At 43.3% G+C, this 143079-nt stretch overlaps 2 protein-coding genes across 3 annotated transcripts; both read left to right on the forward strand.

Moving 5' to 3' along the window:
* Positions 1 to 3881: 3881 nt before the first annotated feature.
* On the forward strand, positions 3882 to 59452 carry USP10 (ubiquitin specific peptidase 10). The gene is made up of 14 exons (XM_054198424.1): positions 3882 to 4015; positions 24557 to 24625; positions 27727 to 27772; positions 32766 to 33791; positions 39625 to 39716; positions 41267 to 41376; positions 41863 to 41918; positions 43323 to 43426; positions 44200 to 44299; positions 45608 to 45788; positions 49387 to 49552; positions 54524 to 54668; positions 55955 to 56020; positions 58356 to 59452. The coding sequence occupies exons 1-14, from the start codon at positions 3995 to 3997 to the stop codon at positions 58541 to 58543; spliced, it is 2370 nt and encodes a 789-aa protein (XP_054054399.1). The 5' UTR covers positions 3882 to 3994; the 3' UTR covers positions 58544 to 59452.
* A 3362-nt stretch (positions 59453 to 62814) lies between these two features.
* CRISPLD2 (cysteine rich secretory protein LCCL domain containing 2) lies at positions 62815 to 99124 on the forward strand. 2 transcript variants are annotated; one of them, XM_054200463.1, is made up of 17 exons: positions 62815 to 63893; positions 66272 to 66352; positions 67331 to 67377; positions 71469 to 71797; positions 77218 to 77336; positions 79998 to 80130; positions 80256 to 80371; positions 82333 to 82433; positions 83994 to 84152; positions 85012 to 85072; positions 85688 to 85754; positions 86732 to 86862; positions 87029 to 87072; positions 87965 to 88037; positions 88746 to 88821; positions 93504 to 93637; positions 95712 to 99124. In XM_054200463.1, the coding sequence occupies exons 4-17, from the start codon at positions 71555 to 71557 to the stop codon at positions 95764 to 95766; spliced, it is 1512 nt and encodes a 503-aa protein (XP_054056438.1). In that variant the 5' UTR covers positions 62815 to 63893; positions 66272 to 66352; positions 67331 to 67377; positions 71469 to 71554; the 3' UTR covers positions 95767 to 99124. The 2 variants fall into 2 exon arrangements, with proteins under 2 accessions (XP_054056438.1, XP_054056437.1); XM_054200462.1 differs by lacking the exons at positions 62815 to 63893; positions 66272 to 66352 and having other exon boundaries at positions 66952 to 67377.
* Positions 99125 to 143079: the final 43955 nt, after the last annotated feature.

Below are 143079 nucleotides of genomic sequence, written 5' to 3' on the forward strand. Positions count from 1 at the left end.
TCCAGGTCCATTTATTGTCCCTTCAAAACCAGAGGCTGTAGGTGAGTATGGGACATCTCTCTTGTTATTAGAGGTCACCAGGGTACCGTACCTGTTATTGCCGTAAGCATTTTTCCATTATTAAAGGAAGAAATGATTACCGTTTGCACTTACAAGGCCCCGTAGTAAATGTCGCTAAAAGTGCAGTCTGGCAGAGTGCCCTTGATTTTGGATGTTGTGTACCCAGACATGGCTTATCGTCGCTCGGGAAGTGCTGGTAGATAGCGGACGATGCTTGAGAATCACTGAAACTCCCGAGTGCTGAACTGCTGTGTGACACTGGTGCGCTGGAGTCCTGCAAAAATGGAAGGGAGAATACATAGGAGATTTCTACTTCGATTTTTGTAGTCGGAGCAGTCCCCTCGGAGAGTAATTAAGATCGTTAGAGAAAAGACCTACCCCCCTGGTCTGTGCTCTTGGGGACTGAGCCTGGCCTCTGCACCTGCGCGTGCCGCTGCCTTCACCTGTACGCTTTGTAAAACATTTTACTGCTTGCCGGGAAGCACAGCTCTTTCTTCCTGCCCTGGGGAAAAATAACTACTGCTCTACCTCATTTTTAAAAAGGCTTCTGTTGCCAAATTCTGAGGAAAGCTTGTTTTACCTGACACAAAGCAGCTACCAGAAAACCTCAGGTTTTCTCTTCCCACACTTCCATGCCGGTATCTTGGCATCGGCATGTCAGGGAGCTGCTGCCTCTAACACTGATGGTAGGTAACGTAAATCCCTCGAGATGCCTTGGGGAAAAATTACACCGTGGTGTGAGATGCAGTTGTTTTGAAGGCTTGAGAAAGAAGCTGGAAATATTTTTGTTCTCAAGTTGAAATCTTAAATTGAGAAAAACGTGCCTGCGTGTCTGTCTTTCTCCGTAAGAGATCAGAGCGCTTTCTTCCAAGCACGGCTCTTTAGGATTCAGTATCAAGTGATAGTGTCTCATGTCTAGAGAATTTAAATAAATTATTCAACCTTTAGTGCTCTTTTTGGGAAACAATTTAGCTTGCAGGCAAAAAAAGGTCTCGATTCTGACTGCGATTCTTACCTTGCTGGTAGGTCTTAATGAAGCTCTGACCAGTCAAAAGTTTCTATGGGAAAAAAGAAGGTAATTATGCCTTCACGATCATACGGCTTTGAGTTGTCTTATGGACCAGGTCAGGGCAGACGCATCCCTGTCCGGATGGAGATGTTGTGTCACTGCGCTGTGCGAGTCAGAGCACGGACGAGCTCCAGTTTCCATCTCCCTTCTGACAGCTCCCTGCTAGGCGAGAGCCACGCAGCCCAGCAGCCGGCTGGCTGATACCACACGCGTTTTTTTGCATCACATAAGCTCTTCCAGGAACTCAGAAAAGCTTCGGGGAAAAAAACGTACCTTTTTTTTTTTATCATGATGGGTTCGGTGACAGAACATGAAAGGAAGGTGAGACTTTTGAGCACAGCATAGCGCTGACTGGTTTTTTTTTCTTCCCAGTTGAATCTTGTTACCAGAATGACCGGAGAGGAAGCAAAGCCCTTATTGTACCTAGAAATTATCAGGATAAAAGTTCTGCATCTCTGAAAGAAAAAGTCTTCAGAGCTCCTAAAGCTCTTAGCACCAGGAGGAAGTTTTACACGGACAGCACTAAACCTGCCGCAGGGATCAACCAGTTCCAGCAGCACTACGAGAAGATATTCCCTTCTGCCCCTGGACGAGGGGGCATGTGGGTCCCACCGCTCGCTTCGGAAAAGTCACATGGATAAATCCTTCACCTCCCGGGCACTGCCAGGAGCACAGGTCTTACGGTCTGGTGAAACCACAAGGAGTACGGCACGGAGGGGTGAGCCGTTCCCAAGCACTTTGCATTTGCAGCAGGAGAAGAACAATTACACCAGGTACTGGTAGGCAGCTGACTTGGAGTGGTTTATTCAGCTCACCAGCTCATGTCAGACAATCCTTTGTTTCAGTTGTTGTTGATAAAGTCACGAAATAATGAAATCAGTACCACTTTATTCTGTAAATCTTAAGAACATGGATACACAAGAAAGAATAATACAGCACCACTTTTTTGAAGTCGGAAAAGCAACATGTTTTTTGGGAGCTATAATTCGTGGCCACTGGCGTAAAGGACAGAAAAAAACCAAAACGGATTTGTGCAATGCAGTGAGCAGTAATGCAGTAATTGACCACTAAAAATGTCAAAAAATGCATGATAAAACAGAACCGAGGTGGAAACTTTCCAGCAGGTAAGTTTCTTCAAAGCATGCTATTACAGGAAAACTTACACAGATTACACTATTACAAAATATTGTGGTAAAATGTTAACAGACTTTACAATGAAAGTGTATTAAGAGGGGATAAAATTGAAGGTGTTTCAAATGTTGCCGAGCTACAAGACAGCGACATCCTTTCTGCCCACATCAGTTTTCACCATCAGCTACGGCTTTTAACAGGACGGGTATTTGAATTAACCGGTTTGCAGGCGAGAGGCACTGTCCTCATTCGTGTTTTCAGCCATTTGAAGGGGCAGCCTTTCCAGCAAAAACAGTCAGTTTACTTAGGCAGTATTGTAGGCAGAAGGGAATTTTGCCTTCAACCAGATGAGCCACGTAAGGGTTTTCACTCCATTATTTACCTTGTAAATTAGACTCCCGAGGGGAGAGGGGATTTCAGATGTTTGAAATGTTGTATGCAAAAAGCCTATACATTTGTCTCCCTTTTTTGTTTCTCTCTTTTAATATTAAACAGCCACTTTCACTGCTAGGTCTCTGCCTTAGGACAGAAGAGCAACACTTGCTAGAAACAAAAGAAAGGGAGCGGCAGCAGGGTGTGTCACCTAAAAGGACAGAGGCTGATACAGAAAATCATTTGCCGTCCTTCCTTCCCATTACTGTTGTGAGCACAGGTTAAGCGTTGCACTTCATAAAACGAGAGGGAAATGTCCTTATCATAGTGAGGTGGATGAAGTCGTCTTTCCACTGTCAGTGAACCTCCCTTCTGAGCAGCCAAAGACACAAAGTTCTTCAGTTCCTTTTCTTCTGTTCAACTTTCACAGTCATGCTAGGCCTTCTCTAGCGCTTACATCCCAACTGAAGTAGACTTTTGCAGGATTCATTAGTTTGTTTAAGGGAAAAAATACAGAGTAAATTAGTGATTTACTGGATTCTTGCCTGGGGGGTTTCAGTGTTCGGTCATGACTCAGTCCTCTCAAAATCATGAGATTGGCTTATTCAGTTTCTTTTTTTTTTTTTTTTTTTTCCAGATGCAAACGCTGAACCCATTCCCAGTCTGGTTGTTTGGGACCGACGCGGGACAGCTTCGCCCTGCCAGCACACGGGCACGCCGCCTCCCGCTCACCTGCTGGAGCAACCCTTGGCACTCGGCCGCCTACAGACTTTCGAGGCGAACCCATGATTAAATCCTTGGGGACAGCCCGCCTGCTTGCACCCTTGCATTTTTAACAGCTGCCTTTCTCCTGCGCGGCACTACCTCACCCGGGTAGCACACCCCGCCCAGGTCACCGTGCTGGGCAAAGCCTGCAGGGCCGCGGCTCCACGGCTGAGGCACCGGGCTCCCGCCACTCGCTCTGGAGACGGCGGGCCCGCCTCAGCCTGGGCCCGCCTCACGGCCGCTCCCCCGCCCCACACCATGCCCGGGGGCTGAAAGCGAAGCTTTTTCGCGGCCTCGCCCACTTTTCCACCCCGGGCTGCCCCCCTCAGGGAGGCGGCGTCCTCCCCGCCGCCGGGCCCCCTTCCTCAGGCCCGCCCCTGCGCCTGCGCCGCCACCGCCCGCCGCCGCCGCCCGCCCCGCGCGCAGGCGCAGAGGCGTCCCCGCCCCGCCCCGCCCCTCCCCGGCGGCGCCGTGCGCAGGCGCAGTGCGTCCCGCCTGCCCGCCCGGCTGGTGCGTGCGAGAGAGAAGATGGCGGCGGCGGGGGCAGCAGCGTGAGGCGCCCGGGAGACGCCGAGCTCCCCACGGACGCGGGGCGCCATGGCGGTGAACAGCGCCCAGGTACTGGCCGCTCCCGCCCCGCCGGCCCGGGGCGCTGAGGGGGCCGGTGAGGGGCTCTGAGGGGCGGCTGGGCCCCGTGGCGCGGCTGGCCGAGGGGGGGAGCGTGGTGGCCGGGACTAGGCCCAGGGTGATTCTGCAGCTTCATTGAATCTCCTCAGGGCGGTGGAGGGGCCTCGCCGCCGACCGGGACGGCGGCCCTGCCCTGCCGGGGGGCCCAGGGCGCCGGGGCTGGTCCCCTCGCCGCCCCGGTGTCACCGCGCCTCGGCGAGGGGAGGGAGCGGAGGGAGGAGGCGGCCTGCGGGGGGAAGCCGGTGCTGTGCCCCCGTCTGAGCCGCTGCGGAGAGGATGGTTGGAAGAGACTCGGTAGCTTTTTTTTTTTTTTTTTTTTTTTTTTTGGAGAGGGGGAGAGACAGAAGTGATTCTATAATGAGAAGGGAATAAGGAGATTTGTAAACTAATCCCCCCTCCCCACCCACCCCCCCCCGCCCAAACAGTCGGTGCATTGGGGTGCAAAGGGCTGAGTGTTGCAAGATTCCTGTGCGCGGGGATGCGTGTGCGGTTTCCCTGCCTCCCGCTAATGAAACCGGCCAGGAGATTTGTGCACGGAGTGGGAAAAAAAAAAACAAAACAAAAAAACCCAAACTGCAGTCGTGGTAGTTTTTCACTGGAAGTTAAAAGCTCGCCTCCTGGTCTCATCTCGTGTGTGCTTAGAGAAATGATTGAATGGGTTAACTTCACTATTCCTTTCCTGTAAGGTTTTCCTCCTAAAAAGCTTTAAAGCAGAAATGCCAGGCGACACGTGCGGTGCGCGGAGGTGTTTATTTGCAAGGCTTCCCACAACTTTCTTTTTAGCAAATAATAAAGTTTAGAAAACTTTGATCGTGTTAAAAATAATTTTGTTAAGAAACCGGGTCTTTTGTGGTGGAAAAGTATTTTTCATAAAATTTAAGTGTTTCAAACAAGGTGACGTTTTATTCTGAATTGTGTGGGTTTCTTCAATGTGCTAGTGGCACTGACAATAATTTTTCCATAAACAAAAGTTTGTAATCGGTGAAAACTATCATGATACTTCTTGTCCAGCTTGATTTATTTATGTTTGAGAGAAAGATTTTGTTAACGTGGCTGTTCTGAGGGCAGTTGTAGTTTCTGGAGTTTGTTTAAAACTTTGTATCCTTCAACTTTCCTCCATAGTGGAGGAAACTCACTTAGTTTTGGGCGCTTTTTTACCATCCTAATGAATGATAGTTAGAATGCACATACATCAGAAAGATTCAGTGTCCAACTCCGAAGCTGTTTTCCCCGCCCCTCAGTGCTAGACAGCAGTGCATGCGGTCAGTTTCATAAGACTGGGTTTTACATTGCAGGTTTTTTCTTGATTTATAAGAATTAAGGACACTTTTCTGGCTGTGCTTAATTAAGTTGGTGTACCTTGAAACAAAAAAGAGTTCAGCTGATGATTTAGTTTTTGGTGAAGTGCTGCATAGCTGTAATTAAAACTGGGCTGTAAATTCATCTTTAGTAGTAACTTGTACATACACTATTTTAAATCACCCCCCTCTGTAAGTAAAGGTCTTTAAGTCTAAAAAGTATTTAAGTCTCGTGAGGATTGCTGCTTAAATTTATATATAATTTGGAAGCACATCTGTAAGATATTTTTCAGTTAATGCTTTCTTTGTGTCATTAAACGCAGCCTATTTTTGTGTTCTGTGTTTTTTTTTTTTTTAATACTGTAAACAGTTTATTTAAATGCCGTCTGGGTTTTATGTTTTTATTGCACATATTCTAGACCAATATAGTGCTATAACGCTGAAGTAAGGTGACAATGTTTTAGACTTTTCTGGATGAAGAGCCTGAAGATAAGTTCAGTGATGTAGTTTTACATGTAGGTGTTTCCTTTTTGTGTTAGGATGGTAGTGTTGCATATCAGTAGCCAATTAGAGAGTTTTGATAAAAGTCATCTGTTCTGAGCGCAAGACTAAATAACAGTATTTAATCATTGTGTTTGTGTCATAATGCAGAGTCCTAGACAAAAGTGCTTAGTTTTTCCATGTGACTGTAATTTGAGTGTACTGTAATTGAGACATTTTTTTTTTGTCACACTGGGGAAAAAAGGTCTTCAAGAAAATCATGCTCTTCTAATAGCTAAAATGCATAGTCAGATTTCTGCCAATTAATGGATTCATGTAATAGCGGGCAGGAATCTTTCATCAGTCAGTTTGCACATTCTAACAAATGAATCATGAACCATCACCATAAATATTTTCAAAGGGGCATTAATTTTGGATAGCCAGCTCGTCAGCAAGCACATGAGTATATGGTAACATTGTTTAGATATTGCTGGTCGTTTGTACCTCCGTATTCCATGTCATTATTTCGTAATCATTTAATGAGATATTTAAGTGTTGCTGTCAGTCTTCTGGGCGTGTTCTGAGTATATTCAAAATCGGTAAATATTTTTTATTTTTTATTAAGGTGGGCTAGAAGTAAACCTGTAGTACCACTACAGGTTTTATGTGACGCTACAGATGTTGAGCTGATTTAGCACTAGGTATTGTTGAAACCACTAGTCATCAAGGTCATCTAAAAATCTTCTTTTAAAAGAAAAAAAAAGACATTTTAAAAACTATGTTCCTGTTTGGAAAGAGTAATGCTCTGTAGGAACTATATAAACAGTTGGTTTAGCCACTTTTCCTATTGTTTTTCATAGAAAGAATTAATACAGACACATCATTTATAAATATTGTGAAAACAAGTTAAGCAGAGGAAAGGATACCATAGCAGAATGAATCATTTATGCTTGTTTTGTTCTTTGACCATTACTGTGGTGTCAAATTAACTCAGTGACATTTTAAATGTACCGTATTGCCCCCAAACCCAGCTGAAGTAAAAACCAGTAGAGTTTGTGTGCAGAAAAAGCTGAACAAGCTCATAAGCTGCTCATCCTCACCCAAGCCTGTGACTGGCCTGGCAACCAGAATAACTGGAACTCGGGACACGGCATGCAATCCGACTCCCTGAAATACTGCACTGCAAACTACCTCTTTTATGGCTGGCTTGGAGTGTTGCTCCCTGGCAGGGTGTAGTTTGATGTTCCCTTAAAGCCCGTGCTGTTTCTGAAAGAAAAGGGAGGGGGGGGGAAGCAGTCTTTAGGCAGTTGTTGTGCGCTGTTCTTGCAGCGTATTGCCTGGCGTTTGTGGGTGACCTTGATTAGGAAATCAGTCTGTCTCAAAAATAATCTTAAAAAAAAAAAAAAAAGAAAAAAGGTTGTTATGCAGTTGGATGAGTTTCTTGTGCTAGCTTGCTTGCATCTGTGCAGATGTGTCTAATGTTACAGTACCCTTACAGGCAGAAAGAAGTTCTTGGAGAGAGGGCGATGTGGATTCTGTCTGTCAGGTTCCTGAAATAAGCAGAAAACGATGGGGGACACCCTGAACACAAAACGAAAGGTTGTTCTGGGCAAGGGCTGCCAGTGGGTGGGTTTGGAGAGAGGTGTTTGAGTGCATCATCTTGCTGTGGCTGCTGCTTCTCCCTGTCCTGCGCACTTGCTGTTCTGTGTTTTAAAGGGGTGAAGAAGCTGGATTTGTCGTGTGTGTCCTGTTTTGTTTGGTTTTTTGTTTGTTTGTTTGTTTTGAGTCCCATTTTCATTGCTGAGAAGGGCCTGGGTTCCTCCTTTTGCTAGAGCTTTTGCCTCTGGTGTGAGCAGTTGTTCTAGGCTTCCGTGGTCTCTGGAATTCAGGCTGCAGCTGAAGCTGTGAGTTTAGGTAGCCAGAAGGTATCATTTGTCATTCTAAAATGTGAGTGGTGAATCCACGCAGAGTACAGTGGGTGAATGTGGGTTGGTTGACTTAAAAAAAAGAAGTCTGGGAAAACTGGCATAGAACTTAAATTTGGAACTATATGGCAGCTTGCAAATAATAGAATAAAACACACAGTGTTTGTGAATCACTGCTATTTATTCAGTGCATTCTAGACCATAGCACTGATTTGGGGCTTTTTAGAAAGGATCCAGCCATTTACCTAATAATAAATTCAGTTTTTGTAGGCAGTTGCTTGGACACACTGCTTTTTCCATTCATGTAGCTGATAAAATACTTGTAGAGTTAAGTGGGGTTTTGTTTATAGGTAAACTAAGCAGTCTCATTTCTGTTTAGTGATATACATGCAACATGCTGTGTCGTACAAAACAGCCAAATCTGTTGTAATAGAAGTTGCTGGCCTTGGGCCATTGGATTATAGTCATTTGTCACTCTAATGCCATTTCAGCAATGTAGAGGTTCATTTCCAAAGAATTAAACATGCTAGAACTGCGGTTTTTCTTTTTGATGGAAGTGTTTTATGTGTGACCATTAAACATACAACTGGGGATTATGAAACAAAGGGTTATGCTTCATAGTGAAAAAAATGTGTGTGTGTGTACATGTGCGTGTGTATATTTATATATATATAAATGAATACTCCATAATGGAATAGTCTGATATTTTAAAATTGGGATTCTAAACCCTATTTTTATCTTACGAAATTGTAATGTATGCGTTTAAGGCTGTGTTTTAAGTATTCCTAATAATGGTGCCGTGTTGATTATTTTTAAAACACTTTAAAGGATTTTGCTAGATTAGCGCTCATGTTAATATATTCATTAACACTCTTAACAGAGCAAAACTTTGAAGTACATTACTCTTTTTCATTTTGTATTTGACTCTCTAATACCTAATTTAATTGCAGATGTCCTTGATATTTTAAATGCATGTAGGAACTTTTCCTCCTTGTTTGACAGCGTAAGATTTATTGATCTTTGGTGTGTGCTACAAGGTCTGTTTTTCTTCACCTGTAGTTAGGCAGGAGGTAGCTTAAATCACAGTAGCCCTAACAAAGTGTTTGTGAAAGGCTTATTTAAATCAAACGCCTTATGGAAAGGCATGTGTTTAACAAAAATTAAGAAGGGCCTTCTTGAGATCCTATGACAGTCAGAAATGTTAGTGCTATACAAACTGAAATAAATGTGCAAGAGTGCTTTTGGGAATTTTGTTACTTATAGTATTGTGTGTGAATTCATATCATGTATGGAAGTTTTAAAAGGAGCATCGTATGTTATTTGCATTGGAATTATAGTAGGAAAGAAAGGGATATGGATCAGCTTCCATTGAATGTTATGTTACCACAAACTGGAAAATCATTTAAGGGTTCTGTAACTTTTTTTTACTTTGTTGAAAAAGTAAACCCCCCAGTTGGGGTTTGTCTTTGAGGTGGGAGAGAAAAATGCCCTATCTGTAAGAAACTGTAAAGAAAAACGTATCTCTCAAGGTTGTGTGAAAAGACGCATTTAAAAAAGCGTATAAGAAAGTAGGTTTTCTTCAAAGAATCTGGTGTATGAAAGACTTCTCTCTGTTTTGTTTGAACTAAACTGAACATACTAGCAGAAATAGCAGTGCTGTATTCCCTCAGTGCAGCGGGCATGTTTTTTCATACAACATTTAGAGCCTGCTGTCGTGATTCACAGGTTTCCTACCTCATTTTTCCACATCAATATTGCAGGCTGGCAATGGATTTACCAGTGTAACTTAAATATACAGAAATTGTATATCATTCATGCAAAGAAGTGAAGGTTTTTGTCCTGAAAATGTTTTGTCTCGCTGGAGTGGGATTCTTTTGTAGGTGGTGTAGCAACATGTTACCAATAGTGATTCTTACAGTGTCAAGGTAATGTTCTTATTTTCATGAGTACTTAACTGCTTTGCCACATGCACATGCCTATCTCAGCAGGAACGCGTATATAATTTGGTCTTTAGCCTGTATTGCGAACATATGCATACATGGTTTAAGTTCGTTGAAGATCACCTGTTATTAGCACTGAAAACTCCTAGAATGCACGTGGGATTACCGGCTATCAGACGACAAGCGTGACTTCAGATGTGCTGGCTTTCGTTGTGTGACTGTGTCAATGCCTCAGATGCTGTGCGTGGTATCAAACCACAGACATTCTCGCTCCTGGGTGTCTGGTGAAGCAGAGTTCCTGTTGCACGTAGCTCTTGTTTGAACAGGCTGAGTGTAAGTTTTAAAGAGGGAAATGAATTCAGACCTCCTTTACAAGGTGGGAGTTAAAGAAATGACTCTGACCGGAAAAAAAGGGGGAAGCAGAGGCAGGATATTGATAATACCTTTGATTCTTGCTGCAAGCATTAGGGTGGATGGAGAGGCAAATGAAAAAAGTTCAGTTGCTTAGTTTAATGGTAGCAACAGGCAATTAGATTAATTGTATTCAAATAATATTTTTGGACCATGCTAGTTATGAGGGTATTTGGTTAAAAATGATGCTATACCAGTACATAGTATGGGATGGTCTTGTCATTTTAAATACAAGTAGGTATGATAAAAGGAGAGGGAAATAAAGTAGTGAGAGAAAGAGTCATTGTCAGCACAAGTTACAGCTGAATTGCAAGAAGAATCAAGTTCTCGTGTTCCAGTCTACCTCGGTCTATCCATTAAATCATACGGTCTCTAATAATAGCTAGCTGTCACCAAAGAAAGCAAGAAATAGTGCTGTAATGCCCATAAAGCATGGAAAAATTCACTTGCTGTTCCTCTGCTGCCTTTGAGATACAAAACCAAAGGTGCCACTGTTTGAAAATTTCTATGGAGTACTGTAGTTAATTGATACAAAGTTGGAAAAAAGTCAAAGACAACTTATTTAGGCAATTCCCATTTTCTTCTCAGCTGAAGGCTGCGACCGCAGGCTATTGCCCCTTAACAAGAAGTTTAAGCTTCCACAAATCAGAGGTAGTAGAAGTTCCCTAACAAAACTTCCTAACAAGCAAGAATGAGATACATAAAATTATCATCCTGGCATTGCAAGCAGCAGAAAATGTTAAGTGCCGCAGAATCATGGAAGTGTGAAAGAGTAGTCACCTTTCAGAGCAGAAGAAATAAAGCTGTTGAGTTTGCTCATGTCAACAGGTTTGTCTTCTCAGTCTTTTGAACTTTTCCCTTGTTCAAACACAATGCTGAATTGTGGTGGTCACTCCTGTTGCTGTGAGTCAAAACGACTGTAAATACCAGATGCTGGCATGCGGTGTTTCAGATGTTGCCAAAGACTCAGAGTTTTCTTAATTGGGGAGGATAAAGGCAATGGCTATGTATTGCACTTTGTGCTAATGATTGTAACATAAAGGCCATTATGGTTTTCTGCTTCAGTGTAATTACATCCTTAAAATAGAGATTTCCCCGGGTTCTCATCAGCGTTCACCCCTGGAATGATGTGTTAGGGCGGTTGTGCACACTTTTTTCCTTTGCATTGTGCTGCTGCTAGTAATGTTGGGTACCACGATCAAAAGTTGCGGTGGGCTAGAGGTGTCCCTCATTCCCTGAAGCTGTGCTTGATTGCGTCCTGAGCTGCATATCATGTGCATGTATAATATTTTCCTGGTAGTATGATTTTTATAGATAGTCTGAGTTCTTCACTTTTTTTTTTCCTAGCTGAAAATCTTAGAGCTTAGCTAAGAGCTAAGGTATTTTACAGCCATTTGGTTAGCATACCAGATTTAGTGTAAGTGTTTGTGTGTCAAATTTATTTATTTTATGACAGCTTTTAAAAAAGAATGTTTGTAATTAGTAAACAACTGCTTATTATGTTATCTTTGAAGGTCAGCTCCAAGTATGAGTGTCCAACACATCCAGTGTATTTACTGAGTAGCCAGAGGTTATAATGTTTGAAAATGGCAGACATCACTGATTTGAAACTTAGTTCAGTTTGTATTTTCTGTCTTATTTGCAAAACAGCCATTTTGAACGATAGTAGGAGTGACTGATTGTGTTTACCAAATGTTTTTATGATTTACAAGATTTTTTTAATTAGGTTTGGGACCAAAGGAGGCATTGTACAGCCACATGAGAAGCATGTCCTTTCAAAAGCTGCCTATAATGGTGTTGGTTGAAAGTGGAAAGTATTATAAATTCACAGTACGCAGGGTGAAATACGAGGGTGTGGTTTCGTCGTTGTTGCTCAACCTTGTCAGCAGTGCGGATTAGATGGCAAATTACCACTATTTACATGGGGTCCCCTAAAACGCTCTCGCTCCTTTGTACCGTAGGTGGATGAGGGAGAGGATGGAAGGTGCTGGAGTGGCGGACGTGCTGTTGGAGGTGAGGGCTGTGAGCAGGGATACTGCAGGCAGCAGCCGCTGCTGCCTCTGCCCTTGCAGTGAGCGAGCTGAAGAGCCTGCACTGCGCTGTGTTTGTCTCCCCTGCCGAGTGTCAGTACTCCCGTTTGTAGATGGCTGGATGTGCAGGCCAAGGAAGGGGTGACTCCAGCTCCTCCCTGGATGGCGGGGTACTTGGGTTGTCGGTTGTGTACTCTGATCTTAGTATTGTGGGCTTTAGTACTGTGTCAGGGTATACCCTGGTTTAGTCCCTTCTTACCTCTCAGAAAGCAAGAGAATTTCAGTATCTTCAATACTCTGCATGTGTTGGGAAATAGTTTGAGTGCTCTGTTTCCCATTATGTGGGAGTGTGCAGAAGAACACATATGTGTCCGTATGCGCAGAAGAAATCAGAATGCTAACAGAATATCTTGTATAAGGAAAGATGTGAAGTAGCTCTACTATCAGTGTTATTCTTTTGAAATGAGATACCTTAAAAAAAAAAAAAACAGTCTCAAAATTAACAGTGGTGTTGTCATACCATAAACCTATTGCCACATTCACATCCAGTTTTTAATGCTGCCATCTAAAAATATGGGTGTTAGTAAGCCTGCTATCCGTGTTTTAGTTGTAACAGTGTATTAATCTCTGCATTCATTTTAACAGTTATCTTGCATCTACATAAAATTGTGTTGCAGATACTTAAGCTCTAAAACTATCTCAGGAGGAGGTGGCATATGTGTGGTGTCCCAATTTTCATTTTAACTTGCATACGACTTCAAAATACAAAGTTGCTGTCATGGGCAGTGCCAGATCCTCTCAGGTTTCCACCTGCCACTTAGCCACGCATCAGACTGGCAGAAGAGATGGACGGCTGCAAACAAACTGAGGATCAAAACAGTAGAAGGTTTCCCCAGTTTCTGTCTGCGGGGGGACACACAGCATACACGTGCCGTGTGGTAAAGTAGTAGAAGGGCATTGAGTTTCTGCAGAGAGAAAATAGAGTAAGAACCTCTGTTGAATTATTCTCAAACATCAGTGGTTACAGAGCCTAAAATGCAGGAGACACTATTACATGGTGGTAGTTGTGTTTTGTTTCTGTGATCCCCTTGAGTCATTTACCAATCACTGTGTTTTTCACAAGTTCTCTGGTTTATTTCTGTCTGTTTCTTTATGAGATTATAACCCATTTTTGGCAGGTCACAAGTTGCAAAGGGGAAAGTCTCATTCTTTCTTGCTTCTGGCCACTTCTTTTGCTTTACACTGGTTCCTCACCTTCTCTTAACCCTCCTTCCCCCAGTGCAAAAAAAAATAATAATTATCAGGATCATTTTCTCTCAGTTTGAGCATAGTCATCTTGCTGATCAGTTTGGTATGTGCCAGAACTGGCACAGGAGGAGAGGTGGGAATGTGAATCCAGCAAAACAAAAAGGCGAGTAAAAACTGTGTGCCCCTGGTGAATGGAACGGGAGGTATTTGTTTTTAATGATTGGCTAGTGTTTTCTCTTTCTGTCACTGTTAAATTTGTGGTGCCTTGCCAGGGTGGTTACCCGTGTACAAGCTCCGAATGTCATTAGCTTTTGCATTTTCTTTTTTTTGTTCTTGGTGGCTGATGCGGTTTTGATAGGACTTTGCACCACATTTAGATTGATATTAAACTTTCTGTAGTTCTGAGCATCCAGCACTTCTGAAATTTAGGGTTGAGATGCAAAGTTAGGCCTTCAGAAAAGGCGTATCAGTCCTGGGTAGGTGGGCTCTGCCTTCTGATGGAGTCCAGATAGCTAATTTTTACCTCACCTAACTTTAGCTATCTTAAATCCTGCCCTGAGTAATTGCTTGTGAAAAGCGTTGTGTGGGTGACTTGTCTAGCTGTGGTGCTCTTAGGGATAGATTTTAGTTTTCCACGGTATTTAGCTACATTTATTCAGAGGCTGTCCATTCTTTTCCCATTTTTGTTTATCTTCCAGTGTATTTTCAGCTTACTTGACAAACTGAAATGACACTCTCCTTATAACCAGGGTGGTGGCATCCCCTGGGATGGGTCTGTATTGATCCTGTGAGGTATTAGTCCTCTGCAAAGATGTTAATAGTGGAAATACATAAAGAATATATTGAATGTATGCAAACTAGTGGTAATCAAACAAAGGTACGAGCAGTCTTAATTTTTGTGCAGCTTTTTTTTTGAGTACTTAATTTTAGAAGCATAATTTTTAGTGTAATTTCCTTATTTTAAATAGTAGGGTGCCATCCTGAATCTCACATGCTGTATCTGCAAAGTTATCACCTTTACCTGGATGGAAAAGGCATCCGCTGCATTCAAGCACATGGAGCAATTCTGAAGAGAAGGGGTATTATTAAAGGAGCTGAGATACATACTGCTGTAACTGAAATAAAGAGAATTCTGACAACAGTAGGGTTACACAATTCCAGAATTTTGGGTGATAATTGAGTTTGAGGAGTGGTCTGGCAGGCACAGACCAGTTCTTTCCATTTCTTTTTTGCCTGTGCTGCCTCGGCCAGTAACTTCAGATCCTGTGTCATCTCTTCATCTAACTCTTGTTCCTCATCTTTGGCCTCAAGCCAGAGATGATTGTAATCTGCTTCTTAAATCACTTAAAAATGTGCTTATAGTCAAACTTGTTTAATTCCTTAGAACTCAGGGACTTGTTGTGCTTTTTCATCCCAGAGCTCTACCTCCGTTTTTTCTTTTGAATATCCTCGTCCAAGTCTAGATGTATTAGTTTTACTTTTTAAAATCACGGATTCGAAGGATAAAAGTAGCCTAGGAGGTAAATTCAGGTATAGTTAAGCACAGAAGAAGAAAGGCTTTCCTCTGCCAGGGCACTGCCAAGCACCTCTGCAGCTTTCTAGCTGGAAGCCATTACAGGGAAAGCCTGTCTTTGTTCTGGTAGCCCAGAGCATCCTGCCTTGCCGGGGTAGGAATGTACTGGCTCCTGGATACTATGAACTATGCGGATGGTAGAAAAGATAGTGCATGTGCTGTTCTTCCACTTGGAAGAATTGAGAGAAGCTCATTGAAAACATTTGTTCAAAATCTTAGTTGCTAAAATACCTGCTAAATAAAGATTTTGTAAACCTCAGAAAATTGCTGATTTAGACAGCATGTCTGGAATTTGGGTGGACTGCTGTGGGGCGTTCAAAGACAATTTGCCATTTAATGTGGCTAAAACAGCGTTCTCCAGATGCACAACTGATTTTCCTACTGTTTTCTTAGAAGTTTGTTCTGCTGTAGGTATCTGGCACAAAAGGTTGCAGCCCTAATGATTTTCGTCTGGCAGAGAAAAGAATGGCTAACACCAAGGTTTTTTTGCTGGGAAGTATTAGATAAAATTAGTGAGAGATTGTTTTGCCTGCCCCACCTATAATAAAATAGTAGTTAAACTGGCTGTGTTCTTGAGTAACTTCATGTTCCAGCTTCTCTCTCCTGAGTGCTTATCATGCTGTAGTAAACCAGAATAATTCAGGTCTTAACTATTGTTGTTCTTCGTTATAGGAAGAGTTTACAATTTGCACATTAGCCTTAGTAACTAGTTTGGTGCAAGCAGAGCATGCAGAGCTTGAAGTAAATGTGTTTGCTCAATTATGAGCAACAGGCTTGAAGCTGGTGTTTTCAGACTCCTTGGGGTGTGAAGAATAGAGGCTTAGCAATAGGTGTTTTACTGACCACTCTCCTGGAATTCAGAACTGAGGAAGGACCGATCTACCCATTTTGTAAGTGTTTATTTTTCTTTTGATATTTGCAAGGACTGCCTGCTTGGAGAATTTAATAGGAAAGTATTTTAGTTTGGCTTTTATTTTGATTTAACTTCACAAGGAAAATAAGTTGGAAAATGTTACTTCTCTGGATCACTGGCAGATGTTCTGTGGGCTTGTAGTAGTGGAGCTGTTGGTGTAAAGGTGTCAGAAATTCCATCTTTTGCTCTCCAAAGAGCTAAGATTTGATGTAATCGGCTCTGACAATTCAGTGGAATGCACTTTCCAGGTATTCCTGCTGTAGTCCCAAAATGACTGTTCCTCACTCCAAGTCTTGTTGGTATCACACATGAATGTATGTTCTTAACTTGGGTTCCTGTGGAAGATCGGAGGAAGATACTTTCTTCTGTTTGAAAAAGAGTAAAGCAAGAATACCCGATGCTCTCTCATAGGATGCAGATTAACAGGTATATAAAATGTAGGTATAATCCTCCTGTCACTGGGCCGCTGCTTTATGATCACATCTAAGCGATACAGCTGCATTGCCCTCTTTATGCTATTACTATTTACAAAATAAAATTGTGGTTGGTTTTGGGCGTGCTTTTTTTGGTTTGTTTTGTGGAACAGAAGAAAAATATCAATTGGGGAAACCTTTAAATGTGAAACATCAGAGCCTTTTTGCTGGGGCAGTCCTGCTTTGGACACCAGAAGATAATAGAATCTTTCCGTCGTTGGGGAAGGTACGCTGCACTCATAAATGCAACGGTGTCAGTGTAAGATGATGGTTTTTATTCTTCCACTCCCTTCCCTCCCACTACTAACTACAATCAGTACTTTATAGACAGCTTCCTTGGGCTAGTTGCACTTTGTGGTAGCTGCTCTTTGTTTGAAATGGAAGAATGCCAACAAGCACCTCATTTTTAGTACCAGAGTGAAGATAGTACATAAACAGAATTTGTTTTGGTGTAAGAAATTGACTGGTGTTTTGGCAGTTCTTTGCGTGGTTATTGTTCGGTTTGTTGCTCTTATTTGAAACGTGTTGTGTAATTGATAAAAACTAATAGTAATGAAAGAGCATGACCTGCTCTGCTTTTGTGAATATTTGAATTACAATCTTCAGGAAAAACTTTTCTGATCCATATTGTGCCCCCATGACAGTTTCAGGCTATAGAGGCCGTTTGTTCATTAAACATGCCCTTCCAGTAATTCTATGGCCACAACTGAAATTTCAGCGATTTGTACTTCTTACTAGCTGGTTGTCTGGCTTTTGCTCTGATCAGAAAATAAGCTTTTGAGAATGATCGTTCTTTTCCGTGCCCCCCCCCTTCATAGTGGAATAAATTCCCCTTAGATTAATTCATGTAAAATGTGTGGAAAATGCCTAACTTCTTTCAGCTGTAAGGATTCTGCAATAACATCCGAGAAACCCTGAATTGGAAAAAAAAAAAGGGGGGGGAAGGTACAGTCATGCACTATATTTTTTGAGCCTTTGACTGCTTAAATGGTAGGCAGGCAGAGTTGCACTGACTCATGGGTTTAGTTGACCTACATTTACCTAGCTCTGATCTTTCTCCAGGCACTATGTAGATTTGTTAATGTTCTAGTTTTAAGCTGCAGGCTAGTGATAAAGGACTGTAAGCTGTACTAAGAGTTTGCTCCTGATTCGTTGCGTTTTCAACTGTTAAAAGCCTTAATATGCAACCACGCTGCCTTAAACTACAACTTAATTCCGTAGATTCTTACTTAGAAAAGGATTTTATTTTTCTATAAAGAGGATGTGTCAGCATAGGATTTTTTCAGAAATGGATTTGCCTAAAATACTACTATTTAGGCTGTGATACAGCTATAACTATATGGCAGGTGGTCTTCATAGCACCTGGTTACAAGTTGTTGCTTGCAAATTCAGAATCTAAAAAACCCCAAGCAACCAACGCCCCCCCTCTCTTTTTCGGTCTCACAATTTTGTCTATATTTTTATAAGCATTTTAGCAATAAGTTTCTTGGAATTTGGAAGTTCAGAAAACCTTTTTGTATCAAATTAAGTAATTGTCTGTGTTCTAAGACTTGATGGATTTGAGCTCAAAGGGAACGAGAACCTGAGGGAAAGCTGTCTTTCCTTACAGTTTCCAGAAAAAAAATTGACAAACCTTGGCGAAATGGGAGAGAAGTAAAGGGTGAGGGAGAAATACCTTATTTGCTGCTGGGATGACTCATGTAACAATGTTTTCTCTGCTAATAAAACCCAAATGCAGTCATACGCGTGTGCCCTTTTTTCCTTGCCAGAAAACAGACTTCTATCTGAATGGTTCATTTTTTTCCTCTGTTCCAGCCTATCCTGATAGCTTTAAGTAGTACACTTTGTAGAAGTAGCTTGGTGAGCAAGATTGTATAGCTTATGGTATACATAAACTATTTCATCATTTCAGTTTATATGTGGACTAGTTTTGACTTGTCAGGCCTTCTGCTTAGATACAATTGAATTATTCCTTGCCACCCTTAAGTAAAAGCTGTATTTTTAACTCATTTGTGGAAAAGCAGTTGGAAGTGGGAGTATTTGCAGCTTAAACTAATACGACTGGAAGATCTGAAGCTGTTAGTTATTAGATGAAAGCCACGTTAATGCTTCTTGAAAGTAGAAGTTGACACTTCATTTTCCTAGCTTTCTTGTAGCGCAGGTGATGCCAAGATGATGATGCATCAGCAGTGCTATTTCTACCAATTTTTCTAGGACAAGCAGCTGTGTAACACGTACTCCTCCTCCTCTTATTCCTCCAGGAGAGCGTTCGTGTTGCTAGACTGGAATACCAGTGGAGATTTTGTTACAGGCGGTGGGGTAACATTAGCATTCATTTTTCAAGTGGTTAAGGAGGGCACAGTGAAAAACAGTCATCATGAGGAGAGTTTGCAGGTCAGGCATTTTAATCCTTTGGGGTCTTTGGAGAACCTTTTTTCCCCCCCTTCTTGGAATTAGTACTGTTGCTGCTGCTTTTGTCTGCATAGTTAAGATGCCACTTGGTCAGTTATGGTAATCAGAGTTATTGTAAAATACAAAAGTACTCTTACTTTCATTCCTGTGTGGTAGAAAATAAATTTTGTTGAGTAGATTTACTTGGTTAATTGGTTTTATGTAATTTGTATTATAATCTAGATGCAGTTAGTATCTGAAAGATGTAAAGGTGATGTCATTGATGAAGTGTTTTGTTCAGAGTGGTGTTAAATATGCAGGAGTGCAGATGTATGTTACGCTATCGTAATCATGTTATAGAGATTAAGTTAGAAACTGATCCCAGTTTTGTTGCAACTGGAAACACCAGTGACTGACAATTGGAAGGATTTGGGATGTTTCTCTGAGAGGTATTTAACATGAGGGTTTTTTTTTTGGGTTGTTTTTTTTTTAAAAGAGAACTGATGTTGGGAGGCAGGTACTTGACACAGGGAAATGCTGACACTTCCAGCATCTCAGACTGAACACTTAAATTGGTGACACCAGCTCACTAGTGAGTTTCAGAAACTCAGGCTGAAAGTCCTTTCCCCGCTGCACCAGCTTCAGTAGTCTCATTCATTCAATGTTGTTAACTTATATTATAGAAAACATATATCACAAATGTGATACGCTTAAAAAAAAAAAAATCTCATCTGCAGAGTATTTGTATAATACTCTAGTCTCATAATTTTAAGTTCTTCAAGAAGGCAACAAAGATACAGGTCTTTCGATGTCTTTTCTTCAGTCACACAGGAAGGAGTTCAGGACTACAGCTCAATCTGGTTCTTTCAAACATTTACAGGACTTCAGTTGTACTTTTTCTTTTTTTTTGATACTCTCCAAAGCTGTATGAGAATGTTTTGAATTGAGTCCCCAAATTTCAATTGCAAAATCTTGATAGGTGGAAATAAGGCAAATAAATTAAATCTGAAGTACTGGTAATGTAAGAAAGTTTAATTAAAAACTGGAGCATCCATGCCACCAGCAGCTTCATGTGAAAAGAGATAGCGTTTTAGAATCACACAAAGTGTATTTAATTTTCTGTTGATTTTTTAAATTTAGGTGCTGATTGTTGTTGGTGTGAAAAAATATTAATTTGTGATGATACAGTGTAAGAAAGGCATTTTGTTGTGTTGGTATACATTTACTCATTAGTTGAAATCATGTTAACTTTAATATGTTTAACAGCATATTGTACATGCCGGAGAAATGGTCAAATTGGGTTACAGTCGCAAATTGCAGTAGAGTCTGCCCCCCCCCAGAATTCTATAAAACCTCATCCTGTGCACACCCCCACTTCCCTTTCCCCCAAAGGAGACTTATTTTCCATCTGTTTTTTTTATACAGCTGAAAGATCGTTGAAATTCATATGATACTGTATTGACATTGCTCTTAATCTATAGCAGAAATCAAGCTCAGCAGACTGAGGTACCCTTGAATACACTTCATGCAAGGTTAACGATTGCAGAGTTAAATAATCTGGGGAGTGGCTGGAGAAATGCAGCGTGAAATACGTGCTCCCAAAAAAGTGAGAGAGGATTCTTTCCCAAGAGCCAGAACAGAAGGCTGCTATGTAGGTTGCAGAGATGGTTTGAGAAGGAGAGAGGGATCAGATTTGACTCTGAATTAAGCCTCTTAGGGATTATGTATCTTTAAAAGTAAGTCTAGGGGTAACATTACAGTTGGAAATTTTCAAAACTTCCCCCCAATATTCTCTTAGAGTTTTTCTTTCAAATCCAGTATCAGTGTAAGACTGGACTCTCTGTTTTAAGCATCATTCCTGCTCTACCTTGTGAGTTGCCACTTACACCATTAACTACTACTTAGCACACTTTTCAAGCAGATGCTTTTTTCTCCGAGGATTTAAATCAAAATTAATGTTTTAAATATGTAATTGAATGCTGAACAGTATTTTTGCTTGGAGAAAGCTTGATATTTTTTTTTTTTGCCTTAAAATGAAATTTGTGTAGAGCTCTGGGTAATTAAGCTTTAACTCTTCACTAGTGATAGCTTTTAATATTTTGGATTTGCACGTTGCCGTAGTTTATGTATTATGTTGTTTAGTTTCTGCATGGATTTTGCTAACTGGGACAACTCGGCTGTCTGCTCACGTGCATTGTCATGGCGATTGTGCTCATCCTTTGCTCAGGTAACCGTACAGCTGCGGTTACTGTAAAGTAAAAGGCGGCTGATGCAGTGACACGTCAGTAATGGTTGGGATGACAAGCAGCTTACCTCCCAGCAAATCACTCTCCTGCCCGCTTTAGGGCTGACTGTAAGCAGTCTGTATCTGAAACCCACTTTTTCCTCAGAGCTTGTATGGTGAAATCCCAGTTTATTATCCGTGATTGGGATCTCGAAGTACTGTGATGTACACACAGGTTTAGAGACTGACACAGTGTAGGGGAAGTTCAGGTTTGGCATTTAAAGGAATCAATTTGATGTAGTCCTCATGGGAATTTGTGTTCCTTACGCATATGCGCGCTGAAAACATTCAAATTGGAATTGAAATAGTCTGAAACGGCTCTGGCAAAGTTTTAGCACATGCTAGTCTCTCTCTACTGCATGTGTTAAATGTTACTTACAGAGTGTGGGGTAAATTAGTGCTAATCGTGAGTAGCTTGTGTAGGAATTGTGTAAATAGTTTAATTAAACTTTTGCTTGATTGTTCGAAGTATTAGGCTTTATTTGTCAGTTTGGAAAAAAGCTAAGTTTGAGGCTTTTGAAATTATGTGGAATAATTTAGACTGTACAAGCTAGGACCCCAAATCATATCAGTAGCTCATGTTGATAATGAGATTATTTCTTGCAAGGGTGTATTGCTTTTATAAAATCTTACCATGCGTGCTTGCTTAAAAATGCTTACTGCTTAGGCATTTCAGTTGCAGAAAAACCGTATAAATTAGAGTTAATGGTTCAGGGTAAGTACTACAGTGGTGTCTTTCTGAAGCTGCTTCACAGCTAAAGCAAGTAAGTTCTTACACAGAGGTGGTTTGTGTAGCACCAGGCACACGGATTCATTAGGATGTAGGATGGACAGACAGCAGGCAGGGAGCCCGTGCTCTATTTCAAGTTGTGTAAAATGCAATGGCTTTCCTTTCCTTTGCAGCCTTTTTTGTAGAGATTGTTGTACTTGCCAAGTGATGTGATATCTCAGTTCTTTTTCCCTTCAGCACATAGTTGTGCCTTAAAAAGGGTAGAAAATTCTGTTGTGGCAGAGGGTGCTGTGTGTGCAGTTTGCAGAAATCTATTTCTTGAGAGGCCGAGGAAAGGAAGGTTGGTTAAGTTGGGTAGGTTTAATGCCATCAGTCATATGGCCTAATAAGTTTATTTTGAAACAGTATTTTTCTCAGTTTATTATGCAGGAATCTTTTACCTGGTTTACTTCGTGTTTGCAGGTATAAAGCATTGTTAAATAAAGCCACATAAAATCAAGTAAAATTCTGGTTTCTTCAGGCCCAAAAAGGGGTAGGTTTTTTTGTGCTGTAGGCTGACTAGATGTTAGACGTTGGTAAATTTTGAATGTCCTCTTTTAAATTATGAAGAAACAATTGCATGGACACATTTCCCTATGAATACATCCTTACATAATAAAAAAGTTTTGTTAAGATAGTATTAATGATTGCTTTGTTTAACTTCCATCCTGTGCTCCCTAATTAAAAAAGAAGCATTTTATTTTGCTCAGAAAGAATTACCAGATCTGTGATAACCTCGGTTAAAAATGCTGGTAAATGAAAAGACTGTATTATTATATGGAGGAATTAGGGTTGAATTTATGTAACTTTTAATAGTCTATAGTTGAGATTATTGTTTTGGGGATTTTTTTTGCATGACTGCATCAAAAATATCTCCTAAAAACATAATTTAGTTATGATTCAGCAAGTGTTTTTCTTAGGCATGTTTTTGGAATATGATAAATTCTAGCTGGTATGTTACTGAATAAAAACGACTTGTTTATATTGAGAGCATAAGCCAAGTTTAAGTTCTGTGCCAAGAACTATGAAGCCATTCACTCAAGTACAATTTAGGGATCCTGTTCTGTTTAGCTGTGGTACTGTCTCGGTTGGTAGTTAGCAGTTGGTTATGTGGAGGGGTTTTAAAGCATTAACTGTTTCTCTGGGCTTCAAACGTTTGTATCACAGATGTTCCAGTTTATTTTGACTGCCGGAATTGTTTCCCGACTAAACTAGATTATATTAATATTTGTTTAAAAACACCGAAGGGCATCAAAATGGTTAATCTCTGTCCACACATAAGCGATGTTTGTAAAAGTCACTTCTTGTGTAAGGAAACGACGTTTTGTAATTGCTGTGGAATTTAGCTTAAACTTTAGCTTTGAAATTTATGAATGTAGATGGCTGTGAGTCATGCAAACAGCAAGTACATGAGTTTTATTGGAATAAATGACCTAAAGGCTAAAAAAATTACTGTGATTGAATTACTGAATCTACATTTTGTAGCAACAGCCTGCACTTCACTATAGATGATTTTTCAGATTTTAAGAACTTTTTTCTGTGGTTCAATTCCCAATCTAGTTAGTTGTCTTTTGATACAGCCAAGCTAAGGATTTGCCATGAGCAAGACTTGACACTGATGAAAAAGCTTTTCTGATGGAAGGGTGGAAGATAGCAAAGAATTGTTTTAGATGACCATCAGCGTACACTGAAGATGAACCGTAGTGGTAAGCTGTTATGTACTGCACCAAACTGACCTGCTTTTATCCATAGCCATAATATTTGTGACTGGTGACTCTTAATGGGAGTATCCTTCCACATGCCAAGAACGTGTTATCAGTGGTGTTTTCCAGTGTTCTTGTCTATTTTGTCAGTTTATTGAACTCCTGGTTCAGCTTCTTCCTGTCACGGTATCTCTCTGCTTTCCTGAATGTTCAGATGCTTTTCAGCTAGTTACAACTAGTGGTGGAAGTTTGTAGAAGTTTCCAGGTGCTTTGAAAGGCCGACATGTCAGACCTTTTATTGGGAATGTTTCATTTTCTATAGACTAAATATAAACTCTCATTTCAGTATGGGAGGTTTTTTTATGGGTTTGTTAGGTACTTTTTTTTCCATAGAAATATGGATGCAAAATATCTAAAAGGGTGCAGGAAGATAATGTTAGGAAAAGACATTTCATCTTACGTTTGTTATGCAGGGTTCCAAGAATAGGGTAACAAAATTCCTATGAGCAGCTGTATCAAAATCGATGATATTTAGGTCTTGTTTTTCTACATCTAGGCAGTTTCAGTTCTGTGCTTGTGCACTCAGGTAGTGGTACCATTAGTCTGGTGTAACTCATTAGTTTAGCAGAACTCTGGAAAAGTAATTATTGGTTTTTTTCTGTTGTGAAGGGTAGGTCTCTGTGTTGTTTTAGAAGGTAAACCAGCTTGTGTCTAGGGCTTAGATGAACTGATGCAACTTCTCACCCTCCACGTTGGTTTAAAACTGGTCACGGGATGAGCTGCAGTTTGTGCTGTGATTACCTCCAGTGGGAATTTGAAGGAAAACACGTTGTAGACGGTTCTAGAGCCTAACGTACTTTGCTAAAGACTTGGGAAGGAATTAAGATGGGAGTTGGGATGCAAACAGATGAGTTTCTGGCTCCCAACACACATGACTTTTTGAATGCTAGTATCTTAATAATTTTACAGTGAATTTATTAATTGTATTCAATATAAATCCTTCTTTAACAAAGATCTTTCTCTTCTGTTTTTAGTATATTTTTGGGGAGTTCAGCCCTGATGAATTTAATCAGTTCTTTGTGACCCCACGATGCTCTGTTGAGGTAAGATCTACTTTAAACTTATTTTAGAAGTAACATTTTAAAGCTACAGCTTTTTGTGTATATTTGAAATAGAACAATACTGTTACATTTTTTACCATTCTCTTAGCTTTCTAATTTACAAACTGAAGATATTGTACAGGAGCCTTCTTTCCCTGTATGTGGATGTTAAGTCAGTTTAGAAATAAGAAACTAATTATTCCACCTTCTGCTTGTCATCTTTCAGAGCTGACCCTAGTGATAAGACATTGAAAGTGAGTTATCCAGCTCTATTACCTCAGCTTTGATTGCTTTATTTTTTTTTTTCAGAGGTGGATATAGAGAAAACTTTCAGCACTGTTCTTACTTGTAAGGAAGGTGTGCTTCTAAATCTTGTGAGCCTTTTGAGGCACAGGGATTCTTAATATTTTTTGACAGGTGGAGCACTGCTAGCCATCAAAGCTATGCTTACGAGGATGGCTGTGCGTGAGCTATGAGAAATGGATCAATAATGAACTAATTACAGTGGCAGTGAGAACCACAGAGTGGAAACTGTTGAATCTCTGTGATTGAGTTCATAACACATTACAGGTAGTATTGTAGACTCTTATTCTCTGTAGTTCTTGGTAGACAGTGAAGAAACAATTTTCCTTTGTAGGGAAGAGTATTATGCTGTTGTCGTAACCTCCATACTTGAAAAATCATTTTCTTCTGTGTCAATATCCATGTTTTTCCTCCAAACATTTCCATTCAAACATTCCAATCATGCTTCCGTCCTCCCCTCTCAACATAAAGGAAACGAACACTTCAACTGTAGAAGGGGAAATCCTTTTGTCACATTTTACAAACCAGACGGCCATTGTTAATGCATCTTAGTTTCCTGTAACTTAATTTTCCAAGTATAATGAGTATGGTACACTGCTAAACAATAAAAGTGCATGAAGGGAATGGGGTGGGTTTTGGGGGGCAGGGGAAGCTTAGGAAAAAGAAAAAAGATAGCTTCTACTTGCCTTTAGGGTTGGCTTTGTATCTTCTCTGGTAGGTGGGAAGCAATGCAGAATAGATCGTTAGGTAATACATGTTTCTTCTGATTATATTGCTGTTTTCCCACCATTAAATGCAGTAGCAGCAGCGTGACGTTTGCATTCTATCTAGTGTCACCTTAAGTGTCCTACATCAGTTATTCTAATGCTTACATTGTGAAAGATGAAAATGTCATATCTGGACTTTCATAAAGCTATTGTCATAAAATGTGTTGAGGAAACACGAACCTACAGTGTTCGAACCGGTGTTACTTCATTTTATAACTGTCTCAAGTGTACCACTTACTGGTTAGCTATCAAAATAAAAAACTGTGTTGAACGATGTTCTTAAGTTTGCCCTTGATCTGGTTCAGTTCGATGTTTTAATTATCTGGATGATGAAATAAAAATATGCGTATTAGTTTTACACTGTGCAGATATTTCAGAGAAAAGTGGTCTGAAAAAATAGGGTGAAATTCAAAAAGGACAAGACTGAGATTATAATACTGCAGTGGTGTTTGACACACATTCTGTTGGGGACAGTGCCAGTTCTGGGAGTCCCAGGATCTGTTGATGCTAGCGTCCTTCTGAAGTCCCTTACCTATAGACTGAAGGGTGGGCCGAGGCAAGGGACTAGTTAAAGCTAAAAGTTGTCCAGAATGTCATGCATTTTTAATACGTGTTCTGTCAGATACCTATTGACTGATAGGATTCAGGTGACCCAGTTGTATGACACAGGTCAACTCAGAAATCTCTGCTTCCCAAAGGTGCTGTTGGTTAACCAGATGTGTAGGGGGCCAGTAGATGGAGTACTTTATTTTTTTTATTTTCTTTTTTACTTTGTATTTTCTTAAGCCCTTTGAATTGGAGAAAAACAAGAATTGCAAGCTTATCATTGACTGTAGACTTTTAGAGTAGTTTTTTTAGCTCTAACTATAAAATTATATTGAATCTGTGTTGAATATTAATATGGATAATAGGTTCTTAGCAGCTTGGAGCCTCTTTCTGACTCATTGATTCTGATTTTTGACCTGGAAAGTTGATGTATTAAGATGTATTGTGGTTTGTAAATTGATTTTACAGGATGTGTTGGTTTTATGCACTTTTTTATAATGGAATTTTAGGAATATTTTTATTGCACTTCCGTTGCACCGTTGTCTGCAGTGCCTTTGAGAAGGCAACATGTAAGTATTTATAGCTTTAGAGAACTGAAGACTTCAATGGAGAAGTCCTTGATATTTGATATATCATTATAATTAATATTTAGAATAGCATTATAAAACTGCACTATACTCTCAAAGTTTTATCTCCCACTTCAGAAGCAGTTCAGCTGTTCTCCAGGCAGCTGCTGGGCTGCAGCGTAGCAATGGCCACCACGCAGGCACAGGAGAAGGCTTTCAGCTGCTAGCGGAGTTTGGGGAAAGGCAAGGGGGGGTTTAGAAATTGCCCAGCTGTGATTACACAGTAGCAGGGGTTCTATCAACCATTGAGTTCATAAAATGATGCTGCTGTTTTATACCAGACAAACTTAACAATCCAGATAGAGACTGTATGCTGTGGTTACATTATGCTTCGGCTGATGATAACAAAACCAAAATTCTTGGTTTTGTTAAATATGATTACGGATACACCTTAGCTGAAACATTTCAAGGCTACAGCCGAACCAGGCTGAGAGTCAAAAGGTTTATTAGGTGTGACTGTTGTTTGTGCCAAACTTTGTTTCATCCTTTGACAGGTAATTTGGTCTTTCTTCAGTTTTTTTCTAAAAAGAGGATGTGTTCCTCATTTTAAAATCATGGTGAGTTACTGTTGATGAAGGAAGATCCTGATGCTGTGAGTTGAATTGCTTGAGAAGTTGATGAGCCTCTGGTGTGTAACCAAGATAATCTTTATCTTTCAGTAACTGGTAATCTGCAAGGACACTTGAAGCTACAGTGTGGGATTTGATAAATATAGAAGCATGAGTTCAAGACATACTCTCAGAAAATCAAACCTTAAGAATGATGTTATTTTTAAAGGATTCGGATGTTTCAAACGAAACTGATATCAAATGTTAATAGAGTTGCTTTGTCTTTAAATAAGTTTCTTTTCTTTTTTGTACAGCTTCCCCCATACAATGAAACAGTTTCATGTGGTATTAAGTCCACAGGTAAGTTTCACGATGGTAAGAAACCAACATCCATTTTGTTTAAACAAGTGTTGTGACACTTTCCTTAGATTTACTACAACCTCTCTTTAAATTTAATCTTTAGACCTTGTTCAGCAGGTATATATGCATATATTTGGCAGGTTGGTTTTTTTTTAAACATCTTTATTGAATGCGATCCGTGAGAGTATTTGAAAATACTGCTTTGAACTTCAGCTAATTAGGTAGATGCTGTGCTTATTCCTCCTCGATTGTGCTGCCACACAATCCTAATGTCTTGCTGAAATGTTGCAGGAGGTAGCTGTAAAAATGCGGGGGGCTGAAGTTTGCTAGAAAATTTATATTGAAGAAATAAGTAACTAGTGTGTGGTGTTCAGCTGGCCCTCCTGTCAGAGCCATAGCGTACTTTCTGGCAGTTGCAGCGTGAAGACAGCTCTGCAAGCAGTGCTCTTCTCAGTGTTCTTTTGACTCTTGTTTCCGTCTGGCTCAGGCATTTTTCGGAAAATCCTTTTTTTTCCCCTCTTTTTTTTTTTTTTTTCTTTTGGTGAAAGTATAACTCGTGATGTAAAAATGCATTACAGAGTTCCCATGAGACGTGTACTCTGTCTCAACCCATGCACGTTACAACCTGGCCTTACTTCATAGTTATATAAAGTTGACAGTTAAGTAGGAGGTACCATGTGATCATCACTATGTAGCTTAAACTGAACTTTCCAAGTCTTTTAAGTGGCAGGTAAATCAGTGTTGGGTTTTTTTTTTTTTCCCCTGACCCAGGGGAGAGCAAGGAAGCTGAGACTTACCCACATGCGTATGAGAATGATACAAACAACATCCTCATCTCCTTCAAACTAATGCAGGTGTCTGACTGGACATTTCTCAAACGTACTTGAGAGGACCAAATGCACATATTAATTAATGTTTAAGAACACTTGGTCATTATGCTTAGCAACTTTGGCCTTGCATTTAAAGGAAAATTAGATAGATAGTCATAAAGAAGGACAGCAGGCTCCATTTGAAAGCAGATATGCGATGTTTCTGAAAATTCAGGAGTTTTATTTAGTACAAGACCAGTTTTAGGACCCTGAGTAGTTTGAAGTAGGAGTTTGAAATGTTCATTACAAAGGGCCATATGGTACAAATTGTCTGTTGTTGGTGACAGGGGTGTCCAGTCATATATTGCTTTGTCTAACTATGGATGTGAGTTCTGTTCTTTAAGACTGAGATTTTAATGTTCACAAGCCATACAGAAAGTTGGTTTGTACAAATGTTTTTCAGATCATTCCTAGACCCTGAGAGAACCCCTCACAGCCCCGAGATTAGGTAACGACAGCAAATTAGGTTTTGCCTGAAAAATGTCTTTAACAAGCTTGCACTGTACTGTGCATGCATATTGTCACTGTGATGGCTGCATAAGAAGCTGTGGAAACTAAAATGGAATGCTTTGCTTATGCAGAACATTTATAATTTTGAGATGACACACACTGACCATGTTGTCACCCACCCGTAGTCTAATTTTTTTTCCTATACTTATCTTCAGTATTTAACTTTACTATGGAATTAGAAGATCTGTTAATACGTACTAGGAATAATCAAATCAAGGCTGAAGCTCTAATATGCAGAATTCTGTTGAGACTAATTAGTACTATGAATGCACAGCTTTTGCTGGTGTACATAGGCTTTGTCCTTGGAGCATCTGTTGATACTTGTTTCAATATGCGTGTCATGTTGTTAATGACAGATATATCTGGCACTGTGAACTAGATTGAAACAAAGATGCCCAGAAGCAAAGTAGAAAGTCAAAACAAACAGGAAAAATTACCTCCCATTTTTTTCAAAGGAACTTGACACAATCTTATGGCAAACGAGCTTCTGCTGGTCATCCCACAGACTAATTATACAGTAGCTGCTGGTATTTATTATCTAATCCTGCTGGTAAGGTGTACAGTTTAATTCCTCAGATGTAACTTCCTAATTTGTATTTTAGATGCTAGAATATCAGTTATGCTCTTGGCAGGATTTTAGTGTATGATGTTCATGTTGCACCTTCGGCTAAATTACCATTGTGCTGTAATTGTAAGGGATGCGTTTTGCTTTCTGCTCCCCGCTTGCTCCAGGTTGGCTCTTGTGATTGTCTAGTGCACAGTAAGCTGATAAATTCACCAAAACAGAAGAAAACGTACACACTTGGATTATTTTTTTTTTTTTGCTAGGTTAGCTTTTGGTAACACAAGTGCTGGAAGCTTGCCGGAGAGCAGAGGAGCAGGAGAGGAGTGCAGAAGTGAAAACTCTCACTTTTGTCTGTGGTAGAGTTAACTCACCCACAAAGGGAAAACAGCGTTCTTTGGAAGCAGTTATTTTTTTAACTGGGATTTGGGAAAAGAAACAAGTCCCAGACTATTTTGAATTGGTAGGCTTTTGAAATGTGCCCAGTAATTCATTCTTATTGTGGTTGGAGGAGTATTAGGTGTTACCAGTTGTTGCTTGTGCTTTTTACTGTTACAAACAGTAACGAGCTAGCTCTTGGTTCATGCTTGAACTAACAAGTTGCTCTGTAAGTCGATGGACTAATGAGGAATAGTTTTGTTGTGGATTTGTGTCCCACATGCCTTAAAACCCATGCCCTGCATTTCCAAGCAAATGAAGCTGTGGCTGGTTTTTGAGCTGTGTGTGTCCTGGCAGGTCAGCCAGTGTCTAACCCTGATAGCCAGTTAGTGTTGCTGCTGAACAATTAGGGCGATGCCTGACGTCTCCCAGCCCTTCCCTCTTAAGTGGATATCAGGCAGCAGCTTTCCACCTCCCTGCCTCTAGGCTGCTGATTTTTTAAAAAGAAACATAAGCCCTCTTTTCTGGTTGGTGATAGCTAGGCGGTGATTGCAGAGTAGTTGGTGAATGGTGGCTTGACAGGCATGGTGTCATAAAATGCTTTCTCATGCATGTAGGGGAGAGGTGAAGAAAACTTGAAATTCAGGCACTTGTTAACACGATTTAGAGAAATCAGATGTGTATGGAGAGTGTTTCTTTTTTTTTTTTTTTAAATTTCCTTTAGTTTGGCAGCAAGATTGAAATTGAGATGTGAAATATGTTTAGTTGTCATTTAGTTAGGTTAATAGATCAAAGCAGAGCGATTAACATCTGTATTACATATATTTGTTCATTAATTCATAATGTTTTGATATTGCATGTGTAAGTCAGACCTCAGCACACATTGAATGTTTGTTACTCTTCGTTTGATATTAAAAAATATGTACCTTGTAGATTCTTGATTCTTTCACAATTTTTTTTAAAGATAAAATTTTCATCCGCGGACTTTCCTAGAAAGTATTTGCAGAGTTTCAAAACAGTTATGTTGACAGTTACGTATCAAAACGTTCTCCACTAAACTCTGTCTTCCCATAGGATTATTTCCTTAGGTGTGCAAATAACTTTTTTCCTTGGGAACTGTTGCTTGCTTTTTGTTGTGGTTTTTTTTTTTTTTTAAATATGCATCTGTTGACAGTCATGCATAATGTAAGTTGCACAAAATCTTCAAAGTTTAGTGGTGTATCCACTTACATTCCTTTAGTTCTCCAGTAACAGTCTTTAAAAATTTGAAATGTTTTTGGGGCTTTTTGTTTGGGTTTTTCTTTCCTTTTTTTTTTTTTTTGCCCCCTCCATCTTTGAGGCAACAGAAAATATTGAAATTAATCTTTTGGAAACAGTAACATGTATCATAAAGGCCTGCAAAACTTTAAGTACTAGAATGTAAGCTTCTTTAACATTCCTTTTAACATTCCATTTAACATTACTTTGAGGGTGGCAGAGCCCTGGCACTGGCTGCCCAGAGAGGTGGCGGAGTCTGTCTCTGGAGACATTCCAAACCCGCCTGGACGCGTTCCTGTGCAACCTGCTGTAGGTGGCCCTGCTCTGACAGGGGGTTGGGTTAGATGATCTCCAGAGGTCCCTTCCAACCCTATCATTCTATGATTCCCGAGATTCAGAAGTGTCATTAATTTTATCTCTTCATTTGATAGTTATGGGAACAGCTGTAACTGAAATACTCAGTGTTACTAGTTAGCACGCATGCGTTATAAAGCTAATTAAGTTCCATGAAATTGCAATACTTTTTGACCGATGATATTTTGTGATACTGCAGCCTGCCATGAGGATGTTTCTTAGCATTTCTTGAAAGAGCATGTCAAAGTTCCATGATAAATTTAAAAAAATTAAAAAAAACCAAACAAACAAACCCCAAATTTCCCCAAAACAATACAATCCTATTTGCAAATTTTTCAGTACTGCTTGTATGTACAAGTTAAACACTGACGTATTTGGAAGCGTATCTGTTGTATTTCTTGGCATAAAATCATACAGTCATATATATTATACTCTCATATAGAAATAAATTCACTGTGATAAAATTAAATAAGTTGCTGTTGAGGCTAGAGTTTCAAAAGCTGTAATTGCAGTGTTTTCATACAAATAATGAAAAATTATTTTTCAGTTATTAATGGTCATGATAAATCTTTACACACCAGGAAAAACAAAAAATCCCCTAAAACCAAAAAACCAACTCCACATGTGGAAATTATTTTTGGAAGTTAAATAGGTAAAGGCATGAATTTTCTGATTGTCAGTGGAAAAGGCTGACTTCAGAAGTGTGGAGTTAAATATTGCACTGTATTTTATACACACTTATCCAGTACTTAATGCAGAATATTGCTTAAGTCGTTGTGCTTTAATTGTTTTTCTTAATAGGTGAATTTAATAGGTGTTACTTGCAGAACTGTGCAGTGATTTGGAAAATTGCATACTCTGTCTTTAAGAAAATGATGTTTTGAAACGCTCTTCAGGATTGAGGTAGAGAATAAGAATTATTTTAGTTTTAGGGAATAAAGTTTGTTTTCGAGTTGCAGGAAAATGTGGGTTTGTTTTTTTCTGTTTTTGTTTTTTTTCCTTGATCTTGTAGCTTTTTGATCAGATGTCATTCACTAACTCAGGTTTGCTTTCTTTTGTCCAGGGGAAGAGTATCAGAGAATTGAATTTGGTGTCAATGAAGTTATTGAGACACAGTCATCTGTACTAAATAACACCGACTACAGTATTTCCAGTACTCTGAATCCTCAGGCTCCAGAATTCATTCTCAGCTGTGCACCTGCTCAGAAAACCCCTGGTGACAGTCTCAGTGAAACAAACTACAACTCTATTGACTGCCAGTTCACTGACCCAACCCTCGCTTTGGACAGTGGTTCTAACGCTGAAAATGATGGTTTGTCTGGAGGCCTTGGACAAAGGGAGCGTAAAAAGAAGAAAAAACGACCGCCTGGATACTACAGTTACTTGGAAGATGTCAGTGATGGCATCGCTCCCACAGAAGCTCTTGTAAATGGCCATGCAAATTCATCGGGACTAAACAGTATAAGCACGGAGGATACGGAACTGACAGGAGACATACCCTCTCTGGCCACACCAAGGACTTGCAACAGCCCGGACAATTCTGTGGACTTCGTTAACGAAGCTGTCTCTGATGATTCTGTTTCTAGCGCACTAGACAATACCAGGACTGCAGGGCAGCCTGAGGTATGCCGTGTTACTAATTCTGAACAGTTTTGCATCCCCTCAGAGACTGGCAGAGATAGCCCTTTAAGGACAGCTGTTGTACAGTCTTATGCTGGTACTGATACTACTGAAAATCTTGGCGTTACTAATGGACAAACACTTGAATCCTCTGGTGAGGACACAGCTGCCAATGGGGTAGAATTGCACACTGTGGAAAGCACTGACTCAGACCAAGCTAAGCCTGAGGAAGCTTCACCTACTACTGAGGCAACAGTCCCGGTTGCAGGATCAGTCCCTGTTAATCAGCCTGCAAAGTCGTGGGCTAGTCTTTTTCACAATTCCAAGCCCTCTGCTTCCACATCTGTGGTCTATGTTGAGACTAAGTATACCCCTCCTGCCACATCTACTCTGGTCCCTGAAAAACAGGTTGAAGTCAAAGAGGGACCTGTTCCAGTTTCAGAGGATCCCGTAGCCATAAAGATTGCAGGTATAGTTAATACACACGAGTGGATGTCACGCTGGAAGGGTATTAACTCTGCTTGTAAACAGGAGCGTGCAATATCGATAGAGAAGATTCCTCTGTTATTGTTCTTAATAAGATGACTGTTCAAACACTGCTATGAAAGATGTAATTTAAATAAGCTAGTTTTGTGTCCCCCTGAGTAAACATTCCAATGAGACGTTACCATGTCATTATCCCAGATGCTACTTGTCAAACAATATGTTTAAGTGATCTGTGATTTTAAAATAGGCTGCATTCAGCTGTGTGCTACTGTAGTAGGGAGAACATGTTCAAAAAGTTTGTTCTGAAAGCGGTGTGTTATATTACCCAGTATTTATAATCTTGTAATGCATTCCTTTACAATAAGAGAAAGTATTAATATATTTGTGCCAAAGTAGCTGAAATTCCTGGACACTTACAGGAGCTTACGTGTAACACCTAAATAGGTCTTGCTTCAGAAATTCTAATCCAGGAAATAGTTTTTTGTATTTATTGGTTTGCTATTTTAGAGGTCTCTCTCTCTCACATTTTGAAGAATTATCCTGGACAGTTTAAACAATACTATTTTATTCAGAAACAATGTTAGCTATTGCCTGTTAAAGAATAACCATAAGAAGCTGTCCAGAGGGTACATCAGGACAGGCAATGCGTGATGCAAAGGCTTTGTGACCATTGGTCCTGTCATATTTGTGGCTCTAATGAGAAATGCTAGAATATGCATGAGATCATTTTTGCAGGTTCAGTCAGAGAACATGAAGAAAAAAATCCAGTCGGTTGCATTTTGTCGCTGACTCATGAGTGCTGGAACAAAAATAATTATTTTAAATCTGTGAAATAGTCTGTATGTAAAATGCTTGCGCAAAATCCTGCTACTGATGCTGCAAGCTAATTCACAAGTGCAACAGTGTTCTGCGCGACAGCTTCAAGTTAAAGTTTTCTGCTCTAACTAGAAGTTGACCTGGAGGTTTCTATTCAGAATACGGAGAAGTATACGCTTGCCTCTCATCCCCTCCTTACTCAGTAGCGGTTTAGTTACTTTAAATTGTCTGTTGAGAGGAAAGCTGTCAGAATAATTTCTATTTCCGTGTATTTTTCACGTAGGTGTCACAAATGCAGTTGACTTATTAAAAAAATGGGTGTAAGCAGGTGATTATGGTTTGCATGAACACATACATGGGGAGCATGTTATGCCCTTAAAATCTTGAGCTATCATCTGGTAACGAATTTTAACATAAAACTATTTTGTGACAACCGTAAAGGTAGAACTGCTTGCTATGGATGGAAAAGGTTTTTGGTCTCATCTAAGTTGCTTCAGCTTTACGTTAACTTTCTAGACTTCTACTACTTCTGTTCTAGTTTTTGCCACCAGGTGGGAGCAGAGCTTTTAATTTTGTCTTTAACGTATTAAAATAGCGATACACTTTTTCTATGGTTTTCTTCTGCACCTTCACTATTAGCTAGCTGTTTTTGCAGGGGAATAATCTGAGCATAGATCCTTTTCCAGTGAAAAGGAATCAATCTTCTTACTGCAGCTGATATAGGTAGGAGTTAAATTGCTGCAATTCCTGTAATTCATATATTCAGTACTGTTACTGGTGTAGAACGTTTACCTTAAAGTCTAGATGCGATGTAATCAGTGCTTTGCTCTGTGGAAAAAGGTGACTTTCTTCATTGTCTGTTCTTTTTCCATAACATTCTCTGTCCTGTTTGAGAAATGGGTACATCAGTGCTTTGTTCGTACACCTGCACTCAAAACCGTGTTACGTGAGTTTCAGTTTATGATTTCCAGACAGATCATTTGCTCCATCCCGCACATACTTCACGTCAAGTCTTCTGCCTAGGTTAACGTTGTTGTATAAGGGTATATAGCAATTGTGCGTGTTTTTCGTAGGGAGCTGCTGATTGTGTTCTCTGTTGTTGTATTTGCTGGGAATTCACCAGTTTCAACTCGTGCCAGTGGCAATGAATTTTTGACCACAAGTGCCATAGGGTGCTGAACACGGGTGAAATCTAGGCCTATGGTACCTTGACTTCAGCAAGCGAAATCAGGAAATCTCCTGATTTAATGTCCCTTCTGTACAGTTTTTATTTAGAGCAGTTGCTCGGGACACAAGAGGATAAGTTACTTTTCCAGGAACAAATTGCTGCCTTGTGCCTTAATTTCACCATTTATTACAAGGGAGACTAATGATTCCCAGGCACCTTGAAGACAGTTTAATGCTACTGGAGTCAGCCTGCAAATGTCTGGTTTCTTAGTCCTCAAATGTAAATGAAGCTGCACAAGATAAGGAGCTGAACGTCAGGACTAGGAAATAAATAAAATGGACAGTTTGCATGTGAATTTTGATGAGTAAAAAGTACTGAGGAGTTAATTTTGTCAAGTGGCTAAAGTGAGAAGTTTTATTGACAACAGTAGTGAACGAGTTAAAGGAACTTCTGAAGCAAACTATGAACCACTGATGTTTATTTGGCAAAACTGCAAGCAGATAACATCAGAATGGTAAAGCAGTACAGGTATGGCACTTGCATATTTAGAAAGGGAGAGACGTACTAATTATACATGTTAGCCTAAATTAGATGCTAGGACAAACATTTTAATAATTCTTTTGTAAGGGTTCATAAGGCTATAAATTGTCCATATTTGTGAAGAAAAACCTATTTCAGGCGTTTCTTGCTGCGTTTCACTGTTAACTACCTACTGATGCATAACTTGATGATCGTTACTAATGCATTATATAGCATTCTAAATAAGCTAGGGAAATACGTGATAGGAAAACTAGCTATTCTCTGAGTAGTCTTTTAACTGTTCTTGGTAACTTCAGGAAAAATTTCAATGGGAGAATCTAAAAAGATTTTCTGAATCATGTTTTCTTGCAGTGTTTTTGTTGGAGATGATGGAATTAACAATGCACATAAAATTTGTTTACAGCAGGCAGAATTTCAGATGAATTGAAGAACACAAACATTTAAGATCTGACTAAATCTGGAATAATTTTAAATTAGAAGGAGAGGAATCCAATAAATGCAAGTATGGAAGGATACACCAGAACAGAAATCAAATGCAAGCGTACAGTACGAAGAACAAATGGTTGGTAATAGTATGAGAGAATAGAAGGATCTGGAAATTCTAGGGAGTTGATAAATGTCCTTAGTAAAGCTGAAGAAGACGAAGTTTGGGTTTTTTTCTAGTGTGTGTAAATACCAATTTACATGGAAAAGATGGAAGATAACTATAATTCTGTTGTTGCTGTTCAAGACTTGATGAAAATGCCAGTTTTTGGGCATTACTTCTAAGGAAGATGTAATAGCACAGCAGCAAAAACAATTAAGATTTGAAAACCATATTTTTAGGCAAACATGGAAAATTTGGATTTACTTTCTCTCAGATGAGATTGTTGGAGTGATCATGGATGTGACTTCGAAAATGTAAAACAAATTCATAAAGAAGATGCTGATTTGCTGCTCTCCCAATACTGTACTGAACAAGAGAAGAAATACTTAGTTTAATTTGTAACAAAGGTGTTTTAATGTTACATAGTAGAAAATTTTTTCTTATTGATAAAGGTAGGTACGCACTATAGACTAACTGTGGAATGGAGGAATGCAAGGTTTGGGGTTTTTTATAAACTACTTCAGAAATTTAGCCTCTTGTACTATCAAACTGCATTCTTGCAGAAGGTGATTCTGTGCAAGCTTATCCAGCAGCGCTGTCCTGGCATTTTTCATCATTGCGCGCATTTGAAGAAAGATCTGACTGACACACATAATATTTGCCGAATGATGGTCTCAAGCTAAGCGTTAAATTGCGAACTTGTAACACGGGTCTCTTCCGCGTAGAGACCACATCCACATGGTTTCTCTTTCATTAAACTTTAGACTTGCATTGATTAGAGAATTACCTTTTTATTTTTTTTATTTTTTTATTTTAAATTTGATAGGTATTTGTAATAACACCATCCGGTGAATGAACTTTAGCAAAATGTTTTTCTGCGTACCAACAGAAGTTTCTAAATGTGCTAGTACTGTTCTAGGTATGTTTTCAAATCAAGGCCACGTTTCACAAGTCAGTATCCGCCATAGGGGATGTGAATTCTTTCTGGTTAGTGACATGTGCTTTATAATAGGGTTTGAAATTTTAAGAAAGTTTTCTCATGGTTGGAAGTGTAGTTTTCTTCTGATAACTCTTGTAAAAGGTCTTCTAATTATTGTGTAAATGTGGGGTGCAAGATGAAAATGTGGTATTAAATGTAATTGCTGTACACTAAAATAATTCTTTATGTTAAAAGAAACAAAACTGGCTGTAACTGCTTTAGGTGTTGTTTATGTATGAAGCAGTTTTATGACCACAAGAGGATGCTAAAGGTCCTAATAATATTACTATTTAGTATGGTACAAAAATGGGGGAAAATACAGTTAAAGTAAAACCTCATTGATAGACATTTAAAAATAAATACTTTTATTATTTTTATGTTAATTTTCAACAGCGCTTAGTTATATTAACAGAAAGATTGTATGTGTGCACAACATGTTTCAGACTTTGCTGCATTAACAATATATTCTGCAATACTTGAACATTAGTAATTTAATGACAAATGTATTTCAACACTAGGTACTAACATCTTCCCTTTTACGCCTTTTTTTGCTGTCTGCCCTTTCAAGTGTCAGGCTCTTTATGTAATAGAGGTCTGATTTAAATAATTTCTATTTTTTGGGATGTTTTTACTTGGTTAGAACTGGTGATGTCAGCAGGAAATATGATCGTATAGGTAAAGAGATAGTTTGGAAGTAGAAGGATGTGGATTTTGTTTGCAGTTGTGGCACTGTGCCTCTGCTTTTCCACCTTTGTCATGTTGTTTTGTCTGTTTAGATAGTCTTTCGAGTGAATAGCTCCAGCTCTTCGAGTTTATGCAGCGTAGCATATAAGGGCTTTAGAGGCCCTCACATTTATTATAAAAATAAATAATCCCCTTGGTAGACAATTGCTATATTTATTTGCATTTTTTATTCTGTCTTGTATACCTCTCATCCTTATTTTGCGAATTTAAAATATAGCAAATCCAATATTTTCCTTAAACAGTTTTTATTTAGGTACCTAAATAACAGGTCAGACTTCCTGGAAAAACTCCCCCTGTTGCTCTCTGTTTCATAACTGAGACAGACGTATTTATGTGCAGTGGTTTCTAATTTTTAAACTTGGGCCATTGCTGAAGTTTTTGAAAGTAGGAAACCAACCAGTCAGCATTATATTATGTAAGCCTGTTATCTCCTAGATTTTTGGAAGTATTAAACCAGTAAATGAAACAAACTGATCAGAAGCCCATGTTAACATTTGACTGTCCTGTTTGCACCGAGATATTTTTGTTGATAGTGTATGTTGAAACTTGTAAACTGAGACTGCTGTGTCAGCTTCACCTCTCTTCAAAGCAGAAGAATTTGGGAAATACTTCGTAAAATTGGTGGCAAGAGATGACAGCTAGTGGGATTTTTTGTCTATATATGTATTTATATATCTATGTAAAAGTATCTGGCCTTAGGAAAACAAAACTAAAAACAAATAGGTCTTCTCGGTTTTCAAATGACAATGATTAATTTTTGTACCAGTATCCTCCTGACCCAAATTCCAGGATGTCTTCGGTTGAAGAAATATGTCTCATTTGAAATATGAGCAGTGTTTAAATGGAGCGAAAATTATTTGCTCAGGTTTCTGGGAATCTTGTTAATTGATTTGAATTATTTTGTAATGCGTCAACAGATACTTGTTTTGATGGCTAGCATGTGCATTTTGTTGATACTCAATTTACTGTTTCTTATTCTGCAGAAATACTGGAAAATGTAAGACTAATACATAAACCAGTGTCTTTGCAACCGCGAGGGCTGATCAACAAAGGAAACTGGTGCTACATCAATGCTGTATCCTTATCTTGGGAAAAAATTAATACACTTAAGTTAAAAATTTTATATTATATCTGTCAAAGTTTTTCTGGATTATTCTGGTAAGTATTTTATAAATGTGTTTGTCTTCCCATATCCTACTAATGTGGTTAAAATATTTAAGGAGAGCATCTGGAAATCCAAAGGTATTGTGGATCGTTGAACCTTGTGTCCAGGGCTCTCCTGCAGTTGGTTGCACAATCCTGTTTGCAGTTTGTCTCTGTTACCTCTGTCAAAATATTTCACAGCTTTAACTTTCTCATAACTGAAAACCTGCTTGTAATTTCTAGGGATGTTTACTCATCACTCTGTGCATCACCTTAAATAGTTATTTCTCTTTTGTACTTGATGTAACTATTCTTACTCTTAGGCTTTGTTGTGGCAGTTTGGTAAGTGGATTGTTTGTTTTTCTGTTGGGTAGGCTGTTGCTATCATATCGTCCATGTAAATGCACTGTTTAAAATCATCCTTTTACAAAAGAATGGAAGATTAGCTCACTCTTGATGTATTAGAATTGTATTCCCCTGCAAAAATAACTTTTACCTTGGGTGACAAATCTTCCTTCTTCAGTACTATATTATGATAGTGTTATTAATAATACTTTTTATTAATATATATCTCCTGTGTTAGCGATGGCTCACTGCAAGTGACAATTAGGATACTTTAACTGCTAGTGAAAAATATTGAGACCAATTTCAAGAGTGATCATTGCAGAACCTAATAACCTACTTCCAGACCAGCAATTGTGCTTTAAATGGCAGCTTTTATCTTACATAGCCAGTTCTGCACTCCTCTGATTGTATGTATTAGCTCCCAGTTTTTCAGTGTTAAAATGTTACATGGGAATTTTTCAATCAATTTTTGCACTCTCTAGGGAATATATCTCTCTAGCTGTTGAGTTTGTTGTCTTTTTTTGTCATTTCCTTGCCCCGCCGGTCTTTTAATACACTTCTGTTGTTTACTGTTCTCACCATGTAGCGTGGATTTTGATGTTTTTAAAGTACTTTATTCCAACATACAGAGTAGTTTTACTGGTTGCTTGAAACTCCTCTTTACACTGGAGGGTGCTTCGCATCACGGTGGGTTGGGTTGGGTTGGTTATGGGGGTCAATCATCACCTTTAACTTGAAGTCTGTCAGCTGGCTTCTGCCATTCTTTTCTGAAAACATGTTACAGATTATCACTTGCCAAATTTGAAATTGTTAATTTTATGAAGTCTTTCCTATGAAAGTTCTTTTCCTCTCCTGTTCCTACAGTAAATGTTTCCTTCCTCTCTAACTAAAGTTTTTGATATTAAATTGCAGTGAAATCATTGCATGTTAAAGGATGCCGGGGTTTTTTTGTGTAACTTCTGTACATTATTAGTTAACATTGTGATAAAAGTCCATCCACCTCTTCCAGTGTGGTTATTGGATTGGTCTACATAATAAAGAGTTAGCTTTGTTTTGCATATAATTTTAAATATAATTGAATATTTGGTTAATATGCAGATTACATTTTCTGAATATTTCCTTAATGCCACTGCATAGACCCTGCAGGCCTTGGTTGCTTGCCCTCCAATGTATCATTTAATGAAGTCCATTCCAATTTATTCAAAGTCACAGCGGCCGTGTACCTCAACACCAATGCTAGACAGTTTGTAAGTAGCTTGTTAAAAAAAAAAAAAAAAAAAATCTGTCATCTGACTAAGCTCATTCAGAAATCTCTAACAAATGATTCTTTACTGCAATTGTTGAAAGTTGATAAGTGTTCAGAAGTCTTTTTTTGTGTGTTTTTTTTTGGGTGATACGTGGCTTTTATAATGAACTTGGTATTACACAACTGCTTGACTAGTTAAGGAAGATACTTCCTGTTGCCTAAGGAATATCAGTTTTAAATTGCGTTTAATATGCAAAAATGAACCGTCAGAGCTGCTAGAGCTAACATAACACCTTGGTTTCATTAGCAGTGATTGGGTTAATTTTTATGTCTGAACTTTACTCTGACTTCATTATGATAGTCTTTAATTTCTCTTTTTTTTTTTTTTTTCTGGCAGTCAGTAATGACAATGATCAAATTTTATTATTTGTCCTTCTAAGTCTTAATTTGCTGCTCATGTCTAGTTGTTCCTTCCATTCTGTTTCAGTGTTCGTTTAATGAATGAGTTCACTAATATGCCTGTACCTCCTAAAGCAAAACAAGGTGAGTGGGAATAAGGGGAGAAAAGTCTTAAGATCATGGTAAGAAGGCTTTGGGGTAAGGATCTGCATTGTATGATGTACTTAAGACCTTTAAATACTTGTGCTTGATCCCCTTCATGGCTCTTCAGACTTTTGGAGTTTCTTGATATATTAAAAAATTTGCTGTTGCTTTTCTGTCAGTGCTACGCTTTTTCTTATTGGTGATTAACGTCAAAAAGTCATAGGTGTTGCAGCACACTTTTTCTTCTATTTGGCAGACCAGATGTACAAATGCAATTAAAAATAGTTTTTGTTGAAAGTTAGCCTCATTGTTAAGATGTCTTCTAAGAACATGCCCTTTCTAACAAAATCATTTGATAATCACTGTATTTGACTTTGTTTCCTTCCTTACGTATTTCCAGCTGTTTGGTTTATCAGCTTGCTCGATTCTGTCATTCCTCCTTAAATACTAAATACTCTCGTTCATTCGGAACAAAATGGGGCCGTAATAGCTCTCTTTAGCAGTTAGAGATGGCCTGCAGGCATGTTATTGGGGCTTTTAATTCCTCCCCACCCTATGCACTATTTCAGTGTGAAAACTTTACGGGCGTATGATTCTTGCTAATACATGGTTATGATAAATGATGATTATGTAGAGAGGAATAGAATATTTTTTTAATGCAAATAAATTATCTTGTAGGCTTCATTTTTTTAATCTCTAAACCAAATCTGTTGTATTACAAACTTATAGAAAAAAAAAACCAGTTTCAGGAATGTGTTTATGTAACGTTATAAGAAAATATCACGAGGAGCTGGTTGTTCCAGTGATTTCCAAACAGTTCAGACATTTCTGTGGTTTGCTGCTTAAGTTTTGTTTCTGTAAAACAAATCTTACTGTCTTATGCAACTTATTATACTTCTAGGTCATTTTATTGTATTCTGTGGTTTTTAAATGTAGTTTTGGAGGCCTTGTATTGCCATTAGATTGAACATTCTGTCAAACTGTATCTTGTTTGTATTTTGGTTTTTTCTGCAGTGAGGAAAAGTGATCTATTAGAATTACAAATACATAAAAGATTTAAGGAAGTGTTCTTTGAATACAAAAGAATTAAAACATTTAAATAGAACTAGAATTGTTCATTTATGATGGCTGTGGATATTTTTGTTAATCGTCAGAGTGTTGACTATAAAAAGAGAGTGCTATCTTCTCCAGACCATCTGTAAGTCTATGTAGGGTGATGTAAGATGTTTAAAAAAAAAAAAAAAATAAACATTTACAGGTACTGAGCTTGAGTCACTGAAATTATAATAAAACTGTTACTAACAAAATAATTTTGGATTCCAAAATCTAGTGATATGTGAACAGAAGGTTAAGGTATAATGTAGAAAAACTTATTATTTATATGTACTTCTCTTTGCCTTGCAGCTTTAGGCGATAAAATTGTGAGAGACATCCGACCAGGAGCTGCCTTTGAACCTACGTACATTTATAGACTTTTGACAGTTATAAAGTCAAGTCTGTCAGAAAAGGTGTGACTTACAAATCTTGGGCTTTTGTAATTGCATTGCAAGTCAGACACTGTTGTTAAAACAATGTAAAGCCATATATCGGGTTCTGGGCCTAAATATTACTAAAATCAACTAGTTGGTAGTTCGTTATGAACTACTACATTCACTCAATGAAGCTAAACTGTCTTGGGACTTCAATTATAGGAAGATGTTCATTGTAAGTTTGGTGGTTTGATATGCCAGATTAATGAAAAAATTATAATTGGAACGGAACATCTCTTTTTATAAAGAAGATGCCTATTGATTTATATTTAAGAAATGAGCAGTTTTGTTCATTTCTGCTTGGGATTCAGCTTGGAGTGGTTGAAGGTTCACAGAGACTTCAAAAAAAGATAATGGTTCAGACCATCTTTTGATTTGAGCTTGGTTTGATAGCAACTTTCAATACTACTTTTAAAAGAAATAGCAAAAAAAATAATTACCAACTCGCATGTTAAATCAAGTTTGTATTGAAAAGAATACAGAAATTCTTGCATCCAGGTCAAGTTTACGTGGGTACTTGCTGTTGGTGGTAGGTTCCAAATTAATGCCTAGGTTCTTTTTGAACCAGTTAAAAATGAAGGGTTGTTACAGTAGAGTTTAAACGTTATATGACTTTACAACTCAGGCAGAGTAGTTGGTAAATTAGCTAAATTAATAGGAGAAAGCTAGATGTTCGATGTTGTGAACCTTCTGTTAAAATGAAGACGGGAAAATTCCATATAATCATTGAAAAAAACCCCCATTTTATTCAGGGCAGGCAAGAGGATGCTGAAGAATACTTGGGATTTATCCTCAATGGACTACATGAAGAAATGCTGACCCTAAAGAAACTTCTCTCTCCACATAATGAAAGTTAGTGGGTTTTTTTATGGTAGCAAACTTAATTTCTTTCAAATATGTTCCTTTTTTGGTGATGATTCTATAATACGGAGCAATGTTTGGAGTAGATGTTGAGATAGGGATAGAATGTCATGTTTTATGGGTCTCAAAGATTTTGGTTTTTTTTATCATCTATTTTTTAACGTCTGTTCAAAGGATAAAATTAGTCCATGCTGTCCAATTTACAAATGATCTGAAGTGTTACTGGGTGTTTGGAAAAGCATTATCATTCTGTAAATAACTCTGAATGACAACAGTAATGTCATATACCCCAGTCCTCCTAAATAACAAATTTCTGTATTACGGATTTTTACTGAGCTCAACTGAGCATTATTTAAGGCTAATTCAAATTGAATAGTCTTGTCTTGAGCATGGGTATGTTTGTCTGCCGTTCATAATACCTGCAATGTCACTTGTTTACTGGGGTTTTGGCTCTCTCAGTGGTAGTTCAAAAATACATCAGTCTGTTTTTTCACTGATCTTCCAAAAAAGATTTTAATCAACAGTGGTTTAAAGTGCAAACTTCTAGACTAATGGCTAATTGATATCTAATATAAACCAGAACGTATTAAATTACTTTAAAATTCTTATTGACAAAGCTGGAGAAAAATTTCATTTGGAAGAAGTATTAACAATTTGTATGCAGACTAAAATGCCGTTTTAGTTTAGAGTGGCTTTATGTTTGGGTCCCCTATGAAAAATGAAATAGAACACTGTTAGTCCTACCAAGTATTAGCCAAGTATATAATTAAGATCACTAGTTATCCAATTTCTCTGTAGTAAGGTAAATTTTTTTATGTTATAAAATGATCATTCCATATTTTGTTCTTTAGCTGTGTGCAGTTTATAGCCTCCTGACTTTGGCACTTGCAAAGAAAATATTTGCTAAGCCTTGGGTTGCCTGTAAAATATCCATGCAGAAAAGGAGTTGTATTTAATAATGGCATAATTATGTTTCCAGAATAACACTTGACTTTCTAATTTTCTACCCCACAAATTTACTACTAAAAATATATCAAACTTTGCTAGAAAACTACATCTGTTTACATACAGTCATCAGTGAGCTGCATTCTGTTAATATATAGATGTGTCCAACTACGAGTGAGCTTGGAATATATTTGTTCTCATTTACTTTCTCAAATCTATGAAAACGTTTTATCCTCTGAAAATCATTTGTATTGGGTTTTTTTCTTTCAAATTCTGTATCTGTATACGTGTTTTATTTGTAAAAACAAAAAAACCCCAAACAAACCACAATGCTTTTTTCTTCTTCACTTTAAGAACTCTCAGTGTCCAATGGCCCTGAAGCTCAGACCCTTCACGAAGATGAGGAACAAGATGACCAAGGGGAAGGCAGTGAGGATGAGTGGGAGCAAGTGGGACCTCGCAACAAATCATCAGTCACTCGACAGGCTGACTTTGTTCAGACTCCAATTACTGATATTTTTGGTGGTCATATAAGGTACAGTATTTTTATTTTCGTTGAGACCGTAGGCTGCTTTGCCTTTACAGATAACTCTTTCCTCTGCTTTGCTTTCTGTATTTTTCACCATTATTTCGATAGTTGGATAGAAGAGACTGTTACACAGTTTGTTCAGGCCAGGAGAGATGAAGACTTCTACCATGAAGCATTTGTTACACAAGAGAGGGTTCAGGACATGGCCCAGGATGACCAAAAGATTGATCAACGATCAATGATTCTATGACTTACTATAGAGTCTGAATCTCTTTTAAGTGTCTTGAAAGAACAGACTGTTTAGAGAAGAAAAGCCCTGAATTGCATAGAAGGGAGTTTGAACTATGTATGCTTTGTATATTTGTATTAATGTCTAAGAATTCCAAAGAACTTTAGAGCTACCTAATTTTTGTGACCTCTAAGGAGTCTTGACTCATTTTGTAAATAAAGATACTAAGGGATTCTGAGACTTGCTAATATTTAAATCTGGTCAGGAAAAGAATGAAATAAAATGAAAAATTGCAGACGTTTGGTTATTTAGACACTTATGGTTCCCAAAGGCAGGAAAGTTAAGTGTAATACTTAATAAATAAAATGGTAAAGACGAAAAGTTTAGAAAATGTAAATTACTACAAGATGTTACAGGAAGGAAAGGAATGTGGGACGTTACTTATGTTCAGGTCTGATACCAGATGAAGGCAGAGAGCAGATACTGAAAGAATATTTTTTGGGAAGGAAGCCTCATGACTTGTTTGGAGAAATGTATAATTTAAAGTGAAAGCAAGGTAAACACTTGCTAAAAACATACTCCAAAACAAAAATGCCAGACTTGAAGAATTATTTTTAAATTGGAGACAGACACTTAATTGCCGGTGTTTGACTCCCTGCGTTGCCAGGTATTCAGTCCAGAGGTGTGAATAATGTGGGCTAGTGCCTCCTGCCTCTGAAACGCACTGAAATTATTCTTCTGGGACTTGAGTCAGACAACTGGCAAACAAAATGGTGTTCTCCATAGAAATTGGCAGACAGATGTTTGTATGTATTGATGAAATTCCGCGTGGATGGTATGTTCACATACCCAAGGTATTGTTAATACCCTTAGTATATTTATCACGGTCAGAATTGTTCAGATCTCTACATGATTCCATTAGTTTTGAAATCAAGAATACTAAGAGAACGCAGTCTTCTATAAAAGTCCACAGAAAATCGACATAAGGAAAAGGTAATACTGAAAAAAGGCAAAAACTTGCGCTGAGCAGCAGGACCACAGGGTCCGATCCGACATCTGTTGTCACCACACCCGTTTTATTTAGCCTCCAAACTAGGTCACACAATTTACTGCAGAAATAGTATCCCATGTTGTGATGTTGGAAAGCTACATCCTCTGAGGCTGAGGGTGGAGACAGGAAGGATTGAAAACAGAATCGCCAGAAGTCCAGTAAATGAAAGCATCAGAAATTGGAAAAATCAAATGGAAAGCAGCTAGGAAAACACGGTTTGAATTGGCATCTTTTGGCTTGGGAAACTTTAGGCTTTCCTCTCGAGGCTTTGTCTATTAAATGTCTATTTAGGCATAATTGCTTAAAAAAAACCCAAAAAGTATTCCTTAAGGAATGTGAAACTTAAATGTGTAAGTATGAAGATACGCAGTTCTGTTGGGATCTGGTTTGTTCATGTGCAAGAGTCCCTTTTGACTCGGTTGGTGTGAACTTCAAATATTTGTTATGCAAGCTAGCTCACAAGCCAGTTAGAAGTCTGCTAAATATTTCCGTAAGTAGTACCAACTTTTCCCTTCAAATGCACTGTTATTTCAAAAGAAAATGCATCAATTACATAGGTGTAGTTTAAGCAGGGTAGCAATGGGTAGTGCCTGTTTTCCTCAAAACTTCTTACTGTAGAGTTCCTACAGTACCCGAGAAATGATGCATTTTCCCTTGACCAATTGAAATCTGTAATTATTCTAATAAATGATTTTTTTAATAGAAAATCATAGTCCAGCAAAGGTTTTGCTGTCAATTTCTGCATGCCTCTGAAGAAAATGTTTTGAAGAAATGCTACAATGTAATTTCTAATAATTAAAAAAATAATTCCTTAATGTTATCTTTTCAGAATATTATCTGTATTATTAATTAAATCTTTAATACGTGGGTTTGCAAACAGAGTTGTTAGGTTTTTTTCTGTTGATTATTGCCCTAAATAATGGTTAGCTTAAAAAGGGCTTGGGAAGCGTATCCAAAAGCAGCGAGACTTACAGTGAAGGGTTTGTTTGTCGGAACACTGCGCTTGCCATGTGTTGAAGGTTTTGTCCTTAAATATAGCCAAGGAGGAAGCGTTAAACTGAAATAAAGATGCTCCTGTTTTTCATATGCTCTGTTTCCCCTGAAGGATATACGTTTGCCAATATAAAGATGCATTGGCTTGCTCTTGGTGCTTCAGGGCTTTGCCTGAGTCAAAGGAGCTCTTTTGGTAGGAGTTTACAGGACAGGCATGGAACCTGTATGTTAACATTTTGTACGTGAGGAGGACAAATTTCAGCGTGGCTACATGGATTAGAGCTATGTTAACTAACTTTACTGCTTTCAAGCTTTGTAAGGCACTGTAACAGGCGCAACAATATAATAAATGAATGATTTCTTTGGCTGTATAAACCCACATTTTTGTAGCAGCTGGGGCTTTTTAATGTAAGTACTGCTTTCAACATAATAAAAAAAAAAAATAATTCTCGGGCCGTATTTGGTGGTTTTAAGTTTTCAGTGAAGTTTAAGAGAAATGAAAATCAGGAAGAGTCCACTTAGTGCAGTGACGTTGTGGCTGAGGAGAGGGTACGGTCTCATTGCACAAAACAACAATCACCAAGCTAGGCTACTTAAAGGCTGCGACTGAATACGCTTCGAACAAAAATAAAAACAAAAAAACCCAGGAAACGTGTTCTCATGCCCTAGGTCGTTACTTCTGCCAGTTTTCCAAAAAACTCCCATTTATGTACAAAGGAGTACATGGATAAAGTCTGTCCAGAGAAAATGATGGGAGGAAAAGGAAATACCAGTCCTCGATGGAGCATGGTTTATATTTCCTATGACAAGATTTAAGCAAACAATTGAAAATCATTGTGAAATTGGGCTTAGTGAAGTGACTACAAAATTTGTGTATTTTCATTGGAGAATCTGGAATCAGTTGTAATTTTTACAGTAGAACACGCAGTTAGATAAGCACTAGTATTTTGTGCTTCTGAAGACTTGTTGGAAAACATAATTTCAAAACTCAACGCAAAAGGTGTCTGGAGGTGAATCTTTAAGTGCATTGTCAAAAATTTCAGTATTTTTCTTTAAACATTTTATGCTTATCCAATAACTGTTTGACTCCTTGCGTAAATAAAGCAATTCAAATATAATCCCGTTCAGTACGCTCTAAGTGGATGCGGAAGTCATGTAAATTGCAGTAAGGTGGACGCAGGTTGTTGAAATTTAGGCTTAACCTTTGTATTTGTGTGTGTTGTTTTGAATTCGCTATAAATTAATATAGACTTTGATCTGTTCTTACTAGAAGATTCTATATTGTTGAAAGTTACTCGGCTTTATTACATTCTAACTTCTTGTTTCCATAGATCTGTTGTTTACCAGCAGAGTTCGAAGGAGTCCGCTACACTGCAACCTTTCTTCACCCTGCAACTGGATATCCAGTCAGACAAGATCCGCACAGTTCAGGATGCGTTGGAAAGTTTGGTGGCAAGAGAGTCTGTCCAGGGTTATACCACAAAAACCAAGCAAGAGGTGTGTTCTGTTGACCCCTTTTTACAGTCAAACATGAGGCTTTTTAAAAGGGTTTTTATGCAGCTCCTGCTTTACAAATAGTTACTTGAACACCGTAACTTATGTTAACAACAAAAGAGGTACTAACCTTTTCAAAGTGTCCTGCAGTGGTAAAACAAATTACACTTGAACACGTGCACTGAAAGAAAGAGAACCGACTCTCAAACAGAACCATGCCTGTAAATAGATACGTTTTCTGAGTTGGTGTAGTAATTGGTTAGACATTTTAGTGTAGCGTATGTTAAATTAACAGGGTGAACTGTGGTATAATACATAGTAGTATGAGTAAAATAGCTTTGAACTGATGTTAACATACTGATTCCTGGGGGGTTGACAGATGTTCTTAGTAAAGGGGCAGCCCTTCCAGGTATCTTTCGCAAGCACGCTCTAGCTTTAAGGAGAAAACTCTTAGAGCAGAACACTTCCATGGCTGTCTGTGTGGCTATCCTCGATGGGTTTTGATTTACACGTTTCACTTACAAGTCAAAAATGAAAATATTCATTGGTGGTAGGCCTGGTTAGAAGCTCGCTAAAACATCTGGTGATCACTGACTTTCTCTCTGAATTAATAGCCTGTAATGTTTCAGTAGCCAGTAACACCTCTGTTCGGCGTCTGTGGCACTGTACGGTTGACTGGTTTGCTGTACACAGCCCCAGAAGACCCAACTTGTCGGTAATACTGTGTTCAGTTGGAGGTCATCAATTCAAGAAAAATGCTCTTCACAGTTGGAGAATATCTGGAAAAAAGCAATCAAAATGAGTGGCAGTATAAAAGTTGTGACGTAAAAGGAACAAATAAGGTAACACTAGGCGTTACCTGTGGTGCTTGTAGAGTTATCCTCGCTGCTTCAAGGAAGGTTGGAGAAACACTGGTCAGGATTTACACAAATCGTTACGATAGATTGAGAGGGGATGGAGTGGAGGAGCTTTTGAGATCTCCAAGCCCCATGATTCTCTGTCACTTTAAGTACCAGGACGTTTCATTCTGTATTCTCATGCAGCTCTGCAGATTTTTTTATCTTATTTTTCAAATAATACAATACATAATAGTAATAATTACAATAGAAAAATACTTCCTGGGGAGAAAAACATGCTTTTGGCATTACAGTTTGAGAACTTGTGATACAGGGTAATAAATTAAACTTTTTCCCCGTTAAGGTGTTGCCTTGCTTCTCATGGTGTGCGTTAGTGGAGAACATCGTCTCTGGTGTGCACGGATTGCTCAGATGGAAATTTTGTGTACACTCTTCGTAACTTCTTTCAGTAGGCCAGGTTGGAAAGAGGCTCTTGAGTTGTAGATGTTTTCTCTCGTACTCATTTCTGTATCTGTAAATTTTCTAAATACTCCAAATAAAAATATGGTTACATAAAGAAAGGATGGTCCATTTTCTTTGAAAAGCTGAAGATGGAGACGTGAAATTTATCTGCCTTATAGTCAGTAGAAATGTTAGAGAACGTTTTATTTCTCCAGTTGTCTTCCATGTGAAAGAAACGTTTGCAGTGCAAGCTCATCATGATTTACCACATAGATTTTTTTTGCTGGTCATTCATTTTTTGGTTTTTACTGCAGATGGTTTTAACTTCTTTACTGACAACCCAGTGTTCAATTATGGGGTTTGGAAGAAATGGGCGTTCAAATTAGGTGCTGGAGGTTTGGTCTGGCTTATATTTTAGAGTCTGAATGGAAATACAAGTATTCACAATGTCTTTTAGATCTTTTTTCTAACGAAATTCAAGTTGAAATAGTTCTTTATTAAAAATGTAGTGAAAACGCTGAACACATTGACTGTAGAACAAGCATAGGACTTCTCAAAATAGTAATTCTCAAAATGTATCGTGAAGAAGTATTTAATCTCCATTTTACAGTATGGGAACTCAGGACTACTGGTAAAGCTAAAAATCATATTATTAAAAATTATTAATGTCTTCTGATTGTTTTACTCTGGATTGTATTCTTTACAAGTTGTGGACTTAAACAACAGATATGAAAATAATAATCTTCCAAATATATGTGAATGATTTCTCTTAAAGTTTGTTTTTTAATCACTTTGAGCTGACTTTGAATTTTATGTGTGTATTAATATGAACAGGAAATCAGATTTTCATGCAGTGTTGAAAATAATTAGGTGTTTTAAATGAAAATAGGTGTTTAAAAGGGAGTGGCATTTTCTTGCTGTTCATGACTCCATTCCACTTGCTCACTAACATTGGAGGAAAGTTGTTTTGGTTCCTTCTGGTCTTGCAGATCAGTTTGTTACATCCTGAATATTTCAACAGGTGATAGTTGGTGGGTTTTTTAAGGGGATTAATTTTTAACCTCACTGAAGTGATTTTCTTTTTTTTTTTTTTTCTTTTTTTTTTTCAGTCTTCTTCCTATTTGCAGACCTGCTCATGTTTTCTGCCAGAAGGGAAGACTCTTGAGTAGCAAACTAGCCTCATTTACTTTCCCAGGTTACCTTCCACATACTCCTTAGAAGGAGCCTTCACATCCCCTGGAGTTCTCAAACTGCTCCTTGAGGATCTTACAAATATTTTCTTGGGACTCCGACTCCCGTTCTCTAAACAAACTGTTATGGCACTTTTAGCTGGTAGCGTTGCTGCCCCTTCACACAGTCAGGACAGCAGAACACGTGCCTGTTCCTCAGCTGCCGCTCTTCATTCTGGCACTGTAAGAGAAAACTGCCTTCATCTGTGGTTTGAGCTGATGCGGAGCCGCAGAGCAGAGGTGCTGAGGTGCACACATGTGTTCCCAGACGCCAGCTCAGTTACTGAGGATGGAGAATGGCAACTGCCATAAAACCACTGCAGTGGCATTCTTCAGCATCCTCTGTTCCTGGGCTTGGCTGGGAGCTATTAAGTTCTTTTTGCACAAAACTCTGAATTCAAAGACTTCAGATTTGAGATTCAGAAGACTCAGTGCAGGAAAATCTTGAGATAGTAGTAAAGCCTCTCTGGATTTACTCCTTAAAAGCAGAAGCTGTTCCACGCTAAGATGTGTGGAAGATGCATCCTCTCATGAGTTCCCAAGTCTTAGGAGTTGTGTGAACCTCATGCTGTCACCTTCGCTTTCAGAATTTGCCTTGTAGCTTCTTACTCTGCATGTTATTTCCTGGAAATTGAGGAGGTGGGCACCAGCAGGCACGTACTTGTTGAATGGAAAAGAACAGGGTCCTGTTTGGCTTCCTGGTTTTATAAGCAAACAAAACACAAAAAAATTTGCCTCAGTGCTCAGTGAAGCTGCTGCTGTTGCCAGGGGTTTGATGGGTTTTGCACACAGAAAGGCACATTTTGAACCCTTCAGATGCAGGTGAAGTTTTACACAGTTTGTAGAGACTATTTCTGGTTCAAATGTAGAATTACTTCTTGTAAATTGGATCAGCTCAGGTCCATGAGGAAATCAAGTACCCTGCAAAACTGCGTGCTTCAGCATCCTAAGGGGGTTTACATTGCAAGCTTGGAAAGAGATAATAGTTTTTCCCCATGAGTTTCTGTTCCACACTTAGTAGGTTCTAGTGGAATCCAGACCTGTATTGAAAAATAATATGCTGATGATTTAGAATAAAGAGATTTTTCTATATAAAAAAATTGAGAAAAACCTAAAGCAGTTATTTTCAGAAATGTTTTTGTGTCATGACTTCTAGGAAAGCAAAATGTAATTGTTCTGCACTTCTGAGTTCAATTTCAGGTTTTTTAGACAGTAACTTTGCGGATTGTTTGATTATAATTATATAAAAATCAAAAGGTGGGGTTATAACTCATATTTTCTTCAGAACCTCTTGAAGAACCCAGCATACCTTTTTAGAAAGAAAAGTCTTTAATTACTGACCTCTTTCGTAACAACTGATCATGATGGTTTACTCATTTTTAGGTAGCCTACGTAACAGCTCACTTTGATTTTCAAGGGACTTCTGGAATGACAAATATCTTCTGGTTAATGCAAAATAACTTTTGAACTGTTGCATACTCATCTTTTAATATATTAATCATTGTTATCCCCCCTGAGATTAGGTCTGTATTTTAATGATGCTGTTGTGAGAAGGTGGTTTTTCAACAGTGTTTTAGGATTCTCTTGGTGAGAAGTGGGGAATAAAGATGGTACCAGTTACAACTGCAGAAGTCCAGTGTAGAAACTAGTATTTCGGTGGTGAATTCCAAGGTATGCTCAGGGCACTCTTAAAGGGAAACAGCATTGAAACTTTTTAGCAGAGTAGACGCAACACTGCTTTTGCATTTCAATCAAGAAATTTCACTGAATGCTCCAGAAATACTAACATAAATGTAGATGTAGGTGTTTACAGCAAAATCTTCATTTTTGGTAGTTTTTCTTTGTTTTATAGAGATTCTTTTTTGATTATAGTTAATTTTACCTGTTGCAAATTAAGAAGTGATTTGGATTAGTTCTTATTTTTCCTTCTATTCATCTTTTTGTAAAAAGATGTCAGCTCTTAGAAATGAAAATAGCTTTTCAAAGGCTTTTGCGTCAGGCACTGAGGTGTGGTGCTGTTGTCTTCTAGAGTTCGGAGTTCTCTGAAATCAGCAGCACGTGTTACAAGTTATTAACCTTTGATTAGAGTATAATAGCTTGCTGAGAATTATTAATCACTAAACTGTTACGAAGAGTTGTTCCTGGAAGATCTCCAGTAAAGTGGTTTTAGTACTGCAGTACCTAAATATCTGCGCTTATTCTAAGGCATTAAATTCTACTAAAGCATTGAGTTCTCCTTTAAGACAGCACTTTGGTTGAAGACCCAGTGTGCTTTAAGCCATAAAGTGCAGTGTTTATCATAAATTAATATAATAATAACAGCAATTCCGTGTTTCTTCTGCTGGTGTATTTAAAATTAAATACTTATATCTTGTTTAAAGGAGTAATTTTGAGCAGTTAACAAAAACTTACAGGCTTTCTTCATCTTTGTTCTGTGTATGTGTTAGGTGGAGATCAGTCGAAGAGTGACACTAGAAGAACTCCCCCCTGTTCTTGTTTTACACCTCAAGCGGTTTGTATATGAGAAAACCGGTGGATGTCAGAAACTTATCAAGAATATTGAGTATCCTGTTGATCTGGAAATTAGTAAAGGTAAAGATTTTTGAACAGAATTTTCCCCTCTTTAGGGAAAAGATAATGTTGTGTTTCCTAGGGAGAGCTGTTTGTGTTTCACTTTTCTTCCTTGCTCCCAGCTTTGTGCATAACATTTCTTCTCCATTGTTGTCTAGAAACGTAGTAATTTGGGTGAACGCCTTGTATGGGGTTTTTCAGATTTTGTGGGTTGGAGGTTTTTGGTTGAGGTGTTAGTTTGGTTTTTGGTTTGGTTTTTTTTTTTTTTAATAGAAGGAATATATTTGGGTTCCTGGGTTCAGTCGTGCCTGGGTATGAGATGGGCATCCTTTTTGCAAAGAACATTATGGTGAAAGATCTCAAAAGCTTTGGCACATCTTAGACATTGGCTTGGCTAAGTAAGAGCTTTCTGCAGATACAAGGAGTACGGTTATAGACTGCTGAGGACAGATATTGGAAGTGATTCTGTTGCATGAGGGGTACGTTGCTAAGGTTGTTGCTAAGTAATACTAGATATTTTATCTCAGATTTCATTCAGAGAAGTGGCAAATTATTGTAATAAACAGTGGCTGATTAAAGGAAACTGGTGTTTTATAGAAAATGCATCCTGAAAGCAGACAAGTGAGCTGTAGTTCAGAGGTTAAACAACAAAGTTCTCTCTTTTAACCAGTGTCTTAAGATATACCGATTTTACAAGGTGTGAAAGCTTTCAGATAGTCCAGCATCTGAAGCTTGCCAACTTAAATGCATTTTGTTTTGATGTGACAAATGGACTGTTAGCCAGCCAGTTGTTCAAATAGGAAAAAATAAATAATCAAAAAAAGATTATTCATGTCTCAGGTGAAGTACATACTTTCTCAGACAGTGCACTTTTAGTTTACTTAATATTTTATTTAAAAAAATTCTTTAATGAATGGGTATTTGTAGAAATAGTTCAATTTGTCTTGCCAAAACTGGTTGTAGTGTGACTTGGAATCTGAAATTGATTTTTGTCGTTGTCTGACAGCAGGAATGCAAGGAAGAGAGATGAATAGTCTGATCTTTTCCCTCTTGTCGTCCCCTGTTCCCCATGTCCCCAGCCCCTCCTCCCCCTGCTTCTTTTTTTTTTTGGTGGTAGTTTTAAACCTTCCATAAATGTTAGTGTCAGCAAACTGAGTATCAGAACCTTGTCTGTTCTTTAAAGGCTGCAGAACACATTTTAGTTAAACTATGGTAGTGTTGGTTTCTCTTAGAACTAATTAATCCCTTTGGAATTGAATTTCTAAACTTGCTAACTGTTGCCTTTGTGACTTTTTTTCCTCCTCCAGAGCTACTGTCTCCTGGTGTGAAAAGTAAAATTTTTAAAGGCCAAAGAACCTACCGGCTCTTTGCAGGTATTTTATCTATATGCCTCTGGTCCCTCTATTGCAAATACAGATCCTGCATATAGAATTCTAGAATTCTCAGGAGTTTCCTGGATTATATAAAATAATTTTCTTTAAAATTACACTGAAGTAACTTGTGGGTGTCAAATTCTTGTATGTAGTGATTTTTTGCGTATGTGCATATACACATATATTGCTATGTCTTTATTTATATATCCGACTGATCCAGCTTGAAGCTCGTGCAAAAACAGAGTTCTGTTACGGGTCCGCTCTGAAAAATATCAGCACAGGCTGAAATACAGCTGTAACAGAACTGCGCCTAAAATACACCACGTATTCTCAGAATAATGTTTCAAATGTCTTTTGAAATGGCTGTTTGAATGCTGGCTCTGCATCCCTTTGAACCCTCAAGATGAGTATTGCTGGCAGGGTATGAATAGCATATTGTAGGTGGAAAAGTGTAACTTGTAGGAGATGATGATTTTTGTGCGAGGAAACCATGTTTTTAAGAGTGCGTGCGATGTATACGAAATATCTAAATTGGTAGTCAAGGTTGGAAGCTCCTGTAAGAATGCAGAAGCAGCATTTTAATATTGAACAAAACAGTCTCTGGGTAGTAATGAATTTCCTGAAGTTTAAAACTCCTCCATAGTTTACGATTTGCACCTGCTTATTTGTGTTGGCGTCGGGAGAATGTAGTAAACTGGAGAACCGGAGATCTTAACTTCTGCGTCACCAAATCTGTGCCAGTCCTGGTGGCCTGATGTGACTTGGTGGTTTGGATCCAGTTTTGTGACCACTGAGGTTACAGAAGGAAATAACATACCTGTCTCTTGTGGAAATTAGGAACTGGTTCTGGCAGTGTAATTTTTTTCTTTTTTTTTTTTTTTATTGATAGTGGGTTTCATGGGACAAGTTTAGACAGTGTATTTAAGGTGGCTTGAATTAAATGTGTTACCGCTGTAATTTTTTCTAACTCCTTCTATGGAAAAGTACAATACTTCAGTCTTCTGTCAGTCTACGACTTCTCATACACAGAAACTGAGCTTGTTAGATGGATTTTAAATTACTAAAATAAGCTTTTTAAGAAGTAAGTTTCAGATATCATCCAGGATTTGCCCAATTATCTAGCAATAAATTTTAGAAAATAAATAATTCAAGTTTAAGCTCCTGTAAAAGAAATATTTCCTGAATTTCCCCAGAATGTATAAATGTAGTGTGTTCTGCCTTTTTGCTTTGCTTAAGTCAAATTACTCGAAAATGTTTATTTTTATAGAAGTGTGAAGGAAATCCGAGTGAGCTGGAAGTGTGACTCTAGTCTGACAGTGTAAACAACTTCATAATTACATACTTCCGCTTTTGCATCAAAAACGGAAATTCCTTCTGGTTTTTTTTTTTGTTCTTGTTAAGTATATGGTTAAGGCTCACATGTTCCTAGAAGGAGTTAAATGCATCCTTAGTTACATAAAAGATCTCTTCCATTTGGAGGCGGTTGCTGAGAGCTCAGCTTCCAGCTTTGCGTTCGGTTTCTGCCAGGAGAGCCGAGACGTCGTCTCTGCAGGACGCGTCTGACGGAGGAGAGAACCGAGGAAAGAAGCCAGTTTGCTTCTCTCTCAGAAGCAGCAGATGAGCAGTTAATCAGAGTGTTCAGCTCACAGTTCTGTTAAGGAGGTTACCAAGAACTAATCGATGTGAAACTTGTAGATTGGTACTTCAGTAGAACCTGTTTTCAGACTAAAATTATAGTTAAGACAAAAAGGAAAAACTGATGAGAGGTGGAATAACTAACCGGCTTACATTTGTAATCAATGCAATCTGAAAAGTCTTGCCTGATTTTTATTTTTTTTTTTTTTTTAAATAGACTAGACTACTGCATAGCTTTATGTGAATTTATTTATTTATTTATTACAAATAGCTTCAATAAAATACTGTTGTCATCGGCAGGCAGAGTGAGTGCGTAGCTTTGAATCTCTCGCTACATGTGGCAGCACCTGTTGGAAGCTGGGAAGGGCGTGCTGTGCTTGTGAGGCAAATCCTTCCCAGAATATCCTCTAGGAAGCTCTAAAATGCGATTTGATGCTTTCGACTCTGAATTTACTTAAACCTCCTTTTTAAAATCATGAGGTTTGGTATGCCGGAGAAACATTACTAATCCTATGTGGCATGAAATGTAAGCAAGCAAGCGCTAAAGATTCTTGCTAAGTCCAGATCTGGAAGACCATCTGCAAACCCATGAGTATGCTACGAGGAAGGCAGTGTGTGACCTTTTTTTTCTTTATTTATCCTTTTAGTGGGTATTTATCTACCTATAGTGTATGTGTGCATCATCGTTTTCTCTTTGCAGTTGTCTATCATCATGGAAACAGCGCAACTGGTGGCCACTACACTACGGACGTCTTCCAAATTGGTCTGAACGGCTGGTTACGCATCGATGACCAGGCAGTCAAAGTGATCAACCAGTACCAGGTGGTGAAGCCGTCTGCAGAGCGCACAGCCTACCTCCTGTACTACCGCCGAGTTGACCTGCTGTGAAACTCCTTCCTTTTACGCTGTGTGTGCAAGATCCCTGCTTTGTAGAACGCCAACTATCACTAACTTTTTTTCTCCTGTAAATGCTCTTTTGAGTGAATCTTTTTCCTTTTTTTTTTTCTTTTTTTTTCCCTTCTTTTTTTTCCCTTGCAACTATGGGGTAGAGTGATAAAGGAGACTACCTTGGGTTTGTGTTGGCTTTTGACTTTTGCAGAATGAAGTCACTTGGTTGAAAGACTCAGTCTCATGAATCATAAAAATACAAAAAAAACAAAAAAAATTAATCTGAGATAATGCTGAATCCTAAGATAATAAAAGGGGATTTGCATTTGATTCCCACTTTCTAATTGCGTAGTAGAAGAAAACCCTGCACCAGCAACAGAACTTGTAGATTTCTGTGAAAATGTTTTATCTTAAGTAAAAAAAATTAAAAAAAAAAAAAAAAATAAAAAGCGCTCTCTGCTTCCCCGATAGTTTTTGATAAGTGGTAAAATATGAGCCGATGTGTATGAGATGGAAATGGTCCTATGTGCTTCAAAAAATGTACAAACGTACAAAATGCAGAGTTGCTGGTTCCTAATAGGAAGACACATTTTAATAATTGTGCGATGAGAAACTGCTTAAGTACACATTGCAGATCAAATATTTGGAGTTAAGATGTTAGTCTATATAGATGGGTGATTGTAACTTTATTGCTATTAAGAAATTTCAAACTGCATTTATGCTTCTGTGTACATGAAATTAAAAAAAAAAAATGGGCAAAATAATTAAGATTGATATTTCTTTAAGTCTGCTTTGTTTAATTTTGCTGTCTGCTCTCCTATAATGTTGAGTTCCTGATTGTACACAGTTTAGTGATATCTAGAAGTATAAAGTTGTCGCCCATCAATAAAAGTCACAAAGTTGGTTTAAGGTGTGTGCGTGGCTTTTGTTTTTCCTCAAGTATAAATTCTACCCTTGGAAACTCAACAAAATTGCTAGGTAGCACTTTCACAAGGTGTAGAGAGCGTTCCCCAGGTTTCTTTTACAACTTCTTGAAACTTCAGAAGCGTCCCCGTTTGGCATCGAGATGGAACCGAACTTGGAGGGGAGAGGGAAGGGGAGAGATGAGCCCAGACCAGCTCCCAGCCCGTGGCCAGGACGGGGGGTCCCAGGGCTGAACGCCCTCGGCCGGAAGAGGGATTTGGATCCCTCCTGTATCCCACGGGAAAGCCCTGCGCAGTCCTTTAGAGGTAGACGCTGTTTTGTTCGCCTTCGACTAAAATATTCCCTTCTTTTAGGCAGTTGATGTTTTCATTGAAAAGTTTGGTACAAGTATTTCCTTGATCCGCTTCCTGTTGCCTTCCCTGCTGCTGAAGACGGTAAAAAAAAATCTATGTATTGTTTAATCCTTAATTTGATGATAGTGGTGTTAGTGCTTAGTGCGTCACTGGAGAAGTGTTGTAATTGTTGCCAGTGAAACGGCGCTAATTTTAACACGGATTGTCAATAAAAGGTTAAACTGCGTCTACTCTCGCCAAATACTGGTCACTTCCGTAAGGTGACATTTAGAGAAAAAAAAAAAGTTGTTTTCTGCAAAGGCGTGGAAGGAACGTTAGCTGCGTTACTTCTACAGGCGCTGTGCTCCGATACATTCCTTTGGCATTTCTTTAAACTGCTGATTTCATTTTGCTTAGAATGGCCCGACTGCCCAGGAGAGGGGTGCGGGGCTTCGCTGGAAGGCGGTGTCGGCTTTTCCAGGAGAAGGAGCCAGCCCTGCCGGTGCCTTGGGCTTCAGCCCCCTCGCCCCAGGCCCACCCGCGTGTGTGCTCTGCGTGAGTCAGGCGGCAATTAGTCGCTCTGGAGAAGACGGGAAGGTCCTTCACAGCCGCTTCCTGGAAGGAGCTGGAGGTGAGGTGTTCCATCACGGCTGTGGTCTGCAGGAGTTTGGTGTGTAGGGCATCGCGGTGGACGTGCGGAAACAAAATCCCTGTGGCAGAGCTGGGTGTTGGACGAGCAGTAAGACCTGCCGAAGAAAGCCCTCCTCGTTTCCCCTCTTGGCTTTTCTACCCTCCCATCGCACGGTGGAGAACTTGGGACTTTTCTGCCTGTGAATTGCTCCTGGTGCTGCCATTCCCGTGTCGGGAATGAGGGGGTTGCCGGGGGCTCCGGCAGGACAGAGGAGCATTCATGGCCGGGGCGAGGATGTTCAGGGTGGTCCTCTTCTCCCTGCTCAAAGTTGGGTGATCTTCAGACGGATGATCATCTGTGTTAATTTTATATCGTTACCGCAATCCTGATGCTGAGAAAATTGGATGGTATTTTATCAGTTGTTTTGGTTATCCACGTGTATAGTTATTTTTTTTCTTCGATCAGCAAATTTTATTAGTATTTTCTGGTCTGAAAATTGTGGCTGAGACTCTTGTTCTTGATTTTTTTTTTTTTTTGGTGACATTCCACCAACTCTGAAACAATTTTCTGTCCAAAGCTTGTTTTGGTTTTGGCCAGTCGCTGGGAAAAGCTCAGCTCCTGGCTGCTCGCTGGGCACGGTGCCGCAAAGCTGGGGCTACCGAGGCAGCGTGCCAGGGGGCTGCCGGAGGCCTGGAGCTTCCAGGGTTTCCCAACGCGGGGCTGCCCCTGGTGGGAATTACCCCGGAGCCAGAGCTGGTGAGGCGTTGGTTCTGCTTGGAATCTGAAATCTGGAGGGAATTGGGGGTTGTTCCAAATAGGAAAGAAACCAGATTTTGAAATTACTGTTCTGTAGTGGTGGTTACGTCCTCTTGCTGCACCCTGGTTGAAATGGTTTTCTCTACTGCAGAAATCCTTTCCTCCCCGCTTCTTTTCTTTTTTCCTCCCCGCTTCTTTTCTTTTTTCCTCCCCGCTTCTTTTCTTTTTTCCTGCCCGCTTCTTTTCTCCCCCCCCAGGGTCCCGCGGTCGCTAACGGAGCAGCTCGGCTCCGTCACGGGGGACGCGGCAACTTCAGAAATGACAGGGCTCCACCTGGAGCGACACCTCGCTGTGATGAGCGGTTTTGAGCGGGGTCCAGCCCAGCAGAAATAGCTTAAAAAAGGTAAAATGGGGAGAAGGAGAGGAAGAAATGAAGAGTAGGATGAGAGAGAGAGAACTGGTGTACAATTAATGAGGTTTCAGTATTGTTTCGCTTACCTCTGCTTGCGCTTCTGCTGAGGTTCGTTTAGAGTTGCTGCACGTGTGAGGCATTAACATTACAGTATTTAAATTAGAGTTTAATCACACGTAGTTCTACCTTATGTAGGCATGGTCCTGAGAACATCCCATTTGGGATGTTTTGCTATCAGGAGGTTTTGGGTGTTCAGACACGCCGTTCTGCTTTCCTTTGTGGCTTTTCCTGTGCCCTGTGCGTTATCCCTTGGGGTGAAAGAATAGAAAATTAATTTGTATCATAATTTAAATTCTGGCGTACAACCTAAAGCTTTCCTGTTCATAGAAGACCTTATAAGTTTTCAGGATCAGAGAAGACGGTAAGGGAGGAGCTCCTGCTGCAGAAATGCAATTCGCTCTGAGTCTGCGTATTCAGTTCTAGTTTCACTTGACGGGAACAGGTTACAAACGTTACTAATTATTTAAAAAAAAAAAAAATGGCAAGGAGTAATTGCCCGTTGAAATCGTCTCTTATTTTGAAATGGAAGTTGTTCAGATGGTATTAATCTTTGGATTTTTTTTCACTAAGGATATTACAAATGCACTTGTTGCTAAAATCTGTCTGCTGCAGTGTATTACTCAAAGGAAAAAGAGGAAAGAGTATGTGGCAACAGTCTGATGTGAACACATAACCACAATTTTTATTTTTCTGTATTAAACTCCTCCCATTGTTGCAAAACGAGGATTTTGCAGCCTTTTGATTATTGCTTTGTCTGCGAGTGATTATGTAAAAGAAAAAAAAACACGCAACACCCCAGAAAACCCCCTCTCCCACGCACCATAAATCGGGTGGCTGTTTGCTGATGTTTAAACCGGGTTTTAACAAACAGTTCTTAAAAACCCGCACACTGAGACCTGAAGTTTTCAAAACTCGAAACTTTGGATGTCAGAAAAATCTTAACGCCGTCAGCCGGGGCTGGGCGAGGAGTGACTCCCTTGGGGGAAGCGGGGGGGGAAAGATCATCAAAAGCACGAGGTGGTTGGGGGTGGGGGGAGGTTGTGTGGTTTTTTAATTAAGAAACCGTGCTGTTTCCCGCAATATCCGCCGGTGACGCTGTCCCTTGGGCGGTGGGCCGGGGCCGCGCTGCAGCAGAGGGCAGTGGTGGCACATGGCACCTTCCCGGTGTCACAGCTCTAAAGCTGCTGCCAAAATCACCCCCCGGCCTTCGGGGAGCTCCCGGGCCGTCGGCAAAGGGGTTTGTCTTCATAAATGTGTTTTAAACCTCTCCCGTTTTGAATAGGACCAAAGAGTGCGCCTTTGACAGCCGGTGGCTGTTCCCAAGGTGTCCAGGGATTCCTGCAACGGCGGGTTTTATTCCAGGCTATTTCCAATGACCCGAAGGATTTGGGAAAGAATTTGTATTAGCAAATAACCAGACGTAACAGCTGCGGAGCTGGTGATTGCGACTCGCCTTCTCCCTTTGGGGTGAAATCTCCAAAAATGAGCGCTGGGTTAATATTTCTGAGCTCTTGCAGTCTGCAGATCTGTACAGGTTACTTCAATGTTTAAAAAACGTGTGTTTCACCATCTCTCACGGCAGATGTAACCAGGAAATGTGGTGAGCTGCAATAACAAGGTGAGGGTTTGGGGTTTTTTTGGTAGTTTTTAGTGCATGTTTCGCTTGCACTTACAGTCGTCACCAGTGCCCCCAAAATTCAGCAATTAATTTCTGAAATTGCTGCTTGTGTGCTCATTTCCCTGTCTTACTGACCTAATTTTCCACCTGGGCGCTAACGAAACAGCAGAGAGTTTGGGAGGTTTTGTGGGGGGTATTTTTCTTGCGTATCAAGAGCAGATTAAGGGTTTGGGGAAATGTTCTTTATTGTGAGAAGGAGGAAAAGGAGCCGCAGACGAACCCGGGCGGTCGCAGTCGGGGCTGCCCCAAAACAGGAGAGCAGCGAGAAAGAAAAAATGAGGCTTCACAGTGCCAAGTACTAGTTGTATTTGGGAGGAAATCTTGCACCTGCCTGGCTTTCACTCCAGTCGTTCAGGATCCCCACGCTGCCGATTCTTCTGCTGAAGCAGACTCCGCGTAAGGCCAGGCCAGCACCATGCCAGAGGGTCAAGAGACTGGAGCATCTTCATCCCATCCCTGCAGGGGGGGCAGGACGGACGCACCAGGGGGTTTTTGGCCACTTCTACCCCGCTGCATCCCCCTCCGGTAGAGACAAAGCCCGGCCGGGAGGGGGAAATGTAAGTAGACGGCGAAGGGAGGATGCGTTTCCCCCAAAGACCCCCATGGCCGTGCCGCTGCCTGCCCGGCGCCCGTCGGGCTGCGGGTCGTCTCCGGTACACTCTCGTCGTCCACGATTCCAGCCGAGTTTCCGCACGTTTCCTATCGCCACTGGCTTTGCTCCATCCCCATTATTGCCCTTGTTCTCCCTCTGCTCTGGAGCAGGAGCCGGAACCGGCTGGTAACAGGAGTTTGGATTTGAAGCCTCTCGCTCCGCTCTTCCCTCTGCCCCTGCTCGGTGCTGTTACTCCCGAGCTGCCATTGGAACGGGGAATAAAGGGGAATTTGGTTGAAGCTGAAAATCAAGACATGCTGTCTGCGCGGTCAATTAGGAGGGCACAGTGAAATCTGTGTTTCTTCCTATTCATTGGCTATTACATTAAAAGCCTTCTCTCCTAATATATACTTACATATGCAGCCTGCTTTATGTGGCTTTTACCACATATGAAACGGAGACGTTATAATCAAAGCAGTAATAACGCTGAATGATTAAAAGTGAATCCTGATTGTTTTGGCTTTGGTCAAACGTATGACCTGAAACTGCTGACTCGAGACAAAACGAGGTGCATGAAATGTCTCGTTCCGGGCTGTGCTCGTCCCTAAGCACCGCCGCGCACCCCGTGGGACTTGTACAGTCAAACCCTACTGCTGCATATTGAAAAAAATACATGTAAAAATGCAAATCTTGGGAAAGCAGCGGGGTTGATGGAGCAGTCAGACAGCTCTGACCATCCTCCAGGGATTAATTTCCCGTAGGAATGTCTGTGGAGGTCACAAAATACTGGATTTCTCCGAGATCTGGAAATCATTTGTATGTGAGATTTCAAATGAGTTAATTTGACTTGCTGATAATTAGAGGGGAACGGCACCTTCCGAGGGCCGTGGCTCAGGGCTGTGGAGCTGCGTGGGTTCGGGGTGGCAGCCGGAGCAGGGGCACGACGGTTCTCCGCTGTTGGCCCTCGTTAATTTGGGGAAACCAGGAAAGTGGGGGCTGTGGCATCCTTCAGCTGCTGAAATAAGCCTTCTGCAAGCAAACACAGCAAACTCATTGATCCAGCGTGAATCAGAGGAGCAAGGATGGGGGGGGAAAAAAGGAGAATACAGTGATTTTTAAAGCGCAGAACCTCCTGTCGGCCCAGTTCTGTGCGGTCTTCGCATTGCCCGTGTTGGTGGCAGCGCCTTTTTGGGAGCGAACTGCCCAAATTGCACGGAATCGCTTTCAGCAGGGCAGAAGTGCCAGGTCCACATGGTGGCCCGTATGTTGCCGGTTCACACACACAGTTTGTTTTGAAGTAAATAGAAACTCTTTGTAAATACAGCTGGGAGAAGGTGGCCGGTGGGGAGGAGCAGCCGGAAAGGGAGCCGTGGCCCCACCAGGGCTGGGACGGGACTGGTGAGGGCTGGCTCCCCCGTGTCCCACCTACCACTCAATTTCAAAGGTACAGCCCAAAAACGGTGCTGAAGGCGCACCTCAAACGATGAGAAGCCTGCTGCTTGTCGAAAAACTCTCAGGAAAACGGTGCGAGAGATGAAATCGGCAGCTACATCTTGGAGCTGACTTCAGAGGGGTTGCTGCCTTTGCTCAGTGGAGTTGCTCCGTCTGCCAAGGTTTGCTGCTTTGCTCACGGGCTGTTGAACCAGTTTGATAAATGTCATTCTGCTTTTTTGAGCACTGGCTGGGTTTAAGCAAGCCTCTCAGGGGCAGAATATCTTGTAAGCTTCCCTCTTGTAACGAGTAAATAAAACTGATTGGCGTTTTGCTCAAAAAAAGGAAATATTAACTGTTTAGAAGAATGGAATGTCTTTTTTTTTCCCCCAAGAACTTTGGCAAGAGGACTAGGGAGATGGTTTAGTGATGGCTTTTGTCAGAGTTAGGTAGATGGTTGGACTAGATGACCTGAAAGGTCCCTTCCAACGTGGGTGATTCTATGATTCTGCGACAGCGGAGTCGGAAAAATCAGAGCTGCTTTGCTTGGATCTGCCAAAGCCAGGAGCTGCGTGTTCCCCTGGGTGCCCCGTCCGCAGGGGGACCCCTGGGGGTGGGTCACCCGGGTACGTGCCAGCCGATGTGCCAACCCCTCAGTGCCGCCGGTTGGGGACCACGAGGGACCCCCAGAGGTGGCGGTGCCTGGACCAGCTCGCTCCGGGCGCTCAGCACCGCAGCATCCTACCGCGGGCTGGTGTACGGAGGTGCTGTAACGTACTCATGAGACTGGTTTATTTATTTATTCCTGTTTATTTACTTAAAGGAAAAAAAAAAAAAAAAGAAAAGGAACTCGCAGCTTGTCTTTTGCTCAATCGTTTCCTTTCACGGTGATTTAAACCCGTGTTTCAACAGCGCAGGTAGAATTGCAGATGCAGGCACGGAGCTTGATGAGAAAGCCGGGGCTTTTTGGGCATCAGCGGCGTGGTGGAGGAGGTGAGCCGCGCCGGAATGGTCTCTCATTAACTTTTTATTTTCCTTATTCTCTGTAACTCCCTCTGCGGCGCTGGAGCAGCGGGGCTGAACGGCGGGTGTGCGCGGGGAATGGCAGCGCTGGGAATGAGAGCTTCGGGAACGAACCGTGGAGGGTGATAGATCTCCCGTTTCCCAGAAAATAAGGGCGGGAGGGAAAAGGGGGCTGCCCTGGGGAGCCCCGCTGCCAGCCCTGGGGATCCCACTTTGCCGTGGGGTCCAGCAGAGCTGTCCCAGCCCTGGAGCAGCGGGATTTTCCAATGGGGAGCGGGAAAGGGCTGACCTGGCAGCCGAGAGGAGGCAGCTGGCTTTAGTCCCTGGCAGAAAAAACCCACAACTTTTCTTGAATTCCCCCTCCCTCATCACCGGAGCCCCTCACCAAGGCGTTGTGGTCCCCGCTTGGTGCCGGGAGGACGCAGCGGTGCCCCCGGGATCCCGCCGGGCTGCGAGCGCTGCCCGAGAGCCGGCTGCAGGCGAGAGCGCAGCAAACCCTTTTATAGCATCATCCCCCGCTCTCCTCCTCTCCCTCCTCTCCCCCACCCCGGGAGCTGCCTTACAGCCTTTCGGAGGACGGCCAGAACTTGCTGAGCCCCAATGACTTATCTCCAAACTGCTGAGATCCCAAGCGACACCCCTCTGCTCCGTGATCCTGCCTCCTTTTCGTGGTTTCCCCCCCTCCCCGCTCCTTTTTTTTTTTTTTTTTTTTTATTATTACTACAGGCCGGTTGCCAAACAGGATGATCCAGGCTTGTCCTCTTTGCCTGGAGAGCATAAATACCACTGGGGAGCTCTGTGAGACTGCAGTTGGTACGAGCTGCTGAGCCGAGACCTCGCATTCCTCGCACCTCCTAAGGCTCATTTCATCCTTCCCACCCTTCTCCTCCTCCTCCTCCTCCTCCTAGTTTCAATATTTCAGATATATAATTTATTTTCCACAAGCAGGCTCAGCGGTGCTACAGTTTCCTGGGGACTTGGAAGTACCCGGCGAGGTAAGTGTAAGCTTTGGTCCCTGCTTCTGAAATGTGGGGTTTGGGTGGGGGGGGGGGGGGGTGTGGGTGCGTGTGCAAGAAATGTCCCTGTTTAAGGAGGCGCGGTTTTAGTAACTTCTCCAAAAAGTCGCCTGCGTGGTAGAAAATAGCACAATACTGCCTGAGCTTCCCTTACGTACGCTTTGCCGAGGTTAGCGCAAGATTAATAAACATCAATCCTGAATGAATGGGAGGAGTTTGCAAGTCCGGGAGCGGATTTCTACACGCGTAGAAATTATCCACGGGATGCTGTATCCGTCTCGGACAGCTGAGTACCCGTGGGCACATCGAGTCCGCCCCGGGAAGCCTGTGTTTGTGCAACTCTGCTCCAAAGTCCTGTCTGAAAGGAATTTGGCAGCGTCGCCGCGCGTTGTGTCTGTTACCAGCGGGTTTTCCCTGTGGTTTCGGGTAAGAAACTCACCCACTTCGGTTCTGTGGGAGCGGATTGTAATGGAAGGTCCAGATGTTTTGGCCCGCGGCCCTGAAGCTGCTGAATGCGCATTGTGTCCTGTGCAGACAATGTTGTGTCTTGTGTCAAGGAACTTGTCATCCCGCTTTTCTTTTGAAGCCAACCCGATGCCTCAAAGCTGGAAATGCGTGCATCTCGGTTTAACGGACGACCTGGCGTTTAATGCGTTAAGGATGTTGTGGCTTTATCACTGGATTTCTTTGCACAGGTTAAAAGCTGACCCCAGGCTAACTCAGCTTAAAAGGCTGTAACTCGCCCCTACTTCGCTGTTTTTGAGGCTTTGCCGGTATCCCCTGCTAACTCCTGCATTTTCCTGCCCTGTCAGCTTGTTCCGTGGGTAACTCCGCAGGTCCTGGGATGTTTTAGCTGCCGATGTCACCCATAGCCAAGGGGTAGAGACCCACTCGTGCGCTTTTCCAGGGAGGCAGCTAAAGATGGATAGCTGTAAGGAGGGAGGTGAAGCGAGGACGTACCGCAGCACAGAAGTCAGCCCGCACGTGGCTTTAGCCGGCGGCGCTGCACGCCGGCCTTCGGATGCTACCAGCTCTTCTGCTTTCTGACAAATGCAGGCACCGTCCATTAGCTGGGGGAAATAACTTCCCAAAAATAACCTTTTCCAAAGTCCGGTGCTGCTTTTTAACTTCCTCAGCGCCCAGAAGAAGGCCTCCCCTTTGTCCCCAGTTTGGACAGGCTTCACAGCGTACTAAGGAGTCGGTTTCTGCTGACTCACTGGTTTCTGATGGCTCCCAGATGTTTACCTGGCACCAGTCTCAAGGGCCTGATGTGTTTAAAAGGGAGGCTGTGCTAACGCTCCTCTCGAACCCTTGAAAACAACAGCGGAGGCTTCCTCAGCTGACTGTCAGCTGATAATTTTCTCTGAATAATGTCAAATCCCAACTCAGTCCTCCCCCGACGAGGGGCTGCTGATGCAGCCCGGAGGCACGGCCCCAGCTCTGCGGGACGCTTGGGCTGGCTGAGCTTTAACGCGCGTCCCAGCGGTTCGTTGCACCTGGGCACGAGGATATGAGGGGAGGCAAATGGCTGGACATCTGAAATCCATGAGAGCTTTCTGAAATGTGAGTATCTCTCTGCTGCTTTCAATTAATCCGGCCAGGGAGCTCCTTGCTCCCTGTCTCCCTCTGACCGCTCCATCCTTCCTTCGGATGCTCGGTGCTCCCCGCCTCCAGCCAGAGCGGAGGAAGGGACCTGCTCGCCCCAGGTGAAGAAGAAGATGGTGCCAAAGTGACCTCATTTTAGAGAGGTGCTCGTTATCCCCTCGCTCGCGAATGGGACGCAGGGAAGAACGTCCCGAGGAATAATGCACCATCTGTTGCAAGGTTTTGGCCGGGGCACGAAACCAGGCGCGTTGGCTTCGTTACGTAGCCGTGAGCGGGGCAGCTCCTCTGGGCTTTCAGATGTTACGAGCTGATTTGTTTTATTATTTTATTTTTTTTAATTTTATTTTATTTTTCGAGCTGCCCTTTCTGTAAGTTCAGTGTTTGCCTCCGCCGGGCGGTGGGTACGGGCTCCTGCTCAGCCAAGGGCACCCGGCCAAACGAGGGGGCACGGCCGCAGCGTGCGTGAGCCGTCCGTGAGCCGTCTGTTCCTGCCTGCTCGACCTCGGGGGCAGGCTGCAGTCGAAATGGCTCGTCCTAAATGGCCGCATTGTAAACGGCCCGTGGCAGAGCATCTATTTTTAAACTCTTAGGGAAGTGCCTCAAAGTAGGAATTGTTTCCCTGAATTTGGGTCAGACCGTCTACAAAAGCGGCGGCTCGTTTTGCCTCCTCTCTCTGCCCCCTCCGTAGCCGGGTCAGAAATTTGGGCTCCGGCTCGGGGTGGGGGGGGAGTAAATGCCGACAAACAGGGCTGAGCCAGAGGATGAGGTTAAAGCAGTATTTGTCCCGATGCCACCGAAACGTCCTGTCTTTTCAGCTGCGCCTGGAGCTGGGGACAAGGCGTGTGTGTTCGACTTGCTCTGCAGAGCAGGAAATAATGAGGAGCCGTTACCTAAACCCAGCAAATTACATTCCTGCATTGTTCCACCCGGGGAAAGGCTTAATGCTCTGCCTGGAGAGAGACTGAGGGCAGCTGGTTTTCATCTGCCTTAATGCAGTACAAGCAAGAAGCCTCAAACAGGGACTTGGTCTGCTTTACGTAGACAGACGGCAGGTTTTCAGGGGTTCTCAATGGTCTCGGATGGGTTTTTTTGGGTGTCCTCACCTGTGCGAAGCATCTTGTACTTGCTGCCGGATGCCGTTGTGCCGGCTCTGGGGAGGGGGGGTTCAGGACTTGGTCTCAGGGTGTCCGAATCCCGTGTCACTGGGCTGAAATGTTTCAAATAATTCATGCTAATCTGGGGTTTGTTTCCTGACGCGGCGTTAGGCGTGCTTTCAGCGTGCCTTTTAACAGTGCTGTCAAAACCGGATCCTCTCCCGGTGTTGAAGACAGGGATGGGGAAGCTTCATTCCAAAAGTTAGCTCTAAGGAGAGAGATGCTGTGCTTGCACCGTCTGTACGGATGCTTATTGCCCCCGGTGGATTGATTCTGCTCTGGTGGCTCTTAGATCCCACCTAAAGGGCAGCGGGTGCTGCAGAGCCATGCAGCAGCACATCTTTCCTTCCCTGAGTGGCTCGTGATCGACACAAAACCAGGCAAGACGCACCAGGCTCGTTAGACGGAGAAGTCAGGGCTGGGGAGAGAGGACGGGAGGAAGAGTTTGGAAGCGGCAGGTGGAGGGGGGAGCATGATGGAGCAAGGGAGGGGACGAGGATTAAATGAAGCCGTTCACACCTGGCAGTGACCGATTTGAGACCGTCTCCCCGAACTCTTAGTGCTGACAGCTACCGAGCGTGCATGGGAACGCCTAATCTTCTGGCTGGGGGGGAGGAGGGGTGCTCCGGCTCCTCTCCAAATCTGCCATAACTCATATCGCTGGCCGCGCTCCCGCCTGCCGTAAAGCGACGCGTCAGCGAGAGCACCCCGGTGCGTCATTCGCCAGCGGGGATTTTGGTTGTTCGACGTTAGGGTGACATTTCGCATAAACAGCCGCTTCGGCGGAGTCTGGCGGCTTCTCGGCTGGAGCCTGTCGGCAGAGCGGGGGCCCCCGAAACAGCTCCTGCTGATGCCTGACCTCTGCGATCTGCCTTGCTGGGAATTTTACTTTCCCTTTTATTCGCATCCGTTCTCCACTTTAGCAGCTGTGGGCAGAATAGCTTCAAATGTCTCCCCGTTCCCGCCTTCGGAGGGATGGAGCTGGGATTACTCGGAGCTGCTGGGCATTGCTGGGTGACCCCTGCGCCCTTGGTGGAGAAGGCATCTGCTGCCATGCCCGGGTGCTGCCTGGCTAATGCTCGCTCCCAGCGCTACGTCAGGGGGTTTCCCCACTGTAATAAACTGGGTCCCCATCACTTACGGTGACGCTCAGGTCTTCCTGTCATTAGGGTGAATGATAATTTGCTTAGACTGGTAGAACCGCTCTTTTCCAAGCAAAAATCTGGGTTGTGTGGCTTCGCCGCTGGGGGACCTGTGCACCGAGAGCTTCTCTGGCGCTGCTCTGACTGTCTGTTTCTCCCCAAAATCCAGACCCACGCTGAGCCACGGGACTCCCTGCAAGAAAACCTACCGTCGTCTTCGTCTCTGCTTCTGCTGGCTGTAGAGGAGGAGGCGGCATGAATCCTACTCTGCCTTGGATCCTTCCGCTTGGATGTGTACTGCTCCTGACAAAGGCAGCCGAGTGCTTTATCTTGCCCAACTCGAGTCACCTGGAGAGCATTTTGAGTAAATATCAGGATGGGGACACTCACTCCAGATCCAAGAGAGCCATTTTATTCTCAGACAGACAGGAGATACTGATGCTCCACAATAAATTGAGAGGTCAAGTGCACCCAGTGGCCTCTAATATGGAATACATGGTGAGTCTGGTTCTTGATACTTAACTTTATTATTACTTTTTTAAAAAAAAACAAACGACTTTGTTTCAATTTTCCTTAGAGTGCAAGATGTGTAGCAAATTTCCTCTAAAGTAAGTTTTTCTCAAGAGGTTTCCTGGAGCAGTTTCATTCCAGAGTGAATGATACTTTAGATCATTGGACTGTTTTGGTTGGAAAGGGCCACTAATGGGTCATCGAGTCCGTCCGCTGCATAGTTTCAGGACTGGTTCCATTATTCATAAACTAGCGTCTGGCCCAGCCCTGGATGCATCTCCAGTGATGGCAATTCCACAGCCTGCCTCAGCAGGTTCTTCCATTACCTTAATGTCATAAAAGCATCAAATTTTCCCTAGCGTTTAACCCACGTTCTCCCTGTGAAAGCTTTCAGACCGTTGCGACTTGTGTTTCGGGATAACACAGTCTGCTCAGAGAAACCTCTGATGGTCTTCGGGTTGCCATCAGCTACCGGCCGGAGCTGGAGGTAGCACCTGCCTTTTTTTCATACACTGATCACCAGAAATTATCAATGTGAGCCAAGCATCGTTGATGCGGCTGGGAATCTGCTCAGCACCTTGGAGAAACAAGGCTTGAGGAATGTGGCTCCATCTGCAAAGAAACTCAGTCCCTCGAATTAGCTGCAAAAGCTCCGGGAGCTCATGGATGGGATGGGTCAGTGCTATCGGCTTTTGGTAGTTCAAGAAACCCAAATAAAAGTTTGGTCAATGTATTCTCCCACTTCAGAGGGACAACTTAAAAGTACGAGTATTAAATACGCCTTTACCATCCACAATTCAGATGAATAGTGTTTCTTCACCTGATGCCAGAGACCCTACTTTGAGCTATTTTTGCCGTGCCACCAAAATACTGCGGGGCCAGAAAATGATGTAGGCAAATAATATTTTTTTTTTTTTTTTGGTGCCTTTTCCCAATGTGCAAATATAGTTATGACCAAAACTAGCCTGACTTCAACTGCGCGTTCCTGCTGACAGATTAAGCGATTAACGATTTGTTAAGGCCGTGTTTAAAAGGGTAAAAGAAATAGTACACCAAATGTAATATAAAATTGTTTGCCAGCTGCGCTGAAACGAGTGCTGCAAATGGAAAACCCGGCCTTTTGTGACTGTGGGGAAAAGGAAAAGAAAAGGGAGAGCCGAGGACAGTAAGGAAGGACAACTGCCCATCAGCTGGTCCCCGTGAGCCTTCACACCGCCGGCCTTTCATGCCGCTTTTGTCAGAAATCGCACGCCTTTCTAAGAACCGGCGCTCTGTACCTCTCCTTCTCCGCGGGCTCTCGCGTTACCCTGCAGGCGAGGCACTGCCAGAGCAGAGGTGACTTGATCGATTTCCAGAGAGTAAACACAAAGCATGAGAAAGGCAGAGGTGTTTTGGTTGGCTTTGAGGATCTGAGAGGGCTGCCGCTGCGGACTGTCCAGCGGCCCGCTGCTGTTTACGCTCGCAGCGTGGTTACGCTTTCATGTTTGCCTTTGCTCAGTGTGCTTTTCTAGTGGTTTTTATGGGCGATAGAGGGTAAATGAAAGGGCCTTATATGCTGTGAAGAAAGCAGCCGAGTATAAGATGGTGCTACTTGGAAAGGCTATAATCAGTCTTTCATGTATTCGTGTTTACCCAATATTACTTGGAAATGCTGCATATATTCTGAATGTGAATTTCACTTTAATCCTTTGTCCTGCATAGGACATTTCTCATTTGGCCTCGTTTAAGAGGACGGTCTGTCTTTAGTACCGTAGATAAACTTTTCTCTCTTCCTTCGGTGCTGGTGTGGAGCGTCACAGGCGACGTGTGCTGCTGATTTGGGGATAAGTTAGGTAGAACTTCTTCTTGCCCATCCACCTCCAGACACTGCCTTGGGAAAGTCCTTTCTCCCAGCTCCAAATCTGACGTATTTGAGTGATCTACAGTGGCAAGGGGAGCTGATGTATTCCAGAACAAGGACATATTTTCCTACTACAGGATGAGCTTTAGTTGGTGGAGGCTGTTCAATAAGAAAGCGATAACACAGTGAGTCCCGTGACTTATCTGGAGATCAAAAGAATAATACACGTATGGGATAAAGGTAAAGTGGAGCGAAGAAATGAAGAAAGAAACAGTTTTGCTGCTGGGTTTGTATCATTAATTGAAAGCTAGCACAGGTATTTGGTGTTACCAGAAAAATGAGTGAGCAGTGTACATTTCCCTGACAAAACTGGTCAAATACAGAATTGTCTTAACCCTATAACAGCTTTGATGGACACTTTAATTGTGTGTTTGGACTTTATAACAGCAGTCCCAGGCGTGGATGGGCGCCAAGACCAAAACAAACTCCTTGGAAATGAAGCCAGAGTAAAAAGGACATAATAGTTCCTAAGACATCTTGACCTTTAAGATGGCTTAGTCAGATGGCTTTCAGCAGTGATGAAAGGCAGAAATCTTTCCTCTTGCGGAGGCCTCAAAGACAGCTGGATAAAACGAAATTGTTCTCGGTACAGATTGCTGGAAGGGAAAGAATTTGTTTTCATGTGCGAGGTATCCATCTTCCCGCTCAACCGTAGGGCGGTGACTCTCCTCGTCAGGATGGGCTGGTATTTCTGTGTGGGTCAGCAAAGCGTATCCACGCTTCCGCCAGGACGTGGCAGTCCTGGACTCTCACGCCACTTTTAAAAAGTAAATTGCCAGTATTGCAAAAAGTCTGAGCTGGGGATAAAAATGAGAGAGTAACTCGGTCACTGCAACTCGGGTGTCTAGCGTTAGGTTTCCAAAGTAGTCAGGCTGAGTAAGCGGACTCTTTGTGGGGTATATTCTCATTGAACCTAAACCTACAAATTGTAGTATAGAGTGTGTGTGCCCTGCGTGTACTTAACATGCACAGTGAGTGCTGTACTTTGAAAGGCCATTGTACATTTGTAGGAGTGACAAAGAGAGTCCATGTGCTGAATCTCTTGGAATTGCACACGCCCGAAGGCTTCTCAATGTCTGCTTGAGAAGGAAACTGAGCGCAGACGTACACTGCCCCCCTGGCTTCAGTAGTCTTCCTAGATACTGCTTTGAATATCGGCATAAAGAATTCTTGCAAGGTAGCTGGGAAAGTCTGAAATCTATTTTTTTTTTTTTTTTGGATACGTTTATTGCTCTGAAATAATTCCAGCCTCCCGACCGCACTCACATCTGAGAAGCAAGAGGCAAATAACTGCTTTAATTTAAATGGGATGGCTTTGTAATCTGACGCCCACAGAAATGAGCTTCTCTACTCATCAAGCACAAAGCCATGCAAAGATGTAGCTCATTCCCAATTGCCTGTTGAGTATCTTTTGTCCAAGTTCATTTATTTTATCCGTAGGCATCAAAGGAAGATGTAACGCATATGTTCACATCAATTTCCATTTAATGGCCTATTGCTCATAACGTCTCTGCATTAAATTAGGAGATCTGGAACGTCTCCGCCTTTGAGGCTGCAGGGAGTAATGCTCTGCTAGAAAGTCTGAAGTACTAGCAGCGCATAACATCTTGGGAGAGATTCTGTGGCTTTTGTGTTGGATGGGAAGACGGATTGTGGCTGGTCATTGCCTGGTGCAGAAAGTGGGAGACCGCAAAAAGCTGTGTGTCTAGGCACAATTGCAATAGTCTGCTTGAACGGAGGTTTGGAAACGTGTGCGTGGTGGGTCAGATCCCCTACACCTTCAAGGAGCTGGAGAGCTGAAACGGAAAATGGTTTTATTCCCTCTGTCAGAGCTGCGTCTGCACGGGGTTTTGCAGACTGACATGAATTTGCTTGGCCACTGGTCAGTTCAAAGCCAAGCTAATGAGCTCAGAGCAGCTCTGGGATATTGTTGGAATTTGCGTTGCTGAGCATGCTTAATGATAAGCTGTTCTCGGAGGTCTGGGCTGTTAGCTCAGTTAGATGAGCTCATGTTTGCCTTGCGAAGATAGTGTAGACACACCAAGTTCCAGGAGACATTGCGTTTTCCTGTCGTTTTAGCCAGGGACATGCGGTCCCTCCCCATCCCTGTTATTACTGCCTGAGACTGCGTTCAGATACTTACTCAGAATGAGCACTTGATGTTTTTAAATGTGTTTGAGAGCCTGAATGCCCTCCAGTCCTCCAAGTGGGCTCTGGTGGGTCCTTTGATATGTTTGAGGTCAGGAGTCGCTTTTCTTCTGGAGAGGATGGGACTTGGACCAGCTGATTGTAACGTTAAGTGTCCAAAGAGGACGTAATCTCGCACCGGCATGTGAATGGGCTGGAGACACATTACAAGACCTCTCTTCCCTTTGGTTTTATTTGTAGGAATGTGCGGTAATATTTTAATCCCAACGAATTATCCTCTAAGGACTGTTCTGAATAGCTGTCAGGAATTACACAATGAATTCAGGGCACTGTCTACTGGGTCCAGCAAGTCTGGCCTTTAAAACAAATACACTCCTGGGCAATGGAGCCAACGAAGCCTGCTTTCCTATTGGCCTTTGTGTCGTGTTTGAGCTCTTGTTTGACTTACAGCTGGGTGATATTCAATGAAGACTGATCTCACACCAATGTCCTTCCCTCAGTGGGAACATAAACAGGATTTGTCACTTCCAACCTGATGGCTGTTTCAGTGAGAGAGATATGAGCTTAACAGCTCTGGGCTTTGCCACCTCTGTCAGATTTGACTGGACCCATCGGTGCACTCAGGAATTATTCGGGAAGGAGAAAGGGTGGTGGGACCAGGAGACTCAGACCCACAACCTTTGCATAAGAGGCTGGGCCAAAAATCTCCAGCTTTGTTGGTAGTGAAGGGAGCACGTCCGCTGTTGGAGTGTCCCCTGATGGGAAAGGCAGGAAATGTCCTGATATTGAGGGCAATGGATGGAAAGTCATGCTGCAACTACATCAGATCTCTGACTGCATGTTAGAAGTCTTGCGGTTCTCAGAAATAGGCGTCATGAGGAAGTTCTGGGATCTCCATCCTTGATGTTTTTGGTGTGGGTTGTTTTTTTGCTTGTTTGTTTGTTCGGAGTTTTTTTTGGGTTTTTTTTGTTTGTTTGTTTTTTGTTTTTTTTTGAACAGATTAGAAAAACACCTGCCAAGAATATCTTGTGTTTTAGGGGGGACAGTCCAGATGGGTTCTTGAGGTCTTCCCAGGTGTGTTTTCTGCTGACCTATGCAAAGCACATCCTAAGAAGCATGGCGTCAAGCAGGAGAAGTAATAGACCCTTCAGTGCCCTGCATTTCCGTGGCAGGGGGACATCTTGATAAACTTGGTTTTAGTCAGGGCACATCACTAAAATGTTCTTGCTTCGCAAGGACAGGCCAGACACTGGGGGGTGAGCTGTGATTTAGTCTTTCTCCACTAACTACCATTGGTTGAGTCTCTTGATCTAATAAGCTTGAGATGACGAACTGACCTGTTCTTTTCTCTCCCCTGAAGACCTGGGATGATGAGCTGGAAAGATCAGCCCACGCTTGGGCTCAGCAGTGCATCTGGGACCACGGGCCGAGTGCCCTCATCAGGTCAATTGGACAGAACTTGGCGGTTCACTGGGGCAGGTAAGAGTTGGGGTGCTACACGCTCATTGCAAAGAGCAATTTATGGATCCTCCTTTAGAACCAGTTGGAAAGGGTTGCCTAATTGATGCTTAGTAGAGCACTGGGGAGACAGGAGAAAAGCAGAGGATGATTAATTGCTATTGCTTCGGTGAGCTAGTTACAGTGAGAACGTCCGCAGCCACCTTCAGCTGACTGTTCCCAGCAAACCAACACGGATGTGGGTTACTCCATTTATCTGTATCTCTGGGTAACACAGCTGTAACGTGCTTAAGGTCACTCTTACCCTTACGGAGAACAGCTACAGAAGCCGTAACCCTTGCTCCTAAATCTGCTGGTTTGGGGGGGTTTCTAGCACCACGCTGAGAACCGTCTGAAAGCTGAGGTTTCTCGGGAACAATGTCTGGACTCAGCTGCTAGTTCAGAACTTAATTATCTCTTACTGTATTTCCCATAAATATTTATCCAGCTCCAAATTTCTCTTTACTTGAAACCGCTTTGCAGATTTCTTTTGCAACTTCCTGGGGAAGTTTTTTAACCTAGAGTTGTTAACCCAGCTAGGAAAGCTGATGTTAAGGCTTCCAAATGGATTTGCCTCTCCACATCACCGTGAAATTTGTTTATTGTTAAGCCCCTATCATCAAACCTGTTGTAGGTCAAATCTGCTTTGTACAGCAAACATTTTGTACATGCTCAGGAGGACATATGGGTGGAAATGCAGTTATGTTCGTTGTAAATCAGGTAGAACTTGGTCGAAAGCAATGGAAATTTGCTGGTATGAAATTGGCCCGATTATAAAAATCGGGCCCGTTTTTGTTGGCAGAATTAAATAATGATTGGAAAGTAGAGTGGTTAATCCATTGGAAACAAAGTCAAAAGATTGGGCTGTTCTTGGCTCTCCTACAAGCGTTCAAGATGGCCATGGGTTACTGATGGAGGTAGATCCAATCTTTCTCCCTTTGCAGTCACCAAGAGGAAAAAGAAATCAGGTTTATCTCAGTTTTTTCAGGTACGGGCCATAACTTGATTGCCTCAATTTCCTCTCCTGTAAAATTGGATTCGGAAAGTATTCACTTAAAGACATCATGAGATTAATGTTTTTAAAATGCTTGTAATGAATGATTTTTTAATGAAGAGCTGGCTGAAAGAACAAACTCCAGTTGGCAATGATATCATGCGTATTTCTGGCCTCTTGCTTCATGTGAGCTGTTGAAAGCAATAAAAAGCGGTGGGTTTGAAGCAGGGCTCTGCTCTGACACAGAGTTTGCAGACTGCTCTGTTTGCTCGCTGTGTACGTAGCATGCAAAACGTGTATGAATTCCTAGAGACGGTTTTAACACCCTTCGTTTTTCCCCCCGCCCCGCGACAGCACAAGTAGCATCAGTGCTACCAGCATCTCGTGCACGGTTTGCACAAAGCGCACGCAGTTTATAGAATCACAGAATGTGTTGGGTTGGAAGGAGGATGACCTTTAAAGGCCATCTAGTCCAACCCCCCTGCAGCCAGCAGGGACATCTTCAACTAGATCAGGTCGCTCAGAGCCTCGTCCAGCCTGGCCTTGAACGTCTCCAGGGATGGGGCCTCCACCTCCTCTCTGGGCAACCTGGACCAGTTTCTCACCACCCTCATTGTAAAGAACTTTGTCCTAATGTCTAATCTAAATCTGCCCTGCTGTAGTTCAAAACCATTGCCCCTCGTCCTATCGCTACACGCCCTTGTAAGAAGTCCCTCCCGATCTTTCCTGTAGCCCCCTTCAGGGACTGGAAGGGGCTCTAAGGTCTCCCCGGAGCCGCCTCTTCTCCAGGCTGAACAACCCCAACTCTCTCAGCCTGTCCTCACAGCAGAGGTGCCTCCAGCCCTCGGATCATCTTTGTGGCCTCCTCTGGACCCGCTCCAACAGGTCCACGTCCTTCTTGCGCTGAGGGCTCCAGAGCTGGACACAGTACTCCCAGGTGGGGTCTCACGAGAGCAGAGTAGAGGGGGAGAATCACCTTTATGCGGTGGCTTGGTGCAGAGGGAAATTGCTGCAATAAAAGGTGGGGTACGTGTGGAGGGCACCAGCTCTTCTGCACCAGCTCTCGGTGTTGATGTGAGTGCGAAAAAGCCCACTCGCTTTCAAAGGCCTTACAGTATGAACTGCTAGCCTGCTTCCAGATTTAGCACGTTGCCTGGTGGTAAAATAGGTACACGATGGCTTTCGGTTTAAGATGTTTGGCAAACCTTAACTTCTGTTTACTTTAAAAATACAACTTTCCGCCAAACTAGAAGTTTTTTTTGGTAGTTGTGTGGAAAAGTCAGGAGGACATTTCAGGTCAGCGGCACTTGAAGAGCATGTCAAACCTATAAATAATACAGAAAGTCAGAGCGGGCTGTGAATCTAGGGGGGAAAAAAAACAATCTTTAACATTTTCAATGAGATTCCCCCCCCCGCCCCCAGATCATTAGGCCGTATTACTGGGCTCTTCAAGTAACACCTTCTCAATGAATGGAACTTGCCTCAAGAAACTTTTATATAAAACTTAGCAAACTATATTAAAAGCTTATATTAAAACTTAGCAAACTTATATTAAAAAATCTGACCTTACAATGTGGCAGCAGGCTATGGGTATTGTTTGGAAACTTTCTACCAGGACTTTGTGATTTAAACTGTCCTTGCTCCTTCAGGTATCGCTCTCCAGCTTTCCACGTCCAGTCTTGGTACGATGAAGTTAAAGATTACACCTACCCGTATCCTCATGAGTGCAACCCGTGGTGCCCGGAGAGATGCTCTGGCTCTATGTGCACACACTACACCCAGGTAAAGGAGATGAAGAGCTTTTGTACCCGTGCTCTCAGTGTCCCCCCGGTGTCCCCTTTGTCACTGCAACCTGTGCCCAGAGCAGGGTGGTTTGCTTATTTCCGACACCTGCCTTGCGCTTGCAGATAGTCTGGGCCACGACGAACAAGGTCGGCTGTGCCGTGAACGTCTGCGAGCGGATGAACGTCTGGGGAGAAATCTGGGAGAACGCCGTCTACCTGGTCTGCAACTACTCGCCCAAGTAAGGCAGATAGATGAGCTGGGCTCTCGCCAGCTTTCCGAAAAACTGGCAGGTTGCTGAACTAGCCCAGGATCTGGGGAAGAGATTTCAGGCAGTCTAGACTGGTGGTTGTGGCTTTAAATTTTCTCTTTAGACGGCGGCACGGGGCTGGTTCAAGGCTTTGCCTGGAAAACTGAATGAGGGGCCGGGGCCAGGCTGGAGCTTTGATGTTCCTGCCACGGGAAGGAGGAGCAGGAGATGGCCAGGACGGAGCTGGAGGCTGGCTGGAGGGTGGGAGGGGATGGGGTGGTGATTAACGCCGCTCAGCGCTGCTCCAGCAGCAGCCTCTGTCCCCAGCCAGGTAGGCGGCCCGTATCGTGACACATTTTCACCGCTTCCCCCTGCAAAATCTGCTGGTTTTAACATGCCGCTGCTTCGTGCAAAGCCAGCCCTGCAGCCGTCGCTGGTGGAAGCGAAACCAGCTGGGGCCTGCTGTGAAGAGTTAAATCCCAGACCCAATGAGCTCCCCGTGGATTAAAAAAAAGAACAGTGAAATAGCTAAATCTTGACTGATGCAGTTAACTTGTTGGTTTGATTAAGTTTTAAAATGAAAATCACATTTCTCAACTACTGCATCCAGCAGAATTTCCTCCCTGGCAATGGCAATTAATATTTTCTGCTTTAATGGCTAACGGGAGAAGTATTCCCACTCCAAGTCCTTGGTGATTTAAATCTTAGCAACGAAACGAAACGGGGAAATCACTGTATTCAAATGGGGTGGCTTGGAGAGCATCTGACTTGCGGAGATCACAGGGGCAGAAAGATGCAGAGAAATAAGACGTGGGTACAGAGCTGGCAGCTCATGGCAGGATCCGGGCAGAGCCCTATGGGGGGGTGTGTGTCAAAGCCCCTCTCCCCACATTAGCTACGGAACGTGTTATGCTTGTGGGATTTGATAACCTCCTCCTCATATGGGATCTCACCATCTCCCATGGAGCTCCCGCAGCAGGCTGGGCTGTTTGCACGTCATCCATTCAGGGCTGCTGGATGGAAAAATACTCTGTTTCTGCAGTTTCTACTTAATCTTTGTCTCTCTGGCATCAGCGCGCATTGTCCTCATCTAGCCTTATAGGTGGAGACAGCTGAAAGAGCAATAACCCAAGGGCTGAACTCCGGCTCCTTCAACCTTCTCGGCCCCTAAGGTTTGCAGGACAGAGGGCCAAAAGGGACTTTTGTTTCTGGGTAGTTTCTTGAGGAAAATGCAGTAATCCATTGATTTACTTCTGTTTACATAAGATCACAGTATTTATGTTGGAGTTTAATGTAAAAGCGATATTGCACGCAATTTTTTTAAGTAAACCCCTAAAAAGAAAATCATCTTGGAGGTGAAATGAGGAGGAACATTTCTCATACAAGGCTCTCCTGGGCTGGATGTTTAGTCTTTGCGTCCTGCAAAGGGCCGGGACGATGTTTCTGCAGCCTCAGAGGCCAAACTGGGGACTTGAGGATGGCCAGGTTGGGCGAGTGCGAAGTGCTGCTCTGGTTCCCAGATGATGATCTGGCGTGAGGGTCCGTGTATTTCTGGTGGCTTTTTTTCCTGTTTGGAAACGGTTCCAGATGGAAAATGGACCAGTTTGGAAATGCGAAGAGCTGTGCTCCAGCCTGGCTCGTGCAGCTGCCTGGGGGTGTTGCAGAAAATGGTGAGGAGACTTGTGGCTCTGAGGAGCAGGAGAGATGAAGGCAAGCGTTGGGCAAATGGAGGCAGCAGGCAGGCAGCCCCTGAGCTATCGCTGGAGGACAACAGGCAGCACAGGGACGGAAAGAGTGGGGACAAGCCGACTTTTCCCTATTTATAACCCTTTATCCAAGGATGAGCATAGCAGAAACACCTGTTTTCCCCACTCCCTTAGCGCCAGGCGGTCGCGGGGGCTTGGGTGGGTATGTGGGTGCCTGAGGGGTGCGCGTTGCTCCTGTGCTTGCAGGGGCAACTGGATCGGAGAAGCCCCGTACAGGACCGGCCGCCCCTGCTCCGAGTGCCCGCCGAGCTACGGAGGAGGCTGCCAGAACAACCTCTGCTACAAAGGTACGTGGTGGGGGGGGCTTGGGGCACCCTCCTGCGCGGGGGTGGAAAAGGCTGGGGCAAACTTCTGCCTGCAAACTTTTCATTAGAAGCAGCCGCAGCTCTATGCGCCTTTTAATTAGCCATCCTTAATATTTCGACATGGCGACAGGCGGGGAAAAGCGGTGGTCGCTGCTGAAAGCGAGAAGCCCCGAAGTGCTTAAAATCCGCAGCCGGGATTCGGCGCGTTTTCCCCGGCGAAAGCGAGAGCGAGCGCTGGGATGGGGGAAGAAGCCGCTCTGAGCTTTACACGGGTCTAGCTCGGGAGCTCCGGCGGGATTTTGAGCGCTGGCAGGCTGCAGGCAGGAGCCATCCCGTCCTCGCGGGGTTTGTTTGGGAAGGGAATGTTCTCCGGCGCTTAACCAGAGGCGACGTGGGTGGGCAGAGCTTGGCCGCCTGCCCCCGCTCCTTCGGGGGCCAGGGACGGAGCGTTTCCCTCTCCTCCCCACCTTGGTTTTCACGGCTGCAAAATGAATAGAGCGATTCGTGTCTCTTGGAGGAGAGGAGGGGATCGCGGACGGTTTTTCCTGACCTGTGGAGTTTTCCCGGAATAGAGGTCAATAGAATTAAAAAATATTATTAGCGCCGAAAGCTCCAGTGGAGCAGTGCTGTCCCCCGGCACGCGGGATTTTCTGAGGTCACGCATTGAGGGCATTTTCCTCCTCCCTTGTGTTTTGCTTCACGGAGAACTGGGCGCTTAGGAACAGGCAGGTTCCCTGGAGACTTGCCCAAAACGGAGGCTTATTTTGCTGCAACATCGCATTTATCGTCTTTAGCCTGGGGTCGCGGGTCCGGGGGAGGTCCCCGGGGTGCAGGAGAGGGAAGGGGATGCCTCGGTGGTAGAAAGCCCTCTTGGAGCCACCATCCATCATTCCTCTGTTTGCACCATTCTTCTCCTCATCGCCGAGGACGAGAGAGGTGCAACGTTTCAGGTAGGACGGGCCAAGCGGAATGAATTTTGCTGGCACCCTTTCCGAAATCCCGCTGCCCGGCTGCAACAGCAGGCAGCTTGTTCTCCATGGAAGGGTAAAGCGAGGGATAAACCTGATGTAGCAGGACCCGTGCTCTACCAGAGGATCGGCTGAAGCCGTGCTGATGGGGTGGTTTGGAGAAGCAAACCCAGGTGGGAGGAGAGAAGGTTCCAGCCACCTTCCCAAACACTAGGGCCTTCTTTTTGTGCGACCTTCAGAAAATGTGTGTTTTCCTCCAGAGAGAAAGAACTGTATGGGGAAAAAGAAGAACTGTCAGCACACTTATTAGTGGGGATCATTTCAAACCTTTATGTAAGATGCTCTAAATGCCACTTTTTTGCAGAGGAGCGGGAGAGGAGCAGATCTCCCCTCCTGGTGCTGCACCTGCCCTGGCAATAGCCCTGCGCTGCCTTTAATGGGCATTTTTGAGTTTCCAACTATTTAAAAGCAGGTCCTCGTCAAACCAAATCACCTCCCTCAAAATGCAAACCTGCCTGACTTCCTCCTCAACGCGAGCACGCTGTAATTATCTTCAATCCCCTCTTCTAACAAGATTACCGTTACGAAGATCCAGTCGTCGTCGAGACGGATGAGACCAACGAAGTGGAGTTTTCGCAGGTGGCGGAGCAAACGCCGGTGCGGTTCTACCCTCCAGAAAGCAAGCCCAACAAACCCAGCAAGCCCAAAAAAGTCATGCCGGAATCTTACATGAGTAAGGCAGCCTCTTTCCTTTTCAGTTCTTACAAGTTTTGAAGTACCTCTATGGGAGATGGTATGGAAAGCGGTGGAGGAGGCTTGGGGGAAAAATAACTGGGAGGATGCTTGAGTGAAGGGGGAGGTAATCTGTGTGCAAATTCACCGTTAATTACGGCAGAAGCCTGCCAGAAGCTTTCAAAAGCCCCTCGTGCCTTCTGCACGTCAATCTGCAGTAGTTATTTGTTCTTTTAAGCCATCTCAAGGAAGTATCAATGAACCAAAGGTCCCCTGATCCATAATCAATTTAGGAAATACTGGTTTTATTTCCCAGTTAAAATACTCTACACTCAGCAGTTATCTCCTTTGCAGTTTGTTTTTTTTTTTTTTTTTTCCTTTTTTTAAATTGGTTTCCTTTTTATTTCTTGCTTGGGAAGATTTCTGAAGTTATTTGCGGAGCTGGTAGTACTTCCTCAGTTGTTTTCTCATCACTGTTAATTAAAAGAGACTTATTGTGAAAACAAGGTGAGGCAAGCCAACACATCCTTTTCAAGTTTATCTACTGGCATCTTGAGAGCCTGTAATTAACTGGAGAATGAGAGCTCTGGCTGCAGACCTCGGGCTGTAAATCAAAGCCTTCAGCCCTCAGATGTTTCTTCCTTGCTAATATTTCCAAAGACACCTGTCTCAGGTGAACGGCTAAAGAGGCACGAACTGCTCCAGGCTGGTTGGTCTGTGATAAGCTTTTACCTCGCTGCAGCAAAGACCTCCAGGAAAGATGCCTGGTGGTTGCTCACCTCCGTAGCTCGACAGCAGGCTGTGGCAGACTCTTTCCTTTTTAAAATATTTATCGATTCTATTTTTTTTTTTCTCCCCAGCACAAGTCGTTACCTGTGAAACCAAGATGAGAGATAAATGCCGAGGCTCAACATGCAACAGGTAGCGTTTTATTGATACCTTTTGGAGCGCTGCGGGGGGAAAAAAGTGGCCTAAAAATTGTCCAGTTCTTGCAAACTGGCTATAAACATAAGCCATACCTTGTATTTTTTGTGACTATCTAGGTATATCTCTTTTTTTTTTTAAAAAAAGCCTTAATTTCTCTTAATACAAAGTCTTCAGCCAAGCCTAGCAAGAAGGTGACTCAGTTGATTTTACTCAGCCACGATGACCCACAGTTTCAGGTGTCCAAAATCGTTTAATAAATTTTGGCAGAGTCATTTTTGAGCTTTTTTCATGCATTCCACTGCTGTCCAAGCCAGACCAATAATTCATGGCTTGTCCCATCCCAGCCAGTCAAGAACTTCTGGTTAAGGTTTCTGCAAAGAACGGGACAGTTTATCACTTGGAGAAAAACCAAATCCACAGAATCTAAATATTGGTCGGGCTTTTAAGGAGGGTGGAGAAACTGTTTTAAGAAGTAGCTATTTTGCAACCTTGTTTTTAAATGGAAGAGTTACGTGAAATGAATGGAATGACTATTAAATGAAATAGAGTCAAAGTCTGTTTTTCTTGAATTGTTTTTTCGCCACCCTCAAAGATATATATCTTCACTAGGTATTTGTGCCCAGCTGGCTGCTTGTACAGTAAGGGAAAGATCTTTGGAACATTTTATTATGAGAGTGTAAGTACCTTTTAATAGCTCATAGATGTAATTTGTGGGGACTTAGTGGTAATAACAGAAATGGGAAATGCCAACAATTTTAGTGTAATTTGGCTTTTCGCATTCTCCGGTTGGGGTGCTGTAACAGGGTGCTAATAAAGATTATCTGTATTTTCCTCATGTTAGTGATGAAAAAAGAAGCAGTCTGGAAAGGCAAAGTGTTTCCAGACGTGATTTTATCATGAATGCCTTTAACGTGCAATGAAACCCATGGAAAGTGAGGGAAGGGGATCAATCGACGGCTCTTACGGAGATCTCTTTAGTGCGGGCGGCCGTCATGCTGAACAGAAACTTTATATGAAAAACACTACAAAACATTGTAACTAAATAATAGTTTGGGCTGATTTGCTGGGTCTTGAATTAGCAAGATAATTTATAAATAAAGCATGGCACTGTTCTCCCATCAAAACTACTTTTGGGGTGAAGAGAGGTTGAAGAGATAAAAAGGGTTTTGTGTAAAAAGTGTGCCTGCTTTCCCCATCCCCGCACGACTGCGTCGCCCGCGGTACATCTCTGCCCTGCAACTCCTGTGATCGCAGACAGCCGCCTCCTCCAAGTGGTTTCAGCAGAAATATTTTGGGTTTGAATATTTTCTTGAGAACTGGAAGTATTTCATACTGGTCGTTAATTTCCAGTGCTGCTTTTCTTCTAAATTGTATCTAAATGTACCGTTTAAATGTATTTAAAAAAAGCTCGCCATTCAACCAGACAGTGCTTAAAATAATAATAATAATAATAATAATAATAATAGAATAAGGCAGTGTTGGGAGAGTAAGATTTAACTACCAGATTCCAAAGGGGTGTGCTCAGCTTATTTTCCATTTGGCGCTTTGGTGGTGGTTTCATTTCTTCTTCGTTTTTTTTGCACAGCGGTTGGTCAGCGTTGCTCTGTGAATGAGATTTATTTCACATGCTATTTGTGTTTGTGCTCTCGTCAGTCATCAAGCATCTGTCGTGCTGCAATCCATTACGGCATCCTGGATAATAAAGGAGGACTGGTTGATATCACGAGGAAAGGGAGGACACCGGCTTTTGTGAAGTCTACCCGGAACGGCGTGGAGTCTTTTAGGTACGACCTTCGTAAAAAAGTTTTTTTTTTTCTTATTTGCTTTAAATATAGGCAATAAATAAATATAGGTTCAGTCGTCTTCGTTGCTTATATTTAGACGTAGTGATTCAAGTAATTCTAATCTGCTTATTTTTTTAATAAATGTTTTTGTTTGCTTGTTTTGCAGGAAAAGTAAGCCTTCAAATGCATTCATGGTTTCCAAAGTCACAAGTAAGTGTTAAAAGTTGAGAAGAAGCCATTGCTGCTGGAGTTTTATGGGACATTTGAAAACGTCATCCCTTGCAGTGCTCTTTTTCTTTTTAAGTGGTCGTGTCGAATGGTTCAGTGTCACAGCTAAACCCTAGAGTGGTGATCCGTCACCCACTGTGGGCAATTCCACCATCAACCGCCTCGCATTTCTATGGGGATGTAAGAGGGGGAGGTATAGAAAAAGGCGATAATGGTCCCTTTCCAGCAGCATGTCCTGGCGATGGTTCAAACATCAGCTGCAGTGTCACAAGCTGCTGATAACAAAGTGGTGGAAGATGAGCCATCCTTGCGTGAAAGCCTCAATCTAGCGTGAACACTGCACATATAAAAACAAGAAGTACCTAAATAATAGCGCAATAGTATAATGAAACCTGTAATAGGAAGTTAGTTTATAACGGTGAGTCATATTTATGATGAGCGTATAAATAACTGCTGAGGAGCTCTACTTTTTAAACAATTCACCTTTTCTGAGTGTCTTTGAATAATTCCTCCTCCTCCATCATGTAATCATCACTTTGATTAGATCCACTTTCAGGGGAAACTAAAGGTGTCAGGTTATTTGGACTCCACATCATGAGCTGCAGCAAAAATACACCGTCTTGTGGATCAGCCGCTTTTCTCTTTTGAAAGCTGTGACCTTTTTTAAGGCCACGTTGTACATGATAGCAGGAATTCTGCTGGTCAGCCCTCTCCTGGGCGCGTCCCGCTGGCAAAGGAGCGAGGAGCTTTCCTCCTGGTGCCCTCAGCTGGACATGGGTCTCACCCGATGCGTTGTGTGACTGTGACTTGTGTTTTCTGCAGCTGCCTGAGCTATTAGCTCGAGTAATTTGCCTTTCCGTATTTATTTCCGCAGCACAGACGCTGGATTGCTATACTACAGTGGCGGAGCTGTGCCAGTTCAAAAAGCCGGCGACCCATTGCCCAAGGTAACTGCGTGCCACGAGCAGGAGCCCGCTTATGTTCTGCTTAAACCCGCTCCGCGCTGAGGATGGAGGATGCCGGGACGCTGAGGTCCCCAGATCCGAGGGCGAGCGGGAACGGAGCTGATTGTACCCGATGAACTGGAGGAGGGGGCTGGGAATGGCATCTTTCCTCCCGCCGCCGTGCTTTTCTTGGCACCGCGATAGAAAATTCACGTTAAGTTTTCAGACCCTTTCAGTGACATGTAATAAGTGAGGCTACCTGATGCCGTTTCAGCAGACCCCTAGGTATGGGCCTGCAGCTTCACACTCTGCCTTGGTTCCCCTGCACTTGCTGGTTTTTGGATGCGCTTTCCCTTTCCACCTTAAAATACAGAAGTAGTTTGTTCTAGAAAACTGCTTTGTGCGGGTGTAGGTCGTGGCAGGGCAGGGGGGCACAGACACGTGCAAACGATTACGTGCATACCGTTGCGCAAAAATATAGGTACTGCCCTTTGAAAATGTCATAAAAGACCGATCCCTCTTTTACCGGCCCAAACTCTGCTATTTGCAGTTCTGCAGTAACTACCCAATGTCATCTGAGGGGAACAAATAATTAAATTCACTGTTGCCACCTGCAGACCAGATGCAGGCACTTGAAATCTCCCAAGAATGCAGCTTGCTTTCCTGTTGAGCCTTGATATAGGGAATAAATATGAATAAATTGTTTTCTAGGATTTATTGTCCAGCCCACTGTAAAGACGAGCCGTCGTACTGGGCACCGGTGTTCGGCACAAACGTTTATGCGGATGTGAGTATGGTCCTTTCCCCGCCGACCCCCTGTACCACGACGTCTGTATCGCAGAGCCGGGGTCATGCTCTGCGACTTAGGGAAAAGAGTCGAACCCCTCCCTGTTCATCGCGATGTGGGGATGGGGTAGATGGGGATGAAGGAGGAAGTAGCACCAACAGCTACGACTCAAAGTTGGGGGTCAATGGGCTTGGGGAGCCCTTCCACTCTCCGGCACCGATTTATTCTTACGGACTCGGGCATGTCACTTAGCCCCTCTGTGCCGTAGCGCTTGTCCGCCTTTGCAAAGTGATTTGGGCTCTACGGATGAGCACCAAAGGGCTTTTATTACATACTATCACACTAAATATTGGCAAAAATAGACCTTCTTCCCCTTCCCCTGTTCGCTTCTTTCTGGGAGCCGACAGCGTTTTTGAGCAGTCGGGATGCGGCGCAGAGCAGTGGAACGAAAGCATCCGGGTTGGTTTTACTGGTTTGTTTTTCTAAACTCTGCTCTCTGGGATGAGCAGAGACTTGATGCTAAAACTAAGCAAAGAGTAATTTTTTTGAAATCTCTTAATATTTGGCCTCTAAAAACTGGGTTTCAACGTTTTTCCATTTGCGGGTGCCTCTTTTTTTTTTTTTTTCTTCCCTTCCCCCCTCCCTGCCCCCCCAACGCCGGAGGTTGTGTTTTAGAAACGCCAGCTCCCTGGCTGCTGCGCAGCCTGTAGGAACGTGCTTTTTTGAAGGCCTGGGGGGAAGCAGTCGGCAGGTCGTGGACCCCCAGCTTGGGGGTCAGCGTGGAGCTTTGCCAGACTCCCGAGAAAAAAACCATCCTGCAGAAATCATTCAAAAACTTCGGGGCAAGCAATTTCGAAAGCGATTTAAAAAAAAACCCAAAACCCAACCAACCAACCAACCCTATTTTTTTTTGTTTTACTTGAGAACTATTATTTTAAAGGTAGGGCTGCGCAAACAGGTTAGCCTGGGCTAGCTCACACGCAAATCCATCAGGCAGCTGCCACCCCGCGGTACCTGCCTCTCTGCGTGCTCCGACCGGCAGGAAATGGGAAATAATTTCCTCTGTTTTACTGAGGACAAAACTACCTCAGATTACCCCCGAACGGGGCCTGCGATTACAAGGGTATTAGGCGAGGACCAGCATCCCGGGCTGGCATTGTTTCCCGATTTGTACTGACGCAAAAGGATTAGTGTCCTTTAATGAATCGCAAGCTCCATTTCCTACCCTACCCCCTGGGCGTTGTTTCATAAAACGAGGGCATGGACTGTGATTTGGGAGAAAAATAAAAGAGGAAAAGAAAAAGTATTTGGCCACTTCCTAGAGGGTTTGGTTAACCTTTTTCTGGACTACTGTACTAATTGGGTGGTGTGGGCGTAACAAGGGAATAATTTAGGTTTTTTACGAGAATTGGTAGCAAAGCAGGTGAAGCCAGCTGGGAAAAAGGAGTTTGAGGCGGCTGTGGAACGTGCTGCAGAGGGATAGAGAGGTATTGATGCTGAGAAGTGCTCCGGCTGGAAAGCTGACAGGAGAAACACGCATGCTGTGCAGGGAAAGTTTGGGCAAAGGCTTTTCCCAGGGAGCTCGGGGCGTGCAGGATGCTCTCCAGGAGGGGATGCTGTGATTTAACCTCGCGGCCGAGGGATAATTAAAGCAGGCAATAAGTTGGATGAGACAAGTGCTAGCCTTCTGGGAGGGCTCTTCGGCTTCACGTCTAGAGTCACGGCCCTGGGGGGACTTCTGCCCCGGCTGTGTCTTCTTAAATAAGTTATCTAAAAGAAAATGAAGCATTTTGCCCTGTTTCCACTCCGCCCTCCCCGCGAGGCGCCCTCTGGCCTTTTAGCACCTCCCTCAAAAATTCCATTTGCTAAATGCTCTGGCAGGTAAGGAGTCGATAGCCCAAGCTGTAACGACAAAAATGCCTGGCTAGCCCATGCAACTGGACCTGATTCACTGTGCTTTTGGCCCGAGATAGCGTTCACATTCACACGGTCCCAGGAAGGCGTGAAGAGCAAAGCTGTGACGTGAAGAACGGGCAATTTTTGTGAGATAAGTCTGATTTTTATCCAGGTGGCATAGGCGCCGCTATCTTGGTGGGAGTTAAGGAATTTTTACCAACTTTAAATGCATTCTGATCGTTTGTTGTTTTTTGGGTTTTTTTTGTTTTTTTTTTTTTAACTCATCATTATAAAATTATCTCGGATTGTGTGTTTGTAAGATTATCTCCTGGGTATTCCTGGTGGCTTAAAGCAGAAAGACACGTTGGCAGCCTTTGCCTTAAGAAGCGGTGCAGGCAACTGTTCATGGTGAAATTAGTAAGACTGTGGCACAGGGACATAGAAGACTCTTAAAATTTGGGGTAAATGAATGAAATGCAAGAAAATATGCTCCGGGAAGAGTTCATGCCCAAATCCCGGGTCTTTCCGCTGAAAAGCATTACTTTGTGGTGAGAGCAGCCTTGCTGCCTGCACGCAGGGTGTGCAGATGGAAGAAATACGTGGGGACGCGGGGGGGAACGTACCCAGCATCCTTCCGGTGCTGAAATTAGCAGTGGGCAACAGACAATTCGTTGCCTCTTTTCCCTGGCGGCACATTGGAGGAAAAATTAAAAAAAAATTTCTATGATCGCACGACTGTGCCCGGGGGAAACAGAACTCGGCTCCGGCTGCCGTGGACAGAACCAGTTCTGGGGTGTCACTGGAGCTGTGTGATCGCCTGGGGGTCGTTATCGAGGCTGTAAAAGAGCTTTTAAATTTCACAAGGCACTGCCATTTGTCACTCTGCCTGGCTCCTGGCGTGACAGACGCTGCAAAGGAAACCTGTCCCCATCCCTGCTCAGGAGCCCTGTCGAGCTAGGAGAGAAAACAGTGTTCTGCTCTTGAGAATAAGGTCTTTTATCTGCAGTTGTGCAGTAATTAGTTGGAGGAGGACAGATCACCTATATAACGAGGCAGGCTTGTATCACCAGAGGAAACCAACTTGGGTGGCTCAGCTCTCAGGAGGCAGGAACTTAGTGATTAAACTGGTCACACTAATGGGGAAATTATGGGTGATTAAACTCATAGTCACGGACTATTGCTGATGGCCCACTATAAAAAAAAAAAGCATTGTCATTTTATGGTGTGTGCTTCAGAGTCCACTTCGTCAGGAAATGCTCCCGGAGCATCCCCAGGGGCTACACCCTGGAAAGCTGTTGTGCTGTCCATACGGCTGTCCTACGTCTGAATTTGAGGAGAAGGCCTTTCATCTTTTAATGTCTCATCTTCCAAAAGCTCTGTCATCAATTCATCAAAGAGAAGCCCGGCCTGGGATATGAGAGGGCCAGAATCCAACAGAGTGATAAGGGGAGGTTTGGGGTAAGGCAATAAAAAGCCTGTTGGTCAAAGCTTTTGAGTAAGTGGCAGTACAGCAAGTCCTGGGAAAAAAAAAATAGGAGTGCCTTGAAAAGAACATCGTTTAGGATGTCTCCCAGTGGAGACTGTTGCAAATTGATTCAGGACAGTTTAATTTTATGAGCCAATTTTAGATTTACAGATTTCCCACCGCATACTAGGGCGAATTCGCAGCATGTCTTCCAAACGCAGCGTTCCCTTGCTCCCGTGACCATATATAGAAGCAAAATACCAAATTGGCACTCGAAACTCAGAGAGCTGCCAAGAGATAGGCCATCCAAAGCGATAAATATATAGGGGACAAGGCAAACCTGCCATATATGGCTGCGAGAATGAAACAGCACGATCCGTATCGTACGTACGCGATGGGAACGTTTGCCCTTGGCACCGGTTTTGTGGCGCTTTGATTTTTAGCGATCGGGGAGTTTGTGGGGTTGGGCTTTTCACCTGCTGCGGTTCCCTGCGCGTAGCTGGCTTTTGCTTTTTGTCGTTCCAGCTTGCTGTATGTAAATCCTCTAGAGGCTCGATGGCCAAGTTTATACTACGCCTGAGCCTCCTCTGCTTTTGCTCGCTTTTCTGGATGCTTTAGGAGCTTAGTCATCAGTTGTTAGTGTTTTGTGTTCCTCCAGCTCTTCTGACTCTGCACATCTTGGAGAGCAGGGTGACAGCACGATGTGCACTAGAAAAGCTTGAGTCTTTTCAGAATTGTTAATCTCCCTCTGTACTCGCTGTTGTCTTATGGGGTCATGCCTGCCCAAACCCTACACCACTCAAGGGGTGCAGTCCTGCTGTTTTTCCTAGAAAGAAGGATGTGAACCGTCCTGGGTAACTGGTGGCCATTTACCTTAATGCAGGAAAAGCGTCTGCTTTCCAAGCAACTGGGTGAATAAACTTTGCTGAGGCAGCTGGTCACTAGCAAAGAGTTTCACCGCAGCGGTTTCTCTGGTGCAGACCCGGCAGGCACCGGCTGGAAAGTTGTCCTCGATTCAGCTTTGGACCTGGATGATGTCCCAGGCGCAGCTCCGCCGTAGATGGGAGTGGTGGAAAAGCTGCTTGTCCTCTGCCGTGGTGGTGGATCTTCTTACAGCCGGAGCTTATGACAGACCTACAAGATCTGTCCCGTGACACCATTTATCCCTAGTCTTTCCATAAGAGGGGTAGAATTGTTTCATAGCTTTTTCACTTTATTTTATACTTTATTTTCTGGTTCTCCTTGACGCTTACAGAGATGGTAAATCTCCAGGTATAAAATATACACCGTTTGCAAGTCAAAATAATTAACTATTTTTCAGAGCTCCAGTATCTGCAAAACTGCAGTGCACGCAGGGGTCATTCCGGATGAAAGAGGTGGTTTTGTGGACGTGATGCCTGTGGAAAAGAAGAAAAGTTATGTTGGCTCCTTAAAGAACGGAGTCCAGTCTGAGAGGTGGGTTTTTTTTTTTTTCTTTTTTTTCTTTGTACTTTCCGCTTGTTCTCGACTGTGTGTTCAGCGGTATGTCGAAGTCAGCAGGTATCAGCCGGAGAGGCTGGTGGGTTGGAAATATGTGACTTAACAGTGTCGCTGTGGATTTTGAGACCCAAACAAATAGAGCGTGTTGTCCTGCTCTTGCCTTCCGCAAGTGAGTAGCTGCTTTCAGATTGGTGTGAAAGGGATGAAATACTGTTAAGCCTTGTTTTATTTTATTACGGTACAAGTTGATATTAATACCTTTTGTTGTGTGCTTTTAACACATTAAAAGATAAGCACAGGTATTTCCGCAGCTCTCGGCCCAGGTGATGCTTTGAGGCTTAGAACTGGGATTTCCATTCAGTTCCGGGGCGTGGGAGGCATTTGTATTTGTTAACTAATTTCCTCTGTTCTCTCTGAAAGAATCACGAGTACAATAACCTCTTGAGAGATGATCAAACAGTTTTTGAAGATGGATTTGCCATCCTTGTAGTTTTTGTGTAGTTTCTTCTGGGCCAACCTTGCTGGTTTCAGCGAGCAGTTGCAAATCAGTGCTTCCAAACCCCTGCAACTCCGGATGATCGCACTGACGGAGCTGCACCCCATTCAGTCTTTTCTAATTTGAAACCTCTGTTTCAGTCTGTGATGTATTTTTCCAGACATTGGTGCGATGGTGCTGATTCCTCAGAGTTATCTTTGCAAACGCAGAATTTCCCACTATTGTGGGGGAGGTTTGCTCAGTACTGACATGGTTCCGTCTGCTCTATGTAGTTCCTCTTTTGTAATTACCTTAAGAAACCCAAAGAAGTTTGCTATTTTTATTCTAATAATGGATATCCCAGAATGCTGTAGAGCATCTCAGAAAATAAAAATACGCTAAGACAGGAAAGCTAGAGGCATTAAATATGAGCTTCTTTAGTATAGATCTAGCATGGTCCGTATTTCGTGGTTGTGTCATTTGCAATTCGGTTCATTGGTTTTAGGTGACAAACGTCCTGTTCGTATGAGTTTTCTTCTGTCTCTGTCTTGCTTTCACTTACCTCTTATACTACCGGACAACTTTTTACTTGGGTGGCGGCCTCTGCTCTAGCTAAGAATAAACTCTACGGCTAGCAGTGACACGCAATACGAGCACCAGGTGCTGGTCTAGGGGGTGAGGGAAACCAAAGACGTTCTCGCAGCAGGCATGAGCGCGAAGGTTTGGAAAGCGTTATTTACACTCAGCAAGAAGTAGCACCTTCGTGCTGCGGGATCTGCTGGACAGTGAAATAGCTTTTCAAAGATCAAGGTGAAAACCTTACCCTTTAGGACGCTGGAAATAACCTTTGGTAAAAATACGTACCCAAACAGGTACAGGAAAAGGTCACCCTTAAGATTTATGACTCTTTACACCTGCTGCAAGGTTTATTTTGCGGGAATATGAAATTTTGCATTTTCCCGGGGTTTTGTAGGTCAGCAGGACTGAAGAAATAAGGGCTGGGAACAGAAACAACCCCTTGCCCCCCGCGCACACAACCACCCCCAGCAGCTCGGAGCCAGAGCTGTTGGGGACGCCTCTGCAGATTGAAAATGGATATACGTATTTATTGTCACTTAATGTGAGCCCATCTGGATACTCCCATTGCCAGCAGCAGGAGATGGGCCAGACAGGCCCTGGGAACCTGCCAGCCTATTTGACAACTGTTTTTAGGAAAGCGCGTTCCTCTTCATGCCCGAAGCCCAGCATAAGGGAGCACAGTGTTCCTTGGATAAAAGCTAGCACTGTAAGAGAGGCTGTTGCTTCCCAGCTCCTTTTGTTGCTGTTAGCGCTGTAGATTGGGATTGAAAACATAAACCAGAGGTGAACTCGTGGATTTGCGTCTCTTCTTTTTCATCCTTTATCTTTCTCCTGCTCGGGCCACGTCAGCACGGAGCCAGCGCGGTGAAGCAGGGCACCCCAAAGAACCTGGGAGCTGCCTGTGGGGCTGTCACACCGTGGGTCCTGCGGTGCTTGCATCTCATTCATTTCATCACTATTTTCCTTTTTCTTTTTTTTTTTTCTTTTTTTCTCCAGCTTGAAGAATCCTTCAGATGGAAACGCGTTCCGAATTTTCGCTGTGAAGCAGTAAATTCCCAGGGAAAGTGCAGGTTTCTTTGGGAGAGCGCTCTGTTGATCTCCAGAGACAGGAAGGCTCCTCTGATGGCATCAGCTCTGACCGTACCCTCCTTGCCGATCTCTTTCAGGGAATTAAAAAAAGAAAAGGAAAAAAAAAAAAAAAAAAGACACCAGGTTCTGACTCAGCTGTTCGCATCTCATCGCACCCGTTCAGCGTTGTATCTTTTCGTTTCATGTTTTTGTTTCTCTAGGGGCATTCAGCAATGATAAACTGTTGTAACTTTCTAATTAACGAGAGAGGTGTGCTACACGGAACGGCGGTGGCTCAATGTACAGCAGACGTAGGGATCTCGGCCTGGCCCTGGGTGGCATCTTTAGGGTGTGAAGCATCTATTGCGATGGGCGTTGAGGATGTGCACGGCTGAGCGGACTCAGAAGTGAGAGACTGTCCAGGCGCTGGACCATTTGAAATGAGAAACTGTTTGAAAAGTTGCATCTTTTGGGGAGAGGCTGGGCTTTGATAGAGTGGTTTTGTGTATGTTTGATGTTTTTCTGTGCAAAAGAAGAGAAAATTTGGTCGTTTCCCGATGAGGTGGCGTGCATCAGCACTGCTGTGTAAGGCTGCTGGGGCATCGCGCCAGGCTACGTTGCACGAGGGTGTCATGTTTGGGGAGAGGACCTTCTTGTCGGCCAGACGTCAAGGTTTTTCGGGGACTGGAGTAGGGCGTGAAATGGTGGCAGAGATCCTCGCTGCAGAAAATGAGGCCACCAGATGATCAAAACGGCAGGTTTAGTGTTTGCTGGTCAAACACTCGCAGGTATTTTGCAAGTCTGGCAACCTATGAGAAGTCAGTGAATCGGGGCTCCTGTGCTGGCACATCTCATCCTATACTACACGCCATTTCAAATAAAATTTCAGTTAAATGCAGTGTATTGTTTTATACAGCAGTGCTGGTTGTTTTATCTGTAGTAGTTAAGTAGTGATAAAGTTAATCTTATTTCTGCTAGGAATGGTTGCATCCATAGGAAGCGTGTTCACTTCACCTTCGTGAAGCTCTTTGTGGTGTGTGCAGTTCTGAGACTTTAAAGATATGGCATAAATTGGGGTAGAAGAATTTTTTCCTGTTCAATTTGTGGCACCAACAGATGCCAGCTTTCAGTGTAAATGTGGTACCCGTGAGCACTTGATATCCAGGAGGGTTCATTTTGCAAAACCCATCGGTGTTGTAACGATATCGTTAAATGTTTTATTATTTATGTCTCGACATGAATCCAAATGCATTTCAAAGCCAAGAGAAGAGCCTAGCATGACCAGCTCTTTAAGGCAGGAGGGTATTCTCTGCTTTGTTTTGGAAAGGAATTTTTCGAATTGGTCTAAACACAAACCCGACTGTCTTTTGATGCACACACATCCAGTTAACGTCATTACTCATGGGAAGGCCATGTAAACTTTAATTTTCGGTTCTTGGAAATGCAGAGTCCTTCTGATCAATAACTTGGTTGTAATATTGTATAACAAATGGGAAAATATTTCCCTCTGTTTGGCAGATGTCTCATAGCTGCTCTTACGCTCAGGCTGTGTTTGGTTTAATCTAGACAGATATAAAAGCCATCTCTTCAAGCTGTTTCAAAGCACAGACAAAAACGTTCATATGATTAAGCACTTCTTTAATTCTGTAAACACCAGGGAATCAGCACAGAAATTACATTATCATTCAGTTTGTCTCACCGTTGGGGTTTCTTTCTCTGTGAAATCTGAATTTGTAAAGAGACCTTTTTGTAAAATATGAAATTGGAGCTGCTTTGCGTGGTCTCCAAAAGTGCTGCACAGCAAACCTACCTTTGGGGTGGAGAGAGAGAAATGACTCTATGTGTCGTCGTTGTTTATATAGTGTTGTCTTCCAAGGTGTACAGTATTTGCTTTAGATAGGGAAACAGAATGGTTTTTTTCTTACTAGGTAAATTGATGTCAAAAACAAGTCTTAGAAAAGCTGCTGGTTGGAAATGTTTGAGACCTTGGCAGTGAGATAAGGCTTCCCTGTTTCTGCCCACTGTGAATAATTATGCTATACGTGGTCTGGTTCACGCCCGTTAAATACTGCAGCGTGAATCTATGACCATCATGGGCCACAGTGCTATTGATTGAATTGGAAAGTGCAAGAGATGCAACCAGGTATGGGGACTGCAAGAGGACGTAACGCCTCGATGCCTAGCGTAGGATCCCACCTCGAATATGCTGTCCGTGACAATTAACGTATATTGTAAAATGGTGGAAAGGAACGTGAGGGCTCTTGGAGAAAAGTCATGGGGATTATCGTGAGCACATAAAAATCCTAACAGCTTGGGATGCAACTACCTGATGAAAAGGGGGTGAGGGAAGAATTGTTATTCCAACAGAAATATCCTAAAATGCTTAATTCAAGTTACAATTGCATATTTTTATCTTCAGCCAACTGGTTTGGATTTTTAGAAACCGATGTTAATTTAAGTCTGTATCTGTTTATTTTTATATTTGTTGTACAAAAGAGAAATTGTGACTTTACTACACAAATATTATTCGAGGTCCTGGGTGCTATTAATTTAAACATACCTCCACCAGAATTAGGTGCGATCAGGTCCTCCAAGGCAGTCATGATATATCAATTACTTGCAATCATGTGTGCTAGCTATTCATATATAGGTGGGACAGTACCAGTTCTTAGCCAAATATTTACGGATTTTATTTCTGATACCAAAACATTTCTCAGCCGGACATATTTCAATGCAGCTTAAAGATGCAGCATACCTTTATATCACCGGATACGTTCCTCCTTAGACCTCAGCTCAGCAGATTAGTAAGCACGTGCCGACTCGAAGCACCCAGGTGTAGCCTTGCTGAAGCGTCTGGTTAAACCCCTGGCAAAGCTGATGCTGCCTGGTGGTTCTTTTCCAATAAATTTATTTTTGAAACCAAGACTGCCAGCGCAGACGCTGCCATTGCAGACCATCTGGCTCAGCGTAGCCAAATCTCCAGAAGACACAACCAGCGTGGCGGTGCTGTGGGGTCTGCGGGCTCCATTGATTTCTTCATTTCAAGACGTTCAGCCAACAGCTGCTTGCGGAGTCTCCAGTTGGTCGGTGGTGCAGTCTAAATATTTAGGGCCAGTTCATAGAGTTGCTTTTTTTTTTTTTCTATGAAAAATGATGTATTTTACTTCCTATGTATAAAAGTTTCTTGTAAATTTTTGTGTGCCTTTGCATGTTTTTCAAGGGGCCGTGCGTTTGTTTATAAACTATAATTTTTTTTTTCTAAATACAGAATTGTAAAATATCATTTTTTTCCCCCCCTTCCATTTTCTTTTGATTTCTGAATTATTTGTGAAATAAAACCTTCCCAGAATGAGTGCTTCCGTTGTCTTAAATGCTCAGCCAGAGCTGGGGTCGAATTTAGAAGAGCTATTTGGGATTACTCCCGGGGACTGGATTAGCCCCCGGAGAGCCCAAGCGAGATCGGGATGTGCAGAGTCTGTTCCACAGACAAACAAATAAAACTGCCCAGTACCCAGGCATTAAAAGTCAACCTTTACCCCCTCAAGATTAAGAGGTATCCTTTCCTGGAACGTCCTGAGAGTACGGGAAAATCAGTGCCTGTCTTTAAGTCCCTGCAATACAAGGGCTGAAGTAGATTAATGAGTTGGAAATAGTGTTTAATGAAGTAGCGCTGCAAAATGCAATCGAGATGAACTCCTCCCCGCCTCAGCAGGCTGCTGTTAAACGTACCCTTATTTTTTTGAAGGGAAAAGTATACAGAGGTGGGGATTTTTTTTATAATTCCCCTTGAAATTTTCTCCAAGCTCGTACTTGCCGACAGCAGCACAAATCAAACCGAGTTGTTTCATGGTAATTCAACACCATCTTGGTTAAAGGAGCAACATGACAAGGAGGTTTATAACTCAGCCTCCAGGCAATGAGCACCATATGGCTTTTGACCAAAAATGCGGACTGAGCCATGGGAGGGAGTCCTGACTGACAAGAAGGCCACGAAATTTTATATTTGCCGTTACGTATACAACAAGATCAACGTAAAATACAGAGACGTTTGCGTTACTCCAAGGCTGGCCAGATACAGTTAAGGTTGAATGGTTTTACCTGTAAAACCCAAACCAAGGACTGACAGGGTAACGCAGTTACGGAGCTGCCGATGCTTTCTGCAGAAAGGAAAGTTTCATGGCTATTGCATGTTCTGCAGTCACCAACTGCCCGTTTGAACCTGCTCGAGCTCAATTTGTGCTTTCTCTTCCCAACTCATTGCTGCAAAAATAGCTCTCTTGCTGAAAACATTGGGAAAGATTTTCATGAGCTTAAAAGTAAGCAGAGAAGGGTAGTCAGACTAATGCTTATGGTCATGCTGAGTCTGCTTAGACCATCCTATTGATTGCAACGTTTATTTGGTTTCCTATTTGCTAATGCTACAAAATGCTCCATTTTTCAAATACTATTGCAAAATTTAGGTCCTGGTTGGCCTAAGGAGGAAAACAGCCTAACACTCAAAATTTAAGGCTGATGTTCCCATTCTTTATGACAGCTTCCATCCCTTTGATTGCTGCCTCTGGTTTACCTAACTGTTGTTTCCTCCTGCTCCAGCCGTGTGCTTTGTCCTACGTTCGTCAGCAAAAACCGTGGTATTACCACGAGTGCTGTGTGTAAGCAGCGCTGCGGACAATGCGGTGTCTTCTTTCTGTACTGAATCGGGTAAGTGAAGACTTAGAGGAGAACACAAAGAGGTAAGAACAAAATTTTCATCTTTTTTTTCCCGGCTGGGGGTGGGATTCAGGTTCGTGCTTTAGTGGAGAGGACGTAAAAACTGGAAGGTTGAATGAAAGTAGAGGGGAAAGAACAGAGAAACCCGTGTGGACTGGAGTGAGGGCAGCAGTCTATAAAAGGAGCAGATCTGATAACCCTGTTTTCCCACGTTGCTGGGAGACCTCTGGGATGAGCAAGATGCAGGGCTCTCCCTGTTTGCCGATTCAGGAGAAACGTCTTGTTGCCTGTCACTCTGCCTTCTGCTGCCTGCTCCTCACCCTGTGCTGAGCTCATCGGGGGCTATGTATAGCACGGGCATGCCTTGGGATGGATGTTCTTCCAAAAACCCACGTTCATTTATAGGATGCACCCGGGTGATGTTTTCGAAGCCATTTTGCAAACGACGGGGTTGGTTCTCATTTACACTAAGGACCTACTTTAAGGCACTTAGAAGACATTTATGCCACTTGAGGGTGTGGATAGGGCAGCGTAAAGAAGCCTCAGTGTAAATAGAAACCACCCTTATATCTTGTTGACAGTGGTTAAAATAGGGTTAGGGAGTGAAATCAACAGACAAGGTCTCCCTTATGCAGCACGCTTCCCTGCGGCGTTTGCTCCTCACCCTTCGCCCCGTGTGAGCGGGCAAGGGCTATATGCAGTTTCCCTCATCACCCGCTGCACAGCCGAGCACGTCGTAGAGCTATTGAGTGTCAAATTGAATACAAGGCTATTTATAGCGGGCTAAAAGTCAGGAGGCTCAGGTGGAATATTATAGCTGAAAGCCGGAGGAGAAGGGTGCACGGGCTTGTAAAATAAATTCAGGGCTTAAGAATGCCTTACAAGTAAGTGCTGCTTCTCACAGGCTTGGGGCTCCTGGGGGCTGAGGGTGGTCATGACCCTGAGAGAGGACCTGCCAACACATACACTGTCCTGAGAGAAGGGCTTGACACCGATCCTCGGGTTTTTATTTTAGTAGCTGCTTCAAGGGTTATTTCTGCACACCCGTCGTTTGCACTTGTGGAAGCTAAGAAAATCCCATCTATGAACCATGCCAAGGGGCCAGAGGACAAGTTTGTTAGAAACAAATCTTAAAAACAGCCTATTTGTCTTCTCTACCAGCTTACCAGGCCTTCTAAGTAGTGGGGTGGGGGGGGGGGGGAAGTGTAAAACCTGATGCAGATGGACTGTAGGATGGTTTTTGATCCCATCTCACTTGACCTGCTGGTAATCAAAATAAGGCTTAGATGAATGCAAGGGGGCTCCAAAACTGGATCAGTAACTGTGTCTGTCTGGAGAGTAATTCTCAATGGTTCACGGCTAATATCTGTTTTGTTTCATCTGTTTTGATCTAATAATTTCATTAATAATCTGTGTGGTGGAGCAGAGACTACGCTTATAAAGATCTGCACAGGGATGGGTGGCACAGAGCTGAGAAGGACTGAGAGCGTGCTGAAAGGTAAGGCCAGAAAACAAAAATCACTCTAAAAGTTGGAGAAACAGCCTGTGAAAATTAACCAGCACGCAGAAGGAATAATAAAAGATGGAGACCAACCAGTGGGGCAGTAACTGAGCCCAACGGAGATAAAAAAAAGTCAAAAGCATCACACTATTGCCAAGGAGATAAATGTCACCTCAGATGTGCAAAGAGGGACACAGTCTGCAAGACACATGAGAAACGTTTCAGCTTTGCTTCATGCTGTTAAGGTCTCCAGTGTAGTACAACGTCTCTTCAGATTTTGTTTTTGTTCCTGTGGGTCTTTTGGCAGAGAAATGAGTCCTGGGGGACTTCGAGGTGGGTTTGCAGATGGACCCATGGACCTCCTGCCACGTCTGAGGTAAAGTACTGGGGACAAACCTCAGAAAATGCCGATTTGAAATGCTGACAAGGGGTGATTTAGAGTGTTGCTGTAGGGATGTCACTGAGCAGAGTAACACAAACCCAGTGTTGGCTGTTGGAGAGCAGCAGCACGGACCGCTGAAATGCGGAGGAGGCATCTCGTACCAGTGCCAGGCATGTAGCACCATCTGAGGACAGGCTTTTGGTGGGAAGATGGAGACCATGGAAATTTTCTCATCTGCAGAGTCATGAAACAATCTCAGGCGTCTGAGGGCAGCCGGCCAGCTCAGCAGGCTGCGTTCGCCTTTCCAAATACACCAGTGAAGTCAAACTGCCTTAAACCATTACAGCAAAACAGATGCACGGAGCTAAGTAGCCTACTGCCGGTCAACGCTTTTCTGGGGACCAGCGTCTTTATCAGAAAACAATGATCTTTGTAGATTCAAAGAACTAAATTGGAATTTGTTTGGACACCAACCATTTTAACAAGAGCAATAAAATTATGAAAACGCCCGAGATTTGATGAGCTCAAAACTCTCTAGTCTAGACCAAGAAAAGGACTTTAAAAGCCAACTCAAGTTGATCTTGTGGACAGCTCAGGATGCCGTTCCAGAAAATACTTGTGATCCTCTTTTGAGGAGAGTTACTGGAAAAATGGTCAAGCCCTGGCCCCTCGACCACGGGCAGAGCACGGCACGACGGCGGGGGCTCAGTGCCGAGGGGGTCCCCGGCCCCCCCAGGGTGTCCCACGCTGACGCAGGAGAAACTTGTGTGAGGTCTCTGCTCTTCTCTTATATAATCCGTGACTTCAGATAAAATTAATGCCAAATACCCAAAAAAGGGATTGTGTGTGCTCTCTCGCAGCCTCTTCCCGTAAGCTGAACACAGCGTTCGACTGTGACAGTTTTGCCAGTAAAAGAGAGGTTTTTCCTTTGCCTTAAGATCCAGATTTAAAATTAGCTGCATCTCAGCAGAGCCATCGGCAGCGATCCCTGCCAGCCTCGGCGCTCGGCGTTAGAGGTTCAGGGCCATAAAAGAGCCCAGCAGCCCAGTTTAAACAGTGACCAGAAAAGTTTGTTCAGGGAGGGCTCCCTGGCTATTAACGACAGGAGCCTCCATTAGCTCCTACGTCGAGAAAACCAGTCGAACTTTACAAAAATACTTCCTAAAGTAAATATTAGTGAGTCACAGATACTAAATATTAATAATTCGTACACTGGGAACAGAAATATTAGCAGGGTCTGTAAGGCAGGGCTTTTTTATGTGCGATATTACAGAATTGGGTATGTGTTCTTCTCTCTCTTTTTTTTTGTCTTGCGTGTGCCAACCTTTCACGTCTGAGCTGCAGGCTTGGACCTGCTCCGACCTCTTGGGTCGGCGAAGCTGGTCGGTGTCTGAGTCCCAGGAGGGGACTGGAAGGGGGACCCAAGCCAGGAGGGCTTTGAGCCGCGCTCCTCGTCCGGGGGTCAGTAGCGGAGCACTCCCAGGGAATCGAAGGGTTCGACTCCATAATTGTAAATTGCAGATAAATGAGGGTGGTTGTTTTTTTTTGTTGGTTTGTTTTTTTTTTTTTTCCTTCATTGCCAGACTGACCTCTGGGAAAAAAAAAAAAACAAAACCAAACACAAAATACACAACCCTACACCAACCACATTTATGCAAAGTTTATGCAACCGCCCAATTTCCCCAAAGCACTTTCATCGCATTAAGGAGCAAAATGGAGCGAGAACCACCCCTCGTTTTTCTAGCGAGACAGTTTCAAGTGAAAAGTGGTTTTCTTGATCAAAACGAAAAAATAAAAATTAAAAAAAACCCCAGAGTTTTAAAAAGTGAAAGTACAGTTATTTCAGTTATTTCTTTGCATGTTTGAAAGCATGACTTCTTCAAACTTGTTGGCACTGAAAAGCATTAATGGAAAATTAGATTTTTTTTTTTTTTTTTTTTTTTTTTTTTTTGTTTAGTTTCCCATGGCGTATAGCTGATATTTGCTGGCTCATGGTGGAGACTGAGGTGTTGTCTGTGTGAGGGGGGAGCAATTTTTTTTTGTTGAAAGTCAAAAAAAAGGAAAAAACGAAGATCCCAGGCAGAACTGAGAAGGAGAAAGACTTTTCTCAGAGGAATGGAGCAAAAGGAGGAGTGAAGAGCAAGGGGCTACGATGAAGACTCAAAGTGGAGCCTAAGGTCTAATTTTTGTCAAACTTGAGGGCAGTTTTGCCTCGGACATTGAATGAAAGCCAGTCCCCAAAAACCAGAGGGGTGAGTGGCAGTCAGGATGTGAGGTGATCCCGATGCTTTGAAGCACCACAAACACATTTTCCTCTTCCTCCCCAAAAGAAAAGCGTTTTATTCTGCCAGTTGTGAAAGACCCAGTTTCATCATCAGGGCCTGGTTTCACGACGCTGTGCCCTGGCTCTGCAGCCCATCCCACCAAGACTGGTCCAGCGCGGCGGTGGGGAGCCTGCTGCCACTTAGGTGGTCCCAAATTACTTCTTGCTTCTTGTTCCTCAGCTCCTTTAAGCCAAAACCCAGCTTTGCAAGGACTCCGTGAGAGCTTTTTGCTTTGAGCAGTCGATTCGTTAATTGACAGACACAGTAGCTTGAAGGTCTGCACCTCACAGTGGTAGCTTTTTGGTCCTGGGCGGGAGTGCAGGTGGAGGTCCTTTTCTGGGAATGGATGTTTATCTTCAGATTTTGTTTTTTGACCCGGCATCTGCTCTGATGCAAAGAGAAGAGGCACGCTGTGGCTCTAGGGAAAAATACTTGTTACTGAGCTGAGAGCTGTGTTGGAGGCACCAGCAAACACACACTGAGCTGGTTTTCTCTTTCCTCTTAGCCTGAGGGTCGCAGGGGTGTAGGAGATAAGCCCATGCCTTCCAAACCTGCTCTGGACCGTTTCTACTGAAATCTCACATGATGCTGAAATTGTCCAAAAAGGTTGAGGACGTGTTTCACCCTTCTCCTGAAAGCACGTGGAAGGGTGTTGCTATCAGCTCTGCCTCTTCCAGGAAAACCATCTTCTGTGAGACACCGGACCGCAACGCTCTTCAGCTAAACGCTATGTAGAGGAAATTTCTCATGAGGAAAGGGCAGCCACAAGCAGCCTAGCTCTTCCTGAGCTAACGTTTGGGCTTTCTGGAAATTAATGGGCGGTTTTCCAGCTTGGCGGGTGGGCAGACAACAAGGCCGTTGTTTCTACCTCTTCATATCGAGGGCTTCCCAGCGGGCCTTCCTCAGAGAAAATGAAGTGGAACAGCTAACTCAGCTGCTCAAATAGCACTGAGACGCACGCAACCTGGAAAACTGCTGGGATTACAAGCCTGGACAAAGCCCCCAGCTTCTGCTGTTACGCCAATGACAGGTATCGTTAGTTTTGTGCTTGGTCACTGACGAGTGGATGGTCCCTTGTAAATACCTCATTTGTAGACCCAGTTGAAACACCCGTGTGTTGAGGCGCGCCGGTCTGCTCCCTTGCTGGGGTGCAGCGGGGCTTTGCGTCTTGATTAGCTGCATCCCATACATGGGAGCATCTCAGTTTTTGTAGGTGGGTAAAGGAGTCATTCCCACAGCTAAGGGCGTGCAAAACAGAGGGAAATCCTATTCCCACCACCACCTTCTACCTACCAGCCCTCTGGGCACAGTAATTTTGCCAGATGTGAATTTCTCATCAAAGCCCCACTTTGTGCTGAGCCCTCCCGTCCCTTCTTATTACCGCCTGCCAACCAGTGTAGTCTGCTGTGATCTCCACCTTTAATTAAAAGCAGACCGGAGACCCCCGGGACTCGCACACGCGCTCCCCTTCGCATTCCTGCTGCGTTCCCTGGTGGCAGAGGGGGGCAGGCAGGGCTGTGCTGAGCACGGAGGGCAGCAGTTTGTAGGCATGGGCTGTGCTCAGAGTACAGCGTCATACTAACAGGGGGGAGCGGGGGGCAAGTTTTTGCTGGGAGAGCAGGGTAGCAAGAAAGCAATTAGAAGAGGAAGGAAAAATGAGCCACCGATTCCTTTTTAATGAGTGTACTGAAAATTACCGTAGATTTCAACATCTGCTTTGGCTGGGACAGGAACCCAGTGTTGCAAAGGCTGCAAAGACACACATTCCCATTCTAAAAGAAAGGCTCCAAAATACTGTCAGAATCTCATTTATGGAACCATGAAACCAGGGCCTGAGGTAGTCATTACAGTTCTGCCCCAGGTTTGCCGGCTCAGGATTTGCACATGAACCCCAGTTCCGCACAAATTAGAGGCTCTAAACCCGCCAGGCAGGAAAATGCAAATTTTCTGTAGGAGTGGCATCTTGGTGAGGGTGTCTTTACAGGACAAATGACTTCCACCATGGAAGAAGCAGGACAGAGGATGGCATCAAACCATGCCTCTGGTTGTTGATGGCTCTGCTGTCATAGTTGGCGTTAAGATAAAGGTGTGGGCAATGTCTTTTGTGGATACCTACGGAGCTGTGGGACGGGGTCTGTAACACAGGCTCACCGATGAATTTTCTAATTAAGGGGTCACGAGAGGTCCTCACAATTTGTTGGAGGATATTGCAATGCAAAAAAGAGGCGATCAGGTGCCATAGGAAGCCCACAGACTTGAACCGAAGCTGCGTGATCCTAATCCACAAACTGCACTGCTCTGATTCGCGCGTGTGTGATGCACTGTTTGGTAACAGCCACTTACTAAATTGCAACTATCTTGATGGTCATTTCCTCTTTTATTTTATTGATGTCTGCTTTAGGGCCATTGTTAAAATAACTGTGGAGTGTTGGTGGGCTGATGTGGAGCAATGTAGGTGGGTTGCGTCATTTGGTATTTGAATGGAGCGTTTTGCACAGACGGTCCCCTCTGGGCATGGTAGTCCCTCTTCCTCAACATAATCACCCCTCGTTAAGCTGCATTACTCTGCTGGCAGCATGGCGGGTAGGACACCAACCATTGCACAAGTGAGTCAATGGATGATGAGATGGTGTCACACCTTATGCTGCAACCCCATTGCACGGTGCAACATGAGCTTGTGGTGTCTTAACTCGTTTTATGGCAGGAGCAGGAGTTATGGGGTGGGAGAGGCATTTACTATTCCAAATCCAGAATCAAGGCGTTGTAAGAAATGACCTGTGATGCACAGCACAAATGAGAAGAGCATTTGCAAGTATGTCTTGACTTCAGGGAACAGGATATGACTGTGATGGGTCTGACAGCTGGTCGCACCCTCTTAGATGTTCAGTCACTCTTCTGCCTCACACCAGCTGGACAGCTGTTCACCAACTCGCTAGCAATACACCCAAACCACTGTGCTGGACTCTCAAGTTCCTTGTGTGGATGATTTGCAACTAAAACTTCCCATCAGTAATCATCAAAGGATACAAACAACACGCAGTTCCGTATCGCACGTTTCAATCCACCAGTCTTGTATTCTCCTTGACCCCTATCTTGTCCTCTTCGACACAATGTCCACTAGTATCAATCTGAGATTTATTTTTAGAATGAAGATAAGATTGCCTGGTGCGTCTCCAAAAAAACCATGTTAACTCAGGACATTCTTTTGATCATAGAGCAGATAAACATAACTCTGTGCTCTCCTTTATGAATTATTTGCCCCCAGATAGCAACTGGGTTCTTGTCAACGGACAGCAGAGCATGCAGTAGTTCTTTGTATACCACGGAACAGAGACGCACAAGTCATTTGGCAAGCTTTGGTGCCTGCTCTAGCAAAGTTGGTCTAAGGAGTGGCCATTTTCTGATCAAAACTTTTTTTGGTGGGAAAGTTGAACTTCTGACATCTGCATTTTGTGGCGTTTTAGGTAAGGAGTTGACTTTTTCTCTGGAAAGTTTTAGCTCTCTCCTGCGAAGATGAAAGCATGCCCAGTCTAAATACTAAAGAAAGTCACCTATTGCTTGAAATGCTTCTTCCATGCTCTGCAGGCTGGTGGGCAGTTACTGAGCGTTGCTCTGTAGCATTACAGAAAACCCCTCCAACCTGCAGGTGCGTCATCCTGACTTCTGACACTGCGTGGTTTGAATTCGGACAGTAGGAGAGAGAGCTCTTGCATTATGTTCTGACGGTTGCTATATTGCAGTACTTCTGATTTTGATAGAAGCATGTCCTTATTAGACGCAATTTCTCTGCTTGGCGATAAACGTTTTGATCTCTTTTGCTGTCTTGGAGAATCTGCCTAACTGGTCCCAAGTACCTGGGAAATACAACTTGTAATCCTACTTCAACTTCTTAGCCAAATGAATGAGACTCTTAAAGGAAAGTTTAATCTCAGAAATTCATTTTCCCTAATGAAAGAAAACTGGTATTCTGCTTTTGGATTTGGAGCACTTGAATACGTGGCTCAGACTGTGTTCCTGCCCGTAAGTTATCCAAGAGACTCAAACTGTAAATGACTTGTTCAGGGTTTGAATGGGACACAGTTTCTCAAGGCACAGTGAACCCTCATCGGCAGCGTCTGAGGTGGTGTAAATTGGCACAATCTCTCTGCAGCTGATGGACCTACTTCACATTCTGGCTGCAGGTGTTTACAGCCTGAAAAACCACACGCTGTTGCTGCTAACAGAGTAAGACATATAATGTCGTGCGTGCTAAACCCAACGCCACACTCAGGGACAGTTAGACTTAAAAGCAATCTCCTCACTGTCCAAGGTTCAGAACATGACCTGGTGGGGCTTGCAAGTCTTAGCCATGAATTATGCCATTGCTGACGGTGGTTTCCTGTTACGGTTGGAAAGGCTGCGTGGATTCAGGCAGAGCTGCCCTCTCCCAGGGAATTACATGGGCCTGGAAACAGAAATAAACTTCACGTGGCATTTCTTCTGACTGACTGCTTGCTCCTCTGAGGTATATGGTGTATCAAGAGACCAGCGTCAGCAAATGCATCACTCTTCACTTACTGTAATGTTATTTCTCGGAGTTTGCTTGGTTTACAAAGAACAGAAACCTGATAAAATGGTTGGATGAAGCACAGGATAAATTCAGCTGTTCTACAGATGTGAAATTGTAGAAAGCCATTTCGTTCAGTCTTTTTTAAAAACAAACCGTCGTCTTCACTTCTTCAGCATGCAGTCTCTTAAGCACTGTCACAGCTTCTCCATCCCAGTAGAAAGAACAAATACCCTCACCATGCTTTCGCTGTTGGAAACCCATCTGCAAGAGACGCGTTTTAGACTTTGTACTTGAATATATTTTTCATAGTCTCAGGGCTCTTTGTGGGTAAAATGGTGCGAGTAGAGCAATTACAATGAGCATAACAGCTGTAAATAAAATGGGAAACAACCTTTAATAAGTATAACTTAACAGCGAACTTGACTTTGTTGTTACTAATCTGTTTTCTCGAGCCGAATTTCCGTGAAGAGGTTGTCAAAGAAGTTCAGGTATTTCCTACCTGCGTTTGTCCATTGGATGAACTCAGCTCTTCTCTCAGCCTTCAGTTTTCTTCACTTCTCCTGATGTGCCCAACTGGAATTGCAGGTAGACGTTATAAGAGACTCTCTTCAGCTTTCCTGGTGGAAAATTGAGACCTGGCTCGTATCTCGTGATTCCTGTGTATACAAAGCTAAAACGTATTGCTGCCACTCCATTATCCCTTACCCTTTTATCTATTGCAAGGCTTCTTGGAAATACACTCTATTTTCTCTTCTGTTCTGCTCTCTACGTGGTGATACACTGGAAGACAATTAAACAACAAAACAGCAAGGAGGATATGTTTTATATTATTTTGTTTATAAGAACACTCTTGACTGGTAAATAGCTACACCCTTCATAAGTGTTTTCAATTTTCTCTTTGAAATACGAAACAAGTAACACTTTCAACAAGCAACTCTTCTTTGTCAAGTATTTTCAAGTATTTTTGTTCTCTTAGGATACCCAAATAGTTTGAAAATCAAAATGTTTCCAGAAAACATGAAAGTTTGGGCACACTTTTTTTTTTTTTTTTTTAAAGTCACGTTAAGTTCAAGCCGTGACTATAAAGACGTGACTGTCCATGATGCTGAATGCTTCATGCTGAGTGGAATGTCTTTCAGTATGGGAACCAATGCGTGATCTGTAAAAGGACACAGCAACCTTATAAAGCCACTTGCAAGGGAGACTTCACTTGGTTTCTTTCTTATTAAGTTCAGCAAAAAGCATCTCATAACAAACCAATAGCTGGAGATGCATGGGGAAGAATGGCAGCTTCAAACATATGTCAGTGGCCCGGAGTAAGATATTCTTGTGATGGTCATTTCTTGGAAACGGATGACCAGACCATGGCATTTCAGTGTCCCTGCTACGTTGCTCCCAGAAGCACAAAATGATCACAAAAAGCTCTTATTTACCAGCTCATGCCTTTTCCCTGGGAGCATTTCCGAGCGCATGCCTGATACGGGGTCTCTTTTCCCAAGTGAGGCACAGAGGTGGGATTCTCCTTGACTTCACCATGAGAGAACTTGAAAAATTAGGTCTGAAAGTGAGGTGGCCAAGACCCAACTTATGCTAGATTAACCTCACATACTTATGAAAGGCTTTTTGGTCTTGCTGTAGCTGGGATGGTTTCCTCTAAACACACTGTACTCTACTGTATTGTTCTACATTTCCAGAGAGTGTTATTTCAACCCAGTTTAAGGTCACCTTGAGAGTGTCTGGGCTTGGCACAGATGGTTTCTGGGCCCAGGACTTGCTGCTGATCCTGAGTTGTTGGCTGATTACACAAAACAGTTTATAGATTGAGTCTGAGTAAACCCTCCAATTAATGTCATAGAAAATAAGATTCTAAGGTTAAAGCACTTTTTATGTCAAAACAGGCTCTTAGGAACTAGTCATGTTAAGAGTAATGGTTTGATTAGAGAGTGAGAAACAGGACTGGGGAGACAGGAACCTGACCTCAGCAATAAAATGCACATAGTTGCTCTTTTTTTTTTTTTTCTTCTTGGAAACTGGTGTGCAAAAGTACAATTATACAACATGGCCAACATTTCAGCAGGCCAATGCAAACTATTTGTGCTTTTCCTGACTCTGGGCATCTGCACAGAGTTTTGCTTTGCTTTAAAATTTCGGGCCAAATCCTCTTGCTAGCGTGCAACACAAAGAGGTTGCAATGTGAGGACTGGTGCCGGGATGCTCCACTGGCTGGAAGTGGCGGAGGTGGCCATGGTGGTGAACTGACCATGCCGAGCTGCAGGGCTGTTTGGCTCCTCCAACTCAGAAGGTGCTTTTGGACGCTACTGATCAATAAGGCTCGAAGCTAAGGATATCTGCAAGCAGAATGTGATTTGGAACAGCAATGAGGGCAGGGTCTCGTTGTCGGAGTTAGCTGAAATTGGAGTCGGAGGGAGGCGAAGGGGGAAATATAGAAGGAGCCAAACACCCACACGACCCCAGTGCCAACCTTCACTGCCCTTTGCAGTATTTGATTTGTTGTTTCCTTAGAAAACCAGGCGAAGATCCCAGCAGCAGATCATTTTCAACCTCTCAGCGTCTGAGTTAGAATGGAAAGGCTTTATCCCAAAAGTGGATGCTTCCAGTACCTCTGGAAGTGCTGAGTGGTGTTTGCATTCTTGTTATTCTTTCTTCTTACCTTCCTGCAGGAGGAAGCCGGTCCTGGGACGAGGGCTCACACACTTGGATCCTACTGCTGAAGCGTTAGTGAGGTGTCCTCTGGTTTGCTTGTGAGCATGCAGGATGCAGCCGAGAAGGCTGGCAACCCAAGGGATAGGCACGGAGAGCGTGCGTCAGCGTTGACTGCAGCTCTGTGCCTGGCGGGAGTCCTCCGTGTCGGCTTGGAGGTCCTGAGGGCAGTACCAAGGGAAAAGGCAGCGTAACCCCACCTCAGCCTGTGCTGAGGATTTGCTCCTGCTGCTCCCCCTTCAGTGGGATGCAAACACAGAGAGGCAGCTCATACGGTGGGAGGTGGTACGAGAAACTATCAGACAGAGCTCGCTAATATACGGCCGGTTATCTTTATCCCAGCAGGTGCTCCATCTAATTATAGCAAGGTTCGTCTAGGCCTGCCATCAGCCCTATAGCAGGAGAGGGAGACGGGGCCTTCCTCTGCCACCCAGCCCTCGTGTGAGTGACCCAGCTTCTCTCCCAGGCTGCGCAACTCGGGGAAGAGCATAGCCCAAAGAAAGTGTCTTTGAGGGTAACGTCTGCAGACACGGCACCGTGGTGGGACGGATGAGTCTATTCTTGTTTGCACTTCGACAGTTGGCTTTGGCAGCCTCAGAGCCATTGCAGCCCGCGAGCATCAAAGGGTTCCTGTTTGGATATGGGCAGACCAGACTTTCCCGAAGGAAAAAGCAGGACCACATTATTCAAAGTCGTTGTGTGTAACTGAATAAAGAAACTCAGCGCCTTGCAGGGGGAGGTATGGCCACCATTTCGTGTCTCGTCGTTTCACATAAAGGTTGCAGAAGGCTCTGATCACGGGAAGGCCTCCCAGAATAAACACTCATTAAATACAAATGTGCAGCAGCACTTGAAAGTCTGGTGAGAAATAATTATATTGCACTAACTGTGTCATAACTTATAAGGCCATTAACGCTTTAATCTCAAAGGGGGTTAGAGATACTGTATGTACACACTGCAAGAGACGCCTCCTTCTCCAAAAGGCTGCCAGGAGACGGGGTGTAAGGACGGCAGAGTGTTCCTGTGTGACTGTACCTTGAGCACTGTCTTAGTGTAGAGTTTGCCACTTGCCCCCTTGGTCTTACTTGGTCTAATGAAGCTATGATTCCCCACAAACCTGACCTCATTTACCTCCTCAGAGGTTTTTAAAGGCTCTTGAATCTCCGTGCCTGTCGTGTTCCAAGTGAGGCAGGTGTCAGCATTAGGGATAATAATTGGGAAAAAACCCGAAAAAACAACAGGAAAGATCAAGCATGACAAATTAAAGACAAGTCTGTCGGGCTTGATGGCAGCTTATAGGGAAATCTATCACTGGGTTGCAATGGCTGTATTTCTAGTAGTGATTTGAGGGACTACAAAGCCAGGAGGAGAAGCTGCACAGGCAGATAACGTGTGTGTGCTTCTGGAGGGCCATGCAAGACCCTGTCTTTCAGCAGCGCTTTGTGCTCCTTCAAGCAGCAAGGTTTCAGGGGTAGCCGAGCTGCCATTCATAAGGCAGTACGAGGCAAACCCCATCCTCCAAGACTACTTTATCTTTGAATAAGCGTTTCTCCAAAAGCCTTGAGATGCAAAAGAGGAACACAGTTTTCTGCTAGTTGGAAAGGTAAAAGTAATAGTGACAACCGAAAATATTTCGTGGGTTCTTTGTGTGCAAGAGGTAAACGAATCGTATAACCTGAGAAGCCATTTAGCCAAGTTTGGCTGTTCTGTTCCAAAGCACGACTGTGATTGCACCAATTCATTTGGTGGGGGCTGCAAGATAAGGTCTACTGAGTCAGCAAACATTTCCATTTACTTCACTCAGCTTCTTCACTGAAGCTCTACATTGAAGCCCAAAGTAATACAAGTTGAGGAGATTTAGACAGAATTAAACTTGTGCTTTTTTTTTTTTTTTTTTTTTAAAATGTATCACTGGCAAACACTGAGTAATAATTCCACTGGCCTCAGTAGAAATGTCCTAGTCTGAACGCAGCATTTTTCAGGTCCAAATCAGCTTGTGTTTATGGAAGTTTTATGCCATTTTGCAAAGTTTATTTTCTCAAATGAGAAAGAAACATCCAGAAATATCAGGACTTCTACAGAAAACAAGTTGGAGTAGGCCAAGTAAAACGACGGTCTCCATTTGGCAGGGGGAGGAGGTGATGCAATTAGCTGATTTTTATTAAGAAATGAATAGAAAGGTATGAACTTGATATATAGCCTTTTTCTGGCCAGAAATATCACGGCTCACAGTGCAGAAAAGATAAACAGCCAAATGCTTTAGCAAAATGACCTGTGTCTCTGTCTATAGTCAGATAATGCTCAATTATACGACTTAAGAGATGAAAAAATAGACTAAAATAAATCTCCTTAATTTATTTTCCTTCTCTGTTCTACCACTTTCAAGTTTCCTTCAAATCTCTCCCATTTGCTGAGTTTTCCTCTGGCAGAAATCTGGCCTGGTCTTTTGCAAAACTAGAGCACAAGGGATGCTTTAAAAAAAAAAATCACATATTTTTTTTTCTCTTTGTTCTTTTCCTGAAGCTCTTGGAAAACACAAGCTGCTTGTGTAAAATCTCTGCTACTGTGAAAATGTATAAGGCAATCATGGCACACTCCAGAACAACCAGAGCTGATACGTAAGACTCAGAACAAGTGAAAGTAAGAAAAGGAAAAAAACCTACTGAGGCTTTGAGAAAACCCCGTGTCTCTGCATTTACCTCTGGGGTTTGTTTTCGGTTTGGTTGCCCCCCCTCCCCAGTCCTGTTATCCCATCCGAAAAGTGGGATTTGATGTCTCCAGGTGTCGTCATTGCTGCTCTCTCTCAGTAACCGAATCCGGTAGCCGTCCTGCCTTTATTACAGATGTATGGGTTTAAGTATGTGTCTTTATGAAAATTTCTCAGAGCCGTGGTTGACAAGTCATCGTGTGTGGCTGACCCAGCAAAGCCAACATCTGTCCCGAGCCGTGTTTTCATGAGCGTGAGTACAGCTGTTCTTGCTGCTACATCTATTTTTGCAGGTATATCAACAAACGCGTTCTGGTTTTGGCCTCACAGAGGGCCAATGGTGTAGTAGTCATCTCTTTCATTAATCAACCTTACGTCATTTGCTCAATTTAGTAACAGTTTTGTTTTGTTCTTTTTCTCTCTTTCATTGGTGAGTTGCTGGACTAATGTTTGCAAAACATTTGGGTTACGTGTGGCAAAGCGTGAAATTTAACTCAGGGTGAAGCCCAGGCTGGCAACGGTTTGCTGCGTCAGAGCTCTTTGGAGTACAGTCCCTTGCGTGACATCTGCAAACGAAAAGCGGAGTTGTCTGAGGTCACGTCACCAGAGGCGACCCTGAGTGTTACCTTATGCTAAGAGGTAGCTTCATCTTTTTTTTTTTTTTTTTTTGAGGTTGTGCCTGGGACTATTTGTGGTGGTGGCATTGCGTTGCAATCTTCTCCAGAGCAGAGGTGCTTTGCAGCGCTGGATGCTGGAGCTGGCTCCGACAGCCCTGGTGAGGCCGGGTGCGTGGCTGCAGGGCTGTGCTGACAGAGGAGGGGAAACTTTTTTGAGAGTTTGCTTGAAAGCGTTTTTTTTTTCGCATTTGGCAGCTGGACAAAGCAAGCAGACACAAAACATCATTCTCTTGAACATTATAGCTGGTCCATCTACCAGAGGCTGTTAGAAATGAGAATAAGCCCATTGTCCTGAATGTTTCTCCTGTCTTAAGCCTGCAGAAGTGATATAATTTATTTCCCATATCATTTCTTGACCAAACCATACTCTGCACAAGATCTTATCATTTCCTCATGCAGTAGTAACCAAATCTTTTCAATTATATTACATTCCTCTATCAGTGCAACCGACATCCTGTTTGCCTTCCGTGCTGCAGCTGCACATGGAGTTGAAAGCTTCAGGAATATTTTTCTACAATCTCCTAAATCTCCGTTATAATTTGTTAGCCGCGGCCCCTGTCAGCATTTACAGCACCTCCCTTCTGGAGCGGGGAATAGATTGCTTCAGGAAACATTGCCCAACGCCATCATATGTCATATAGTCAAACCTTGATTATTTGCATCCTATTTAGGAAAATGGAGCTCTTCCTATGCTGGGAGCTCGGTATGTCCCCTGAGGTTTGCCTGACGCTGCAGGAGCGCAGGTGTTGCAAGAGCTGTGCTTCTGCAAAGCACAGGCACAGCAAGGGGTAAAAATCGGCGTTTTGGGGTGAGCTTGGCACCTTGTGCAAAGGAAGCTTTGGAGGTTGGTGAGGTCAGTAGTGGGGCTTCAAGGGAGTTTCAGCTGTTGCATCAGTGATATATTTTGTCTGCATTCAGATAGCAAGGGTGTAAATGTCACCCTAATATCATTGTTCTCCTTGAGCGCCTTCTCCTCCCCGTTCTGGTCCAGTTTTCTTTTAATTTTCTTTAAAATCAATGTCTCGAAATCCTAAGGAGATCAAAACCTTATTTTAATCAAAATCTGACCATGAAGTATTGCTTGTGCTTTGTGCTGCTTGATGTGTTTGGACTATGCGTTCTGCATAACGCAAACCAGCTTTGCACGTTGGTGACAGAAAACTCAACGTGTAACTCATAGCTCCTTCAGCTACCAGTCCCGGGGGACAGATATCACGGTTTTTATGGGCTCAGGACAAAAATTGCATTGAAAAACAGACAGTGGCCATGGCAAAATGGACCACATGCTTCCTGAGGTTGGAGTGACTTTGCATCTGTGCCAAATCGAAGTTTTTCAAGCTTTTCTGGGGCTGGTGGGGGGGGATGGCTAAGCTATCGTGTTGTTAATATGTATACTTACTGCTGCCTTCAGGGTGTTTGACGTAAAGTGGGGGGAAAAAAATCCTAAGAAAGTAACAATTACATACAGTGCTTACGCCTGAAGATGTGTTCAGGGTTCCCAGCTGGAGAAGTTCCAGAAATGCGTTTTTGGCTGGGGAGGGTGGCAAAATGCTACTTGGTCCTCTCCGCTCTGAGGCAGGATCAGATATATCTGGCTTATCTTGTCCAGGTATCTGTCACTGCTGAGCCTGTCCCCAGCTGTCCTTAGGGTCTGCAATGTTTTGTCCCACCCAGCCTCAGTATTCTTTCTACAAATAAAGCCAATTGCAGTGGCCTTGGAGAGCTGCTGGTTGCTATTTTCCTGATAGTGATCTTTATGTGCTTAGCTGTGAACACACATTTCTCATCTCCTATTGCTGCTTTTCTAGTTTAGACAAATTAAATTCTTGTTTATACGCTGTTTTCCAAAGTCTCTTCTTTTTTGCTAGCTGTTGTCTTCTGCCTTCTTCAGAGTTTATTCTCATCGCTTTTCCCATCCCCAAACGAAGGTGATGGTTGAGTTTGAGAGCCGGCAGCACCGAGCTGGAGTAACCCCGGAGCACGCAACGTTCCTGCAGCCCTGCACAAGGTCGGCTTTATCTCAAACAGCTTCATCCCACCGCCTCATTCAGTCTGCGGCTCTGTCTTGCTCCTGGGTTCTTCACACCCAAGTGCAGCCCCTGCCACCAGTTCTCCGTTCACATTTGCTTTCTCCTTTCTAAGTACAATCCTTCGCTCTTCTTTGTGCAATTCAATGATTTTTCATTTCAGCCCACTTCACCAGTTTTCCAGGAGTATTGTGGAATTTAATCTTGGCTGGTAAATCACTCACAAACCTTCCTACTGTGATACGATCTCAGCCTTTGCAAGTTCGCTCTTTGTTTCTTCATCCAAGTCCCAAGCACAAATACGACCTTGAACAGATTCACGGGTCTGCCCCAAAGACCTGACTCTGAGCCGATAAAACTGAGCAGGATGTTTTAATTAGTTTCACACTCATGTTAAAGGGGTTTTGTCTCCACCATATTTACCCATGCTAGCTTGTCCAAACGTCGTGCAGAGTCGCAGGAAGATTCCCAGGGAAATAAATCTCCAAAACTTTGTTTCCGCTCCACGCTCGCTGGTGTCCTGCTGGGAACGTTATCTAGCTCTTAGCTAAGGAATACAACATTTTTTCACCTCTCTTGATAAAAACAGTGGTCTTGACCCAGACCTTTTCTCCGCGATGCTGATTTTGTTCTTCTCAATGTGTCCCCTTTTTCGAGCAATAGCACTGTTTTTTACTTTATTCCACCCAGGGCTATCGTCTACTCTGTGCTTCACATAGCGAATGAATCCCTTTGCTTTTGTTAGGGGAGAGCGAGATGAAAACCTTCAGCAAAACAGGAAGCGATGACAAGATGTGGGTTTATTGGATTATTAGCCCTGGGGCACGAAGTTTGCATGTCGTATGGTATTTTTAAAGCAGTAGCATCCAAAGGTCACTGAAAGTGTCAGGCTTGAGATACCCGTTACACTGATTTCTTGAAGTTCAAGCGCTGGATCACACGGTTTCTGGAAAGCCATATGTTAAGTTATCAACGTTGCAGGCATTTGGTGGAGAGTTTGTTCCTGTTATGCAAAATTTATCGTGCAGTTTTCTTTGGTAATTCAGGACCCCACTGTCAGTCTGTGAACTTTGATACTGAGAGATACGTTGCAGAGCTGGGCTGTCAAGGCTTCAATTTGTGTTTTCTGGGGTACAAATTTTAGCAAGAACTGCTAAAATGCATTCGAGGTATTGTGCAACTTGCACAGGATCAGAGCTCACACAAAGAGTGGCTCAGCCGCAGCAGTTCAGAGTCACACTCTGAATGAAGGGAATTAATCGTCTGGTCCACAGATGTAGCAATTAGACCAGTTGTCCTTTTTATTCTGCTTTACTTGGGCTGGTGTTCTCTCCTAACATGGGAATATACTCCCAGAAAAATACTTGACATATATGAATTCTACTCAATTTGGGCTAGGAATTTCTTGAATAAACCACAAAACCAAAGGACTCCCAATTTCTATTTCCATTTCCCAATTCCATTTTATTATGTAAATGTGATTAAACTTGATAACAATGGAACACAATGTACCAAACATTCAGGGGAAAATGCGATTGGAAAGAAAACAAACTTCAACATCTACTAGAACGTGGACTTTTTCTCTTTTAAATAAAACCATCTGTATTTATATTTTAAAAGTTTGTCAGAGCCAAATGTTGACAAACTGTACTATTTCCTAACATGTAACCTGGACGGTGACCCCTTTGTGTAGCCAGGCATGTCCTTAGCCTTCCTATACAAAATACGGTGTAAGAAGCCAGAGGAGGAAATTATTTGCCAAAAAGGTTTTTAAAAAGAAAAAGAAAGAAAAATGAAGTGACGTATGCTACCCGGATTGGAGCCTTAAGAAAAAGAATAGATTAGTCATTCGTCCTTGTTGCAATCAGATAGGCTCAGCTAAAATAAAACCCAGGTAGACTGAAATTCTGTAGACTGAAAAACTGTTCTCACCCATCTGAAAGATTTCTTTTTTCTTGGCTTTGAGCACAAACTTTAGGTTGGAGCAGGGGCTTTCCTTAAGCCTAGAGTGTGCTTGGATCCTTGGCTTGGTTTATATCTACGTCCCGATTCTGGTTTAATTCAAGATATGTTTATACACATACAGAAGCAGAAAAATATGTTTCTAATGCCAGTTAACCAATTCATATTAATTAACGCCAATGAAAGTAAGGATGAAAAATCGAAGGAAAAATAGCATAGGCTCTCGCTCAGTTCAGCAATTTGAATTCAACCCCAACCTAATTCCACCCCGCCTCCTGGCTGTTATTCATTCACCGAAGAAGCTGGGGTGCCCACACACCCGGTTTAAATCAACTGAGAAGCAGTAATTTGCCCCACCACCCATTACGCGACTGAGAAGCTCGTTTCTGTGGGATATTGTGAAGGCTGAGCTGTCGCACGAAGCATGGGCCCATGAGAGGCTCTGAAACATGTCCATCGGTTGCGACCTCTGACTTCAAACATTTCTAAAGCTGTGGGTTTCGAAGGGCTGAACATAGTATGGGAATTAGTCACTGCTTCCCATGCTTATATGTTCCTCCCTGAGCATATAAGGACCTTTGATCTGAACCAGTCCATATGTTCTTGTGTTCTTGTAGTCTTTTCACCTCTATTTTAACCCGGGCTAGCTCATTGGGGTTGACCAAACTGAAATAAAAACATTTTTTTCTTTTCTGAGTAGACATAACATCAGGCATCCTTGTTCAAACAAAATCCTGTTAAAGCGACTGCAATTAAACTGAGAAGGGACATGGGATCTGGTCTTTATTTTTAAGTTCTTGCCTCTACAATGATTCAGATTGGCTTGGCTAAGAAAAAAAATCCCTCCTCCTCTTGACATAAATCAGTGTGTTCTGGCTTTTGTCCCCAGGAATAGACTCTCTGTTCTGTTGCCAGCGTTATTCCCAGTTTTTTGTCATAGTTATAGGACTTGATTATCTTCAGGGACAGGCTGTTTCCTTGTGGTCCTTCTAACAGTTTTCAGAAGACTTCAGGTTGTGAGCCATCTCCTTCCAGTCTCTGTTCTAACCAAATCGTTCTCCAGCCTGAGCTGAGCTGCCAGAGGGGTTAAGTTTGGGAAGTGCTTGCATTTTCTGTCTGCAATTTACTTAAAAGTAGGACTGATGGGCCATCTGGAGCAGAAGATGGGGCAGGTGACGTTCCCTGGTGCAAAACCGCTGCCCGTGCAGTGTGTGCACACACACCCAGACCCCACGGCCTCCCACCCTCCCGTCCTCTCTCCCTTTTTAAATCCATAGCCATGTTCGTCTCACTCTTCCTTCAGCCTCCATCCCTTCCCAGCGCTTAATGCCTAGACTTAATATTTTCTACCTTTTAAGGGCCTTCTTTTGCTAAGGATACAACAGGCAATGTTTTCCTCTGGAAACTCACTACGTCCCCGAGGTTCAAAGTGCGCCTCAGGCGGTGTAATTGTTATCAAAATGATGCGTATTAGAATATGCAAATTGTGAGCTTGCTATTGCCAAAAATTGGAAGCCACATATATAAGATTACAGGTTATTCTTCCTCTGTGAGAAGGGTGGTTTGGGGTGGTTTTTTTTTTTTCTTTGACTTTTTTGTTTTCCTGTTGAATGTCATCTGTCTGAATGCTTTAGAAAGAATCCAGAGGAGTTACGCGGTTTCAGGGGTCAGCGCAATAAATTAAGTAAAGGCGGCGTGTGGCTTTCCTAGGGAGACAACGCGAGTATGGGCATAACGAAGTGGGGTCAGTGCCTCAGAGGGCGTAAATCATCGTTGCTCCCTTGAAATCCATACAGCCACGCTGGTAAACGTAGGAGTTGGGGAGCTCATGCAGAAAAATGCTGCAGCAACTAAATTCATTTCCAGACCAGGCTTGGAGTTACATAAAATGCGATTGTCAAAAATGTCTCGGTTTTAGTCCACGGCTCTATCAACAAGTGATTCACTAATGCTGCATTTCAGGAATGCGCGTAAATGCATGTTTAAATACAGTGACGTTCAAAACAACATGAAAAATTATTTTAAGTTCCACTAAAATCACACTGAATATTTGAGGTTGGAGGGAATCTCTGCTCAGAGCGAGGTCAACAAGAGCAGGTTGCTCAGGAGTAACTTTTGCTTAGGTGCTGATTTTATTTATTTATTTTTTTTTTTTTATGAATCAGAACTTCAGTTCTTCCATTATATCTGAGGTGAACGGGACAACAGGAAAATTGTGTTTTCCTCCTTTCATCTTGAAGTTCTGTGTCAGTGCAAAACACAGTGACAGTTCAGCTGATTTGCGGACTGTATGCGTCGCTGCCAAGATGGCAGCAATCCTGACGCTTCGGTAATGTTGGAGAAGGAACCCCCAAAAGAGTCACCCTGACAAAAATAACATATTCTTGACTTCTGAATAGTTTGAGTCCATTAATAATGGCTTCCCTTCGAATTTTAGTTCGTTCTGTCCCCCTAGGAATAGTGGCCAGCGCTGATGCTGCTTTGTAATGTCGTATCGAGTGGGAATAAGAATCGGCAGGAGCTGATGATGCTATGTCTGTGCGAAAGTCAGCAACGAGAGGTGGCCACTCAACGAGTGTGCTCAAATGCTGGAACAAAGTCTTAGAGAGGCTGTGAAATCCCCATTTTTGGTGATTTTTTTCAAAGCTTAGCTGGACAGGGCCACGAGCAACCTGATATAATTTAGAAGTTAGCCCTGTTTTCAGCAGGGAGTTGGTCCCACTGGAGGCCCCTTTGAACCCACATTGCTCCGTGATGCTGTGTTTCTTGCAGCCAGTGCTTGGAGGTGCTTGCCGGCCGCATGGTTTCACACCTCCTCAGCCCAAGATCCGCACTCATGCCAGGAGTCTGATTTTTTGCAGGGCTCCTTTACTTTTGGAAGTGCTCCGCTTGCATTTGATCCTCCCTGCTCTCTCTGAACGAAGGCGGGCTGGCTGGCAGCTGGTGGTGGGGTTGGAGGGGGTTGAAGAAGTGGAACGTAAACTCCAGATTATTGTCTGGAATGGCTCAAAGTGCCATCAGGTGTGAGGCTTGGATAGAGATTTGTGGAGTTTGACGCCTTGCCCAGACAGAGCTTGAGTTCAATCACTTAAAGGCATGTCCGGCTAGACACAGCCATTGTGTCGGATCCTGGAACAGGAATATCCTGCGCTCTTTCAATCAGAGCCACAGAAGTGTTTGGTTTTACAGGTCACTTCATTTGTTTCTGGCCCCTGCCTATGATAAATAGCTCCGTCTACCGCGCTGGGCTCTTTCAGAGCTGTTTGCTCAATGCCTGTAGGCGTTCAGATCTACCTGAGGTGATCTTTGCCTTTTGGCCCGGGTGGTCCAACCCCCGGACTGGAAAGACATCCTTTGTGAGCTTGGCGTAAGCGGTATTTATTTGAGTCTGCGCTCTTGCTAGACAAAGCCTGCGGTGGAGAGCGCATATCTTAGCGATGGCATTGAGAGGTTTTATTTGGAGACAGATTGAGATTTAGAGTGTCGCTTTTGACTGTTATAAACGAAGGCTGGTTTTTATTTGCAACATTATTTATGCTGTGATAATATTGCATCAGTAAAATATACCGCTTTGGCAGTATCGGCTCATGATCCCACCTGTCTAGGACTGTGGCCAAAGCTCCTCCATCACAGATACTCCGTGACCTGAGCTGTCACTGGTGTGTCTCTGCTTTCGTATTTACATCGCAGCAACAGCCGCCGTTGGGGCTATGGCGAGCAGACAGCCCAGGGTGACTCCCACAACAACAACTGCAGAAATATGCAGGTTGTTATAGCTGTGCCAATGCACAGACAGATCCATCAGTGCCATCCCGCCTTCTCCGGAGATGAGTGCTATCACCCCAGCAGCTGAGGTGCAGCTTATTTCCCTTTTTTGGCAACACATCTGAGGGAATTGTGGCCTCCTGCCTGCTGCAGACCTGCCTTCATCAGGAAAGTGAGGTAGGCAGCAAAGTATGGCCATTTTTAAAGGCCTGGAGAGGCCAGAATAATCCTACCTCAGCCTTGGCAAGACACGGCATTGCAGCACATTCCTTCGCCATTGTAACTCCGCGTTGGGGCTGTAGAGCCAGACGATACTGGCAAAGCAACAGAAATGGAGTTTGTGTTTTTTGGTGGGGGAATAAAGATTAATACCACCAACTGTAAACTCAGGGTGGGGGAATTTTAGGAAAGCAAAAATGTCCTGACTCTGAATTGTACCAGAAATTAATATCCCAGTTCTTGCAAGAAATATAGTGTTGTCTTTCCAGGATAGCCAGGGCCTAATAGTTACCTCTCATCTGAAAAGAATAACGTCTCTCAGGCAGCATATCCGATCAGACTTGGATGGCTTTGTTTTTTGGTACAGGTGTCTTGACTCTGTTACTGAATCCGCAGGGTGGAAGGAGTCCAAGGCTGAACGGAGCGCCATTCCCCAGCAACGCGTACCAGATGTTTGAGAAATGAACAGAAATGAAAGTCAGTGTTCCCTGGGACAACGGTATCAAGGTATTTCCTAGGCTTTTGTTTCATTGCTGGAAAGCTTACACGTGTCCTGTATTTTGGTTATTAATAGGCTTTCACTGCGTTTTGAGGGGAACAGGTGGACAGTTTGTGCTGTAGCCGGCTCTTATAGATTAAAATGAGGGGAGACAACATTAAAACCAGAAAGGCCAGTCAGAAGGATGAGTAGTAGGAAAAGAGGGGTTGTTAACGTCCTCTGTTGTTGAGTGTCAGTCAGGAAACTGTCAGTCATGGGTATGTCTGTTCAGGCTTTGACAGTTGATTGCAGTAAGACGGTGCTTCTGGTTCTGCCTCGCTGCTCCTTTTCACCAGCTCCACCAGAGCTTCGCATAATTTGCCTTAGTTTTGTAAAGCTGTCATGTTTTCCGTGATCCTCCTAAAATCATTTTTCTGCTGATCTTCAAGTGGTTGTGCTGATCTTCAACAATGCTGTGGTTGCTTTTTGCGGGCTCGTCGAAAAAGCTTGGAGTTGCAAGGTACTTCTGGTCTGGTTCCATCAGCTTTTCAAACCAACCAAAACAGTTTGGGAGCATCTTGGGTAGGATTTGCTTGGGACCAGGCAAGTGTGCCATGACTACCTTTAGATATAATTTTTTTTTAAGTGCCTCTGAACCAGTATATTTCTGAATGCAGCTTCCTACCCAGAATATGGATGAGGAACATACTGACTATGAGTTAAGAACTTAGAAATGTGCTATTGAATTCTCTATTGCGATTCAGTTACCATAAACAGTAATTAAAATAGTTACTGGGCTATCCACTGGCATGAGGAACATTACATACTGTTATGTTTTCCACAGGCAAAGAGCCAAGCTCAGGCCAGAGTCAGTCTTGATGCCTTTTATTTCATGCAAAGGGAATCACAAACGTGAGGCTTTCCTCCATAGCCCTGTAACTAGCTCTCCTGAGGCATCCCTCACTCGAAATCAGGATGCCTCTGCAGCATGCTGGTCCTTGGGACACACCGTTGTGGCACCATTCATTCTCTGCTCACAGCTATATCCCAGAGAAGCAATAACTTCTGTTTACTTAAACTTTTGTTCTCTGTGACGGGTGCAGGACTGTAAGGGACCTTAATGATCATCTAGTTCCAACGCCCCTGCTATGGGCCGGGACACCTCCCACTAGACCAGGTTACCCAAAGCCCCATCCAACCTGGTCTTGAACACCTCCAGGAATGGGGCCTCCACAATTTCTCTGGGCAACCTGGGCTAGTGCCTCACCACCCTCACAGTAAAGAATTTCTTCCTAATGTCTAATCTAAATCTGCCGTCTTTCAGTTTAAAACCACTACCCCTCGTCCTGTAGCTCCAGTCCCTGATAAAGAGTCCCTCCTCATCTTTCCTCTAGGCCCCTGATAGGTACTGGAAGGCTGCTATAAGGTCTCCCTGGAGCCTTCTCTTCTCCAGGCTGAGCAACCCGAACTCGCTCAGCCCGTCTTCACAGGAGGGGTGCTCCAGCCCTCTGATCATCTTCGTGCCCTCCTCTGGACTCGCTCCAACAGGTCCATGTCCTTCTTACGTTGGGGATCCAGAACTCCAGGTGCAGTCTCACCTCCCTTGACCTGCTGGCCATACTTCTTTTGATGCCTGCAATACTGTTTGCTATCTGGGCTGCAAGCACATGCTGCCGGGTCATGTTGAGCTTCTCATCAACCAACACCCCCAAGTCCTCCTCCTCAGGGCTGCTCTCGATCCATTCTCCAACCAGCCTGTACTTGTGCTTTGGATTTCCCTGACCCATGTGCACTTGACCTTGTTGAACTTCATGAGGTTTGCACAGACCCACCTCTTAAGCCTGTCCAGGTGCCTTGGCTGGCATCCCTTCCCTCCAGTGTGTTGCCTGCTCCACACGGCTTGGTGTTGTCCTCCTGTCCGATCCAACTCAGACGTTCTGAAGTGACCTCAGGTGCTTTGGGTTGAGAAAGTAGGAGGAAAAGTGTAACCTGGCTTTGCAATACTGTTTTGTGAGCAGAGAGCTGAAGTCAATATTCCTTCTTCCTCTACTTGGAATTTTCTGAGCCTGCCGTTTCCACCTTTAAGGGTAACAAGAGCAGTACCAGCTCCGCAATGAATGGTTTGATGGTACTAACTCATACCTTCTAGCTAGATTTCCTCTGGATCAGATAAAATGCTTGTAGAAGCAATGAACAGTCCTGATCCCAGCAAAATCCAGCCTTGAGCGCATCCAGGGATCTTGGAGGGAAACTGGGACATTGGGAAGGTATGGACAGTGGTGCCAGCAGAGCGAAGGGCTCAAGCTCAAATTCCCTACTCTAATTGCTAGTCTCTGCAGCTCCTGGTGCTGCGTCTGGTGGTGAATGTGTTAACGAGATTTACATGTAAAGGTACTACAGTGAGAAGGTTCATATAAATAGATTAGGTAGAGAGGTTTGCGTAAAATCAACTGTCACACTCTGAAGGTTAATAGTTTCCATCCCGAACAAATGTCTGAACATTCAGCTTTTATAAATCTTAGCTCCATGTTCAATGCTATTCCAGCTGACGCTACAGCAGAGTGGTTATTCGTTTTAACAGATTTCTAGAGGACAGTTTGGTAAAAAAAAAAAAAAAAAAATAGGCAACTGTACAAAAAGAAAAAAAAAAAGCAGAAGGTGCAGCCAAGACATCAGTGATAAAGTGGAGCAGAAGAGGCAGCCTGAGCCTTGGACTGCAGTGCGGGACATTGTGTGCTGGAATCAGGAGTTGCTCCAGAGAGATCAATATTTGTTGCCCTGCCAGTCCGAGTGCCAAAGCACTGTGTCACCAAAGGAGAGAAAATCCGTTGTGTAAATCTGTGGAGAGTGGGTGGTAGGATGTGACATGCAGATAGCAGGGGATAATGCAGGAAGTCTGTAAAAGAAGATGTATGGACCACATACTTGGTTATTTGGTGGCTGGATTTCCCCCCGCCCCCGAATGTGGCTTCTCTTTGTGCTCCTGTGCTTTTCTTCCATGTTTCACCCTGACTTTATTCTAGTATTTCCTGGGCCTTACAAAGAAGAGCAAAACTTGCTATCACCCTGGCTGATCATGCCAGCTTCTTTCTAGGGTCTGGCTGAGGGAAACCTTTTTATCAAGCAAGGGATCTCGGGACCGTTTGTCTCTCCTCTACCCAGGTTTTTCCACTGCCACGGGAAAAAGAGCCCCTGGGAAACTGCTTTGGTTTCTCCCGTGTGTAGCTGGAGATAGACGAAGGCTGGGAAGTCTTTGCCAGACTGAGAAGCCCATCAGTGTAGCTGAGCAAGGGATGAAGGTAACACCTGGTCCTCTTCCTCTTGTCCAGAAGAGACCTTGGGTACCAGTCTGTGAGTCTTGGGGTCATACAGCTCCTGAGCCACCACAATTACAAACTGCTTGCTTACTAAGGGGTTGCAAAGGACTTACTACTCATCTATAAATTCCAAATTTCTGCTCTTCTTATTGGATCATTCGTGACTCCTAACAGTCATCTGGATTGCCCAGTGGCAGCAGCGTCTGGTTTATTCTGGAGAAACTCAGCAGAATTTATTTCATATGTCCCGTATTCGTAACAGGTCAGTCTTTAGCAGCTTTTGGGTTGTCTAACCCAAACAGGGGTATTTATTTTCAGCCACAGAATTAGCTTGCTCATGAAGTTTTTATGCTGCCTGGTGGAGACTTCTGTATTTCTCTTTGGCTTGCAAACCTGACTTTGGCACGATGACTAGATGACAGAAAGGCTTTCTGTTTGCTTAGAAGATGCTACTGCATGATGGCAATGGGACCATAAACTCATTGCTGGGACAACATCAGGCTGTAAGCTACAAATGAGCTGTCAATGTAAGGAAATACTCATACTCAACCAAAACCAGACTTCACTCGTAGCCTTCTGGGAAACAGAGGCAAACAGAGGGTAAGAAAAAAACGCATGGTGAGACAGTCCCAGCAAGGATGCACAAAGGTGTCGGCAGTCTGCTTTGGTGCACTGAAATCTAGAGCACATCAGCTCTTTCTAGCCACGAGTGCTGAGCCTTAGCAAAACCCTGAAATTAATTTTTAAGAGTGTGTTTGGTATCCAGCCAAGGAACTTTTCCTTGCTAAAACTTTTCCACTATGACTGGCAGAAATGTAACTGCGCATGAAAGATTGCACAACGCTGTCTCCCAGTGAGCCAAACAACAGGGAAAAGGCAAAGAGCATCCCAGATATATTACAGTTAGCATTTAGATGAACCAGTTTCATAACTATATATATATATCTGCCATGAACCTCTCCATGTACGAGGTGTAAGGACTGTGGTTCGCTTATTAATCTTTCCAGAATTACCAGACAAATATCAAGAAGTCCAGCTACAAGAGATACCATCAAAAAAAGACGAGCCTTTGGTTTGTTTTAGAACTCGCTCTTGTATTTCTTCTGTGGGTGGGAGAATCTCTCCTACATTGATCGCTGTAGCCTTTTCTTAGTGGCTTATTGCAGACTAACAGAGCTCCTGTATATTTATGCTGGGCAATCTGTTGGCTGGCTTGTGGTGCAGAGAAATTTAGATGAGATAAAGCTCTGGCCCCATGTAATTTGGAAGGATCATGATTACTGCTCCCTTGACACAATATTGAAACCAAAAGAAAGATTTCTATTAGGTTTTAGAGAGTAATTTAACAATCTAATTTTGATAATGCTTACCCACACTCACCAGGCACAGCAAAAATTCAGGTAGATAGCCCAAATCTCAGTATCTCCTCCCTGTCCTCCCCATCTGGTTTTCGTCTGTTCACGGAAAGACAATAGTAGTCTTTTGGGAGAGGAAGAGAGAGAAACTAACACCAATGAGATCATTATAGTGGGGGTATGGAGGTCAGAAGAACATCTTAAAGTAATAAGTAAAATGGAGAGACGCATTAGTTGAGTCAAACTTTGTGAGAGAGGATGAATTCTCTTTTATGTTATTGAATGACCTTTTCCCCCAAAGTTTAAATCAGTGAAGCTTTCTACTGTAACTCAGTTTCTGTGGCAGGTTTGCATTGCCTTTCAGATTACATGGTTTTCACTGCTGAATATGTAGAAAACAGTATTGGGTTTTTTAATTCTTAGACTTGTTTCAAGTAAAGGAAAAGAAGAGAAAAGAGTTTTATACAAAAGCTTGGAGAAATATACAGCTGAAGAACATTTGATTTAAAGCTCAGACATGTAATGCTCTCCCCAAGTTACCTACCATAAATTTTAAACCGATATTATAGTTGCGATTATATACTTTTTATGATGCATTTCAGGCCTCATTCCCAGACAGATTTATAGCCCTTACACAATGCTAGATGAGTGACTCCACATGCTTCATGTCAACAAGTTCTTTTTCTTTTTTCTTTTTTTTTTTTTTTCCTCCCCCTGAAGCTTCTGCTGGCTAGAATTAAGCCATCATGCAGTCAGAGTGAACTTGGTGTTGTCATTTTTGAACTGCTCTTGGTCATCCCACAGAATTTGGTGAAAACGGCCAAGAGGGTTTTGACTCTACAGGTGGACGTCAGTAAACAAGGGCTGGTACCCCTAAAAATTCCAAAACTGAAACCGGGTCTTTCTTATATGTATATGCTGTGTTGACCCCCTGAGTTTTGACGTGGTTAAAGGTCAAGGTAAAGCCCATCTAACCTACAAGGTGTCCTTTCCAAAACAATCTCACCTACAGAAACAGAGAGAGGAGAGAACAATGTCGCTCTTTACAGGCTAACAGATGTGAAAATATCTACAAATACAGAGTAGCCAACAATAACCTAACACAAATCATGAACTGTTGGAAAGAAAAATACCTTTACACTGGGCTTTGAGTAAATGCTGTGGCTTGGTGACAAGTACAGATTTTGCCCAAATGTTCTGGCTGATGCTTTGCCTTTGATGGCTCTCATAGGATGGTCCCATCACCATCCTTGCATCAAGCTGTACCACCCAAAAGTCTTACACGCGTCAAAGCCAGAAACAGTAGAGCAAAAACACCATGTCTGTTTATATTTATTTCTGAATAAACACAGGTATATTTATATTCATTTCCAAAACCCTCAAGAGCTTACAAGGTCTGACTAAGGCTGCTAGGACAGGGTTATCCTTTGGCATATTCATAAACGCGGGACATGCAGAAGCAGGAGGAATCTACCCAGGATATCGCATCACAGCTTGATGTAACCACAAGGCCACTGTACGTTTTACATGCACTGGTGCACCTGACTCACACAGGATGTGGCTTTTTTGCCAGCTTGTCCTTGAGTGTGGAAATTTAGGCTGTTAATCCCTCAAGGGGAACAGGCATCTCCGTGGGGTGTTGCAAGGATGGTGGCTGTACCCACAGCAGAAGGAAATGAGTGGTTGAAACAGAGAGAGGAAGGGATGGTGCCTTGATCATCCGGGCAGGATGGGGATGTGTTACGTCCTGGTAGAAGAATAATCCATCTCCTGTCCTTCATGCGCGGGGAGAGACAGGCATATTGCTGAGGCCTGCTGGGATAATTAATCCCCTGATGGGTTGGGTCCATCAGCCCTTCAGAAGATGGTGGCTGGAGGGAAACTGCCTAGACTCCAGCAAAATTTTACCTGATGTGGTCAGTGAGGCAGAAAATGTTCCTGGCATGGGAAAGTTACTAGTTTATCCCGAGGGTTGTCCTTGTTTTCCAAGCTGAGAACATGCTTGGAGGCAGCAGCTGTGGAGGGACGTTGTAAACGGATGGGCAAAGGCATCAAATGCCCAACGCGTCTGAAGCCAGCAGCCCTGCTCCGTGGCGGTGATGGTCCCTGCTCCATGGAGCCACTCGCCAGCCCATCCTGCAGCAGAGCCTGGCGGGCAGGGGTAGGAATGGCTGGTTTTCAGGGAGCTGATTCAGGAGCAGAGATTTACGCTGTGTTTGACAAGAAGAAAGTCCGTTTCAGTAGCTCCTGTTTGCAGCTGGCGGGCTGCAGGGAGGCGGCGGCCGTTCGGCTGCGTGTTTTCCAGTCCCACACGCTTCGGTTTGGCTCTGGGGATCAGGTGCCCAGGGACACAGGGAATAGCCCCTGTTCAAGGACAGAACATCTTGTTCAAATATTTTCTTTCTATAAAAATGACAGCGACTTCTTTAAGGCTGTTGCCTGCCCGTTCGTGAAGCAGAGCTTACGGACAAATTCCTCATGTGCAGCATATTTCTTTTTATGACCTGAAAAGCAGCACACAGAGCAGCTGAAGGATTTGCTTTAGGCAGAACTGATTTATCTCGCACCCACCAAAACCGTCTATCTTCTGTTTTTATTTCTTTATTCCTGGCCTTTCTGAAGTGCCCTTTACAGCAGCCAAAACGCTGCCTGTCCATCCCCTTGCTCCCTTGCGTCAAACCCACGAGACTCACTGCGATTTGGACCAGTTGTTGTCTCCCGCGATCCTCATGCTGCCTAAGCGATGGGGCTGTCAGCAGCAAGAAGAAACCCGGTTGGCTTCCCCCAAAGCTGGGTTTTGGACCTTCACGTCTCCACGTTACAGGGAACCAAGCCCTTAGCTGTTCTCTTTCTGCTTTTTGTTTTCCTGTGGTATGTTGTATTTTTGTGAGTGAGAGTTTGGGCTGTGGCACTGAAGGATTATTTGCTGTGTAGGCTATTGGAGTGGTTGGAAGAGACGTTGTGGGCACCCTTCTGCCACTCATCTATTAAAATGCAAAAAAATAGAGGATTTAAGATGATTTCCAAACTCAAAAGAAAAAAAGTCTTTGGGAAAACCAGACTGTGGGTCTCATATATCATTGACCTTAATGCTAACTCCTCCTGGTGTTGGCTCTCTGCAGTTTCTCGCTGTTGCTCCCCATCAATGGCTTTGTTGTGCTCCGGCCCTTCTGCTCTCCTGTGCTCTCTCTCATCCCTCTTCGTTAGGCTGAGCATGGGATTTGTCAAAACCTTTCCCTCAAAAGGTTGTCAAAACCAGTAAAAGTGCTTTTGACACAGCTTGAAAACAAAAGGTCCTTTGTATTTCTGTGTTTTTCAACAAAGGTCCAACCTTTTCCACAGCAGGAAGAAATGTTTTCAGTTCATTTCCCTAACAGCTGTAATATCTTCTATGTTCTCCTTTCCTTCTTAATCCTCTCTTAATACCATCTCTAGAAATCTCATCTCCCCAGGAAGTGTTGCATATCTTATCTGTCTTGTTCATTTTCTTGTATATTTTTTTCCTAATCTAGCTTAAGCTGTAAATTCTTCAGGCTGAAGAAAAGAGCTACGTTTTGGCAGTCTTTCTTTGAGATCATTGACTTAATCTGGGTTAAGAACGAAAGCAGCGGGCGATACTTTCTGCTCAACGCAAGACCGTGCTTAGAGAAACCGGCTTTCAATATTTTGCGTTTTAAAGAGGAGGATGGCTTAAAGACAGAAGAATCTGGGTGTTTCTCAGCTCTTTGCTATGCAGCGGCCCATCACCATCAGAGGTTTTCTTGGCGTTATTCCTTTGTAATAAATAATTGTCATCTCCCCAACCAGCTAGAACCAACTAAATGCCCGAATGTACTGAGACTCCTGTGGTTTTTCCCTCATCCAAGAAGTCTCTCCGGAGCACCTGAGCGAGCTGAAAATGCAAATGCAGTGATGAATTGCCAATATCCTGCACTGGAGGAGGAGGAGATCTTCATAACAGACCTACCTCTTTTCCTACTGATTTCACTGAGCCTGTCACAGCTTGCTGGCCAAAAGCAGGGGCTCTAGAATGAGAGCTGTCATGCCTCTGAGGTATGCAGAGGAGACGATAAAATACGTATGCAAAATGTATGCAAGTGGCAGTAAATAAAGAGTTACGGAAATAGGCAGGTATTCACAAAATACTGGTCTTTGCCGCGTCTACTTCCCTGCAGAGGTGGAGTTCTGGTCATGCTTTTGTCACTGTGATAGTAACTGAGCACGTTTGTCAAGGTCCAAGGGCTGGCGTGACCCAAAGCTTTTAGAATTTGTGAAAAATCTTTACATTTTTCATCTTTTCTGTTAGCTATATTTACAGAAAAAAAAAAACCCAAACATTACTCAAGTCCAGTAGTAATGGAAGTGAAGGTGGTGTTGATAGCTAGTCCGGCTAAGAGAAATTTGAATATGCTGCTTTCAGCAGTGTTCCAGGAAAAGTGGCAGAAATGACAGATATGAAGATGATGTTGCCTATTAGTACATGATGAAAGTCTTATTTATTTCTTAAAACATCACTAATGTTTCAGGGCTGCTTTTCCAGAGAGAGCTAGCAATATTTGATTATTTCCAACTGGAGGAATATATAAAATAACAAAGAGTTGTTGCACTTGATAGTGCCTCATGGCTGGTGGTCTGGCAGCTGTTCAGATGATACATACGAACACTTAGAGGAAAGCATCTTGGAGAGTTTTAAAAGCCTTTCTTAGAAATGGATATATGTGTGATTCAGTTCACGTCTTTTCCTCAGCCATGACAAATAAATGTTACCAGTGTCAGGAAGAATAGTCCTGGTGACGGGCAATGGCAGCTTGTTCAAAGAGGGATTACAGCTGAAACCTGGAAGGAAAACACTGTCAGCCCTGCCCTTGGAAGAGGAGAAATGTTCTCAGAGAGAGGGATGTGACATAAAAAGAAAACCCAGAGTGTTTCCTCCCCTCATGCCAAGTTTTTTTTTTTCACTTTTCATGGAAGATCGACCCCTTTCCTTGGGGAGAGCTGTGCAACCCCATAAAAAAGCAAGAGACCCCTCAGTCATATCAGACAAGGCTCTGCAGCCTCTGCTTTGTACATGGGAGCTTTGTCCAGGATCAGGGCAATTACTGACCGATATAATTAATCTCATGTTTGAATTTTTCATATAAGCCAATGAAGACTGTAAGCAATGATTGCATGTGTAACTGCAGAAAGAAAGAGGTACATTGTGGTGTCTGCTGCAAGATCTATTTCTCTGGAAACAATGACTAATACAGCTTTTTCAGTGGAGGATTTGATGTACATCCAGGCTGTGTGCATGAATCAGTGCTGAGAATCAACAAACTGCAAGCATTTACTCTTTACTCCTAGAGCTCTCTATTCCGGCTTCTGGACTAGAAGGACCCGATTTGTTACCTCTTGTATCCTTTGCATAACCTCAACTGCTGCGACAGGGCCAGGGGAGGTGGCACCATAGGTCTTCTGCTGCCTGCACTGGGTTCTCCTTTACGTGTCAACACCTGAAGTCGGTTTTCAGTCTGATGCAGCATTTGCTCATCCTGTGTGGTTGGTCTGTGAAACACCATGAGCGCCAAATTGAAAATGAGTATTGCTGCTGTTACACATCATATGCATTGACCTTTGGATGGTCTGGAAGACCTAATACTAGTCACACCCCAATACCTACTCTGCATACCGAAACCATTTTGCAATTCAAGGAAATCACCCTTTATGCCTGTAATCCAAACAGTGGATTTAAAAGGGAGCATAGGGCTGCAGCAGCAAGGACGAAGTGTTGCTCTCACGAGATCCATCCCATCCTGTAAGCAAATACAGGGGCAGTTGTACTTGATAGACCTAACCTTGCTTCAACGGTCTACCTAGCTGGAAGAATCTGGGTGTTACCCAGAAAGATAAAAATGACAAGAGAAGAGTTGGGTCCCATCTGATATCCGTCCTTTCGGCACCAGATTTCCGCAGGGGGCAAGTGGAGGAGATGGAAGCGATGGGCTGCAGGAGGGTGGACACAATGAGGAGCTGCTTTTGAAAGGTACTCTGGCTAACAAAGCCAGAGATTGTCGCCATTACTGATGTCAATTCAAATTTCTTCATGTTTTCCTAAATTCTATTTTTCAATGTGGTCCAAAAGTCTATCAAGGACTGTGGCTTAATTTTCCAGTGGTTTGTCAGTATAAGAAGACGATATTTCCACACAGCCTGTTGTTCCCAGTGTAAATATGTTTTTAGGCACAGAGCAATATAATCCTACAGATTTGCAGAGAAGCTGCAAACCCTTCTGGCAGTGTCTAAGGCAACATAAATGCTCTGTTTCCATCGCTTCTATTTATGGAAAACCAAAGGCCATTTATCTTCTAGATTCCCATGAGATTTTTCTATGGCTTAGTCAAGAACCATGAATTACTGCTTGGTAGGAGTTATTTCAGGGAAACTATAGAGGATGGGGAGAGGCTGTGCCTCAAACAGCCATACTGTCTCTAGCCTGGCTTCCAAAAGGGACCATGGTGATGCCCTCTCCTGTTCTCTAAAAAATTCTAATTTATCTAGTTGCAGAAACAAGACTTTCCTTTAAAACTCCTTTGATTAAAAGTGATCTTAGATTCCATATCCCTGATCTCTGGCTCCTGAAAGAATGGCTCCCATACACCCCTAAACCCGCTGGCTCTGGAAAGTGACGGACAGTTGCCATAGGCAATTCCAGCCCAGGGAGAAAGGAATTACGTGTGTCCTCCCTGCAGTGGGATGGGTCCCAAACGGGGATGTACGAAGATGGAGGAGAGTGAGAAGACACAGAAACCCTCACTTCCATGGTAGATGCTCAGGTCTCCCTCAGTCCTGGCAGGGACAGGCACGACTTTTTTTCCCATAGACTTTCTGTCATTGCGAAGTTTTTCTTAAGAATTTCCAGACCAAAAATTAAAAAAAAAAAAGGGAACATTTGAGTTTTCCTGGCTGGGCTGGACCAAGAGAAATTCCTTGTGGTTTAAACGGGTAGACTTCAGCTATGTGCTGGCAGAAGGCCCAGTTTGAGAAGTGATGGGGGACGCATCGGTTGCACTGAGACCTTTCGGAGCCTCCTCTAAGGGCTGCCTGAGTGTCCTTCAAAGTGCTTGTGCCACAGCTCAAGGGTACACCATGCAACACCACGCTGGTCACCACTTCAGGCCCTTGTGTGATGCCACGTACGCCATGCTGAGTGTTAGACATCAGGCGACTGCTGCTGCCGCGGTCGCGAGATTTGCCCATCACTAATGACACCTTGGCAACCACGGAGTCACTATTCGATTTGTGTTTACAAAGTAATAAACACACTTCTATTTATTTCTGCCGTTAGCACCTCATCTCGGTTTGTAGGAAGCCTTATGTTTCTAAAGTGCTTTGGCAAAAGTAGAGGGCAAAGTGGAGTTATTTCTGGTTTTGTTTCAAAAAAAAACACCTGAAAGATTGTTTATTTTCTTGTATTTCTAGAAGACGACGCTAAAGAACACGTAAACCACTTTTGCAATATCATCCCAGGAAGACTAAAGGGACAAAAGAAGCCAGAAATTAGGTATGTAAAGTTCTTTCCTTAAATTTATTTTTTTTTTAAAAAATTATTTGGAGAAAAATAAGCTTCTAGGTAAAACCCTCTAGCTTTTGATGAGGATATCATACTTTAAAAATTAAGTATAATAGGGAAAATCCCTTCCTTGGAGAGTTCTAAAAAGCAGGGAATAAAAAGAAGTTCCTGATCTATTTCTTATGGAAGATTTTCCCCCACTCAGTATCTGAACAGATGTTTTAAATTACATGATATGACTTTGAAACTGCGGTAATTTTTGCTGGGAGTTCCTCGGTTTTCGTCAAGAAGAGCTGTCTCGTCTCCATGGAGTTCCTCTGACCGGGCTTTAAGTTTGCAAGAAAGGACTTTGGTCGCTCAAGTTTTTCTGCGCCATCAGATGATTTCGCATTGTATCAGGGCAACAGTAGCTGCATTGCGGAGGCCTTGGGTTTTTTCCTGTTGTCGCTGTGCGGGCTGGTCCCCTTTGCAAGTTTAACTGGCGTCTTAAAGAAATCGTACTGCCAGACTCACCTTGTTTTATCTGACTTTTCCTCAAGTCAGTAGTTCAGTGAGTTGTTTCCCTTTTAGGAAGTCTGAAGTCTTTATAGCAATTGTTTTGTTAAACACGGCCTCGGTTATGAAAGGGTGAAATGATTTGGGCCAATTCATTCTTTCCGTAGCACCACTGGGCTCACAGGGGGTTGACTGGGAGTAAAGGTGTGCTGACAACAGGCTGCCTGATGTTTGGCTGGCCAGATGCTGTGCAATTGCTTATGTAAAGGTGCAGATGCGGATCATTCTCTAAGCAAATTCTATGTGTATGTAGGATATCTATTGCATCCTTGAAGGTCTGGCCATTTGAGAGCTGTTTGTAACCGAACGCAGTAAACGGAAGTCTACCTTCTGCATCTGTCATAACAAGAAGTACAAATCATCTTCCTAAGAAAAATTACTGATTTAATTATAATAACTGCTAATGTTATTATAATGTCACACTTGCTCAAGTTTTTTCCCTGGGTCGAGGCCTTGGTCTTAGAATCATGGAATGGTTTGGGTTGGAAGGGACCTCAAAGACCACCTAGTTCCAACCCCCCTGCCATGGGCAGGGACACCTCCCACTAGATCAGGCTGCTCAGAGCCCCATCCAGCCTGGCCTTAAAAACTTCCAGGGATGGGGCTTCCACCACCTCTCTGGGCAACCTGTTCCAGTGTCTCACCACCCTCGTGGTGAAGAACTTCTTCCTAACGTCCAGTCTGAATTGTCCCATCTCTAGTTTTAATCCATTCCCTCTAGTCCTACCATTACCCGACATCCTAAAAAGTCCCTCCCCAGCTTTCTTATAGGCCCCCTTAAGATACTGGTAGGCCACTATAAGGTCTCCTTGGAGCCTTCTTTTCTCCAGACTGAACAACCCCAGCTCTCTCAGTCTGTCCTCATAGGAGAGGTGCTCCAGCCCTTGGATCATCCTCGTGGCCCTTCTCTGGACACGTTTCAGCATGTCCATATCTCTCTTGTAGTAGGGGCTCCAGAACTGGACGCAGTACTCCAGGTGGGGTCTCACGAGAGTGGAGTAAAGGGGGAGAATCACCTCCCTCGACCTGCTGGCCACGCTTCTCCTGATGCAGCCCAGGATACGATTGGCTTTCTGGGCTGCTAGTGCACACTGACGGCTCATGTGGAGCCTCTCGTCCACCAGCACCCCCAAGTCCTTTTCTTCAGGGCTGCTCTCGAGCCAGTCACTGCCCAGCCTATATCGGTGCTTGGGATTGCCCTGACCCAGATGGAGAACCTTGCACTTGGTCTTGTTGAGCTTCATGAGGTTGGCACGGGCCCACCTCTCCAGCCTGCCAAGGTCCCTCTGGATGGCGTCCCTTCCCTCCAGTGTGTCAGCCACCCCACACAGCTTGGTGTCATTGGCAAACTTGCTGAGGGTGCACTCTATGCCACTGTCCATGTCACTGACGAAGATGTTAAGCAAGACCAGTCCCATTATGGATCCTTGAGGGACTCCACTTGGACATGGACCCATTGACAGCCACTCTGTGGGTGCGGCCATCAAGCCAGTTCTTTATCCACTGAATTGTCAGTCCATCAAACCATATTTTATCAGCTTGGAGACCAGGATGTCATGCGGGACAGTGTCAAAGGCTTTGCTCAGGTCCAGGTAAATGATGTCAGTTGCTCTCCCCTTGTCACCAGGCTACCAGGTTTGTCAGGCACGATTTGCCCTTGGTGAAGCCATGTTGATTGTACCCAATCACCTCTTCGATATTCTTCTGCCTCAGCAGTGCCTCCAGGAGGATGATCTGCTCCATAATCTTACCAGGCACGGAGGTGAGACTGACTGGCCTATAGTTCCCTGGTTGCTCCTTCTTTCCCTTTTTGAAAATGGGGATTATGTTTCCCCTTTTCCAGTCAGTGGGGACCTCACCAGACTGCTGTGACTTTTGGAATATAATAGAGAGCAGTTTAGCAACCTCATCCACCAGTGCCTTCAGTACCCGTGGGTGTATCCCATCGGGTCCCATGGACGTATACACCCTCAGGTTCATCAGATGGTCATGAACCTGATCTTCACTTACAATGGGCAGTTCTTTCCAACCCCTGCCATTGTCTTCTGTGACTCTGGGAGTGTGGCTGGAGCCTTTGACAGTGAAGACTGAGGAAAAGAAGTCATTGAGAACCTCGGCCTTCTCCATATCACTTGTCACCAGTTCTCCCGTGTCCTTTCTGAGGGGGCCCACACCTTCCCTAGTCATCTTCTTACCATTAATGTACCTATAGAAATTTTTGCTGTTTCCCTTGATCTCCATGGCTAGATTTAATTCTAACTGGGCTTTAGCTTTTCTCACCAGGTCTCTTGCTGTTCGGACAGCTTCCTTATATGCCCCCCATTCTAGCTGTCCTTTCTTCCATTCCTTGTAAAGATTCTTTTTGTGTGACAGTGTGTCCAGGAGCTCCTTGTTCATCCAGGCAGGTATCCTAGCATTCTTTCCTGCCTTCCTCTTTGTTGGTATACTTTGCTCCTGGACATGGAGAAGGTGATCCTTGAATAGTCTTCCAGCTTTTCCTTACATGGTATTTCTTAGATTTGTTAAACTGCTCCCATGTGTTGCAGGAGAATAACTGAGGTTTGAAATCTTATCTTGGGGAGTTGGTTTCTGCACGGAGCTTCTTTGGTGACTCTCTCTGTTACTGTATGTCATTGCTGGCCTCATGCCCTTGTGAGGTGAAGAGCAGTGATTGCCAGGTTAATCAGCCCTTACTGTAATGAAAACCAAAGCCAGTTGGTTTGAAAAAAAAAATGGTATAAGTTGCTGCTCTGGTAAGGAAAGTACTGGGAGGGAGTTGTTTGTGCCAACGTTGGCTCCAGAAAGATGAAGCAGACAGAGGGAGATGTGTGTTTGGGTTTGAATTCTCTGCACCGAGGCAGAAAACCAAGACTTGCATGCTGTGATAAAATCCCATGCAAATCATAAATGTGCACAAATCCATTCTAACATGAAACTCTGCCAGTTTGGGTCTAAATAGCTGCGAGGAGGTTTTTGCTGTTGCTCTGAGCAGCGGTAATGGTCTGCTCTGGTGCCTCAACCCCAGAGACACAAGAAATCCTGGCAGTAAAAATGCTTCCTCCAATAACACCTTCAAGCCTGGCATTGCTCAATGAGCTGTGAGATCACATGAAAGCAGCTGCTTCTCACCATTACAGAGGACACGTTACTCCTCTTAGTCAGTTTTAGCACATGGAAACCACAAAATAAGAAAAAAAAGCAGATCAGGGCTAAAATACGACATTTCCACCTCCACATTCAGGAAACAATAATAGTTCAGTTGTGCTGGCATGAAAGGGACTGATCTCAGCTTTATCGTGTTGGGAAAGCAATAAACACCCATATTAGAAGAGCTGTAGGTCACTTCGTTCTTCCTGCACACCCACTGTGGTCCTCCTGTTCCTGTCTCCTTCCATTCCACAGAGGAGCTTAAATAACAGAAGGATGTACTGTGTTGCATGTCTGTAGTGGCTAGAAGACTGCTGAGACCTGGGACTCATTTTGTCCCTAGCACAGAAAGAAAAGGCAGTCTGTGCTCCAAACAGATCCTTAACTGAAAGAAGCACCTCTACTAAGTGGTTATTCCTGGTAGAGAAATGCCTAGGGTAGAAGAAGCCCCATCTGGTAACTCCATCCCATGTCACGAGGTGGAGACCCTGTCAGAGGACATGGGCTGACCAAGGAGGGCACATCCCCTATGCAGCATGCAAGGCATGAAACTGCCACGAGACCGGCTCCAACTGTGCTCCACGTCAGTTGGAGCAGAACAACCATTAGACATGCCCTAGGACATGCTCAGAAATGGCATAGGACAAAATCCCAGAATAAGAGAAGGGGAGTGGTCCATTAGTTAATCTTCAAGCACAGTTAGGACAACGGAAGGTTTTCATGGAGATTTTTTTTTTTCCCCGATACTTGAAAGAGGAAAGGCTACTTGCAGAGCCAGGTCAGGATTTCAAATTTTCAAATTTCATATTCATATCTGAAAAAATAAGTACCAGGTATAGAGCTGAGGTTTTATTCCAGCATTCAAGCTAGCAGGGATGTAAGAAGTCAGATTTGAGCCTTCAATTGCATTGCTAAAAGGAAATATTCAATACAAGCTATGCTACTCGGTTAATACTGACATGTGTTATGCTGGACCTTTCAGAAGGGACCTCACCTACTCGGAATGCTTATTCCTTTCCAACTCTCCTTCTTTTTGCCATCCCTGGAAGAAACTCCTGAATAAATCTGATCTCATGTTTTCATTCCTGGAAGACAGAAGTCTTGGAGAAACATCTTCCTTTGCTCCTGAAAGGACTGTGGTAGAGAACATGAATTATGGTGTATTCTGTGGCTGGCAAGAGAATGTCAGAAGTGGGCACCTCTCTGGAGACAGAAATCATAGGTTTCCTTCTTCCTTTTGCTGAAGCCAGAGATATTGTGTGTGGTGTGGCTGTGGTTTTGTTGTTCAACAGGGCCTGTTAACACTGATTCAGATTTCAGGAAAGGCAAGGCAAGAAATTCCTTCTCCTTATTGTTTGTTTTTCAGGGTGGAAGTGAGTGTCTGAGCGTCCTGCCTAACTTTATGGGTAACTTGTTTCCTAGAAGTGTTGAAACGGATGGTCTGGAAAAGACAAAGCTTGGCGTATTTCTCCTGCAGCTGGGAGGGAAGGGAATTTCGCTCTTCCATTGATATTTGCTGGAATTCACACCCCTCTTCTGAATCAGTACCTCCAGGTCAGGAGGTCCAAGTCCAGGCCATTTTACTGGTCATGGCTAAAGGAATAAAATCCTTTGCAAACGCAGAAATCTGACTGTGGAATTGTAGGACTTCACAGAGCTTTAACCTGTCCAAAAGATCTAACCTGCAACATACCATTGGATAAATACGTTCTTTTCACATTCTGTGCTTCAGCTGAAAATTGGTTATTTGTAATTTATAGGTCTTTGTTAATATTGGGACAGAATGAGTGGGATTAAAGAGACTGAGATTTTTTTTAAAGTAGCCTTTCAGTAAAACAGGTCAAGAAGCAGATGCAGCAGTTCCATCAGCCATGTTCACTGACACAATATATTTGGAAATCCAACAAGATAAAAAAAAAGAAGTCTCCACAGTGTTTTTTGGGTGGGTCACTTTTTGTTGTTGTTTCTAAACAGAATGTTCTGGAGCCTAACACTTCCAGCCAGTCTTTCTTGTTTATATCATTACACTAAAAGTTAGTACAAACAGAAGACTGCTGGTATCTTTGCAACTGGGAGTTTGAAGGCTGATTTTTTTAACTTCATAAAGTGTTAGTCATGGCCTTCTAAGAGCTTAGAGTATCTGTTGCTTTTTAACAGTGAAAGGAATAGAGCCTTTGTCTTGCAATTAACAGTGGGGTTCTCTCCTGTTGCCACTCTGTCAAACCCTGGTTACCTGAGTTTTGAATTGGCCAAAAACCTGAAGGGGCCTGCAGGAATACTCTTATCTGACGTTCCTTCAACAGGAGGAGCAATGGCAGCGCCAATCTCTGTTGGTTGGATCTAAGCGCATTTTACTTCCCTGTGTTTCAGGTCTTATCTTCATCACAGCAGGTCTCATCCACAGCATCTTCCTGCCCAACCCAGCTTCTGGTCTTGCTGGAAAACCCGTTTGTTCACAGCTTTTTGAAGGCAGACTTCACAACAGGATGCCTCTGTCAGTAGCGACCTTTCAGGAATGTTGCTTGAACTATCCTGAAAAGTATAACTGAGTGGCAAGGTGCAGATGATAATAGTCTTCTGGAATGAAAAGGATGAACTGTGAGTGGGTTTTGGCCACATGAATTATCCTCCTTTCCACCGCTTCGTCCATATCTGCCTCTCCTGGACCATACCTGATGGCAGGCACATCATAAATGGTTAAAACCGGCACGTCACATGTCTTGATTATAATTTGATGTGGGATTATTTTATGTCTATCCATCTGAAAACCATTGCATTGAGACACCAAAAGCATAACATTGCTTAATATTAATTGCATAATTCGCTCTTGGCTTCTTGCCCATAATGCAGCAACTAAAAGTAAAAAATAGCATGCACTTGGCTTGCACTTTCTCCTCATGCTGGCTCTCCCTTCTGTTTTATTTCAAGTTTGGGGGCTTTGTCTAGAAAGGGTGAATAAAGCATAATGAAAGCTCACATGGTAGTCCAGCTTTTCAGGGTGCAGCAAGGCTGTAGTTTATTCAGTTGCCAAGTAATTACCAGTTTGAAGCTGCAGTCATACTCCCAAGTTTTAGGGCAGTCAAATTAAACAGGAAAAATCATCCCCTGAAGGGCAGACAGATCTGAGAGACTTTGATGTTCTTGTTCATGATGTGGAGAGTGCACGGACTCAATGAGGTCAATGGGAAGTTCATCTTTCCTTGCACCAAAGTCTTCAGCCAAGTGTGGGAGATATATCGAGCTCCCTGTTTTTCTGTCTGCCGCCCAGGTGATGTTAGCCAAGTTACTTTAAGCTGGGGCAGAAGAATTAGTCCTATCTTCCCACTCCTAAAGTGGCTTAATTAAACTTTA

The sequence above is a fragment of the Rissa tridactyla genome, chromosome 4 (genome assembly GCF_028500815.1).
Source record: "Rissa tridactyla isolate bRisTri1 chromosome 4, bRisTri1.patW.cur.20221130, whole genome shotgun sequence".
Lineage (NCBI taxonomy): Eukaryota > Metazoa > Chordata > Aves > Charadriiformes > Laridae > Rissa > Rissa tridactyla.

Bases quoted from the DNA above. Each gene is read 5' to 3' on its own strand.
- USP10 (XM_054198424.1), top strand. From the start codon at position 3,995: ATGGCGGTGAACAGCGCCCAG. The intron at 33,792-39,624 runs GTATAGTTAATA...CTTATTCTGCAG, and splicing joins CGTAGCCATAAAGATTGCAG to AAATACTGGAAAATGTAAGA. The intron at 44,300-45,607 runs GTTAGTGGGTTT...CTTCACTTTAAG, and splicing joins TCTCTCTCCACATAATGAAA to AACTCTCAGTGTCCAATGGC.
- CRISPLD2 (XM_054200463.1), top strand. From the start codon at position 71,555: ATGAATCCTACTCTGCCTTGGATCCTTCCGCTTGGATGTGTACTGCTC. The intron at 87,073-87,964 runs GTAAGTGTTAAA...TTATTTCCGCAG, and splicing joins CATGGTTTCCAAAGTCACAA to CACAGACGCTGGATTGCTAT. The intron at 93,638-95,711 runs GTGGGTTTTTTT...TTTTTTCTCCAG, and splicing joins AACGGAGTCCAGTCTGAGAG to CTTGAAGAATCCTTCAGATG.